Source organism: Acomys russatus, chromosome 4, assembly GCF_903995435.1.
Source record: "Acomys russatus chromosome 4, mAcoRus1.1, whole genome shotgun sequence".
NCBI classification, from domain to species: Eukaryota; Metazoa; Chordata; class Mammalia; order Rodentia; family Muridae; genus Acomys; species Acomys russatus.
The window spans coordinates 40,581,253-40,725,431 of record NC_067140.1 but is presented as its reverse complement, the minus strand read 5'-3'; the positions used below and the strand labels follow the sequence as shown (position 1 = coordinate 40,725,431).

Below are 144,179 nucleotides of genomic sequence, written 5' to 3'. Positions count from 1 at the left end.
TAAAGAAAATGTCCTACAGCCTTGCCCATAGCCCGAATTTATGAAGGTACTTTCTCAATTGAGGGCCCCCTCTCTCTGATGACTCTGGCATGTGTCAAGTTGACATAAAGCCAGCCAGTACATGATTCTTTACTGGAATTCAATGTAGTCTGGAGAGAGGGTCCTTTCCCAGCAGCAACCTGCTCCACCACTATCCCACTCCCCCTCCTTTTTTGTTTCCTGTGTCCTTGTGTTCTACTTCATGTCACAAGGACCCTCACAAGCATTCCTAGGCATTTGAGCACATCTGAGTTCTATCATGTGCTCTAAGGTAGTGAGCCATCTGTTGAGAAAACCACAGTCCTAATGGTATATGTATGAACGACATAGACTATCATTGGGAAGATGGACAGAGGGACAAACTTCATGTTATCTTGGACATGAACTGGGGCCATTTGGGCTACGGGCTTGGGGTGTGGCCTACAAGGTCGAGGGTTAGTCCTCTGACCAACAAGCAACATTTTGAAGTTGCTAAGAATGGCAGGATCTCAGACCCCAGTGCTGAGCCACTGAATCAAAATCTGCCTTTTAACCCCTCCACCCGACTCCCAAGACTAGATGATTCCCTTTATACCACAGTGTAGGTGTAACTGCGTTAGATCAAGTGGTGGCACACACTGATAGGCTTTGCTGAAGGAGGTGGAGGCAGGAGGATCACGAGTTTGAGGCTAGCCTGGGCTACATATTTTAGGCTGGGTGTGGTGGGGTATGCCTTTAATCCCAGAACTCAGGAGGCAGAGGCAGGTGGATCAATGGGAGTTTGAGGCCAGCCTGGTCTACAAAGTAAGTTTAGGACAGGCAGGGCTACTACACAGAGAAACCCTGTCTTCAGACAAACAAACAAACAAACAAACAAACAAACAAACAGAGTCTAGAGTTGGGCTCCTCTAGCCACTCCAAGCGCTATACCATCTTCTGCTGTTACTTTGCTCAGTAAGGACTCAAATATGCAACTGAGCTGTGGTTTTAATCAGCATGATTTTTCTCCGTTTCCCTCCCTGATCCACTGGATCCCAACAGGTTATGATGACCCTTTATTTATCTCCTTCCATTGCTCCTCAAACTCAGCTCCAAGGGCCTCTCCCCATCACCCCTTTTCTCAGCTGAGGACTTACTTTTGTTTCTGATGGGCTATTATAAGTAGGCTGAGCACGGTCTTCCCCCAATCACTCTCTGCTGGAGTAAGGATGATATAGAGCTGTAACCATTCATTTCAAATGCATTGCTTATCTCTCCTCAGCCAGCATGAGAGATGAGAGAAAAGGCAGTCAATTCTTTGAATAATTATTTTCCTTTCTACTAGGTAAAGCCCAAGCAGATACTTCTCCAAATTAATCACATCTTCATAATTTACAATAACTTTCATTTTCCTACTTCTATTCCATCCTCTGAGTCACATTTTATTGCTAAAATCTCAACCTACCTAGTTATATTACTCATCTTCTGAATCTCAAATGTCTCTATTTTCATCCTGTAGTCATTTCTGATTGTGTTTCTACATGTACTATTTTAAAACACCTTTGGCATCAATAACTCCTTTGTATACTATAGAACCAAATAATTCTCAGTCTTTAGAATATGCTAGAAAAGCACAAGCAGAGTCTATGGGGGAACTGCTGTCTGTGTGCTGAAGGAACAGATGCCATTGGTACTGAGTGATGTTTCTTGGCTCTACGGGAGAGACTTCTAAAGACAAAAGGCTTTTGGGGTGCTTTACTCCGTATACAGCTATCCCTGGCTATCCAGTGACTTCTGTTCTTGAGTTCTGCAGTTTGAGTGTGGCTAGAGAGCTAGGATAACAAGGGAAACCTGTTGCCATAACACTAGAATAACACTGTACCTTTAACCATTAAACTCTCTACTCCTGCTAATCCGTTTGGCAATCCCAGTTCAGCCCTATGTCACTCCTGAGGGCAAAGCTTTGATCACAGCCACAGTCTTGTCCTCCAGGTAAGTATGCTTAGAGTTTTCTGTGTTCTCATTGAGCAACCGGGAGAGCCTCAGCACTGCTGGGGTAGAGGGATTACATAATGACTTCTTTATTTTAAGCAAGCCTGTAACTGGCTTTATTTAATTTTTAAAGAGGGGAGAGATTTAGTAATAATTAAGTAATCATAATTTTATTAAAAACACTGAAGACTTCCTCAAACCTTGTCTATTGTCTATGAGAACTCAAGTTACGTCTAGAAAATTGCTCCTTTCTTTTAACTGCAAATGTTAGGGTATATTAATTTTGCTGTTTCTGTGACTGAATACCTGGCAAAGCAGCTTGCTATAGAAATTCATTAAGATGTATAATTTCAGATCTGATTAATAATAATAATAATAAATCCAATTTGAGGGAGGAAGGGTTTATTTATTTTTGTGAGTATGTACGTGTGTGTGTGTGTGTGTGTGTGTGTGTGTGTGTGTGTGTGTGCGTGCATGAATGTATGTGTGAAGGCCAGAGGTCAATATCAAGTATTGTTCTCAGTTCCTAGTCACCTTATATTTTTGAGACAGGGTATCTTCCAGAACCTTTAACTAGATTGACTGGCTAGCAAGCCATAGGGATTCTCCTATCACCATTGCTGCTACCACTGGGTTATAGGCATATGTGGCAGCATCCGATTTTGTTTGTTTATTTGTCTATATTTTAGAGACAGGGTCTCCCACTGGCCTGAGACTCAGACATTATGTTAGGCTGGCCGGACAGTGAGCCCAAGGATCCTTGTGTCACCACCTCCACAGTGCCACTATGCTTCCTTTTATTATGGATTCTGGAGACTGGATTAAGATCCTCCTGCTTGCAAGGTAATCCCTTTGCTAAGTCATCTTCCCAGCCAAGAAGGGGTTTCTGTGGCTCACAGTTAGGGAAGGGATGCAGTACATCACAGCAGGGAGGGCACAGTGCAGGAAGGACAAGGTGGCCACTTAACATTGTCTCCACAGTCAAGGAGCAGAGAGAGGAAATGTTAGCATTCAGTCTGGGACCCCAGCCCAGCTGGTGATGCCACACACATTCAGAGGGTGTGTCTTCCCTCCTCAGTTAAACCCTTCTGGAAAGAACCCCGAAGCACACCCAGAGGTGTGTCTTCTCAGAGTTTCTAAATCCAGTTTAAGTTGACACTGGAGACTAACCATCACAGTTTCTTTAGTTTTCTTAGAGCGCTCTGAGGGTTCGGGGGGATAACTCGGTGGGCAAAGTGCTTGCCACGCCTGCATTCTGGATCCTTAGAACACATGTGAAAGGTGAGAAGGCATGGTGGCCACCTGCAAGCTGGCAGCAGGCACCTACGGGCTGGCTACCTAGTGTGGCTGGTCAGCGAGCTCTGAGTTCAATAAATAAAGAGGAGAGCACTTGAGGGAGACACCCAGCAGTAACTGGGGTGTTCTGTATGTAGACACACACATGCACACAAACCACACATAAAAAAGAAATGCTTTACACTTTATAAATGACTTTAATGAATACTACTTTATATCACCTTGGGTCAGTGGTCTCTAACAGAGCTTTCTGCAATGATGGGACTGTTTTGCTCCATCCAAAGGGCTGTGCTAGTCACAGGGGCTGCAAAGTAGAGGGGTGGGCATTCAAACACAAACCAGGATACTCCTATCAGCAGACTAAGTGGGTGCCTGGGTAAGAGGAGAGGGTATCTATTATGAAACTCACTCCATGGGATGGACCATATATTCCAAAACATAATAAAAACATTTAGTCCATTGACAAAATGTCAAGATCTAATAGGTACGTTTCTGCATTTTTAAGACATTGCTTTTAATCACTTCTGTATTTTCTTTTCTTTTTTTTTTTTTTTTGAGAGAACTAGTATTTGTATCAGGTAATTATATTATCTGAGTTTAGTTCATTTTACTAATTTATATCAAGCAACTACTCAGAAGTCTAAATGATGGTGAAATCCCCTTTGTACCAGATGTCAGGCTGCCTTCATCTGCTGAGAACAGAGCAGGTATTAAGTTGCCAGGTCTTAAATGATTAAACTGCCATAACAAAAGCAAAAGTATTCAGTGGTGTTGCCAAAGGTGACTTAGAGGTCTCTAGTGTTAGCACAATCTGTGCTTGGCCCAGTCACTCAAACTTAACATATAAATCATATGAAAATTTCATACGTTCTGTCAATGAAGAGTCAGGAAAATTTCCTTATCCCAAACCGAGAGTCATTGAAGTCTCTTTTACATAGATGTCCCATAGATGTTACCGCCCTTCTAATCATTTGGTATGGTCACTACAATGGAGGGGTGGGGGTTTAGTCTCATGGATAGCAATGAACAAGCATTAACAACAACCAAACCTAACGAGACAAAAAATTCTCTGGGTACAAATGTGGGAGAGTGGCTGTCATATTGATGAGAGGGTATGCCAAGCCCATGGTAGCCAAACAGGTTTGCTAGTACATCCCAGGCCAGATAAACATCACTGCCCCATGTATAAATAGAAACAGGAATGCCTGCACTGAAGCATCATCTCAGTGATTGGCTATCCCACAGGGTTTCTATAGGTTTCTAAGTATTGCCTTCAAAACAATAAAAGTGCAACACTCAAAAGTCCTTGAGAGGATACACAAGCATTTAAGGGTTGCCCTGCAGAACCTCAGAGCCGGTATGAGCTACTCTGAGATGAGGAGAGGAGCAGAGCATTCACTCACTGAAGTGCTACATTAGGCCTGCTACTATAGGGCTCTGGGCAAAATGACCTCATCTTTCTGCATCAGCTTCCTTTTCCTTCTCTTCCTCTCCTTTCCTTGTTTCTCCCCTCCTCTTTCCTTCCCCTTCCTGGTCCCATTCTCCTCTTTATCTCCCTTTTCCTTCCTTCCTTCCTTCCTTCCTTCCTTCCTCCCTCCCTTTCTCCATTCCGTCCTTCCTTTCCTCCTTCCCTCCCTCCCTCCCACCCTGCTTGCTTTCCTCTTTCTCTTTCTTCCTTCTTTAAGGTAAGTCTTGTGTACTCCAAGCCTACTGACTGTGAACTGATTTTTGTAGCCCAAACCATCCAGGAGCTCCTGATCCGCCTCAGCCCCCCCTCTTGGAGGCTGGAATTTCAGGCTTGTGCCACCATGCCCAGCTCTGGGGCAACCTTTTAACTTTGAAGTTGGGACATGCATTCATGTCATGGCTGTTGTGAGAATTAGACAAAAGCCCTCATATGCCACACCTGGTACAGTCCTAGAGTAGTCCTGCCTGGGGAGGGGAAAGAAGGTAAGATTATGAATCAAGAGACAGAAAGAGCAGGCGTGACAATCCTGGTCATGTGATCTTGGGTAAGAGATAGGTTTGAGCTTCAGTCTCTTCACCTATGATACAGGACTGGCGCCAGGGTCCTTCCCACTGGGCTGAGAGAAAATGTCTGGAACATGGATTTCAATGTCATGCATATTGTGGGTCCTTTTTTTTTTTTTTTCTTTCCTCTTACCTTTTTTTTTCCATTTCCCCTCCTCTTTCCTCACCACTTTGGGGCAGGGGAACTTTTTCTGCTGTTGCCTGAATTCCTGCTGATCATGCAAACGCTGTACTGAATCTTTTTTTTCCGAGTCTTTTCAAAAGAGAAATCTTGTGCTAGGCATGACGGTACACACGCAGGAGGCAGAGGCAGGTGGATTTCTGAGTTCAAGGCCAGCCTGGTCTACAGAGTGAGTTCCAGGACAGCCAGAGGCATACAGTGGGACTCTGTCTGAAAAAACAAAAGAGTAAATAAATGAATACTAAAAATTAATAAAAAAGAAATATTTTTGAGACAACTAGTAGTGTTGGTACTGGGTTATTGTTTTATGAATTGATGTGCTCCGCTTAGAACAATAGGTTAAAGGCTATTAAAGCTGCTGGATCCCTGAAGGGAACAGGGAAACGCAGCCAAGTCAGTTTCTCTTTGGACCTTCAAATATATTTCCCAATCTCATCAGTCTAGAATGTTTTTTAAGCCTCTAGTCCAAAGGTCATATAAAGTTCCTTTGGCGGGGGCAGTTTATTGAGACAGGGTTTCTCTGTGTAGCCTTGGCTGTCCATTGACACGCTTTGTAGACCAGGCTGGCCTTGAACTCACAGGGATCCACCTGCCTTTACCTCCTGAGTGCTGGGATTAAAGGTGTGCACCACCAGGCCTGACCCTAAAGTTCCTTTATTAATTCAATAAGCTAGTAGGAAATAATATTTTATAATCATGAAAGGTAAACTTTCACAAGGGTTTCCTACTGTTGATTGATGCCATTATTTAATATTTACCTTTTAATCTTATCCATCAATCAAAATTATATTGAAATACTTGCCCTGTTTTCAGCTTTCTTTTGGACTTTGGTTTTGAAAGTAAAGTTTCATGGAAAACAGATTTATGTCACAACTCTATTCCAGCAGTTGGAAGGAATTCCAGACAAACAAAATATTTCTTTAATAAGGACAGTCCTCATTCTTGCTGCGTGTATTGCAGATGTAAGTACCCTGTGTGAGAAAGTGGGTTGAGTGGGGGAGGAAATAGTAGGAGACCAGAGTGTTGTCAAAGAGCGAAGGTTCAGGAGGGTGATGAACAGAGCTCGAGGCCTAGCTCTCTGACCAGCTTTGAACCTAGACACATGGACAGAGTCTCTTCAGAGTTATTTTTATTTTTGGTGCTGGAGATTGAACCTGGAACTTCATAAAACTGAGTCATGAATTCTGTCTCAGAGCCACGCCCCAGCCTGCAATTATTTAAAAATTGATAACATGAAGGCGGGGGGGGGGGGGGTGGGATGGGGGTTGGGGGTGGGAAGGATGGGTCCCTTCAAATGCAGTAAGTTGCTCTTTGGAACCGTTGATTGATTCCTGAAGCTGTGAAGCTGCAAACTGGAGGAAGATTAGAGCACAAGGTCCGTGGGAGCAGAGGTCATGGCTGTCTTACAGGACATCAGGTGCCTGTTCGGATACCCAGAAAAAGTTTGTGGAACTGGAACATGAACAGCTGAGGGTTGGCAGAATTCAGTTCCTTTCCACTCAGAGACATAGCTACCTAAAACTCGTCAGCTGTGAACCTAACAGTTAGTTACCACTATGCATCTGGGAAGAGCAGAAAGAGAGGTAAATTCTGCAACGATGGCTCCGACTGATGGTAGGCACAGGGGTGAAGACCTCCCACTTAGGCTTCATATCTATAGGTCAGATCACATTGCAATACACCAAAGTGTACCTTCTGGAAGCTCTGCAAACTAAACAGAGGCCCTTTCTAAATAAAGCACATGTCTATTGTGTGATTGACTTTTCTAGGGGATCCTGGCCCTCTCTTTCCCCTGACCCAATATAGACAGAGAAAGATTTGTGTAGTAAGTACAAACTGCTCTCAGCTTGAGAAAATTCGCCTCCAGAGATCCAGTTTAACTGGATGTTCTGGAACAAATGCTCAATGGGCTGGACCCATCCCAGGAAGGGTGGGGAGGCTTACAAAAGCCATTTCTGCCCTCCATCCAAACCAGACAGTAAGCAAGAATGGAAGTGTATTTTCCCCTTAAACTTGGTTCTTAAAATATGTGAAATCCATTCGTATTTAGTAAGATTGCTTTGTCTGCCATTACTTTTCTTGTCTTGAGCTCACAACATTTACACCCAGTATCCTTCAGCGTGGCCATGCACTCCTTACATTCCTAGCTAATGAAAAGTTGGATTTGACTGCTGTAATTATCTTAGAAAGCACTAAAATGCCTCATCAAACAACATCTCATCTTTGTACAATGCTTTGCAATGTAGAGGTTGAGTGATCCCACATGCATGCTAGCCTCTCAGCATATTTAATGAGTCATATTTAATGACCTCGCATTTTTCTTCTTTGCTTTCCTAATACCCACCTTTAGAAGTTAGCATACAGGAGCTGGGTGTGGTGGGGCATGCCTTTAATCCTAGCACTCTGGAGGCAGAGGCAGGCAGATCACTGTGAGTTTGAGGCCAGCCTGGTCTACAAACTGAGTCCAGGACAATCAAGGCTACATAGAGGAACCCTGTCTCAAAAACAAACAAACAAACAAACAAACAAACAAACAACACCAAAAAACCAAAAAACCCAAAAGCAACAACAAACCAAAAAGTCAGCATTCAGATGACTAACTTCCATAGTGACTCAAAGACAGCAATCATTTCCCTTATATGAAAAAGATTTAGTATGAGCAGAAGTCCTCAGTTCTTCAGTTCTCTTGTTCAGACCTTTTATTCAATAACTTGGAGATGACTTTTTTTTTTTTAAGTGAAGTAATTTCCTCAAGATTGCATTGCTAGGAGGCAGCAGAGTTAGTTAAAACCCAAAGATCATAACTTCTAACCCAGTGCCCATTAGTCTGCTTCAAACATTTCATCGCCAAAGTGTGATTTGGAAAATACTGTTGGTTCCTGAGGCTCTTTTAAAGGCTCAACGACATCAAAATGATTTCACTGGTAAGCTGTTATCTGCCTTCTTATTTGCACCCTCTCACCCGTGTGTGGAGTTTTCCAAAGTCACATGACATGATCTTGCAAGAGATGGAATGTAAAGGCTGATATGAGACGCTATCTGCCTTGTATCAGACCGTGAAAGCCCTTGCAAGATGTAAAGCAAGGTCCTTATTCTTAGTAACATTAAAAAGTATAGTTGTTTTTCATAAAAATACGTTATTTATATTAACAGACGGTGAGCTTGTTGTCCTGCTATGAAACAAACAATTGCAGACTTAAAATTTTTCAGTTGTCATTTCTAATTATATGCACATGCACATATACACATATTAGATGGATGAACAGAGAGATATTCAATATCAAACATTAATTAAGGAAGCCCTTTGTGGCTTCCATAATTCTAAAAATCCCCAGATCAATTCTAATGTCTAAAGTTTGGGAATCACTGACCTATCCGTAGAGATGTGCAAAACAGAGCCATGCGATCTCCAGAAACTCCCCATCAAAATGCGTCTCATCATTTTGCTTTGCGCAATTCTTACCAGTCAGGCCCCTAACAGAAAACAGCAGTAAAGAGACCACTGAGAGAATTATCATGAAGGAGCAATGTATAAAGTATGAGCAGAGGTGAGGGATTGTTGTCTGAGTGAGAATGTTCCCCACAGGCTTATGTATATGAACAGTTGGCCCCAGTTGCTAGTGCTGTTGGGGATGGTTTAGGAAGTATGGCCTATAGAGGGTATGAGGTCCTTGTGCTCACAGATAATCATTAGGGAAAACAGAAATATTATTAAACACAGGCTGGGAGTGGCTGTTGCTAATGTTGTAGTGATCTGTTCTATCTATATAGCCAGGCCACACCTGAACCCACCCCCCCACCTCCGCCCCACTATTGTTTATACCAGAATCTTAATCTTCTTCCTTAGACCTTTGTCTATAGCTTTAGCTTTGTTTCTCGGTCAATAGAATTCAACCTTAAGGGAGATATGACACATACTTTATAGTTCAATGGCCTCTATGCTGTTTGACTGAGACATCAGACCCTCCCCTAGGCCCTTAAAGTATAAAACCCATCTTTATGGAAGAGGTAGTTTCGATGTAGTCACATCGTAAGCTTTACTGTGCACATGGAATTTGTTGGGCCTCAGAAACCTGGGACAAATGGCTGAGGTGCCTTTTAAGATAACAAAGCAGATGCTGGCCAGATCTCTGAGCATCACTCAGTGCCTGTGGCTCCTCCCAGCTCTCTCAGCACCACTCAGTACCTATGGCTCCTTCTAGCACTTCTCATCCCTAACCCCCCAACCTCTTTCTCTCATGGACTGGGCTTCTTCCAGCCCGATCCCTATATAACTCAGTCATTTTGGTCCACACCCCTCTCTTGGCCTCCTGGCCCAGGCTGCCTTGCTTGGAGGTTTCTTGCTTGCTTTCCCTTCCCCCCTCTCCTCTCATGGTCCAGTTTAGTCGGAGGGCTATGTTCAGCCTGGACTCTTATCTCTGCCTGATGTCACCCTTATCTCTACAATGAAATCTTCTCCATACTTTAGGAGTAGTCATATTCCATTCAGGATTGAGAACATAGTTACCAGAAAACTTTTTTTCCAAAATGATACTGTACTTAAATATGCCTAAATAAACTGCCCAGTGTGAGACTCAAGAAGTTTGAACCAGCACCAACTATTGAGTCGTGTTGAACTGGATTTCCTTTTGCTTTCCTTCCTGCTTCCGTCTTTCCTTTTGCTGGCCCTTGTGTTCGCAGATCCTGCCACATGGCCTTGCAGGAAGAAGTGTCACTGTGGGCTCTGAGATTAAAAGCCTTCTGCCATTTTCCAGTTCAGTTAAGGATGTGCGCTCTTAGCATCCTGTTCCAGCAGTGAGAAAAGCAACTAAAATGCAAGGCACTGTATGTAGTTCAACTTAGCCATTTTGTAACTTAAATTTCAAAACATTATGTTTTAATTATGAATGTATAATTAAAACAAAGATTCCCAGAACCTGTTGTAGCTCGGAGAAAGGTAGAGATTGTATTGGGTCTGGAAGAGCAATTGGAAAACATCTGGCTGTTGTTATGCGCAACATAAACTAAGCTCTGACCTGGACCTGTGCTGCAATTGATGCTAAACATATATGTTTGGAACTTAAAACAGCTCATCACATTTACAGTCCAGAGCAGAGAGAAAGTGGGTGCACTCATACTTGCTTCCTCCATTCTTATACAAGCCAGGGTCCCTTGCCTAGGGAATGGTGCCACTCTAAGTGGGAGGGTCTCCCTCAACCAACTAATGTAATAAGACAACCCTCTACAGATGTGCCCGCAGGCCACGGTGACCTAGAAAATTCCTCACGGTGGCTCCCTTACCAGGTGATTCTAGATTGTGTCAAGTTGACAAAACTAATCCCATTGCACTTAGTAAACAAGCTTCAGTTGGAGGATAAACCTCCATCTTGCCAAGGATCCTGAGAGTTTCTTCAGCATCTTAGGGAGCATGTTGTCTCAGTCTCTGGCAGGTAGGTGATGGGGTTAGCTTTAAGTAATGGCTCCTGGAATACAGTTTTGTGAGTGTCACATCTCAGCCTCAAGGTTGGTGAGTCTAAGGAAATGACAAGGACCAGATGTTTGATAGCTGCGCCTCTGGTTCCTGTTGTGGGCGGTCTCAGCTCTGCACTGCCTTGTTTTCTTGCTTTGTTAGAAGGAAGGGCTCTATGTAGGCCCATGCTGGCTTCAAACTCACTACTCTCCTGCCTCAGCCTGTAGGCTTATTCCACATTACCATGCCTCAGAATGCCCAGCTGCAATATGGGTTTTACAGCAGCTACATTTGAATTGTGACCTTCCCTAGAGGCAAAGAACGGGGAGTGCAAGGGAAACAGTGTTTCCCACCTAACTCTACAGTGTGCCATTAAGATGCGGAGCAAGAAGTATTTGAGAGAGAAAGGGAAAGATTGTAACTTAGGTTCCGTGTCACCATGACTTAGCAAAAATGCCTTTCTTCTATTCCATCTTCTTATTCTGCCAGCTCAGAAATGATGGTGACTCGTTGAGATCTGGTTATGTGACTGCTTTGATCAAAAGTCGCAAAGTATTTGAAAAACCATAGAGACATGAGAACTAAGGAAGAAACACAAAGAAAGGCAGAGAAAGGTGACTAGAGCAGGAGGCGGCGATTAGGAGCACTCATGGGAGAGATTAGGGAGAGTCACATGTTTTCACCAATGGACTGCACTCAGATGGTGGGAAAGCAATGACTCACCATCCAGCCAGCTTGACATCATGAAGGACCATTTTATAATAGAAACTGCCCCTTTATCATTGAATTCTACTCCTTTGCATTATTTACAGTAGCTTTTACTCAGGTGGCAGAACAAAACTTGATGCTTTCAACTTCTTAATCTTTGTTTATTTGTTTTGTTTTTGGTCTGTCTTGTCTGTAATCCTTTTAACCAGTTAACACCGTAAGGGTTTCTCTGAATTATGTGAGCCACCCAGCAAATAAGACCTGAGGAGATAGTATCAGCTTGCAGCCAGTTGGTCAGAAGCATGGGGTAAAGCAACCTGTTATTCATAGTTGGCATAGGAAGAGAGGTCAGCACTGAATGATGGGGCTCCTATCCCCTGGTGCCTGATTGTATCTGCAGGTACATGGTGGCAGAAGTGACTTATCATAAGACACCTAAGCTAATGTCTGCGGGAGAACTTGATTTGTGAGGAAAACTCACACAACCTGTATATGACATGTGTGTGTGGGAGAAGTACCTTGAGGTATTTCATATCCCAAGTATAATATGCCTCTTGTGCATATATCATTTGCCTGAAGCTTAAATGTGAATATTGTATGCCTAAATTTTTCTTGCTATCAGAAAGATGCTAATATCTACTGGTCTAAACTGACAAAAGATTAAGCAAAACCCAGATTAGGATCTGGGATGATGTCACATTGTCACCAGACTGTTTTTTTTTTTTTAATTGGAGAAAAGACCATGACAAAGATCTAGCAGCACTTTCACCCTCAACCTGGAAAGACTAAAAGATGCTCTCTATGAAGACAGAGGTCTCATTAACCAATTAAGGAAACTCATTGTGAGCATCACTTGCTTATTTGCCTCCCTGGGCAGATTATACTCCCTGAGGGGAAGTGGAGGTGGAGGTGGATGTGATCATCACTATTAACCCCAGGGAAGAAAGCAGGGGATGGACTGTAGGGAGAAGAGAGATTTCCTTCCCTTTGGGAGACCTGAGGTGCGTGGGTTGAATGAAGTTCATACACACATAGATGGCATTCATAAGTAAGGAGAGGGCCTACTAGTCTATTGTAGATCTCTGGTCAGGACCTCTAGCACGATTTGAAATTCTTGAAGTTGGTGTTTCAGAAGCAACTTCATGTTTATCTCTTGTTAGACTTCCTCAATGGAGAGGGCCCCTCCCCTGCTTCTGGATGAAAATGCAGGCAGCCAACGGTGACAGATAATAAAATAAACAGTGGTCATGTGAAATTCTAAGTTCAGTCTCACTGTGGTGATTCTATTTTCTCCCTTCTTCAGCTTAGGGCCTTCAGCAGGCTGGAATGTGTGCTGCAGGGAAGGGACACATAATCAGACACTTCTCTTTTTTTGCTGACATCCTCTTTTTATGCTCACCAGTTGCCCTCACTGAACCCTTCTTCTTTGAAGCAAGACTAGGAAGGGAAAGAACTGGGCATAGGAAAGTTCTTACTTGACCAGAACTATTATAAGACTGATCCATATTCTCTGCACAAATCTTTTTCTCACGAGCACTTCCATGGAGTCATTAAGAAATACCTGCTGGATTCCTGTGATTCTTGCTTCCTTGGTATTGCTTTCAATTCCTCGAGAATTGCTAAGGCCAATGCTTCTTTGCTTTTGTGGGGAGGATGAGTATGTTGTGTCCCAGATACAGCTATGTTGCCCTGAGATGTATTAGTGTTCTCCTGAGAGTTGTATATCTCTTGTTCCATGTTCCTGGTTGTTAGGGGACACAGTCAAGCTGGTTGAGTAGTCCTGTTGAAGTCTTTCTCATAGGCTTAATTTGTTGTTTATTGCATTCCTCTTGGTGGGTTCTTTCCCCACCCATTCTTTTACCACAGTACATCCCCAAATTGTTCTCTCATTAAGCACCCATCAGGTTTTAAATGTCTTTACTATGACAGTGCTGTTTATCTGGGTATAAAAACTCATGTTAATCTCTCCCCTTTGCCCTAGAAGACAGTCCTCTATGGTCCTCTATGCTGAGAAGGGGAGTTTGCCATTAGGATATTGAATTTGGTGAGCTTTTACATTTTTAAATGATATATCCATTTGTTCTAAAACTTTGCTATACTATGTTATGGTTGATCATCTCATTTTTATATATCCTTTTCTCTACGCAATATATGCTTTATAATCTAGAAGTGCTATGTCACTGTATCCTTCTGGTGACTCTAGTATACCTACTTATATTCATTCCCCCATAATCTAATCTTCATTTCTCCTAATTTCTCATTCATATCTTTTAAGAAGATTTATTTTATTTTTAATTATGTCATATGTGTGTGTGTGTGTGTGTGTGTGTGTCTGGGTGTGAATGTGAATACCCATTGGAGGCCAGGAGAGAGTATTAGATCCCCTGGATCTGGAGTTGCAGGTGGTTATGAGCTGCCCAGCATGGGCACTGAGAACTGAACTTAGATCCTCTGTAAGAGCGGTACACTCTCTTAACTGCTGAGCCATCTTTAAGCCCTCATTCATATTTTAGTGCTATTATCACTCTGTGCTTTAATATCAGAAAATGATTGCACCAACTCACGAGATTCACTAATTCTGTCTTTGACTTTGTCTTGTCTAGAGTGCATGGTGCCATGTTAAGTGAACTTGTACATATCAGAATTGTATTCATTTGCCATAGGATCATACAAAATGAGGGCATGGTTCTGCTATGCATACATTTCCATTGACAGCACCATGTAAGGAGTATAGTTTGTACTTCCAACTAATCATTTTTTTTTTTTTTTTACTTCTTATGGCTGTATTTTTCATTTACAGAATGTTTAGTTGTTTATTTTGCATATCCGTTGGTTCTTAATTTAATCTGACTTTTCTATCTTTCTAATTTTTTAAAAAAAGTATGCTATTGCTTCATTACTTTCTTGAAGTTCTTAAATATACCCACTTGAAAAACAATTTTTAAGAGCGGTTTGTAACTGTTTTACTTGCTTCTTATTGTTCTTACTTTTGGGGATGCGTTCCTGTCTACAGCATATAAATCATTGCCAAGCAGACCAGAGTGCTTCCAGGTTTTCTATTTCCTCTTTGGATTTTACTTAATTAAGGCCCATTTCTAGATATTTTGTGGAATACTATAAAGTATTGTGGAAAATTGGAATAATGGAAGATATTTTGGGGGTGGAGGTAAATACAGTGAAATGAAGGTAGCCTTCCAGAAAAAAATAAAAGCCTTCTTAGAAGATTTTCTATGAAAAATTGCTTTGGCTACCTATCAGGCTAAATTTCTAATATAAAGATCCATGGACTACCATGGAATCATGGGATACCAATCCACCTACAAATATGATCATGGAGATTATTTATCACAAGGGGAAGACATTTATGATAAGTGAAGAGATGAAAAGAATAAGTTATTATTACAATATGCATGTACATAGTGAAAATATAGGAATAGGTAAAAATAGAAAGATATATAGCCAAATCCTATAAATAGTAACACTTTCTATTTGGTGGAATTTGAGATGACTTTGGATGTTATTATTTCTTTTTCTCTATTTTCCTTGGCACTTGAGGTGAGCATATATATGGCTTTTAGGAAAGTAGTTTATCACTGAGATAAAGCTCCAGACCCCACATTTTAATTAAAATAGTTTTAATTACATTGTCTGTTCACATTTGCAGCACCACAGGGTGGTGCCTGTGCCATGATGCATGGGTGGAGGTCAGAGGACAACTTGTAGGAGTTGGTTCTCTCCTGCTCAGCCCCAGGGGTGGAACTCATATTGTCAGGATAAGTCAGGAAAGGCATGCTTACATTACCACCTAAGCCTTGAGATGAACTACTATTTTGATTTTTTTTTCTTTGTTTCTTTTCTGCTTTTTTTTTTTTTTTTTTGAGACAGAGTCTCACTATGTAGCTCTGGTTGTCCTAGAACTCACTTATGTAGACCAGGGTGGCCTTGAACTCATAGAGATCTGCCTGTGCGTGCCTTCTGAGTGCTGAGATTAAATGTGTATACCAACGTGACTGGCTCCATTTTGATTCCTAAAAGAAATCCTTTTAGTGAGATTAAAACATTTCTCCCCTACAGATTTATCTCCCCTTCTCTTTAAAAAATAATTTGAAAATACCCTCCCTCTTCTAGCAGTTAAGAAAAAAACATCAGCACATTTTTTAAGGGAAAAAAGTAAGCATTGTGCATGCAATATTTATATATTTGTGTTGGGAAATTCACAGTAAGGTTTACACACCACTTAGAATATGAAGAAAGAGTCCTCCCCAAAGATAAAGGGGATTATGACATGGTCAGGTTTAGCATGAAGACAACATATCTGTGGGAAGAAGTGCACAGACTTAAGCAAGGCACTGTAGCCTTGCAAGGTTGCACAGTTCTGCACAGGGAGATGGACGTGTTTCCCCAGGCTTAGCAGACTACTAATGGCAAAGCACAAATTTGTTGTATCACTCTTTCTTGGAAAGGAAGAGTGCTCTGCTCCCCTACTTTTTAAAAAGAAGGTCTTTCTATGTAAACTTCTGCCCCCTGAATTTTGTGATCACAGGCATAAACTACTGGTCCAGGTGCCATGCCCATCCTGAATTCTAAGACACCAGCTAGTGACAGTCAGGTATAGCAGCTATGATGTTAGAATGATCAAATATTGAGTTGGGTTCCTGGTGGCCACACCTTTAATTCCAGCACTCAGGAAGCAAAGGCAGACGGATCTCTGAGTTCAAGGTCAGCCTGGTCTACCGAGATCCAGGACAGCCAGGATTATACAGAGAAAACATATCTTGAAAAACAAAAGGAAGTGCGTGCACGCGCACACACACACACACACACACACACACACACACACACACACACACACACACTTGTTTCCTTGGGATCCTCCCCATTTTAGCAATGAAAGGCTCATGTTCCAAGAAATTTGTTGGTTCTAGGCAAAATGGGATAGTTACGTCTTCCAAATGGTTGACTTATCAACAGTGACCAGGCAATGAGCTCCAGGTAGGGCAGCAGAAGATTGTGGATACAATAGTAACTAAATAAAACAAGGTGGCAGTTGTCATGGCGACAGTGGTGCAGTCTGCTAGAGAAGATGGCGGAGCCCAGAATGCCACTGGCAGATTGACCTGGGCTCCATGGGAAGAGCTGTGCTGGCAGCTTTCACAAGCAGGGCTTTCCTGTCTTCCCACTGCTGATATAACCTGTAACTCCAGGATGCTGGGGGAGGGGCTCCCAGGAGCAGCAGCCGCAATTCCAGGAGTGACACTACCATATCTGTGTGTTTACCTCCCTGCAGTAGTTGTCTCTCCACACCTGACACCAGGAAGCGCTAGCTGATCCCTACAGACTCTTGTTGGTTTCCTAAGGCTTTCTGGGCCTAGAGTGACCTTTAGTTCCTATCCATGTTATTTTTAACCCTTCACTATACATGGAAGAGACTTAATACCTGAGGGGCAAAACAATCAAGGTTTTTGGTGAAGGAGAAGAATCAAGGTTTAACTGTCACAAATTAAGGCTTTAAAAACTAGTGCTGTGAAGGCTGGAGATGGAATTTAGTGACAGAGTGATCAGTCAGATTCACAAGATCTTGGCTTCCATCCCTAGTACCTCAACAAAGCAAAATAAAACAAAACCCTAACAGGAAGGGAGGTGTGTGCAGGGCTATGTGTTAGTCAAAACAGTATCATGTGCATTGGCTGGGAAACAAGTGTCGGTTGGATTTGAGGTTTTGGCAAACAGGGGTCACTCCAAGTCTATGGTTCTAACCAGCTGAAACTCCTTAGACGTGGTTAAAGTGGAACGTCACATGGTGTTTAGTTGTGCTATTTCCTAGGCAACTATTACTTGTAGTTGGTACTGTTCCCTTATGCCTCTTCACAGGCACACGCTACTTTCCCAATAGAGCAGCACAGGCTCTTGAAGGCAGGCCTCTCTCCTCTTCCTGAAGCCATCACAAGCCCTGCTTTCTGTCCTGTTTCCTGGCCTTTGCTCCTACACATCACGTTCCTCCTGTATCTGGACTCCCAGTGCTTGCCTCAGCATCACAGAGCTGAGAGCTGTTCTCTACCAATATTTCTGCTTTCTCTAAAGTCTTCATGTAGTTGTGACTCAAGTCGGCCTCGCTGTGTGCTCCCAGGCTTCTAGTTCTGTGTGTATATACAAATTTCGCTGCAGTGACAGCGTTGCTGGCTGGCTTTTCCTATGTATAGTGTATTGTCAGTCACAGGTGCCAAGGGTGGCTAAAACAGCTGGGAGTAGAGAGTTTGGGCCATATGGCACGGAGCAGAGAGGGCTCTCCAACATTTTTGCATTCTTAATTTCTCCTCCTTCTCTTCCTTTTTCTATTTCTATATTTTAATATATGCATCTTGAAAGCAAAGCAAAGAATAAGTTGGCTTTGGTTCTACAATTTATGGGCTAGCAGATGATTGTTTTTCATGTTATATAGCATTTATTTTTTTTTTAAATGATTTATTTATTTTTTATTATGTATATAGTCCTTTGGATACATGTACACCTGCAGGCCAGAAGAGGGCATCAGATCATATTATGGCTGTCTGTGAGCCATCATGTGGTTGCTGGGAGTTGAACTCAGGACCTCTGGAGGAGTAGTCAGTGCCCTTAACCTCTGAGCCATCTCTCTGGCCTGGTATATATAATTTCTGATGGTTAATGTAATATATTTTTTAATCTTTAGGTCATAGGAATGTTATGCTGGTATGTTAGAGAAAGGCATAGAAAAAAACACGAGGGATGCAATAGAAGAAAAGCATGCACTTTGGCTGTTTTTAAACACACACGTCCCCCTTGCCCTCCAATGCAAGGCTTTTGGCCACCTATATTGCTGACTTCCCAGTTCCTGTACCCTGTGATCCACACTGCTGAATCATGCTTCCATCCCATATGCTCTCTAGAGGATACAGTGTGGCAGTAGGAGTCTTGGTAGGTGGTATTTTAGGCACTGTTTTAGTTAAGGTTTCTATTACTGGGACCAAACAGCAAGTTAGGGAGCAAAGAGTTTATTTGGCTTACTCTTCCAAAGGAAGTCAGGACAGGAACTCAAAGAGGGCAGGAACCTAAAGGCAGGAGCTGATGCAGAGGCCATGGAGGGGTGCTGGTTTGCTCCTCATGGCTTGCTCAATCATCCTTCCTTCCTTCCTTCCTTTTTTTTTTTTTTTTTTTTTTTTAGATAGGTTTTCTCTGTGTAACCTTGATTGTCCTGGACTCACTTTGTAGAGCAGGCTGGTCTCAAACTCACAGCAGTCCACCTGCCTCTGCCTCCCCGAGTGCTGGGATTACAGGCATGAGCCTCCACACCAGCTCAGCCAACTTTCTTATAGAACCTAGTACCACCGGCCCAGAGATGGCACCACCCACAAGGAGCTGCCTCACCCACTCATTGATGACGAATTGAGAAAATGCCTTACAGCTGGATCTCGTGGAGGCATTTCCTCAACTGAGGCTCCTTCCTCTCTGATGGCTGTAGATTGTGCGAAGTGGCCACAAAACCAGCCAGTATGGGCACCTTCCATTTGTTGTGGCCACAGCCTCTTTCCAGCACCATGGTCCTTCGTTCAGGGTTCACTCCGTGACTGATTATCACTACGGACACTTGGATAACAGATAACAGCAGCAGATTTGAGAAGTGTGTGTTGGTACAAGGCAGAGTACCTTCCCTGTTCATAATCGACTCCAGGTGTCAAGGCGTGTTCTCAGGGTTTGTGGCCACAGAACAGCACACAGAGTGATCTCTAAGCCTAACATGTGAGCCTGCAGCAGGGTAGGGGGCATATTCTAAACACCACAAAGGTGGCTATAAAATCAGGCCCTGTAAGGATGATAATAGCTGATATTTACTAAACACGTGACTGATAATACAGCAATGAAAAAGCCAGAAGCATCTGTTCATTGCCTGTTAATTCCTTTCCTCAGGACAATATTATAGGATAAGCTTAGAGTGCTTGCTGTCAGGGAACCATGGAGTTTTGTAAGTATTAACACGTGAAATCTCTTATACATAGATAGTTTAAGGGACTCCTTCAGCCATTTCTCAGTAAAGCTGGCCTGACTCTGTGTTTACACTTTCCTGCTTTTTAAAGTTCTCTCTTTGTGTCTCCCTTTGTTTCTGTGAGGATGCGTTAGGTCCACGGTCAGGTGTGATGTAGATGAAGCCCGGGGTCCACCTTCCTCACTTTGTTTCTTCGCCTAGAAACTCTACCCCTACGTATGATGTTCTTTGGGCCCCATTCTGTTTCTCAGCCTGTTGCCAAATACTTTATTGCTAAGATATTGTCTGAGAAAACTGCTGGCATATGAACTCCTCCAGGGATATATTTACATTTTAGGGGGTGCATTTTTGCTTCAGTATAATACAAAAACTGCAAAAAAATCTGCAAAAAAAGAGCAAGCAAAAGCAGTACAAGAAAAGGTAAACTGTTTACCTTTGGTCTAGATTTTGGGATAAACATTTGCTTGCTCTCTTTGCATGTATCCAGTCATATGCATACACATTATCTCTGACTCATTTGAGTGTGTAGACATCATACCTTTTTTTTTTTTTAACCACCATAATTGAACTTTGTTTTCATGAGGCAATTGCTTTTGACATTTGGCACAATTAAGAGCCGATTGCTTCATGTCACCAAGTCTCAGAATTGAATTTGTTTGTCACTTATCCTGGAACAGAGCTTCTAAGAAGTGGGTCAGGGGGTCCTCTTGCCTGGTGAAAATGGAGTCTTTCAATGGACATGTTTTCTCAGAGAAAAGGCATTATAAACACCTTAGTCATCCAAGTTGCCCCCTGCCCTTGCTGTAGGGAGGGAAGGCTGTTTGGAGCTCTTTCTCCTTCATTCCTGCTGCTCAGCCACGCTCCCATCTCCAGCTGCTTCTGGGTCTTCTTCCGTCCTCCTTTGGCGGTTCTGCAATCTCACTGGCTCTCACAGATAAACCCACGATCACTTTCCATGCCTTCTCTCAGTGCCCTTATCTTTCTTGGCTATGTGAACACAACATATGGCTTCCTACAAAGCCAGGGCCTAGGCGGGCACGAGGTGGCACAACGCATTAGGCATACTCCAGGGCTTCTCGTCTTCTTTGTTGCTTGCAGAACAATGTAGGAGTTGAGATTTTTATCTCCAGGGCCTCTGCCTTGTCTGAATTCTGACCTCATCATTAATTGGCTACGTGACTTGGGAGGTGAAGATCATCAGATTCATAATTAAATAGGTTAATGCTGGAAAAAACCCCAGAGCCTGGTCACAGTAGCAGCAATATAAATTTTTGTTACAAACTGCTTTGAAAGGATAATGTGTGGTATGGGAAGGTTTGGGCACATAGATAGTTCATTACAATGTGACGTGGTAGCCATGCATGAAGTGGCCAGAGACAGCCTCCTAACTAGACTGTTCCCTACAGGGCTAAATACAGTGTAATACCCTAACATAAAATTGGCCAGATTTTCTAAAGAGCAGAAACAGCCGATAAAGGACCCACATGGGATGAAGAGCAGTGGAAATTCTTGTAACTGAGAATATTCACAACTGATCCTCTAAGAATTTTTCCTATAAGCACTCCCAATAGTTCTACTAGGTCAATGTGGCCAATGTTGCCAGCTAACTCCCAATAAAATGCTTCAGTTTTGCTAAACACATGATCAGCCAGTGAGTACACATCCCAGTTTCCTAAATTCTGGTCCGTGGGAAGGTATGTAAGCAGAAAGGAAGTGTGGCATTTCCAGAGTGGGCTCTGCAAACAACTGGGTACTTGTGCCTTTGACCATGTTTCCAGTGGCTGGCATGCAGTTATGAGCACGTGATCTGGACCTTGTACTCAGAAATGGAAGCATTGAGTTAAGTTTGGCAGAGTTGCCTAACCACCATGGAACCTTTTGGGTCTCAGAAATTTTGTGTGAGATAAAGAAAAAAATTGACAGATGTTTAAGCAATTTTATTTGGTTGCTCTTTTTTTGTTATAGTAGCTTAAGTTACAACTAACGTAGAAGGTGTTTTGAGGCTCCACTTTACAAAAAGAAAAATGGAAGTTTATACTAAGTACCTTTGCTGAGACAATATACCTCAGTCAGTAAAGAGCTTGCCTTGGGAGCATGAGGTCCTAAGTTCAAATCCCCAGCACCTATGTAAAAAGTAAGGCATGGCTGCTTTTGCCTGTGACACCAGCCTTGGGAGGCAGGGCCAGGAGAATCCTGAGAGCTTGCTGGTAAACCACCCTAAGGAAATGGTAAGTTTTGGTGCCTGTGAAATACCACGTCTTAAAGGAAATAAAGGAGAGAACAATAGGATAAAATATCCTCCTTCTACCTCCACATATAAAGGCATGAGGACATGCACCCATACCCAAATCTGCATGCAACACACACACACATACACACACACACACACACACACACTACACAAAACAAAACAAGAATTGCCTGTTGTCTGAAATGTACACCCACATGTGCATGCACCCCTCCCCATGTACACACACATGGGACTCAGTAACATGAACTTTGAAAATAACCATGTCAGATCTCACACCAGATGCTCTGATGCTAATGTGGGATGCTTAGTCAGGTTCCTCACTATTTTGTTTCTTAAAGTTCTGTTGATCTGAGTTTATGGCAATAAAAAACAGACACACTTGGTGTCCCACAGACGACCATGCCAGCTATGGCTTCCCTCGGCATCTGTGTTTTTATAACTGTCTATGTGTTTGTAGGTACCTTGCTCTTGAATCTTCCACCTCACCCAGCACCAGGGTTTGAATCTAGTAATACGCCTGGCATATGTATGGCAAGCTATATCCCCCATTGAGCTATATCCGGGTCCTCTCAGGCTGTACTCAACGTGTTGTTTGCCAGAGATGTGTTGTCAGGTTTGTGTGGTTTCTGCTTCTAGAGTTCAGCCCAGGGCTAAGCACAGGTATGCCGCTTTATAGTCAATCAAAACACCTCAGACACTTGGAAGAAAAGAACTGTCGGCCAGGCACGCCATCCAGGCCAGTAAATGCGACTGCTTCACACAACCCCTCAGGATGACAGCTGACAGGAGGGACAGTGACTAAGCAGAAGGAGTCCAAGCCAAAGGCAAACCAGAGGTCAGTGTCCTGGCAAATCTGACAAGGTTGACTCTCACTTAGAGAGGTTTGCTTTCCCAGTCCGTGAGACACCATAATACCACTGTTAATGAGCTAGGGCTTATAGGGGAAAACAGAAGCAACCACTTCAGATCACCATGGGGGTGACTCATGGTCCCCATTCTTTTTTTTTCTTTTAAACAATGATGCCACTTATTTAAAATGTTTACTCCAAGGGAAAAATACATATTAAGACAATTAATAGCACGAAAGCAGCAGGCACCTTCAACCAAATCCCACCATCCTCATCTTTTTCCTTCCCACTACCAGTGAGTGTGAGCTTGGCTCAGTGTTAGAGAGCATCAGACAAGATGTTGCAGGCATCTTAACATGTTCAAATGATTTGAACCAAAGGTGACTTCTGAAAATGAACCCCAAAGAAACAAATGCAAATTCAGAGAAAGGAAGTAATTACACCGTTGTAGAAGAAGAATGAATGTTTAGAGTAAGCAAAGAAAGCTGCTTTGCAAATTGCTCAACTATGAGGAAGGAAAACTAACAAATTTTGGGGGGGGGTAAAGATATAGAAATGGGTTAGGAAAAACTTCATCCTGGGATGCTAAATGAAGGAAAGCAGGATACGGGGCTGAGGACACGGTTCCGAGGACACGGTTCCCTTGGTAGAATGCTTGTCTGCCATGCACAAAGCCATCCCCTGCACAGCATAAACCAAGCATCATGGTGCACACCCGTACCCCCTGGGACTGGAGAGGCGGAGTGTGGTGGGTTGAATAAGAAACATGTCCCCCCGCCCCCATAGGCTCATGTGTTTGAGCACTAGGCCCCAGTTGCTATCTGGGGGAGGCTTAGGCAGCTTAGCTTTGCTGGAGGAAGCATGCCCATGAGGGTGCTGGGCTTTGAGAGTGTGTAGCCTCATCCACTGCAAGTTCCTTCTCTCTGCTTCCTGGTGCGATCTCTCAGTTTTCTGCTCCTGCCTCAGAATGCCTACTGCTTGCCAGCGCTCCTCCGCTCCCTGCATTATGGACTCTGATCCCTCTGGAATCGTAAGTCAAAATGAATGATTTCTCCTGTAAGTTGCTTTGGTCATGGTGTTTTATCTCAGCAATGGAAACATAACTTTACTATGCGAGGCATTCAGCGTCATCTTCAACTACATAGAGAGTTGGAGGCCAGAATACATGAGAACTTGTCTCAAAAACAAACAAACAAACAAACAAAACTAAGACTAACCCATCCATTTTATTTTATTTTATTTTTGGTTTTTCTAGACAAGGTTTCTCTGTGTAGCCTTGGCTGTCCTAGACTTGCTTTGTAGACCAGGCTGGCCTCAAACTCACAGTGATCCGCCTGCCTCTGCCTCCTGAGTGCTAGGATTAAAAGTCCATGCCCAGCTAATCCATCCATTTTAAGTCCCTCTCTCTTACCCTCATGTATATGTAAGAGATAAAGTTTGCTTAAGAAGGACATTTAAAGCCATCTGTGAGAGATTTTTTTGGTATATTAGTGTGAAGTTTCCAAGCCTTACATGTATGCATTACATGTTTTTAAAAAGCAGAAGTGAAAACAAGTCTCTTCCAGAAGTGCTAAGGCAGGGAGGACAGGCGAGGTGAAACAGGCTACAAACCACTGCCATATGGTTTCTTTAGAATTAGAATTTTGTCCCTTGCTGTTCAGGAGTGATCCATGGTGGATGAAGGATGGGTCATGCCAGGGAGGCATCTGCACCCTCCCCTTACAGCAAGGCTCACTGTAAAATGAAGTAATTCTCTTTTCTATGTGCTTTCCCCCTTCTTGCCAGTTTACCTCTTCATGTCACAGTAAAGAGAATTACATTGAAATGTGTAGAAGATTCTGTTTCTTGGAGAGTGGGTGGACTCAAGAGCTAAGTAAATAAGCACTGTGGTTGGTGTGGCTCTTCTGGGGCTTGCTACTCCCACTATCCAAGGTATACATCGTCTCTCTTCACTACTGAGGAGAGAAATTTTACCCAAAGAGGTCCCCAACTGAGTGTCTAATCTCTGGGCCATTTAGGCTGGGCTTTAGGATGTCTTGATATCAGGATTGATAACATTATGGTTTGGGCCAGTGTATTTTACTTCACTGAGCGCTAAGCAATCTGAGAACAGCATTTCCGAAACAGCAACTTTATTCAATGCCAACAAAATGCTTGTATGAATAAAATGCGAACAAGTTGGCCTATTGAATTCCGTGCTTGGAATTACCTTGAGTTACAAGAGAGATCAGGTTTCAAGCTATAGGAGATTTTTAGAGGCGTTTCCACCTAAAGTATTATTATGTTGTAATCCTAAAAACGATGAGTAGGAATTCTGCTTAGGTAGCCAGTATAAATTCATCGCCACTGTTGGAAGCATACACCTTATTTTAAAATGCAAGACATGACAAGTTCAGAGCCTACCTTGTTTTTCCATTCTTTTCCCCTCTGGAGATAACTCCTTAGGAATCTAAGACAACAGTAACAGAAACAGAGAAGAAAGAGAAAAAGAAAGAATTCCAAATCAAACAAGACACGTCTATACGAAGAGTGAAGGTGAACACATGACTCAGGTCTCTTTTATTTACTTGTTCAGGTGTATTCTAGCTATGCAGAGAAGGCCTGCCTTGCTTCCTCTCTCAACACAACTTACCCAACAAGCCATAGGCTCTGGAGATGAGTGGCCAGGACTGGAATTTTGATTGTGTCTTTCGGTAATTGTGTGGCTTTGAGCAAGTTGTTGATTTAACCTCCTTATACCTCAGCTTCCTGGGCCATATAATAAGGACAGTATTATTATATAACTTCCAGTGTTTCTGGGTCAACTAAGCAAATACATTAAGAAACTGAATGGTCGAACAGTCCCCAACACATAGGAAGTACTCAAGGAGTTCTAATGTAAGATTTGTTTTGCATTTAATTACTTGCATGGACAAGTGCAGTTGCCAGAGACAACTTTTGGGAGTTAGTTCTCTCCTATTACGTGGGGTCTGGGTGTTAAACTCAGGTTGTCAGGCTTGGCAGTGAGCCCCTTTACCCACTGAGCCATCTTGCTAGCTCTATATTGTCTTACTTTTATATTCCTTTCTTTTTGTGGTGGGATTTCACATATTCTGGGTAAGTACTCTACCACTGAGCTATATCCCCAGCCCTGTGCATGAATGTGTGTGTGTGTGTGTGTGTGTGTGTGTGTGTGTGTGTGTGTTACTCAGAAAACATTTGATAGTTGGTTCTCTTGTTCTACCTCATTGATCTTGAGGACTGAACCTTAGGGGCTAGGCTAGGCTTTCCCCACTGATCCATTTTGCTGGCCCCATGGAACATTAGATGTGACATCTACTTGACTTCATGGGCTTCAAATTCAAGGGACAGTGTGGATGTAGAGAAAGCAAAAGACACCAAACAAATGGCACAGTGAATGGCATTTTTACAACTGTGTTAGGAACAATATGGGAAAAACACAGTAGATAAGTTCGAATTTGTGACTGCAAAAATTACATGTTTACCATTGAGATTCCTGTTATCACATCTTTGTCAAATCAAGAGCAAGACTTGAGGGTGGGTGGATAGATGGGTGGTGGTGGGCACCTTTAACCCCAGCACTTGGGAAGCAGAGGCGGGCAGATCTCTATGAGTTCCCGGCCAGCCTGGTCTACAGAGTGAGTTCCAGAGCAGCTGAGGCTACACAGATAAACTCTGTCTCGGAAAAACAAACAAACAAACAAACAAAAGAAAACAGAAAACAAACAAACCCCACCCCCCCAACAAAATCCCATCCTCCCAAAAAAAAATACCAACTAGCCAACCAAGAAACAAAACAACACCCCCCAACTCTAAGAAACAAAAATCAAGATTTGAAATTTCCTCAGTCACATGTCTACAGTCTGCAATCAAGGTGAAAGCTGAGAAGGTTCAATTTCAAAACGATGGCATCTACACATGTGTATCAAGGTATTTAAAGATAAATTCTAGCAACTGAGAGAAAAAGACTTAATCTACTGATTGAAATGAAATATAAACTTTCAAACTCACTAAATATCTACAAATATTAGTAAATATTTTACTTAATAGCTTCGATTTTCTTTTCTTTTTTTCTTTTTTGAGACAGTGTCTCACGTCTCAGTCTGGTCTCAAATGCACTAAGTAGTTGAAGATGACCTTGGACTGGGAGAGGTCACACCTGCACCACCACGCGGTTTGTATGATTTGGGCTTTGTGCAAACACTCTGCCTCCTGAGCCACATCTCTCACCGCCCCCAAAGACAAAGAGCTTTTTATTATTCTTCCTTGTCAGGGGAGAAAATGGAAGAGCCTGTCACTGCAGTCAGTAGAGGCCACTTTGGCAGCTTCGAGTCACAAGTCAGCTGTTTCCCTGACACAGAGGAGAGCTGCACAGATCTGTAGCAAGATTAAACAGTTTCTGAGAGTTTAGATAGTACATTATTGATACATAACTTGGGAAATGATAATCCGTGACTAAGACGAAAAAAAAAAGAACCATCCATCGATTAGGAGCAAAGCTCAAACCAGTGAGAAAACCTTGCACAGAGGAACTTGTGACTCCCAGGGCTTAGACAGCACCAGCAGGGTCCCAGCACAGCCCTTCCGTCCCCACCCCTCTTCCTAGTCTCTTCCCATCCCGGGGTCCACCTCCAGCCCGCTTCTCGCCCCACCCTCCTTCCAATCCTGTCCCTTCTAGAGTTCCAGCGGCCAATCAAGAGGCGGCTGTTCCGAGGGTGGGGGGGCGGTGCTGATTGGCGGAGCCTGAAGTCACTACTCCAGCGGGCCTGGCGGACGCAATTGCCTACCCCGGGTGGAGACTGTTGTTGCACCTAGTCCTCCTGCCTGCCACGCTCAGCAGCTCCGCAGTCCTACACCATGGCGGACAGCCGGGACCCAGCCAGTGACCAGATGAAGCAGTGGAAGGAGCAGCGGGCCCTGCAGGTACCCTGTGTTCCCCAGAGCTCCAAGAAAACGTGGGCGGAAGCGAGTAACGGCGCGGGCTTCCCCTGGGTGGCCTTCTTCCCTGGGACTGCACCACTGGACGCTCGGGTGGCCTGCTTTCTGCCCCACGGACCGTTCCATTCTGCGGAGAGGGGTTCGGGGCTGCTGGCGTGCTCGATTTGTGTCGCTGGCAGCAGGGACCTGGTTGTTGTCTCCGAGTTTGGCACTTGTGCCAGCTGGGACATAGGTCACAGCTTGAGGGAGACTTGGAGCCGCCTAGGCAAAGAGGCAGAGAGCTGCAGCTGGTGAGCCAGGAAGTGAGATCCAGCACTGGCTTTCTGCCTTGAAATCTTACATCTGCAAGCATTGGTGTTAGGGAGGTACCCGAGCTTGTGCCCCCAGCAGCATTCATGGTAACATGCAGCACACACAACATCCAACGATTTAAAAAAAAAAAAAAAGTTTATGTCCATTATTTCATTGGCAAGTAGGAGCATCAGACCTGGTGTTTTAGAACTGGCAGTGACATTAGACAGTCATCATTGCTTTGATACACAGAACTTTGAGGGCGGGAATGTGCCATTTGAGTACCATAGTGTTGGGCAGGGTGTGCACATTGCCGTGAGGTAAGGCCACACCCTGGAGAAGTTTAGAGTCAAGACTGAGAGAGACCATGTGTAAATAGATGATACCATCTAGTTCCGATTGCAGCCTAGCTCTGGAATGGAGAGTGGCTGCAAGACTTCCCAAAGCAGATGACACTGTAACAGTGTCTTCAAAGATAAGGAGGATTTCAATAGACTTGGTAGGGACATTCCTGGCCTGGGCATCTTTGAGAGGTTGGAGCAGACGGTACTGCATGGTCCCATGGCTTCTGGTTAGTATGGTGTAGGTGGGTGTTGGGGAGACTTTCCCCCTTGCTCTTTCTTACAACCGTGCTCTTGTTGATGAACTGGGGTGTCAAAGCCAAGTGCTCAAGGACTGAGCTTTGGAAAATCCTGATATTCTTCTGTAAGCTCTTGGCCCCATCCTCCTTCACTATTTACAACGGAGTCTGTACAGCTTCCCCTCCTCTGAGTTCTTCAAGTGAACCAGAGAGAGGTAGGTTTATAATCAAGGACATACAGCTGGTTAGTGGTAGAGCCGAGATTAGAACTGAGCTCCTCAGAGCCAAGGCCTGCTGGGTACCCAGTGGTTGCTAAAGCCTACTTTGTGCTGTCATGAATACTTGTGAGCTGAGAAATGCTTGGGCAATGTAGTGAGGTTTTTAGAAAATAAAACGCACGTGTTCTTACAAGTGTCCTGTTTATTTTGAGACTGGTTTGCCTTTTACTTTGGGGAAACCATTGTTGCTCTCTGCTCTTTCTATGATATCCCCATGCTCTGTGTATGTCACCCATTGGTGGTGATGGTAATGTTTTCTTCCTCAATTTATGCTATTCTGAATAAACATTGCTAGGACGGGATCACTCCACCTTCTGGAAGGAAATCAGCATATGCTGCATAGCCTAGATAGGTTGAAATACTTGATTTATAAAAGTGTCGAGAATTCAGAAATGCTGGAAAGAACTGCAGTGCACCCCTAAGTTGCCTACCTTCTGTATCGTACACTTAACTTTTGTTTAAGATTATCTCTCTCCCTAGCCCTTCACTCATCCAGGAAATTAATGATTTTTTTTAAGTGTATCTCATCACCAGTATACTTTATACCTCAACACTGCAGGGATGTGAATGGAGAGTGTGTGTGCACGCATAGTTTTACAGTATATTTGCATACAGTGACACATGTAGATCAACGTGTTCTGTTCAACAGGGTTTAACACACGTATCCACAATTGCGTCCTGAGCCCCTTATCAAGATATACGAGGCTGGACTGAGGAGATGGCTGGGTGGGCAAGGTGATTTCTGTTCAAGTAGGAGGACATGAGTTTGAGTCGCCACAATCCATGTGAAGCCTGCCATGGTAACGCGTACCTTGCAGTCCCAGTGTTCCTATGTGGAGTTGGGGGACTGGGACAGGAGACCATCTAGAAGTCCACAGGCCAGCTGTGGCCTGGCACACACAGTAGTTTAAAAAAAAAAAAAAAGGTAAACAAAGTGGAAGGTGAGGACTACTGACTCCTGACTTCTCTGACTTTGGCACACTTGCACAGGTACTGTGGCTTTCCTGTACCTGCACCCATGTGCCCGCGCGCGCGTGCACACACACACACACACACACACACACACACACACACACAGATTTAACAAACCAAACGAAAGAGTCTCTCCTAAACAGGCAAACAAACATTTACAAGGTTATCATCATCCTGCCATTTCCAAAAAAAGTTCAATATTGCCCCTGGAAATTGTTCTGAACCTTTTAACTATTGATTTGTGGGTTTTGTGTAAGGCTCTTTTTTTTTTTTTAAATTCAGCAAAAAATGCTTTCCAGTTGCTCATGTTGTGCATGTGTCAGCAGTTAGCTCTTTCTACACTGTGTAGTGCTTGGTTATATAATTAGAGCGCTGTTTGTTTATAATATTGCTGGACACCTGGGTTACTTCCAGGTTTGGATTATTGTCAATAAAGTTGATACGAAAATTCTTATACCACTCATCTCATGCACCCACACTTTGATTTTTTTTTTTCCTAGAAAATACCTAGCTGGGTGTCCTGGCACACACCTGTGATCCCAGAACTAAGGAGGGAGAGGCAGGTGGATCACCAGTTTGAAGCCATCCTGAGTTACATGGCAACAAACCTGTCCTAATAAATAAGACAAAACCCCAAACTACTCATAATGGATTTACTGGGCCATAGTAACTTTTTGCTTTAGTAGCTAACTGCTTTAGGAGCAATCAGCCCAGTCATCTTCCAAAGTGGCTGTACCACTTTGCACTTCCATCACTAACCCGAGAGTTCTGGTTGCCTTGCTTCTTATCAGTTTTTGGTCTCGGCAGACTTTTAATTAGTCATTGCTCTCTGAGGTTCTAGTTTGCTTTGTAGTGGTAGACTCAAGATGCTGAGCATACTTTCAGATGCCTGCTGGCCATGGGTATCAGCTCCAGTGTAACCCATTGGTGTCTCTTTTGCCCTTTTAAAACTTGCATTCTTTGTCTTTTCATCATTGACTTCTGGCCCTCATTTTAAGTTCGGTCCCGTGTGGGCTACATGCTGTAACCATGATGTCCTACATACAAAATGGTATCAACACATTAGGAATTTCTTTCCTTTTTTATGATGGTTCAAAGTGGTTTGAGGTTGGAAGAAACTGGGGTGTTTTGTCCCTCATAGTTACTGAAGAAACTTAAAACGATCGGTTAGCACAAGGTTCTAAGTACTTGAAACAGTGGGCTGGAGAGATGGCCCAGTAGTTAAGAGCACTTGCTTCTCTGGCACAGGGCCTGGGTTCCCAGCACCCACGTGGTGGCTCAAATTGGACTGTAACTCCAGCTACAGGGGATCTGTTAGCCTCTTCTGGCATCTCTGGACACTATACTCACATAGTGCACATACATACATGCAGACAAGATATTCACACACACACACACACATTTATAAATAAGTAAGAACCCCCCTAAAGTACTTGAGGCATCACTATTCAGCCACAGAAAGGCTAAGTGTATGGAGAAAGAAGGGTATTTGGGAGGTTTAGGGGTCAGATTCACTTCCATTCTAATTGCCTTAGCAGGAACTCTGTTATGGGCTAAGTGCAGGGAATCTGGGAAATGTAGTCTAGCTCTGTGTCTAGGAAGTCTCCTTATTAAGTTGTGTAAGAAACACAGTTCATATCTTCTGGAAAGCTATCCATATATATTCTCTTAATGTGATGATGAGTTAATAGGCACAATCTCTTTAAAGACTTGCTAGTTAGTTTTTTTTTTTTTTTTTTTTAATGAGATTAAAATGTCCTTTCGAAAAATAAATAAATAAATAAAACGTCTGTCCTTTCGGTTTTTCTCACTGGAGCTGTAAATGCTGGAGCTGTCAGTGTTCTGCTATCTCCTCTCTCAGGAACCAACGTCAGTGGCCGCTTGGGTGGATCCTTCTTTGGAATCAGAACTAGAGTGTTGGTCACTGGGAGAGCATCTTACAAAATGGAGTCTTCTTGTGGCAGATGTTTTAACAAGTGCTTTGGGAGCTTTATGGCCATTGGTTATTGATCATTGAACCCAGAGTCTTCACAGCCATGACTTAGGCCCACCTACAAACTCTTTGTCTCAAAATACATTAAAGGGATGATTCTATAGCTATCCTCAGAAGGTAGCATGGAACTGAAATAGGAGTTTTGTTGCCCATCCTTAGACCACCGGAACTCTTCCTTTGGGATACCCAGGTTTAATAAGTGACTCTTGGTCACTGGAGAATCTGACTCTCTCCTGTGCCCTTGTTACTGAGTCTTACCCTACCTACTCTCACTGAGTTTTCTATTAGAGAATTTTTGTTTTTGAGGTTAACCCTGATAAGGAGCACTGAGATGGCACACTGCCAACGTCATGGGTGGGAGAGGAATGGAGAGGGAGTAGCCGAGTTAACCCTTTGTAGGAATGAGATTTCACTGCTCATTGGAAAGGTGGAATTGCTAAGTCATAATGTGTCAGCAGGAGAGACGTGGCAGAGGGAATCACATCTTTTTACGTCTTTGTCTTAGCCAAGGTGTAGGTTGTTTTCAGTTTTCTCTCCAGGTTAGAAAGGAGGAGCTGATGGTAAAGTGTAAGTCAAAATATTAAGTGTAAACCAGAAAGTATAAATTCGTGCTTATCATTTTTGTTGTTAGTTTCCTTTTTTTAAAGTACTCAGCCCTGAAGCTTCTAATAAAAAAGAAAAGGAGTCTTTTTCATCTGTAGATGAATTATCCTTCAATTCTTAAGCCTTTCTCTCCAAATCCTCCCTTTGTTCTCTGCCTTTTGAAAAATTGTAGTAGATTCATGGTTCTACCATATTTTAGATCTGGTTTCAAGACAAAGAGAAACCTTTTGTTCAGTCACTGTTCTGCGTGCTTGGGAGATTTGATCATTATATAGGGTTATTCTAAATGTTTTGAATTATTGAAAACTAGTAACTGAGTTCTGGTCATGAAGCATTAAAGTGAATACTTGAGATGTATTAGCAGCTGCTGTGACCTGAGTACTTACATACAAATAAGACAGGTAGGCTTACTGGACAAGACCTTCTTGTGCGTGTAGCTGAGTGAATGTATGCAGTCTGTCTTTGGGGCTTTGGCTCCATGAGTGTGTAACCTGACATTTATCATTTTTCTCCAAAGAATTTTTTCCTCTGGAATTAAAATGATCCTTCGGTTCTCTTGGAATCCCATTTCATTTTCTTCTGTACTTTGCCCTCCCGACCTGCACTTATGTGGCACCAAGGGTCAGCAGTTCTCTGCTCGCTCTTCAGATACTTAATAGTTCTGCCACTGGAGTGCCAGGATGAAAGTTTTGTGCCACCACACCCTGCTATTTAAAGGAAGATACAAGAGTCCAAATTTAGGATTACCTGGCTCACATGAAAGTTGAGTTTTTAAACCTTTCTTAGAACAAGCCTCTGGGGTAGGAAGCAGTGTTTCTAGTCTGCACAGTTGCCTGATAGATACACACTTTTGTGTACAGTGCAGAACTCCTCGTCTTGTCTGGAGTAGACATGTTAGCACAGGAAAGCTACAGCAGAGCCTGGTGGGGATTCACAGGCACAAAGCTGCGTTGTTGAAGCACCCCTACCTTTTCTCTGCCTGTACCTCACAGTTTTCTCATATTCATGCTATTAGACATTCCCCCTCCCTTGTTGAGTCTCCATTGAAACTCTCCCTCATTGTGGAAGGTGTCAAACCAGTACTGGGACAGGGGTCCCCCACTGCGCTGAGCCTCTCTCAGTGCCTGCCTTCAAGTTGCAATGACAATGCTGTTTTGTTTGTGTCTCACCTACACCCCTCCATTCTTTGGATTCCATTTCAGACCTATAACCATCTTGCCAGTAAATGTTTCAGTGTGCTTGTGTAGAAAATAAGTCGGTGCTACCACCACTGTGTCAGCCCGTCACCCCCCAAAAGGACCAATATTTAGCCAAATATGTTCTGTTTCTCAGTTGCCCCTCTGTGGCCTCCCAAGACTACCGTCTCCGGAGAGACCTACATGCCCAGTTTCAAAGGGTTCCCGCCACCAGATAGCAGAGTTTGAATTGCGCCAGTGATCTGTGATCTGTTTTAGATCACCTGACTTCATACTCTTCCTTTCAAAAGCAAAAAGAAACATAAAAGAAAAAACAACAAAAAAGTGAAAAGTCAGACACACATGCGCATGCGCGCACACCCACCCACCCACCCACCCACACACACACACACACCCACCCACACACACACACATCCCTGAAGACGACAACAATAGCCTATGGAGATCATTTTTTGTTGGCATCTAGGCTGCCCTGGGTTGTAGCTGATATTCTCACTGTCACTCCCAGCAGCCAGCAATTGAAAATAGCTTCTTGGCTGCGCTGGGCCTTTGCTCCCACTTCCTGTCTCTGAGCTGGGATTTTTGTCTGGCTTAAACTTACACAGGTCTTGCACTTGCTGCCACACTTTCCTATGTGGATCAGTCCTGTTTTGTCTGGAAATGCTGTGTTTTTTGGGATTATCCACTACCTCTGGCACTTACAGTCTTTCTTTCTCCTCTTCTGTATGGTTCCCTGAGCCTAGAGGGGAGGGCATTGATGAAGACACCGTCTTTAGGGCTGAGCATTCCAGAGGCTCACACTCTGCTTGTTGTTCAGTCGTGGCTCTCTCTGTTATCTACTGCTAGAAGCAGCTTCTCTCGTGGGGTTTCAGTGATGCACTGATCTCCTCCCAGCCTGCTGTGGTAGCTATGGGGTCCCTGCTAGAGAGTGGTTCTCAGGTTAGCTCCTTATGCTTTGGTTTTTTTTGGTTTTCCGTATTGAAGATAGGAGGAACTTCTTCAAAGTATTTCTTACATATTTGTTTGTTTATATGTGTGTGGAGGTTAGAGGTCAACTTTCAGGAGCCCCTTTTTTCCCCTTGTGGGTGCTAGGGAACGAACTCGGGTTATCTATCAGACTTGGCAGCAAGTGTCTTTGTCCACTGAGCCATTTGGTGGTTTGGAAATAGTATGGTTGAGGCAGGAAGTGTTTCAGGAGAGGCATGGGTGGGTGGACAGCTAGTGGTGAATAGCTATTGGCTAGAACATCAGCAGAGCTATTTTAAATGCTACCTTCTCAGAGCTACCTCTCTTTCTCTCTCTCTCTCTTCTTTCTTTTTTTCTCTCTCTTTTAAAAAATACTTTATTTGTTAATTATTTTGTATACAGTGCTCTACCTCTTAAAATTGTCCAGCAGCAGAAATATAATTTTTTAAAAGTCCATCTTACAAAATATCTGCTTCTGGGGCTGGTGAGATGGCTCAGCAGGTAAAGGTCTTGCCATCCAACCTGGCAACCCTAGAATCCACATGGTAGAAGGAGAAAACTGAATCCTGCAATTTTCCTATGACGTGTGTGTGTGTGTGTGTGTGTGTGTGTGTGTGTGTGTGTGTGTGTGTGTGTAACTAGAAAAAGGACTAAGGACTTAGGGAACATGTTTTAAAACATTAAAAATTGTTTTTAAAGTTATGTTTTGCTACATTAAAAATTATAATAACATCATAACAAGTTACAAGTTCATCCTCTGTTCAAAATTATGTAAGGACTAGGGAGGTGGCTCAATGGATAAAGCACTTGCCATACAAATGTGAGGACCAGGGTTCAGATCCTCAGCACCTGTGTAAAAGCTGGGCAGGTCAGGCAGCCAGTCATCTGTAATCACAGGAGGCAGAGACAGGGCTCCCTGGCTCAAGATGGCTGATCAGTGAGGTCTGGGTTCGATTGAGAGACCTGCCACAATAAATAAAATGAAGATTAGGGAAGAGGCCTCAAAGCAACTTTGAGCTTTGGCATACTTATATGTGTATACCTGGCCCACGTCCATGTTCTCACACATGGGGACATGCATACACAAAGGTGCTCACCCTACACACACACACGCATACACGCATACATTTTAAAGAATGTTATGTAGGTTGTCTGCACATGCGCATTGCCCGTTGTGTAGAATTCCTAGCATTGCTCTCGTGAGATTTATTGGGAAGCTTAAGTGACGTAACTTGTGTGGTCTAGTCTCCCATCCCACCAGCTCACTGTGGTTAGTAAGTCATTATCGCATGGTGGTATTATGTGTTCACAATGGTTATTTTCAGGGTTAGGGATCCAACCCAGAGCCTCACACATGTGAGAGAAGTGCTCGCCCATTGAGTGAGACCTACTTCTGCTGTCATACTTTCATCTAAAGACATATGCTACTGACGAGTCCCACATCAGCCTTCTGTCCAGTGCTCCCTGAACACCCCCTGAAGTTGGGCAATTTTTTTTTTTCTCAGTCTTTGCCCCCTGGGTTCTTTTCTGAACTGCTGCTTATTAAAAAGCTGTTCCTATCATGTTTATTTTGGAGGTAAATTGTAGGTACTTGAGGCCGCATGAGGGAATCTGTTAATGATTTAGGAAGTGTGACAAGTGTAGAACACATGTGTGAGAGTCTTGTTTATGAGTTTTACAGTGTCCTTCCATAGATACCCTGGGACTTGGGTGGCTCTTGTGGTGGCAGGGATGGCGGGGGGTTGAGCCAGGCCTCATACATGCTAGTGAGCTCTTCAGCACTGAGTTCCACCTCAGCCAAAGACTGTTATGGTTTTAGAGAGCCCATTCCCTACCACAGCACCTTCTGGAGGAGAGACAGGAAGTAGTGAAGGTTTGAGGCAGGCACGCGTGGAGAGTGAACACTGTACCCGCTCTTAGTGTGTGGAGAAACCGAGACTTTCCTCAGTGCACTCTGTTGAATTGTTCTCCCAGGAGACCTAAAACAGCTCTTGCTAATCCCTGCATGTCCCAGTTTCCTGGGGACAAGGGAAAGACACCCAAAGAGGCAGTTGTCTGTAGTCAGAAATATCGTAAGGGGTGAGTATGTCATGTGCGTGTAAGAAACTATCACAACAAAACGCATTATTTTGGACAGTTAAGGTAGGTTGATAAGGGAAAAAAAGTACTTTTGACGATGGGGGGGAATGAGGCTAGGGTGTGCACAATGTCATCTGGGGCCTTGGAGATTGTGGTCATTCAGAGGAGGGGCAGCCAAGAGACAACTGATGTGCCTAGATTGGGAAACGCTGTGTGTTACCTCTGTTTAATACAGTAAAATATCCTGCCCTGCTTCCGAGATGGGTGACCTCCTTAGAACATTAGTAGTGTATCCACCTTATCAGAAACAATTATTTTTTAGCCAAGAAGCATTGCTGATTTTTTTCTCTTAAAATTGAGAAGAGATACCACTATAGTCAGCTTGAGAGAAATGAGCGTCCATCCACAGCATTACCTCTGAATGTCCCTGGTGTCTGAGAGCTCCCTGCATGACAAAATTCAGCCCCAAGGAAGCGAACATCAGCTGGCCCTATGGTCTTTGAAGACTGTCTTTTTACTGTTAGTTTCGACATCGGGAATCAAGCACATATGTTTCCTTTTGGGGGTATCTATCTGGGGCCTCCTGTGTGGAATCCAGCGTCCTCTCTAGTTGCAGCTGAACCAGGGAGCAGACATTAGTCACCTCTGCTTCCCAGAACAATGTCTTGGGAATTGATGTTGAGGTGACAAGTGTTTCTAAGAACAGATTGTACTATTTCAGTACTTAGCATACAGGAGATTTAAGAACAGGGAGGAGGGAGTAAAAATTGCAAGGTGTGACAGTATAAGTTACGTGTTCAACTGGACTGACTCTCCTGTACTTTTTCTTTCATGTTCACATAGAAACCCGATGTGCTGACCACTGGAGGTGGGAACCCAATAGGAGATAAACTTAATGTCATGACCGCGGGGTCCCGGGGGCCCCTCCTCGTTCAGGATGTGGTTTTCACTGATGAGATGGCACATTTTGACAGAGAGCGAATTCCTGAGAGAGTGGTACATGCAAAAGGAGCAGGTGAGAGCAATCTGTTCTTCACTCCTAACCTGGCTCAAAGGCATTCCTATGCACCTAACAACCTTAGGCAGAAGGAACCAGACATGGCCTTCCTTCAGTAAAACCCCAACTCTCCATTTTTGGAAAAAAGGAAAGCTTTGTTAGTAGAAGAATGGCCTAGGTTTTTGTATTATTATAAATCATATTAACATATTATATATGAACATTAATTTTTATACTATTTGTTATGTTATAATATTATATATCATATATTATACGGTATATAATAATATAAATAATATATAATACAAATACACAAGTAATATATAAAACAATTATATAATTATATTGCTTATATAATTATATATTATATATATAATTTACTCCTATATAATCTAATACACATTATAATATAATATATATTTTATATAATATATAACATATACAAACATAGCATATATATTTATATATTCACATATAAAATATATAATAAAATATATATTATATATTATGTATAAAACAATTTAAAAATATTTATTCAATTAATATGCATTGGTGTTTTACCTGTCCACCATGTGTGTAACTGGTGCTGAGGAGTCCATAAGGCATCAGAACCTCTGGAGCTGGAGTTGCTGATAATCCTGTGCTGCCTTGTGTTGGATGTTGAACCTGTGTACCCTGAAAGAGCAGCCTGTGCTCTTAACTGCTGAGCCGTCTGCTCAGCTTCAAAACAGTTTTTAAAAACTACCTTTTGGGAGCTGGAGAGTTAGTTCAGTTGGTAAAGTGTGTCCTGCACAGCCGCGAGGACTTGAGCTTAGATTGCCAACATCCATGTGTAAAAAAAGCTGGCATACTATAGTGTACTTGTAACCTCAGGGTGCATGTGGGAGGTGGGGCGTGGATGGGGCTCTCAGTGGGCCAGCCTAGCCAAATCAGTTTCAGTGAAAGACCTGTATCAAAAAGGTAACAGTGGAAAGTGGTCCAGGACATGTATCTCCCCCCCCCCCCATGACCTCCACACTCACATGCAGCTTCCCCCGTGACCTCCACACTCACATGCACATACATGCACATGCCCAGATGGTATGCACACACACATGCACAGAACAAACAAATAAAAAAAAAGTAACTTTCCAGCAGGTGTGGCAATGTGGCACAAACCTATAATTTCAGCACTTGGGAAGCAGAAAAAGACCGAGGCCAAGGCCGGTTTGTGCTAAGTGGTCATATCCTGTCTCGATAATCAAGGTTTGGGATGTAGCTCAGTACTGGAGTGCTTATCTAGGAAGCCTAGGGTTCGCCCTCCAGCACCACACATACCAAAAGTAACCTTTCTCTATTTTTTTCTGTTATATAGTTCAGTAGAGGAAGGAAAGTACAGATGGAGAAACACGCACCAATTGCAGCTTAGTTAAAACGGGCTCTTTCTGCATAAATACTGAAATGAACTGACACAGTGTATAGCTATGTTGGAGTGGTGAATTTGGGGTGATTTTTTTCCCTTCTCTTTCATCTAGCATCTGCAAAACTTTGATCTTTTATGGTGGGTGTAAAAGATGACAGTGGTGTTTAAAGGGAAAGCCCAATAAAAAGAGTAGCTGCCGTCAGGTGATAGTGGCAGTGGCGCACGCCTTTAATCCTAGCACTCGGGAGACAGGCAGGTGGATCACTGTCTACAGCCTGGTCTACAAAGTGAGTCCAGGACAGCCAGGGCTACACAGAGAAACCCTGTCTCAAAACAAATACAATAACAACAACAACAACAAAGAAACAGCAGCAGAGAAAGGGCAACACGTTGTCTTCTTAGCCTGCCTCTGTGGAGTTGCAGTCAGCTTTCCTGGCCTCTTCATCTCTGCTTTCTAGATACGTTTCTTCCCGTCATCTTACGTCTTCCTGATGACATTTGTCATTCGGCAGCTGTCCTTTCTGCCCTGTCTTCTTCCCTGGAAACGTGTCCTTCCACGTCCTTCCTTGACTCCTGCCTGTATCTCAAAGCTCTCTGAGGTACTTTGACTTTGGTCAGCCTTGACCAACTAGCTGTTTCCAGCACCCCATCATCACCTCTTGGCTCCCGCGTGTGGCACTCCTTGGAGCACTGGGTGATAATAGGACTTTGCATTTTGGCCCTTAACATTCTGTGTTTGCTTACATCTTCTCCCCCATCGTATTGGAAGGTCCTGGAATGCGGGTGCTGGATGCTTGGTTTCTCTCATCACAGGTGCCAGTTGAGGTCTGAGGCCTGAGGGATGGGCCTGTCCTGAGAGTGTCTGTCTTCTCATTAGGTGCCTTTGGATACTTTGAGGTCACTCACGACATCACCAGATATTGTAAGGCAAAGGTGTTTGAGCATATTGGGAAGAGGACCCCCATTGCGGTGCGGTTCTCCACAGTCGGTAAGTCAGTCTGTTTGCATGCCTCCTCTGGTTCCTTCAACCTGCACCTTATGTGGGGGACATTCATAACTTACTTTTAAGAAAAACATACTAAGAAATAGAAAACAAGTGTTTCTGTAATTTTAGTCTGTTTCATTGTCTAGGTAATACCTGGAGCATACAGGAGGTTATTTACTGTTTCGTTTGTTGGACCGTCAGGGGGTTATCGCTACATTTTTCTGACATTTAGAAAGAACATTCTATAGGGGTTGCCTCAGAGGGAAATATGGAGTGGAGATTTTCTTTAATACCCATCGTCACAACTGCTCTTCACTGAGAACTAAGTGTACTGCACCAATAGTATAGGTGACTGACTTGTACTAATCTGTGGATCTACTTTGCAGTATGGGGTTCATCTATTTCTGAATGATTAGGATATTTTATTATTATGTTACAGAATTAGTATTTGTACCTACCTACATATATATCCTAACACATCACAGTGCCAGTAATTAGTTAGGCTTTTCTGCTAGGCTCTCTGCTCAAACAAACAAACAAACAAACAAACCATACTATGCAAAATGAATGAGATAAAGAATAAACCTGTACATTAAATAATTTTTTAATACTAACTTTTTGATATTTCACTCTTTTCTTAAACATTTTATTGTTTTTATTTTATGTGTATGGATGTTTTGCCTGCATACGTATCTGTGTACCATGTGCATGCCTGGTGTCCTCAGAGGCCAGGAAAGGGTGCCAGATCCCCTGGAACTGGAGTTAAATGCTTGTGAGCTGCCATGTAGGTGCTGGGGATTGAATCTGAGTCAGTTCTCTGGTCTCATACAGCTCGCTCTTTATTACTCTAATCTTCATAATTATTTTCTTAATTACCTGGTTAAATGGATAATCTTGTCAGCTCTTGGTATTCTTGATCTCTTATCATTTTCAATTCATTCTTTTGTCTGATTTCTAGAACCAATTAGCAGGTAGGCTGTAGTAAAAACACCGCAGACATTCCAGGAAGCGGGCTGAAGGCGGTGGATGCTAAGCGCCTCTGTGACGTGTGGCTTCTTGGCTGCAGCGTGCTTGGCGCTGCCTCATTCTTCCATTTGAATCTTCCAGCTGGAGAGTCGGGTTCGGCTGACACAGTTCGTGACCCCCGTGGGTTCGCAGTGAAATTCTACACTGAAGATGGTAACTGGGATCTTGTGGGAAACAACACCCCTATTTTCTTCATCAGGGACGCCATTTTGGTAGGTGATGGACTGTTTTTCTCTCTACAAGTGTTGTTTTCTATTGACTTGCAGGTCTCTTCAGGGTTAGCATTTTCTCCAGGATAAGCCCTGGAGAAAAAAGAGACCGTGGATTGTTTGGGTTGCCCTTTAATTTTCCTTCCCAGAATTTAGAATATCTCTGTAATATCAAATGATAATTACCATTGGCCTGAGATTTGGCATGTCAAGATGCCACATCTGATGTGTTGGGAATAGTCCAGCTCCCATTGCAGAGCCTGGAGGATTAGTGAAGATGGCCTTTGTCCAAGAAGCAGATAGAGGATATTTCTCTGTGTTTGTGTGTGTGGTGTGTATGCATATGTGTGTGTGTGTGGTGTGTATATCTATATATCTATATATATTTGTGTGTGTGGTATATGTGTGTGTATGTTTGTGTTTGTGTATGGTGTGTGCATGGTGTGTGTGTGGTGTGTGTGTGTATGTGTGTGTGTATATGTATGCTGTGTGTATGTGTGGTATATATGTATATATGTGGTGTGTGTGTGGTGTGTGCATGTGTGTGTGTGTGTGTGGTGTGTGTGTGCATGATGTGTGTGTGTCTGTGTGTGTGCTTGGTGGTGGTGGCGGTGTTTAAAGAGATACTTCAGCTCTGATTGCATTTGATACTAGCGTATCTAAAGAATTGGTTGAACATGCTGAGCACATTATATTTGAAAGTTTAACAATCTAAGTTTCTGAAATTGTATTGACTAGAATTATAACCGTAAGGGAGCCAAAGATAGTACATCATGTAAGACTCTATAATTTTTACAAACTTAGGTTTCTGATTTTTATTTTCTCTCCCTCCCTCCCATTTAGTTTCCATCCTTTATCCATAGCCAGAAGAGAAATCCACAAACTCACCTGAAGGACCCCGACATGGTCTGGGACTTCTGGAGCCTGCGCCCAGAGTCTCTTCATCAGGTGAGAACCCTGTCTTTTTCACTCTCTTGTACTGTATCACCTGGGATGGCATTGATAACTCGGCCTTTAATGTGTTCTTGCTGCTTTGGTTGTTTTATTGGAATTGGCTTCAGATTTCTTGATCTCAAAGAGTTTACATCTAAGCCTGATGTGTAGATGGTTGGAAACACGATCAGTTAAAATCTAGGAGTCTTCAGGAGGTGACGCTGTGTGTTAGGGAAGTGAGAGAAAAGCAGTACTAAAAGTCTTTGCTATTAAAATACAGTTGGAGAGGCTGCCTGCGGTGGGTGGTAAACACTGCTACAAGGAACAGATGTGTGATGGAGAGATGGGAAAGATAGAACAGCAGAAAAAAGGAGCAGTACATGCCGTGTAGACAGAAGAAAAGGAAGCAGTAAGTGTGCTGTGGAGAGAGGTGGAGCTGGAGACCGATGGTGGTGAGGACCAGGCTCATGTGAGTGGCCAGTGCTGCTGCTTGAGGCCATGGTGATGCTGATGGTCTAGGCTGCCTCTAAGGGCCTTGTCTGGGTCTCTGGTTCTACTGCACCGGGGCCCATGTTCACGGTCTGTGCTGTCACCAGAAACCTTGTGGGAGCCCATGATCCAGGCTCCCGCTGACTGTAAAGAGCAAGGAAGCTGTTTTTGCAGTGATATTGGTGATTGTAGATGCACAGTTGAGAGAGAAGGACATGGAAGGCTTCTATGACAACCCCTACTCTTGTTCCAACTCTCACCCCTCCCATAGTAGCATCCTAAAGAAGAAGCCATGGAAGAGAAGTGTGATAAGGATGCTGAAGTTAGTTCTCCATAGTTGATGGCTTCTGGCTGGGGTCCGGGAGTGGAACAACTAGGTTTTATTTAAGGAGCAGACCACTGAGAGTTGGGCCATGCGCCAATGAGTATGTAGGTAACACAAATTGGACTTGTTTATAGTTTTCTTATTTATTATTTTTAAATTTTTGTGGGGTGGAGAGATCACAAGACTTGGGGAGCAAACATGGAAGAACTCGGAAATGAGTGTGATGGGTGCCTGATGCGATATTCCCGAAGAATCAATAAAAGGTGTTTTTGGTTTTTTTTGTTTTACTTTTTCGAGACAGGGTTTCTGTGTAGCCCTGGCTGTCCTGGACTCGCTTTGTAGTCCAGGCTGGCCTAGAACTCACAGAGATGTGCCTGCCTCTGCCTCCCTGAGCGCTGGGATTAAGGATGTGTGCCACTATGCCCAGCTTCAATAAAAGTAATATGTTTAAAAAATAAATACATAAATAAAGTTTGAGCAACATGTTAGTTTAGTTTCCAGATTTGCTTTAGCGTTCCTTCATAGAATTTTATGATATTATTGATTCATGCTTCATTGTGCTTTAAAACTTTTGCCATTCTCTGTAGGTGAAAAATGACAGCTCTTTCCATGGGAAGTTGGCGGGTGTGTTCCATGTCATGAGGGCATCTTCTGCAAATGCATGGATGCAAAAACTTGGGATACTTCTATTTAAATGGGAGGATTTCCATTTCTGTTCCTCAGGTTTCTTTCTTGTTCAGTGATCGAGGGATTCCAGATGGGCACCGGCACATGAACGGCTATGGATCACACACGTTCAAGCTGGTTAATGCAAATGGAGAGGCCGTCTACTGCAAGTTCCATTACAAGGTACTTGTCTGCACAAGGCTACAAGGCTCCTCCTTCCTACACAACTCCCTTTACCTCTCCTAAAGGACTGAACAGGCATGGAGGTCTTCCCTCCCTTTCTCTTACTTCCACCCAGGGGTACAAAGAATTGATTAAGTTGAAATGCACTGTGAATATTTTGTTAGCCACCACTGTTTCAGAGAGCACGTTCAGGCCACTCAAATTAGAACTGTGTGTGGCTGGCTGATGGCTTCTTCCTTACATGTGTCTAGCCATTGGGGCACATGACAGTTGAAATCTCCCTGCTTTTTGTGTATGTGTTTGTGTGGGTGCAATCGAACCTGGGGCCTCACGCATGCTAGGCAAGTGCTGGACCACTGTGCCACTACATTCCCAGCACCTGTTGTATTTTGAGACGTGATCTCAGTATGTTGCCCAGGTCAGCTTTGAACTAACATTGTAGCCCAACTGGCCCTTGAACTTGCAACCCTCTTACCTCAGCCTCCTGAGTAGCTGGGCTTTCAGGCCCACAGAACCAGGCTCAGCACCGCTCCCTTTTAGTAATACCCCAAAGGTCTGCTTTCTTCATCATATTTTCATACTTATATGAACAAGGTATTTAGGTATATTAAATAGGAAAACTGTCTCCTTTATATCTTGGATCAATGTGAAGAAGACAGTTGGTTCCTGGGTTTATAATTCCCAAAGGGAACAGAGCAAGACTCAATGACTGCAGGGGATGCCGAGCCTAGTTGGAAGCCTTGGAGTCAGGCTAGCCTGAACTCAGATCTTCACTGTCCCAGAGAGCAGTGACATTGGACGTACTGTTGAAAGTTCTTTTCACTGTAAAATTGGGATGCAGCTACAGCTGTCCACTGGCCTGGAGTGAATAGATTGCTTGTAGGTTTGTTTAGCAGAGGATCCTGAGATAGATTGGGATGTGTATGGATTCATTCATTCATTCATTCATATAGCTTATTCTGATTTGTAGTTACTCTTTTCTAAATCTAAGGGGTTTGGTTAACAGCAGAAGAGCTTTGTACTATTATGATACATTGAACATATTGGCTTACCGGGCGACCTGCAGGTGGTGGCCTTCATGTTTAGATCCTGAGTTGCCTTCTCCTTTGGTCCCTTCCAGAGTTCATTTTGCTAAGTGTTTCCATGACATGCAGCTTCTGGAGTCTTAGAATGAGGCACATAGCCAGTTGAGCAGGGATATGGAGATAGGAGTGCCAGGCAAAGTGACATAATGTATCTTTGAGTGTGATTGGCTTGCTTGGAAAGGCAGAATGCTGATTTTGCCTGTTCACAGAGAACTGGTATCGGGTGGCTACACTGAAGCTCATGGTAGCTTGATGAACTCTTGATTCTATAATTTCTTAAAATAAAACAAAAGGAGGATAACAGTGATGGAGGGATATGTTTATCTGAATTTCAGGATTTATTTGAGATGTTTTAAAATGGGAATTAGGTTATTTTCAGAATTCCTTGATGTATATATATCTAAGGCAAAGAATACAGGATATCCAGAAGAGTGTCCATCAGATGATGAACAGATTAAGAAGATGTGGTACAGGAGGCTGCTGTTTAGCCAGAGGGGGAGGGGGAAAGGGAGCCTGTCTTTGTGACTGAGGGTGGAATTGTAGACCACTGCCCTAAATGAAATGGACCAGGCACAGAAAGGCGGATGCAGCATGCTCTGTCTCATAGGTGGAATTTGAGCATCAAAAGATGAAATTAGAACGGTGGTCATCAGAGGTCAGGAGGGTAGAGGCTGGAGGGATGGGAAAGGCTGGCTGATGGTGCTCAGTCATAGCTAGGGAGGACCAAGTTCTCGTGTGCTATTGCACAGGAGAGTGACTGTGGATAGTAACTGCATTACAGCCCTCAAAAACCTGGAAGGAAGGAAATGATAAATATTCTCCATTAATAGGCATAATTTTGGTGTCTTAATATATCAGTTAAAATAAATAAAACATAAAAACTACATACAACCCTTTAATTTTTATTATATATTGCTTGTTTTAATGGATAAGAATTTTTCTTATTAAGAAAGTTTTTTTATTAATAAAAATTCAAATGATGTAGAATACATTAGGGCAAAGAGATGAATGATTTTAAATGTGAAAGGTATGGAACAAATTCCCTTGACAAAAAGAATTGGGATAAATATGTACAGTTCCCTGTAAATAAATTTATTAGTGTCAGTTCTGAACAACAGAAGTGCGATTTAAGCAAAGTGTCGTCTCTGGGTCGTGTTACCCAGAACCCTTCGGTGAATTCTGGGTTACATTTTGGTGACCTCCCTTCCCTAAACTTGGTTTGAGCTTCCTTTTTTCCCTCTGCAGACTGACCAGGGCATCAAAAACTTGCCTGTTGGAGTGGCGGGCAGACTTGCCCAGGAAGATCCCGATTATGGCCTTCGAGATCTTTTTAATGCCATTGCCAATGGCAACTACCCGACCTGGACTTTTTACATCCAGGTCATGACCTTTAAGGAGGCAGAAACTTTCCCATTTAATCCATTTGATCTTACCAAGGTAAGTCAGCAGCAACTATATTATTTTATAAATGTCTTCCTTAATAATAATAATAATAATAATAATAATAATAATAATAATAGTAATAACAACAACAACAACAACAATTCATAGGCAAGCGTCCACAGTGATGGGCTAGGTAAGAGGTGGCAGCTCAGCAGGGTCCTTGTGCCTGTGAGTGGGTCCTGGTTGACGCTTCACTTCCACTCCAGTGCGTGAAGTTCGTGGGGTCATTTTGTAGGCTTCCTGTCCTGTTAGCAGGGTACGTACTGGTCTGGAAAGGCTAATGTACTCTGGTTCTGCACAAGGTCAATGTTTACCATTTATTACAAAATGATAGTGCAGTCACCTGAAATTCTTACCATGTTTTATTGGGTTAAGAATTATTTTCGGTGGCTTGATTATATTTGAGAGTTGGTGTTTCCATTGGCTGCCTTTCATATCCTTTGGCTGGTTATCTGGTAATTATGAATATGACATTGTTTTCAGGTTTGGCCTCACAAGGACTACCCTCTTATACCAGTTGGCAAACTTGTCTTAAACAGAAATCCAGTTAACTACTTTGCTGAAGTTGAACAGATGGCTTTTGACCCAAGCAACATGCCCCCTGGCATTGAGCCCAGCCCTGACAAAATGCTCCAGGTAAGCTGGTGAGCTGAGATCTTCTGAGGCAGGTGTCTGTGTGCACACATACATGTGCGCACAGTGCGATCTTTTTATGAGGAATTACCAGAACTTTCACTTGAATTGTAGTTGAGATGCTTAATTCTTCTGAGATCAGTGGGATGAGACATCTGTAGGTGGTCATTCTTTAGTTAAACCAGTTACAAAACACATCCACGATAAAGTATCTAATATTTAAAGATGTGAACACCTGATCATGGAAAAAAGGTATTATAGAAAAGACTATATTTTAGAAAAAATAACACTATTGGCCCAGCCTATAAGTATATAATAAATTGTTACAACCACCAATAAAATAACTTTATCTATTTCCTATTCCAAGGTAATGCGTGCCTTCATATTTTCTCTCTGTGAAAACAGCTCCGTGGATGATATTTACTAACTCAATTTTGAGATTAATGGCAGCTGAATAATTTAATCACATGACCTTGCTAGGCATTCAGCTCCCTTTAAATCATTTTCTAGGGTGCTGTGCCAAGAGTTCAGAGAGTGGAAAGTATTCTTTGGACTAGGATCAGTGGGAGAATAATTGACTTAATAATTGCTGTGCAAGCCAATCTTTGTGGTTTTAGATGATGGGCACAAAACAGGGGTTAAAGATTAGCCCTTAGGTCAGGCCACAGAGATTGAAGGTTACTGCTTACATAAGTTCTGACTCCAGGCAACAGAGTCTTTGGAAAGCAAGCTGAGGTTTCCTGTGTCTGTGGGTTTCCTTTGTTGTGACACTGGGACACCTGATACTTTTTTTGGAAAGTCGGGATTTCATTTTGTATTTTTTAGTTTTCCAAGACAGGGTTTCTCTGTTCTATTTTTAGCCTTGGCTGTCCTGGAACTTACTCTGTAGACCAGGCTGGCCTTGAACTCACAGAGACTCGCCTGTCTCTACCTCAAAGCTGGGATTAAAGGCATGTGCCCCCACTGCCTGGCTTGGAAAGTCAGTTTTTATTACGCTGGGTACTGCCCTGCTGGGTGCGGTTCTGTGTAGCCCTGGATAACCATAGCATAAGGCCGAGAGTGCTGTGGTGGGTCTGAGGTTGAAATGTGTGAGATAGAGGGCCAGTAAGAAAGTTCTAGGAACAAGATGACCTTTGAGATGGAGTTTGGTAGGATCCTGATTTTCAGCTAGTGACACAAGACAGTAGCGGGTGTGAGGACAGGCACAGAGGTGCTTTGTGTTGTGAATATTTAAACCATAGTAACTATTCTGTCTTGAATGAGAGGAATTGAGTGTGCACGTGTTCAGCGGGTCTGTGTTACAGGAGACTTTAAATGGTGGACGTAGTACAGCTGTCCATGCTTGGAAGGTAGAAGGATTCTCCAGTTTTAAGAAGCACAGCCGGCTAGCTATCAAGTAGAATAGCTCCTCTCGGTGACGAATAGTAAAGGAAGGGGCTGTGGTTAGGGACAGAAGGGGGACCAGAGCAGCGTCCAACTAAAGCCGACATGTTAGCTGCGTGGTTGGCTCTGGGGAATAGAGGAAGTCGAGATGTATGACCCTGCCTACAGCCTCCCTGCTCTGTGGGCAGAGGGGAACGGAACCGTGTGGATGTGGGGCCAGCAGGGTGCACCAGGGCATGAAACCGCATGGCTAGAGCTCAAACTGTATAATCCTGGTATAGAGAAAAAAGGTTGAAAAATAAAAGGTAACTGTCCCCGTCCCGCGGATTCAGTTATTCGGGGTCTCGAAGGGGGTCGCGGCCTGTGAAGGAAGAATGGGCGAGAGAGAAGGCACGACTCAAGAAAGTATGTCTTATCAAGAGTCATTTACTGAAAGCAGGTGTATGATTTTTAAAGTGTGCTTCAGGAAGGGCGGGGGAAGGAGGGAGAGCAGTGGGAAAGTACAGAATCTTCCGGGGTAGGAACCCCTGGGACAATGTGTGGAGCGGGGGGAGGAGACAGGTGGCCCCGCGGTCCTTTCCCAGAGACCACAGCCCGTCAGATGTTCATGTACCGTGACTTCTGAGAAAGGCTACAAAGCCACGGTATACTGAGTGTTCCTTTTCTCAGGGCCAAGTTCCCTCTCCTGGGGCCAAGCACGATGTTTGCGGTTTGTCCGTTGCCAGGCAAAATGTTTGATAAGTTCTTTCTGTATAGGCTGGCTGGAAAGGGTCAGCTGGAGTTCAACGCAACCAGGGTCTCTCAGCTCAGCCAGGGTCTCTCGGCTCCCAACAGGTAACCCCCTAGTCTTCACGAGAGTCCAGGCCACCAGTGTTCTTTGGGACCACAGCGACACCCGGAGACAGACAGCAGCTCAGCCACACAGTAAAGAGAACACTGAAGATTGGAACGGAGTACTAGGCCCAGGGGTGGAGTAGCCACAGCAAATGTGTATTCTGGTCAGGAAGAGACGACAAACGCAGGCCAGGCATAGTGGGGTCACGTAGCTACACAGTCTGATTCTACGGTGCGTGAGAGGAGCCACACAGCTGGGGAAGGACTGCTGGCTTCCGTTAGCCATTTGGTGACCAGAGTGGAACTGTCAAAGGTCGTTCATGTGGGTAAGGATTGTCATTGGAGGGGTCCTTAGGGAGATTCCTTTATGGGAATCCCGGGGCTAGTTAAAAAGGCTGCAAATACTCCTGAAGGAAAGAGCGCTGAAGCTGGGCAGTGGCCTCTGCTGTGCTGATGGACAGCGTCTTCATTTTGTTTACATTTAAGCAAGGTCCTGTTAATGAATCTGAAAACATAATCCAAAGCAGCAAGCCAGAGCGTCATGAGATGGGCAGACTAGTGTAAAGTGGGAAACAGAGAGACAGCCCCGAGGGCCTGGCCGTGCCCGTGTGGCCTTTCTTTGCTCCCGTACTCTGTCATTTACCAGCTGGAATCAGAAGGAAGCTGGACTGGTTGCTTGAGTGGGGAAACGACTGTTGGGTCAGGCAGAGCAGTGTTGCAAAGGAGAAAGCCTTGAGTTAGTCAGTGTCAGTGTGCTTACTGTGTCTGGTTCTCCACCTGGGTGCTTTATGGTGATCAAGTCAGAGTGGTGTGCTGGAACGGTGGTTCTCAACCTGTGGGTCGCGACCCCCAGACGCCACAGGTAGTTACATCATGACTCATAATAGTAGCAAAATGATAGTTATGAAGTAGCAAACAGGCATGATGTTTTGCTTGGGTGAGGGGGAGGATCATCATAACATGAGGAACTGTATTAAAGGGTCTCAGCATTAGGAAGGTTGAGAACCACCATGCTAGCAGTTCCATCCAGGAGTTACCTGTGACTCTGTTGTATCTTTCAGCCTGTGGATGGAGTTGGGCACGGCTTCTGGAGCCAGTGGAGGCAGCCAGCCTCCTTCTGTGGGTGGGGTGCATGAGTGGCCATCTAAACAGTGCCTAGGTGATTTGGAGTGGTTGTGAGAAGCAGGCTTAGGTAGCCACAGCGTTGGCAGAGTCAGTGGAACAGCACTAAGCCTGTCGATGTGAGAGATCTGGTACTGTGTTTGCCTTCTGTACCTTGGTGTTTAGTTTTCATTTCTAGTGGTCATTTTAAAAATGTAGTTCAAGTTTAAAATTTTAAGTCAATTTTAAGTTAGCACGCATATTTGTGAGTTTTCATTAGAACTTGCACGCACGCACGCGCACACACCCGCGCACACACATATCGTTTTTGTATTTGTTATATATATATTCCTCTTCTCCTTCTGTGCACCCTCCTCCTCCTCCTCTCCCCTCCCTCATCTTTCCTTCCTTCCCCATACTGCTCCCCCCAAAACCCCTTCAACTTTTATGTCGCATTTATTCTATTACCCCCTCAAGTTTTCCGTCTCTCTTAAACTCTCTTTGTTCTCTGTCATGGTCTCCTCTCTATTTTTTCAAGCCTTGTTTTTTTGTTTTGCCTTACGTAATTAAGAACGCAAGAATTCTGTTTAAGAGTCAAGGCTATAATGAAGGTGGTGGACAAAAAATTGCTCATAGTGTCAGACCTTGCACGGTGAGACGCCTCAGTGATGGGATGTTAAGATCAAGCAAGTCCTGACGCTTTCCGCTAAAAGGAACGCCAGGATTCTCATCCTGTCTCAGGAAACAGGAGACATAATTTGTATATTCAGGCTAGCCTCAGAGTGGTGACCTGCAACTGTGGAAGGGCCAGCGGTCCCAACCACAGCTTCCTCTCCACGCTTGTTAGCATGGCTCAGGATACAGAGCATCTAATTCACCGTGCGTCACAGGGGGTGCTTCTTTGGACAATTTGCACACAGCTGCCTTTGTTGAACTGTGCTATGTTTGAGAGCAAAGGCTCAATTCTTCCCTTGGAGGAGAGGGCCGGGAAGATGGAGAATCAGTTCAGGATTCTGGTGAAGCGAAATGTGAAATGCCATTGCCAAGGCACGGTTGCGTCCTGGGGAGTGGGTAGACATCATTGTCGAGGACAGATGTGACGCCCATCGTCGGCCAGGTGGCGTGGGCGGGTAGGGGTGGTTCTTTAGGAAGAAGAGGCCCTTTCTAAGTGGGAACAGGCTTGACTCTGCCGAGCATGCGGCGATCATGTCCTTTGAATTTTAGAACGATGCCTAGAGATGATTTCCTATCATCTCTAACTTCTGCTTTGTGCATTACCTACCGCAGGGGCGCCTTTTTGCTTATCCGGACACTCACCGCCACCGCCTGGGACCCAACTATCTGCAGATACCGGTGAACTGTCCCTACCGTGCTCGAGTGGCCAACTACCAGCGTGATGGCCCCATGTGCATGCACGACAATCAGGGTAGGCCGTGGATGTATCTGACTCCTTGTAAAGGCAGAGAGCATGTGGAGTGGGTGAGTGGGATGCCAGGCCCGGGGCTCTCAACCCAGCCCCGTGAGACCTCCTGGGCTGTGACATGGTGCAGGGGCTGTCAGCTACCGCCATCTTCCCTCGCAGGGGTGAGCTTTCGAGCCATCTGCAGTCTCTCCTGGCCTTTATCTAGTTTACATCCTTTCTTGAGAGTCCCCTCCTCAGATTGCCCTTGGTGTCCATCTTGCGGTGGAAGGCTAGGAGGAGGGTCTTGCACAACAGCCGTCGTGGAGTGTGTCCAACCTAGGTTACAAAGCGCACAGTTCCTCAAGTCACCCTAACCCAGACTGAGACCTCGGGAATTCGAAGGCGTGAAGTTCATGTTTCTACCTACGGTTCTGGTGGAGCCAGGGGGACCAGGTCTGCGTGGAATTTGGAAGGGAAAACCAAGGGAGCCTTTTCAATGTTCTTCGTCCAAGTTGAACTCACCTAAGTCATCTACTGAGGTGACATTCTCCTGCATTTGAGTATCTTGGGGTTTATTTGTCTTACCTTACCCACCCCCCCCCTTCCCGCCACCAACCTCGAGACTGGGTTTCTCTGTGTAGCCTTTGCTGTCTTGGACTCACTTTGTAGACCAGGCTGGCCTCAAACTCACAGTGATTCACCTACCTCTGCCTCCCGAGTGCTGGGATTAAAGACGTGCGCCACCACCTCCCGGCTGTGGCTTTCCCTTTCAATTACCTTTATGATGCCGTTGACAGACAGCCTCTGGTTTAAATTCTAATTAGCCAAGTATAGCATTTGGTTGATGTGTTTTCTTTTAATATACCAGTTTAATGAATATCTTAGCTTTTAATTTCCTGCTGGGGGCCCTATGTTTAATTAATAGCTGCAGAAATAGATCTCTGTAGAAGTTTATAGCCATAGCTATCTGTATGAAAATTAAATGGTGTCCTGTATTATAGGGTACACCGCCAATAAAAAAGAATATATGTACCCTAAAGGGGACTTGGAAAATAGAGGACAAAAACCCACTTAACAGTTCTAACCCCCAGAGGAGACAATGTTTGATTTTTTTTTTTGTATTTCTTACTGTGCTTTTCAGTGGCCGTTTTTACACATTAATAGTTTCGTATGTGCCGTTTTCTGCTCGGCTCGCCTATCCTTACTCCCAGGCCTCCCTGGTATTTACTGGGTCTATACCCTTTCTGCCAAACTCCTGTGGGTAAGTCCAGTATTTCTGCTCCCTTAGGACTCTGGAGGCGTGGGCCTGAAGCAGATGCTCTGGGTCTGTGTCCTGCCTTCTCATTCTTCTAGGCTTTTTATTTTGTGGCCCTTTGTTATTGCAGCTGTGTAGGACGCACACGTCCGCGCTTCTCTTGCGCTTCATTTATAGGTAGTGGTTTCGCGTTTATACCCCATTGGCGCACTGTGAGAGAGCAGCTCTGAGGTTGATGTTGAAATCCTCTGCTTGACTTCAGAGAGCTCTGGGGCAGTGCTCTGGAAATTCTCATGAAAGACCTTAATTGTTCCCAGTGGCCAATACAACTCCCACTTTTGAGTAAAGCCCAGAGTGAATTTGAAAATAGAATTTAAAAAGGGTGACTTCTCAGTGAAGAAATATTGTGGTGGCTCGCTGGCGAGCTCTTGGCTCTTTTATAGCTGTGCAGCTGTCTCAGGGCCTCTTTCTGAAGTGAGTAGCCAATTGCTATAATGGTATGGAGCCAGTATTTCCCCCCCTGCACATACCCGTGGTGCCTTGATCACTGTGATAAGGGGCATCTCCTAATTATCCACAGCGGGTGATCTGTCCTGGCAGCCACGAAGCACCCCAGCCACAGGTTGCTTCCTGCGAGCCACTCCTTACGTTCCTAGGCAGTGTCTGTACAGGCAGTGGGAGCTCTGATAGGCAAGCTCCTGCTGACCAGCCGTAGCAGTGTGCAGTCTGGAAAGTAAACATACCAAATCGAGGGGCTGTCGAGATGGCTCAGAGGGTAGAGGCACCTGCTGCAAGCCTGAAGACCTGAGTTCAATCCCTGGGACCCACGTGTTTGATGGAGGCAGAAAGTTGACCCCCCACAAATTATCTACTGATCTCCACACATGCTCTGTGATATAAGTACACCTGCACGCGCACGCACACACACACACACACACACACACACACACACACACACACACACACACAGAGTAAATAAAAGTTAATAAAAACTGCCAAGGTAAGAAAAGCTTTACTATATATCTCAGGATCACAAAGGATATATAATTATATCTGCCAATATTTTGATCAATAAATCCAGATAAATGAAATTGAATATATTACAAATACAGATTTTTAAAAAATACCTCTTTTAACATTTTTTTTAAGTGGGGAAAGTAAAAGAATTGAAGAGAGAGCATTAGTCAGCTAAAGGGTGAAGCCCCCAAATCCTAACTGCGCGAGAGGAAGTGTCGTCAAGTTTTCTCATGGAAACAGACAGAAACGCAGGCTTCTAGTATTACCCTGCCACCAACCTCAGGGTGCAGTAGCCGTGACCACCTTAGAGCTCCAGAGTGGGGCTGTGAGGGAGGGAACAGAGCTAGAACTGGGTTGTTCTGCACAACCAAGCAATGTTAAGGTGGAACCGACATCCAGATGAAGTGCCTCTCTCTGGGCCCGATCTCAGTGGCAGGCATATCAGGTCTTTGAAGATTGTTCCTGGGGCAGATAAGCACCCGGAGCTGTTACAGCCAAGAACCTCTGAAGTGTTGACATGGCCTTTACGGTCTCTGTATGGACTCAGAGTGAGGCGCCCAGGTGCACATTTAGAGAGGGCAGCTGAGCCTGTAGCTAGACCTGGGGAGAGTGGCCTCGTTCCCCAGCAAGTGGTGTGCATACACCTGCACCTAATGTACGTGTGTGTGTGTCTGATGACTGCTGGGCCCTGCCCCTTTCCACACTGATGACTTGTGCACTAACTATGCCTCTGCTTCCGTTTAAAGGTGGCGCTCCCAACTACTACCCCAACAGCTTCAGTGCACCGGAGCAGCAGCGCTCAGCCCTGGAGCACGCTGCCCAGTGCTCCGTAGATGTGAAGCGCTTCAACAGCGCTAACGAAGACAACGTCACTCAGGTAACGGCTCTCTTGGCTGGTTTTCTTGTCAGCACAGGTCTCATGATATAACTCTGTTGGCCTAGAACTTGCTATCTAGAGCAGGCCAGCCTTGACCGCACAGATAACCCTGCTGGCTTCTATCTCTCAAGAACTGGGACTAAAGGCATATGCCGTCATGTCTCCAGAGACTATGCCTGTAGGGCTGGGGTTGCGGTGTATCCCCTGCCTTACCTCTCATGGGTACGGTGTTGGGTTGGAACCCTAGTACTGGAAAACACAGAATGAAACTGGCAGTGAGGGTGTGTGGGGCTGCACTCAGGGCTCCTGGGCACATGGCTCCGCTGCTCTCCAGATCTTTGCTTCTGCTTTCCACTGCCAATTCCTTGTTTCCCACTGCTTTGTCCCTCTCTGCCTTCAACTTCCGCTGCTCGGCCATGCCCATGGCAGACTCTCATTTGCGGCTGTTTTCCTTTTCACCTTTTCTCTTTCTGAGCACCTTTCACTCTTTGCTTCTCTGTCATATCTGAGAGAGAACAGATGGTCTTTTCATCCCAGGTTGTATTGTTGGCCTTGGATCACCCTGCTGCTAACTGCCCCGGGTCAGGTGCTCACCCAGTTTCCAGTTACGTGTGGTTGCCCTGAGAGCTTTTCCAGTGGCTGCTGTGGGAGACTGTGTATGGGCTGCCATGTGCCTAGTGTAACTCCCACCATACCCAGCCAAAGAATTGGAGTGTAGTTGCTCTAGATTCCTGTGTGGGAGCTTTCTGTAAACTGATAGTTAATTTCAACTAGTACCTATTTTTATTTTCTCAGTTTGAAATGTAGATTCCAAGTGAAATATTTATAGATATAGAAGTAGATTCCCTGTGAAGATGTCTTGTGTGTGTGTGTGTGTGTGTGTGTGTGTGTGTGTGTGTGTGTATACACATTCGTGTGTGCTATTTTATTGTGTGCTATATTATTGTGGGACATAAGGCACATTTAGGTAAGCTAAAATCGCTTGTAACGCCTTTTATAGTAAATTATTATTTTTAGAGGTATGGGTGACATGAAATGTTTTGCAGTGTAGCCGCTGCCACTCAAGAGATTTGCTTGTGTGAGGTCGAGACAGGTACAAAGCAAGCCATACAACTCCTATGGAAACCAGTTAGGTAAGGACACTGCCATTTGCACACTAGGATTTGTATATGAAGTTCCCTATGACCTTTCTTATTTTAGCGAGAGGTTTTCTTATCACTTTGTAGGGCTCCTATTTTTAACCAGCCACGACACTGGTGTTATGGTTCTAAAGTATAATGGTACAGTAATAAAAGTCCCGTGACAAATACCTAAGAAGCCTCAGGTTTATTTCCTTAAGAACGACTCATCTGGCTTAGAGGACTTGTTCACGTCAGACCCATCCTCTCATGAAGGACACTGGAAAGACAGGTTAAAAGCTTTGGAGAGGGCTTGGAAAGAGGGCTCAGCAGTTAAGAACACTTGCTGCTCTTGCAGGGTTCAATTCCCAGCCCCCACATGTAGTTTATAACAATCCAAAACTCTAGTTCCAGGGGATGTGGCACCCTTGTCTGACCTCCCTGGGCACAAGGCAAACATGTGGTGTATATTATAATATATGCAGGCAAAACATTCATATACATAAAATGAAATAAATCTTTTTTGTTTGCTTGTTTGTTTTTAAAGAGAAAAGCTTTGGAGAACCAACAGAGCAAGGATCTAATGACCAAGAGCTCAGAGAATTTGCAGGGAAAAAAAAAGTTGTATGTGTGTAGACAGCTGATTACAGAATTCCTGAAAAATTGACAGTGAGCTCCCAAGGCAAGCTGGCTGCAGTGAACCTCTGGAAACCTTCCAGAGTTCCTCTGGGGTCGTGAGATGGCTCAGTGGTTAAAGGCGCTTGCGGCCAGGCCTGACAACCTGAGTTTGATCTCAAGAACCCACATGAAAAGAATGATCTGATGCCCACAAGTTGTCCTTTAACACCCACACACGTGCCATGGCATGCACAGGTGTGCGCATGCACAAGCACAATAAAGAAATAAATGTAAAAAAAAAAAAAAGATCCCTCTTGCCTCAAGATAGTAGATTGTGGTGACATAGATGCTTGCCTGCCTTCATCCCTCCCTTCCTCCCTCCCTCCCTAGACAGACTATATTAAATATTCTGGAAAGGTGCTGTAGCTCAGCTAGGCATGTTATCTTTAAGTTCCAGCAATGAAAGTGAGTGGCAGTAGCCAGATGGAGGTATACCAGAAGTGTATATAGAGCCTGTGGGAGTCTCAACCAATGTTTTCCCCTTGTGAAGGTGTTATGCCTCCAAGGAGTTCAAGTTGAAGTCACAGGTTTTGTGGGTTGTAGAAAGCTAGAACTCGTCTCTGCAGAGTGCTGAAGACCAGGAAGGAGCACCGTTTTGGAGATACTGCCCACCAGGCTGAGCATGCACCTTGGAAGCATGTGGATGCTAAGTGGGAGCAACCAATCTCACACACACACACACACACACACACACACACACACACATGCACACGCACACACACGCACACATACATACTTGCACAGATACACAGAGAAGAAAACCAGTTATGAGCTATCATCAACAAGTAAATTCAAGACAGAAATTAATTCAACACAGATGACGGCTTTAATTACAATTTTTTTCAGTGAGTTTTAATTGTGCATTTCAAATGTAGATTCTTGGGTGAGTTTTGTTCATGGTAAAATGGTTTTTTTTTTTTTTTTCCCTCTTGTTGCTGAGCAGGTACGGACATTCTATACGAAGGTGTTGAACGAGGAGGAGAGGAAACGCCTGTGTGAGAACATTGCAGGCCATCTGAAAGATGCTCAGCTCTTCATTCAAAAGAAAGCGGTGAGTCTGTCTTTGATAGCTGAAGGGTGTCACCTGCTGGCCGCTGGAGGTAGTGCAGCTGTGTATAAGTGAGCATTTTAGATAGTGCAGCAATTCCCAGTCAAGCCCCGATGATCTTGTCTCCATGTTTCATCTGGTGTGATTTATACACTCATTCTTACCTGTTTTTCCAGTGTGTAGAGAGTTAGTTGCATTTAGAGTGAATTCCTCTGTGTGCTGTTTAATTCAGCTGCAGTCAGTTCTGAGCCCGAGGGTGTGATAGGCAGATGTGGCTCTGCGGCAGTCTCCCTTAAGCTTTTCAGAAGATGAGAAGTACTGCTGCCAGTTTTGTGGCCTGAAACCTGTGTCAAGGCCCAGGGTCATGAGTCTGTGGCCCTCTTCAGACAGAGTAGAAGCTTGCTTCTTTTCTAGAGTGAGAACTGAGCTGTCCTCCAAGGCAGACTAGACAGGTCAGGGTGCTGGCATGGGTGGCGCCCATTGAGCTGCCTGAAGCCCTGTCTCTGGTGTCTAGGTTTTTGGTTTGTCCCACGAATACATTCATTATAAACCCAGGCGCCTTTCTGTCTGCTTGTGTTAGTTGCTGCTTCTAAGATCATAGGACCACTGTCTGGAATATTCTAGAGCCCAGGTCAGGAACCGGTGAAGAGCCTGGTGGTTGCTATGGGGGATGGCCAGGGCAAGTTTTGTCTCTTGGTCCTGAGGAGAGTAGGCAGGGCCGCCCATCAATGGCGGAATGGGGCTCTCATCCTTGGCAGCCTCCTGTTGCATACGCCGAAACTCTTAAGTCATTCTGTTTGTTCCTGGTGCTTCCGCTCCTTTCACTGTTTGCTGGGGCTCCTTTGTGGAGTTGCCTGGAAGATTCCAGTGTTGTGCATCATTCTAAATCGAGGCACTGCCAACTCTATCCCTTCATACAGAGTACAGGCTCGTCAAGGACCCAGGGTGAGGTCGGCTGCTACCTGGCAGCTGGTGTGTTTCCCCCATAATATCCTAATCCTATGAGCTAGGTTGTATGCTCTCTCCTTCGACAACAGGAAGTTCTCAAGTTCTCTGGTGATGCTTAGTTGTCCTATGGGTCAATTCAGTTGTGACAAGGAGTCCCTGGGATTCCTGTCATAACCACAGATCTAGGGGTCAGCTCTTCCACTTTAGATGTCAAACGAGATTCCTGGGATGCATAAGTGTCTCAGAGTTCACAGTTTGGTAATTTGCTAGGCTGGCTCATGGAGCTCAGAGAAAGACCTTATTAGGACTCTCTGTTCATCGTAAATGGCAGCGCAGCACTTGTCAGATGGAAGAGATGCAGAGCTCCGTGGGAAGGGCTGGCAGCTTTTGTGCCTCTCTGCTGCACCGCCCTCCCAGCACCTCCATGCACTCGCTCACCTGGCCAGAGGCTCCACAAGCCCTGCCATACAAGGGCTTTCATGGAGCCCTCCTTACATAGGCGTGGCTCATGAGGGCATCAGGTATGAGGCAACGGGACACCGTCCGCAGCAGGCCCTCTGCCCTCCCTGGAGGCTCAGGGGCCGGATTGGAAGCCCCAGTCTTCGAATCCTATGCTTGTTGTGTCTGGTATCAGCTCCGCCCTGAAGCTCACCAGGCTGTACACAAACCATCTTGATGGCACACTCAAGACGGTACATTCTGAGGGCTTCTGGATCCGCGTGCCAGGCACGTAGAGTCAAGACCACATGCTGCGTTTCTATGACACCACATATGTGTAATTATCTTGCTCATTTAGGGAGAGGCACCCTGCAGCTCAGATAGGTGAAGTGACTTCTCTGAGGCAGCTCAGCCCATAGGCTGAAGAATTCACACTGAACCCCATGGTTTCCTTCAGAGCCAGATATGCCACGTGGCACCACTTGGTGTTAAAAATGCCGAGTATGCGCACTGGACTAGAGCCTGGGGGTCGGTGTAGGGGTGAGGAGATGCTGATGTGTAGCTTCCTTTGCCTCCAGGTCAAGAATTTCTCCGACGTCCATCCTGACTACGGGGCTCGCATCCAGGCTCTTTTGGACAAATACAACGCCGAGAAGCCTAAGGTGAGGCCCGAGTGGTGTGGCCGGTAGAGGAGCCCATGCTGGCTGGTCAGCCGCAGTTTGGTTCTCACGGCCATTATCTTCTCAGGTCAGCGGGTTTTAGGCATTTTTTTTTTTTTTTTGGAGGTGGGAGGAGCGGTAAAGAACTCAACCTGCACAGCGCATGCGCCTCAACGTCAGCTCCACACGCTACGAAATCATTCACACTGGATGAATTTCTGAGGGTGCCCCAGGTGCCTGTGAGGCGGCTAACTTGCTGGTCTTGTCTTCTCTTCCTCTGACACAGAACGCCATCCACACCTACATGCAGGCGGGCTCGCACTTGGCTGCAAAGGAGAAAGCTAACCTGTGAGGCGCAGGCGCAGGTGCTCGCCCTGGCCTCCGCGGAGGAGGTCTCTCATGAAGCCAAGCAGAAGGCTCACTCGTCATCACCACAGATGGGGTCTCCCCTGCTGAAGTGCAGACTCACGCCGATGTCTTTCAAATGATAACCTGAGCTTCTAGACTGAATGGTAGCAATGCTTTTGACGCTGTTTCCCGAGGCAGAAATGAAAGGTTAGGGCTTAGCAATCATTTAACGGAAACGGGGATCTACGTAGGACTTCTGTTTGGGTTATTCATGTAAAATGATTACCTTTAAGATGATTACCAGAAAGGTTTTCAAACCAGAAACATGATTTGATTAGATAAGATAAAATCTTGGTGAGATTGCTGTATTCTCATGTTACTTTGTGGCCTGATATACACACATGCACACACGTACACGCACATGCACGAACACACAAATGAATGAAGAAAAGATTAAAGAAGGCCCACTCAAATTTTTAAACTTTTTTCTACAGCCCTTATAAGCAAAAGCGTACTTAATGTACCAGTGTCTTCTTTAGCTCTGTTGAAACTTAATGTTTATTCCTGTGCAATTGGTCAGATTTTTTTTTCCCACTTGAAATTAATGTTTATGCTAATACACCTTGGGCTCACATAGGTTGATACGTACTTGCTTACGTTTTTACAATAAAATGATCTACATGGAAAGACGGTGTTGGTCTTCTTTCAGCTCTCTGTATAATGCGAATGTGCCGCTGGATGACGTGAGCGTGGCCTGCTGTAACAGTGCATGTGCCGGTGGCCAGAAGACACCGTGCTGACTGTCCTTGAGTGACCTCTTGGCCCACTGGGAAAAAAGTCAATGTCCCGACTTTGAGAATTCTTATATCTCTTACCCATCAGCTTACTCTTCAGGAGTTTTAAAAATAAGCCCTGGGGGTGGGGGTGGGGATGGGGGTGGGGAGAGTGCTCAGAAGCTAAGAACCTCTTAACTGGACCCGAGCTTGGGTCCCAGAGCCCACATTGCCTGTAGCTTCAGGTGACTCTGAGGCCCCTGGCCATAGACACAAACTCTATCCCTTTTACTACCAGTTCTTCACCCTGACTGCCCCCTGTATCTGAGCAGATTTGAAACTGGTCTGTCTGAACACAGAAGGTAAGTATACCCGTTTACTCCCAATCCCGAGTCCTGTTGGAGTAGGAATTCACTATCGTTGTCTATAGTTGAGTCTGTAAGACAGACCAAACAACGAAATCCATGCGCCAGTAGGGAAGGTAGTTCTTTGCATGCGGGTTAAACACACAGAGTCAGGGAGTTCAGGAGCTACTGTTATGCCTTATTACATTACATTTTAAAAACTAGCTTGATAGTTAACAACAGTGTGTTCTAGCACGTGCCCTTTGTCTAACACCATGGTTCTTAACCTGTGGGTCATGACTGTTGGAAAACACAGATTTCTGGTAGTCTTAAGGCCCGAGACACTGCTTAGTTACAAAACTACAGTTATGAAGTAGCAACAAAAATAAGTCTGTGGTTGGGGGTTCCTAAGAGCAGCGGGAATATGTGTTTCCCAATGGCTGAGAGCTTGCTGGTCTAACTTTTTGCTGTATCTTCAGGTTTTCTGTGGAAACCTCTTGTGACTTTCAAGGACAGGGGCAGTGATGAGGTTTACTTCCCTTAGTAGGTTTTATTTCCTGTCTAATTAATTATGTGCACTTACAGGCCATTGACATCATGCCCTAAGAGTTGCTGCACTAAGTACCCGAGGAGTAGTGAGAGGCAGTGTATATCAGTGCCTAAGCACATGGTTGCTTAGGGCCTTGTCATGGCCACTGTGCAATTCAATGCTTTCAAACAACACTTGTGTGTCAGCCCTGGGTCCAGTTGGCCCAATCCAGGCTGGTATCACAGCACAGCTTAGCTAGTGCATCTGTGTCACATTACTCTTCTGGGACCCATAGTGATGGTAAAGTCAGGAATACAATCTCAGTTGTACCCTTTCCAGCCTTCCCATCATGCTCACTGGCATTCCTGGGGCTGAGGTAAAAGGCATGAGGTGAGGAGCATTTGCTATGTGAGGGGATGTGCCTGTGAGGCTGTGAATAGCTGAACAGCACTCCAGTGTGGGTGCCCCTCCCCCTATTCCACACCACTGGACCTTCCATTCATTGACCCAGACACTTTTTCCACTGTCACGTTCCTCACACCTGTCTTCCCTTCTTTATTTTGCCCATATGTACAAGTGGACATGCAAGTGTGTGTGTGTGTGCGTGTATGTTCGTGTGGGCTGTGGTGCACATGTGGAGGAGGTCAGGGGACATCGCTCAGGACTTGGTCCTCTTCCCACCACATGGGACCCAGTGATTGAACTTGGGTTTTCAGGCTTCTGGCAAATGCCTGTACCCACAGAGCCACTACAAGTAAAATGCGTTTTAACTTTTTGTTTTTGTTTTTTTTTTTTTTTTTAATCACAAACTGTTCGGCTGTTTCTTGGCTTCTTAGTTCATGAAATGATCAAAGAGGAAGAGAGAAAATGGAAGTGTGAAAAATCCTTCCAGAGCTTTGAAAGATACGAAGGAATAATAATAAATTCTTCGGACAGACTCAGGCCCGACATCTTGGCACACTGACAGTTTGCTGTGGAGGGGGCTGTATGGAGATCCTTATTAGTAAGAGAGCTTTTACTCTCTTAGCGAACTCATTATTGTCTGTTATTTTGACTTTATTTCTCCTTGGCATTGTTTACTTAGAGTCGTGTTTCCCATGATCCTTTTCGTCTTCTGTTCTTGGATGACCTGTACTCTGGGGCTGTATCTTTACATAGGACCCCTGGCTTGAAGAATGTGATGGACTGAATGTTGGAACTTCCAAACATATATCCTGGAAACTGCTATTGTGACCTTAACAGGCCAAGAATCTTGCAGCCATCTTTATTGCAAAAATAATCCAGGTAGGCACTCCAGGTGTACTAAAGAGAGCAAAGGGAAGATGGAGCAGGCTCTGTGGAAGGGGCGAGGCCTAGGCCTCTGTAGCCTCTGGCCAAGGTACACAGGCAGTCACCAGGAGCTGCGAGGACGATGGTGGCTCTGTTCCTAGAGCGGGTGGATTCGATGTGGCTGTAGAGGTGGCCCGGCTTCTGGCCTCTAGTCCCCAGCATTGTCACGATGCACTGTGCACTGCTCTTGTTCTAAGCCTCCAGCATGGACAGTTTGTCATGGGCAGCCTGAGGACTGACAGCATGGCTGCTTGGATGGTTTTATAAAATGACAATTTCACAAGCAGCACGGGGGGTTACTTTGGCCTCTGGGTTGCCTGGTCGCTGCCTCGTGTTGGTGGTGAGGTGTCTCTTAGCCATGCATTACTCACATTGGCCTGTTCTGTCCACCTCAGGCCCTTACCCTCTTTCCCTTCTTGGCTCTGCCGTGAGTAGTACAAAGTCTGAACGTTCTCAGTTAGCATGTACACCTTGGATAATCTCTCTCGGTAGGCTTCGTTTCCGGCCTATAACATGGTGGTTACCTCCAGGGCACAGGCTCTTGGAAGAGCCAAGAGCCAAAACCAAGGGCAAGCATGGCTAATAGCTGACCACCTCATGTCCAGGAGGGAGGAGGAGGTGACCACGTGCTTGCCCCCAAGGTACAGCTTCAGCTCAGTTTTTGAAAATCAGTGCCAAAAAGGACTGAGAAACTAGGGTTCAGGTCTTTTTGGCTTTATTTAAAGATTTTTTTTTTTTTTTTTTTTGGTCTGATTTCTAAAGATATTTCTCACCAAGAAATAAAATACAACGTTAAAGAAGCAAAATACAACACAAACACCATGAACTGCAAGCAAAAACGCTTGGAGAGATGGCTCAATGGTTAAGAGCACTGCTATCCCCTTCTCAGTACCCACAAGGTAGCTCAAAACCACCCACAAGTAGGTCCAGGGGATCCAATGTCTTCTGGCCTCTGTGAGCAGCAAGCATGCACTCGGTACACATATATACATTCAGGCAAGACACTCATAGACATTAAAAAACAACAACAACAAAATAATGTCTTTGTTGGTCATACTGTCCCATGAGCCCCATTTGCTAGTAGAAACGTTTATAATATCGGAAGGTGATGGGCAGAATTTTCCATATATTTCTTTTTTTAAAAAACTATTTATTTTATTATTATTATTATTATTATTATTATTATTATTATTATTATTATTATTATTATCATCATCTATACAGTGCTCTGTGTACATATACAACTACAGGCCAGAACAGGGCATCAGATCACATTATAGATGGTTGTGAGGCACCATGTGGTTGCTGGGAATTGAACTCAGGACCTTTGGAAGAGCAGGCAGTGCTCTTAACCTTGGAGCCATCTCTCCAGCCCTCCATATATTTCTCAAGGCTCTTTAAAAACCTCCGTTTCCAGCTTCTAAGAAATGAGCTGTCAAAGGTTCTCAGGTGGCCAAATTGAACAGCACGCAGACATTTGAACATGTTAAATATTTTATTCACATTGTTTATAAACTATATCCACCTGGAAAACACACGATTCCAAAAATAGATTATTTTTACAGTAATTCACATTTTTTTTAAAAACAAGTTACTTTTGAGGTTAAACTCTAAACATGGAGGTCTTCAGCCTGCATTGGCTACTATTCACTGCCTCATCCCTCCACAGTCCCAGCTCTGGGAACGTTGAGGTTCAGGGCATTCCACCATGTTGCAAGTCATTAACACCTTGCATGCCAATGGCAGATGAGGAAATGTCAGTGCAGACTTTAACCCACAAACATTTACTGATGTAAATTCACTGTTCTTATGTTGGTCAAGAGAATATGCTGTAATGTTTGAGAACTCATCAAATAAGGAAAGGAGAGAGACGGATGATGTATCCAGCTATCGTGGGTTCTTAGGACATTTTCTGCTCTGTAGGGTTTAACGTCTTAGCTCAAGAGAATCAACGAATTCTGATTTGATCACCTTGACAGTTTGAATCATAGAAACAGCAGTGATTTGGAAATTAATGCACATGTCGGTTGACCAGGCCTCTGTCGATCTGACGCTAGCCACTGGGGAGGAGAAGGGGGCTGTAACCTCAGTGGCAGTTCCTAGTGTGACTAATTACAAGGACGGAAGCCCAGGAGGTTGGCCGTGGATCAAGTGGCTGTGGCTAAGTGGGCAAAACTGATGATCTGGTTAAGAAACTTACTATTAACTTGGGCTGCATCCAATTAGGTCCCAGCTTAGCAGCTGGGCTTTTTTCATTTACAAATTCTTCTATGGGATGTGACTGGGATAATTTTAGACCTAAAGCGAGCAAGTCTTGCATCTCACTCCCTCCCAAAAACTAATCAGAGGCAAATTGCCTCTGTTGACCACTTGGGACCTCTGGGATGGGAGGATCATCAGCACCCACAACTCTGCCTACCTTGGCCCCAGACACCACTTCATTAGGGAAACAATGTCTCACCGAATTGCCACAAAAGACCAGTCCTCCCCACCCCCCTTGGGATGAAGACGATTGCTTAAGGGTTTCTGCCATCACCCCAATAGACAACAACTGAATCCAAACGAAAGCTGAGACGTGCAGAAATTTTATCAGCGTGTTTGTAGGTTTTGAAGAGGAGGAGGGGGAGGAGGAAGAGGAGGAGGAAGAAGACTTTCAAATGTCTTGTTTGAGCTGATTGTTTGGGACGACAGAAATCCATCAAATGAGCTTGGCGTCCAGCATCCATCATAGTTTGTCTTCCTGCCACCCGTGTGCATTTTTTCCAAATTTGTACACTAACCTCCGGTCGACCCGCTCCAAAATTCCTGTTTTATAGTAGTATCTGTGAAAGTGAGCAGAAGACAAATAGCCCGGGAATGGTTTGTACCACAAGAAAACAACAACACATGAACGTTCCTTGCTCCTCTCGGGTGACAAGGGCAGGCTTTACTTACCCTGGTATTTCCACACCCCGTTATCAGCTTACACTTAAACCTTCCCAGACACTTTAAAGACTGGACCTCAGCACAGCCAGTTCAGCACGTGTTGGTGTGCATGTGTGCACCATGGCTTAGGTGCAGGGCGATCCCCTGCCCCCCCAGGGAACGCTGCCAAGACCGAAAAGGATGGTGGGTCGCTTTACAAACTATAATCCCGCCTGAAACTAAGAAGGAGTTTAGCTCATGACCCTTTTATATGGGGGGGGGGGGGGAGGAGGGAGGGAGGGCGCCAGTGGAGAGCTGTGAAAACTGTGTAATCTTCTCTGGCAGGCTGTTTTATATAACTTGTCTTTGTAGGCTCATGGTATCCGATGCTGTTCCCTTACCTCAGGGCTCTGCTTAACTTTTCATATGTCATCCTGTCGTTTTTCTTCCGTTGTCCCCACATCTTTGCCAGGGCTTCCGATTTAACCACTCGGAAAATGCCCTGCTCCCTGTCTTCCCATTCCAGGATGCCACAGTTTTCTTCAGGAGATAGAAGCAAGTCTCTGACAAATTCCCACAGGTGAGAACTTTGGAGGCCTTTGGGAAGGAAGCAGAATAAAGTTAGCTTCCACTTAAGCCTTTTTTTTTTTTTTTAAAGAGAAATTGTGTCTCCTAGTAAGGTCCATCAGAAGTGATACCCATAAAGTCTCACCAGTGTGACCACCCAGTCATGAGCTGCACAAAGAAGACACCAGTGAACGTGCCAAACCGGACATGGAAAAGCCCTCAAGGCCTCAATCCTATATGGAGAACTACAGGCAACTGAGGAATACTGGGAGTGGGAGAGGTGACCCTCCTCAGGGAAGAGCACACCTGCTGCTTGTTCAGTGCCAAACAGTCAGCCCTGAAAGCATACATACAAATAACATATGGACTGAAGAGGTTATATTTAGGAATATATATGTATAGATACATATTAATGCAATAACTATTAGTGAAAAAAAAAGGGACCACGAATTTGAAGGAGTATATGAGAAGGTTTGGAGGGAGGGAAGGAGAGAGAGAGAGAGAGAGAGAGAGAGAGAGAGAGAGAGAGAGAGAGAGAGAGAGAGAGAGCACTCTCATTAACCTGTGAGACGGGTTGTGGGCTGAACAGCTCTCAGTAGGTGTGTCCTCTGCTTGGAGCCGCACCAAGCTGGGAAATGTCTGTTGTCTGCTAAGCTATTAGCAAACCCCTATGCAGAGACACCAGATGTAGCCAAAGAGCACCATGACTTCCCATGAGCTCACTCTTCTGATGGGCAGGAGGAACCGACAGCCATCCTGCAGTTTCATTTACTAGGAGCTGGTGTTTCTCCTGTCAGGTGATGGATAAGACTGATCCGGGCTATGACTGCCTGGGTTTGGGTCTGCAATGTGCTCTTTCCTGGCTCTGAAAGTGCAGTCTCTTTAGTTACAGCCAGTGCCAAAGGGGTAATGAGGTACCTGTGCTATAGTGTGGGCTTGAGGGGTTTAATGGTTTGACATCCACCGAGTGGCTAGATGCAGGCCTAGCCCAGGATGAGTGCCTCCAGCCAGCATCACGGGCCTGGAGCTTGACTCAGCCCTGGGCACTGCCTGGGAAGATCTCAGGGCTGGGAAAGGCTGCTGCACTGCCCGATCCCCCACATTTTGCCTTTATTCTCTTCCCTCGAGTACTTCTACGAGAAGGCCACAGAGTGGACCAGGAGAAAGAAAGCCCTCCAGGAATAGAACCCAGGCAGAACATTTCTTTAATTCCTCGAATGCCATTTCCAAGCGAAAATAATAAATTTTGATCACATGTATAAACACAATCGTTGATTTCTCTACTCCTTCCTTGGGGAAGTGACTGGCCCCACCCAAATGCTTAAAGGAAAATGGCGTCTCTGGTCTTACTTGTTCGACTGTGACAGTCTTGACTCTTGATGCCACATGTTTTCAAGCAACTGGAATCAGCATCTGAAACAGAGGGATGCATGGCAGCGGAGGAGCCTCACACTATCCCCCCCAAAAAGCAGAAGTTAGCCCGCCAGCCTTTGTGGTAGCAGACACTGTAGGGTGCTAAGTAGATGGAAGGACGGGCTGTGCTCAGTCCTGGCACCTGTTGTAAGGGCATGCCAGCCTCCTGCTGGAGTACATGAGAGAAGACACAGGCACAGTCGCAGCTCCTGTGACCAGGTGAATTCCAGGTGAATTCCAGATGTGTCACCTGTTGCTTCGAATGTGAGGACACCTGACACTGTGTGGAGAGTGAGCTGAGGTAGTGGCTGCTTCATGAGGGAGGATCTCACAAGAGGAGACAGCTACATTATGAACCAGTGAGAGGAAGTGGGGGAGGAAGAAAAAGGAAAAGGGGGGAGAGGAGGGGAGAGGGGGAGGGGGAGGGGGGAGAAGAGGAAGAGGAGGAAGAAGAAGAAGAAGAGGAGGAGGATTTAGATGGAGGGAGCAGTGTGCACAAAGCCCTTTTCCATCACAAAGAGTACCTAGAAGCTTGCATATCCTGTGGCTGGAGAGGGTGTGAGGTGCTACTGCACCCATGTAGGTTGCAGACAGTGGCAAGCCATGTTTTTGGAGACTGGCTTATAGTTTGGAGTTTTATATTAAAGTGAAATCAGAGAATTCCCCCCTCCCCCTCACCACCACTGCCTTTTTTTGAGACAGACTCTTCGCTCACGCTGGAGGTGAACTCGCTGTAGTCTAGGATGACCCCCCCGAACTTCTGACTGTCCTGCCTCCTCCACCTCTGGAATAGGGCTGAGAAAACAAGCAAAGCGTGCTGCTGTTTCCAGTTTTTGTCGTGCTGGGGGAGGGAGCCCAAGGCTTCATGCACGCCACAAAAACTACTGAACTGAACTACACCTCTAGCCCAAAGACCCACGTTTTACAAAGATCCCTCTTGTGACTGTGTGGAGAGCAGACTGAAAGGGATGCAATAAAAAACGAAGACATTAGAATTCATGAAGGAAGCAAGATGTCAACTCAATATTGGATTGAATTACGTATATTGTGCTTTAACCTGAGATATCTACACACACATTATTCCAAAGTACGGGATATGAATTGTTAAAAGAATTTCAGAACCAGACCTATCTCTGTCTATTCTCCCAGCTCTGTGCTAGCTTTGCTTCAGCTACGCGGGCTCTTCCTCACCATGCGGCACATTCACCTGGGGGGTCTTTACGGCTCCTCTGCTCTTTCCTTGACTATATGGGTATGCACATCCTCATCACAGTCTAGGCTCAAAGTCACCTTCCAACTATGAAAACTGCAACCACACATATGTGCCTCTGGGATCCCACATCTACTTCCCTTTCTTTACTGCCTTTGAGCACCTACTTGACGCCATTTATTTGTGTGGTATGTGGTTTGTGTCCGCTAGGGGGCAGGATTTGTCTTTGCCTGTGTATTCCCTTAGCACCTAGTGTAGTGCCAGGCATACAGCAAGCATTAAATAAGCGTTATTCTCAGCCGCTACTGTACACAAATCATACTGACTATAGAGTCTAGTATGTGTACTAATGGGACAAAGGAATAGACATGCCATCTTGGGAAGAAAGGATGTCCTGTGTACACTGTTGCCTGTGTCCTGTGTTCTGTGCCCAAGTGAACATCCTGCGGTGCTCCCCTTTTGTCACCAGGACAAAGGCTATCACACTAAGCAAGCCTTTCATAAAGTGGATGTCCCCAGCCCTCTAACCTTATCTCTTTCTGCTCCCCAGCTTTCTCCATGTCTGAGGTTAGATGGTTTCAGTGGCGTGTGGCTCTCTTCTGCCTCAGAATGTTTGTACATCCCTCACCACATCTACCCAGCTGACTCTCACTCCTGCAGAAGCCTCCCCTGAGCCCACTTCTTGGGTTAGAGCCCCCTCTTGGGGGTCTAAGAGCACCCAGGCCTTTCTAGAATCAGAGCGTGTTTCTTCTTCCTTTAAAGCTCATCTCACCTTTTCTCTCCTATGGCTCATCCTTAGGGATACTTATGCATGCTTATGAATACCGAGTCCACTAGAGGCCTCATATGCAGCAACGTAGCCCTGCACCAACCCTGGATGATGCTAACGTGCTTGCCATTTTACTGAGGAGGAGTGTGAAGCCCAGAGAATTGAAGATTTTTGTCCAGATGTGAAGCTGGGACTTGAGTCCAGTGGTCCCTTCCCAGCTAGCACTCAGAACCAAGATGCCACCGTGTCCTTCTCAGGAGGCATTTGGCAGGCCCCAAGTGATAAGCTCATATGGGTTGAACAGTCGTTACTGCCTCTTTTGCACCACCTGTCTGTCCCCATCTCTAGCTTTCTCCATTTGTGTCACTAAATCTTTTGGAGGAAAAAAAAAAAAAAAAAGCAAGTGGAGACATTACAATAAAGAAGGTGAGTTGCTGACTGTGAACAGATAAGAGGCCTTCACTGAACTACAGGGAGATCCAGGGAAAGGGCATGCTTTTTGTTCCTATGGTCCCTTGTGCTTGGGATGGAGGCTATTTGCTGTGATGGGGGGAGCACAGAACAGGAGGATGATGCCGGAGAGCCGGAGACACGAAGATAAGTTCATCGGGTCAGGTTACTCTGTTCTAACCGTTCCAGGTCACGTGACTTTGAAGGCCCTCATGGGTTGAGGAGGGCCTTTTTATCTAGTGGTTGAGGCAGAGGAGGCAGAGTCACCACTTATTGCGAATCTCAAGGCAGGTACCTGATTAAACCCCTCACCGAGATGTGCCGTTGGTCTATTGCAGTATCCTGAAGGGACTCTGCTTCTCTGCAAACACCAGCCTTACAACATCTGTATCCATGCAGCTGTGGCGCCTGGTGTGGCATGAGAGGAGGCGTGGCCCCTCTATTGTCTGTGAGGTTTGGGAAGGCCTGGGAGATCTTGAAACTGGAAACTTAAAATGTAGCTGGCTAAGGGGCTTATTATCGTGTGTTGACCGCCATCACAGTCAGATGTCCTTTAGAAGCTAGGATGGAGGCCTGGGGGACAGGGTTTCAAAGTCCAGTGCATTGCAGCCCACGGCAGCATCAGTCCAGCTGGAAAGCTTCACCCTACACTAGCACGACACAGAGATACTCCAAGGTTCAAGAGAAGAAATTGCTAGCCATGCACTCGTGACCGTAACTTACACGCTTTGATATGGTGTGGCCTCTACTGACATTTCTTCAGCGGAGGAGTGTGGGGACAGGTGGACAGAGAGGGAAAAAGTGATCAAGGGCTAGACTGCTTCTCCTTGACAAGTTTCGATATTGGTAGCTTCAGGGCTTGCCAACTTTTTGCTAGGAACTAAGTTGAAGATCCCTTGTTATAGGCCACTGTCAAGCTAGACTCAGAGCTAAACAAGCTCCAGGAGCCTTGGGTCTCCACTGAGTGGGCAGAAGAACAAATGGAAGGGCCTGGAAGCAGCTATGCATATGTGTATGCATGTGTGCATGCATGCGTGTGTGTGTGTGTGTGTGTGTGTGTGTGTGTGTGTCTGTGTGTCTGTGTGTGTGTGTGTGTGTGTGTGTGTCTGTGTCTGTGTGTCTGTGTGTGTGTGTGTCTGTGTGTGTGTGTGTCTGTGTGTGTCTGTGTGTGTGTGTGTCTGTGTGTCTGTGTGTGTCTGTGTGTGTGTGTGTGTGTCTGTGTGTGTGTGTCTGTGTGTGTCTCTGTGTGTGTGTGTCTGTGTGTGTCTGTGTGTCTGTGTGTGTGTGTCTGTGTGTGTCTGTGTGTGTGTGTGTCTGTGTGTGTGTGTGTCTGTGTGTGTGTGTGTGTCTGTGTGTGTGTGTGTGTCTGTGTGTGTGTGTAGCTCAATGTGTAAGAACAGAGTCACTGAGAGAAGAAATTGAAATCAGTCTTAGGTCTATGTTTACCCTCAAGTTGCTGCACCCCAGATTTCTTCAGATGCAAATAGAGATGTGGGAGCATATGTGAGTTCATAAGATTCTTTTTTAAAAAGTTAAAAAAATTTATTTACTATATATACAGTGTTCTGCCTACATGTATGCCTATACTCCAAAAAAGGGCGTCAGATCACATTATAGATGGTTATGAGCCACCATGTGGTTGTTAGGAATTGAACTCAAGACTTCTGGAAGAGCAGCCAGTGCTCTTAACCTCTGAGCCATCTCTCCAGCCCACGTCTAAGATTCTTGACTCTACACCTGTCACAGTGTTAAGTACTTAAAAAACAACGATAGCTAGTGATTTTATCGAAGCCACCAGGATGCCACCTTATCCTCCTTGGCCATGTTGTGGTCCCTAGTTGGCACACCAACATTGGAAGGCAGCCTCTGGTTCCCTGATACAGGATACCTGAGACCATGAAACATTTCCTGGGCCATAGATTCTGTGGCCATATGGTCTGTGCTCTGTAGGACAGGCTTACTGTATAAGCTATCAAATTGTTGGCTTCCTACCTACCTCTGTGCCCAGTAAGTTCTACATTAGAGCTTGGGGAAGCATGGTCCTAAGAGCTGCAGAAAAGCCAGCCAGGCCTTGGGAGGGTCTGGAGAAGGCAGTGGTGTCCTGGTCGTGGAATTGGGGCTGGGATAGGCAAGCTATGGGGCTGCTGCTTAGTCTCAACAGAGGCCTTAAGTCTAGGCTCGCTCTTAGAAATTGTTCCTCTTTGGGTTGGGGCAGATGGATCAGAGCCTCAAGCAGCAGCCACTGGTAGAGGGGCTGTCTCTGTGAATTCGAAATGTGCTTATCCCAAACCTCTCCTCCATCGCCCTTACTTCTAGAAGCTTTTGTTCCTTTCTTTTCCATCATGAGTTTGGGCCACCAGCATCATCAACCATCCTTGGTAGTAGGACTCCAGGAAGACTCTGGTCTGACCCAGACATAGAGCCTAAGAGATCTTCAGATCTGGCTGTGGCCTTTACCCTTTCCAGGCTTGTGTTTCCAAGCTGTCAGTGCCTCTCAGTTTGCTCAGCATGAAACCCAAACTCCACTACCCATAAGCCTGCCCTTGTCCAGCTCTTAGACTCAGCTCCCATCCTTCCCCGTCCCGTGGCTGCTGCTGCTGCTTCTCCACTGACAATGTCCAGGAGAACCTGCTGTGGTGGGAAAGTGCAGCAATCCAATATGGTGGCTCCTGGCCAGCTGGGACTATGCATGTAAGAGATGACTAGTGTTCCTGAGCATTTGAATTTTAACATTATTTAATTTTAAGTAATGGCCTATATGGCTATTGCTTTGGAAAACTCAATAGCACACGAACCTAAATCCTCAGTTGGATTTTAGGAAGAAGATAAAAATCATTCTGTGCAAGCCTCATGAGATGAATTTGATCCCTGCACCCCTTGGTGGAAGAAGAAAATCTGCTTCCCAAACACTAACCTCTGACCTTAATATTAGGCACTGTGCTCACATGCATGCACATGCGCACGTGCACACACACACACACACACACACACACACACACACACCTTAGGAATCCTAATAACTGTATAGCTAACCCTCAGTGTTTGTCCCTTTGGATTCATTTTTCAGAGGGGCCTTAGAAAACACCATGTGGTCTGCCTACTCCTTGAAGATGGGTGAGTCCATGGGAAAAGGGCCCTATTGGGGACCACAGTTCTCTTCAGCCCTTGGGCTAGGATCTTTGTATAAGACTTAATAATGAATAGATTTTTTTAAAATGGAAACTCCCGCTATTAGTAGTTGATGGCTGCTGATGGGGAGAGTCACTTTCCAGGGTGGCCAGCTATGGCCACTGGTAGGTTGCCTGTATTCCAGTGGACAGCACCACACCCCTGTACATGTATTGGTAGCACTAACTGGAATCATGTATTATTTTTTAAATAAAAAGAAGAGCATGAAGTTAGGAGGGGAACATGTTGGGAAGATATTATGATCAAAACACATCACATATATGTATGGAATTCTCAAAGAAAAAATATTTAAAAAATAAAAGCTGCCCCTTCCTCTGACTCCATCTGTAGAAATGAAATGGGACTAGCCACCGGGACCATGGGCCATTTGGAACCCCCTCACCCGCCATCTTCTAAATATCAACAACCATAAGGCTGCTAACAGCTGGCTAGAAGTCATCAGTATGTTGGCACTGGCTTTGCATCATCCACACTGCACGCACCTACCAGGCCCTTTAACAGACACATATGCCATTGCTTCTTAAACTCACCACAACCCAGAAGGGTCCTGATATTTTATAGATAGAGAAATGAGGTCTTGGGGAAGACAGGGACTCCATGGGCATGAGCTATTGCCCCCTGAGAACCCTTCCCCCATCACACTCTTTTAACCCCTTTGTCTCTACTCTCTCTCCAAGTCTGGCCTTGTTTTGGTTCATCAACCTTCTAGTGTGGTTGTTAAACCAGGATCAAATCCAAGTGGACAGCAGTAGCCTGGGCACATCTTTGGGCAGTTTGAGTGTCGTGTACTTACAATCCTTGATGGTGTTCTTGGTCTCTTCAGCATCATTGAAAAAGGAGTAACCTGGGAAAGAAAGGGAGAGAGAGATTCAAAAACTGTTCTTTGCAATCCTGGTGTGTGGCCAGACCAGGAGGAGAGGCTGTGGAGGAAGGGAAGTGACTCCCCTCTGAGCTTCTTTTCTTTTCTTTTTTTCCCTGAGGGACAGTTGCAGACTCTCTGGCCCTGAAAAAGCCACTATGAAGCCAAACATAAGGACATACTTTTTAAGAGGTTACTTAAGGAGAATAACTGATGCTGGGGATTCCAGAAGGCTCCAGGGATCTGCTGACTGAGCTCTAGAGAGGCTGTCCGGGCTCTGCACTGAGCTGGGCTGCTGTTGTCATCTGGCTTTGCCAGCCACTGGCTTTCCAGGCTCTCTGGCCAGTCTCAGTGGACTATGAGGTTAAATACTCACCCAACTCTCTTGTGGCCCTGACCTGTGACTTCTGACATGGGACTATAGTCCTCAGAGAGGAGGACATCTTTGATGTGATAGCCAAAGCGAAGAGAGGGATAGAAGCCTCAAGGAGCACATATTTCTACTTGAATGCCCTTGACGACCATGCTGGTCCCTTGCTCGTAGAGTGGTGAGCTGGGCTGGAGTTTAAGACCATGTTTCCAGGAAGCAGGGCAGGTCAACAGACACCTACTTCCTAACCTAAAGACTACTTTCTCTTTACTGACACAAGTGGATACTCTGGCCAAAGGGCCAAGTAGAACAGGGTAGGGGAGCAATGAGAGATATTTCTTGTTCTACACTGTGGAAGCCATTCTGTTACCCCAGGCTCTCCTGTGACCTCTCCTTCCAGGGACCAGTGCCTCCATGCGCCTCGGCCTTTAAATCTTACTGCTATATCTACTGACCCAGGTGATGCTCTGGGCTCTGGAGGCCCCTTAGCACCTCCCCTGGTTGAAGCATTTTCTTTGTTCTGTGTCCTGTTCTTGCAGAGCCCTAGACTATGGGGCACATAAGGCACAAGCTAGATAGTGTTCCCCAGAGCACAATCTTTGCTCAAATGGAGAAACATCAGAATGAAAGAGAGTGCTAATGGTGATTATTCCAGAGTGAGAGGTGAGCCTGTGTGTCCTGGGCAAATTGCTGGAGTGTAAACTCTGGTCACAATGCATATGTACACAGACTTGCCTGAGGGGCCTTAAGGGAGGACTGCAGAATGGGGTAGTTGCTTGAGGCATACTTTTTAGACCCACTTAAAGTCCCACTACTGGAGGTGGCGTGGCACCCAGGGAGTCCTTAGTGGTCAGGTTTTTGCTGGGCACAGTGGCGCATGCCTTTAAACCCAGCACTCCTGAGGCAGAGGTGGGTAGATCCCTGTGAGTCCCAGGACAGCCAGAGCTACATAGTGAGACTCTGTCTCAAAAGTACCAAAGGAAAAGAAAAAAGAGGGTCAGATTTTATTTAATTTTTAATGTGTATGTATATGTGTGTGTAAGTTTGTGTTTGTGTGTGTATGTGAGTGTGAATGTGTGTGTGTATGTGTGTGTGTGTGTGTGTCTGTGTAGGTCAGAAGAGGGTTTTAGATGCCCTAGAGTTGGAGTTACAGGAGATTGTGATCAACCCCATGTGGATACTGAGAATCAAACTCAGGTCCTCCAAAAGAGCAGCATGCACTCTTCACTGCCATCTCTCCAGCCTCAACAGTCAGCTTCTAGAGAGTACTCGTTGTTTCCAGATCCCTGAGTCGACCGTGTGTATATAGTAAGTTATCAGGGGAAGGAGGAGACCTTTCCTGATAAATACGTGGCCAGTAAGGAATCCCTCGATATTGAAACCCTCAGCCCAGGAGCCACTTGGGGTCTGGAGACAAACTTGATTAATATGACATTTGGCCAGTGTAGCAGTGCAACAGCACACCCTCAATCTCTTCCAAGATGGACTACATCCCTCTCCATAGTCCTGGTATTTGGGAGCAAGATTATCATCTTGGGAGCTTTTTATTTTTAAAGATAGCCTTACCATGTCACTTTGCTGGCCTGAAAATCACTATATAAATCAGGCTGGCCTTGAGCTCACAGAAAACTGTCTGCCTTTGCCTTTGCCTCTGCCTAAGTATTGGGATTAAAGCTGTGTACAACTGCAACTGGGTCTTGGGGAGTTTTTGAATGGAGTTCCAGGCTCCTTCTCCCAGGGTGGCTGTGACACACTTGGACTTGTCCCCATTTCGGGAGTACACACCCTGAGCACAGGCTTCTGCTTCTAGTGCAGGGTTGTCACTCTCTGCTTTCTTGTCCTTCATGAAGGGAGGAGCAAATGGAAGCAGTAGACTCTAGTCTCCAGAGCTGGCAGGTGCTCTGAGATTTCTCTGCCCAAATGGGAATCTCCTCTTTGCACACAGTGTCACATGAGCAGACTTCTTTGCACACCAGCAGAATGGCTTGGCTCTGCAGTGGCAGGGAGCATCCTGCTTTCTGTGTCTCCTGAAGTCTTTCCAAGAGAATCTGACAACTTTTACAAAAGATTCCTTAAAACCAAGCTTGGATGCGTCTGCTTTGTTTGTTTGTTTCTGTCTCTTGGTTTTATTAATGATAGAAGCTACTGACTGTATTTATATGCCGTGCCAGGTACATCCTTCACCAAATTGTTTGAAGACTCCCAAAGTGGGTCATCTGTCCTCCTAGCAGACAGAAAAAGCCACTGGGGACTTGGGCAGGGGGCACTTCTTGCAGAGAACCCTGTGGCTTCCATGTATATGAGCCGGGATATATCAATGATGCAGTGGGCCCCTCTGATTTCCAAACTCCCACTGTGCCCTGACTGCCTGAGAAGCATGGCCTGTGTGCTATCTGGCCAGAGTGAAGGCGCACAGCTCTCAGGACACCAGCTGCTTTATCACTGGGACACAGAATTAGATAGTCTCCGAAGAGCTTGCTGCTTTTCAAAGCAGCGCATGTCATGGTGTTCCCATGCCACTGGTGCCACCATCTGGCCATTGGGTCCTTGACCAAGAATGGCAGCTCTTTGGACTCCTCTGGAAATTGGAAGGGGAAAGGCCTATGCCAATGTTTTCCTTTCTACCTGGTCAGGGATGAAGCAGAAAGCTCCTTTGCTCTCCTTTCATGGTTGAATTATTTTTGAATTTTCTTTTGAGGCTTTCAGTGTGATTTTGGAATTCCTTACATGTGCTTTGTGTTTTATCTGTCTTAAAACAACAATAACAACAACAACAACAACAACAACAACAACAACCCCCAAAAACCTACCCATCTTGCTGTCTTGGCTCTTGCTTTCCTTTTGACTAAGCTCTCAACACTGGGACAGTAGAATTTTCTGGGTACTAAGAGGTTTTGACTGAACACTGATACCATTTGGTTATGAGAGTCAAGGGGAAGGGAAGCACACATCGGGGCATCTGTGCCCAGTCCCGGGCGCCCACCACCACCCCCACCCACCCCCACCCCCAGGCTTGCCGACACTGACCTTGTGAGCGAATGTTCTGGAGGATGAAGTACAGGTACTCCCCACAGATTCCAGCTGCCTCGACGAACTCCTCCTGTGTCATACTGCACAGTTGCAGGCCGCTGACGTTGAAGTGGCAGAAGGAGATACAGTTGGCGTCAAGCTTGTACTGATCACAGCAGAACTGGAGCCATTCCCAGACATGATGCTTGGTCCAGTATTCGGGGTGCACCGATGTCCAGTAGGAGTCACAGGCTGCACCAGAGCACAGAGAAGTAAGGGGTGGTAGTCTTCAAGGGGCCCCCAAAGAATACTCCAGTTATGTTAGCACCCTCTTTCCTTATCCAGTGAGCAGAAAGGGTCTGGTAAGCGCTTGCAAGGGTCCAGTCATTTTCTCTGCAGAGACGACCAGAGAGATGGGGTTTTGTAGTGGTTGTTGGGGCCAGAGAGAGATGACAGGGCTATTTCATAAAGATAGAAACTGTTTCCCTCTAAAGCTCAGACGCTTCCAGAAATCTCATTTCCCACTGAAGAGTCTCTTGGTAAGCCCAAACCCTAGACTTTTTTTTTTTTTAATTTTAAAATTTTAACCAGTTATTATTATTATTTTTTCTGGTCCTGGACATTGAACCCAGGGCCTCATATGTGTGTTAACAAAATATCTATTTTTATCACCAGCCCCTTAACCAGAATTTTACATTCACGTACTTGAAGGAGCCTGTATTTTGCCAGGCTGGTGAGTGTTGGTGTCAGAGTCTCTGCCGGGTAGTTGAAAACATGGAGGAAACGGTTTGAGCCAACTACCCTTTCCTTGATCCCCCATTGCTGGCTGGAGCTGGCTGATCAGGCTTCTGGCTGGTTCCTGGGAGAGGGCAGGGTCTCCTGAGAAAACAGACCCTTCCTGAGTTCTCTCTGTGCTTTTTCATTTACTGATTTCGGGCTTGAGTAAACCCAAGAGGCTTTTAGCCGTCCCTGGTATTCTGATGAGAGGTATTTATGACCCTTGACATTCTTTGGCTGCTGGTCCTGCACTGGGGCCTGACTGAGATGGCTATCAGTGCGCTGCTGTGTAGCACATTTTCTCTCCATGGAAAGGTTTTGCCCTTTCCATTTCTACTGCGCGGTTATTTTGTTTGGCATTAGAAGGAAGAGCACACTGTTTCTGGAAGCCAAGAGAGCCTTAAGGATCTAGAGAAGCCGTAGGTGGAAGGTCCGTCCTGACACCGGGAAGTTGTTGCTGGCCTGGTGCCCCGTTCTCAGCTCATTGGTGGAACTCACTCACAGAGTGGGCTTTGTAGGCAGCAGGGGCCCAAGGCCCAGCTACACATGGGAGCCCGCTTTCCTGGCAGCAAAAGCCCTTTTCACAGTCTCCAGAGCTGAGAGGAAATGGCTGTTCTCAGTGATATGGAGGCAGAGCCAGGGGAGCCAGCATCCACAGAGACCTTTTGGTGGGGAACTGTTTTCCTGGTCTCAGTCTTGAGGTGGGAGGTTTCGGTGGTACCACTGAGGAAGGCAGGAGTCCTGCCCCAGGGCCTCTATTATCTGCTCCTGTGTCACTCCCTGCTCTCTGCCAGAAGGTGCTTCTTTTCCATTCTTCTGACTCTGGAGTAGTTCCTGCTCCCCCTGAACCACAGTGGCTTACTCATTCTCTCAAAGAATCTTCCCCCGAGGTGCCCTTCTCAGAAATTTCCAGAAGGACTCACAGCACCTCCCTCTCCGTGAACCAGGAGTGCTAAGTGCTCCTTCCCACCCCACCCGTCTTAGCCTACAGGGCCTCAGTAAGTGTTACCAGATCACCAGAGGTTATGATCTTTACCTTAAGGTAAGGAAACAGGTTCTGAGAGGTTATATGGTTCCCTTTCCAGGGTCACAGTGGCCATTAGTAAGGTAGTTAGATACCACGTGGACATCTTGCATTATGCCACATTTCCTGGTACTGGGGGACATAGTTGGGTACACATATAAAAATAAGATTTGGATGAAGGCAGGCAGATGGATGCACCGTCTGTCTGTCTGTCTGTCTATCTATCTATCTATCTATCCATCTCTTTCTCTATAACTTAGGTCTGAAAAATCAGAAAGGAGATAGAGAGGAGATGATGCCAGTGCTTCCACTCCCTGGAAACACATGAAAAAGAACCTTCTAGTATTTGGAAGAAATAAACATAGGGAAAATAAAAGAAGGGATTATTTATATAGGAGTATACTCTCTTACTGGGTCATACTGTCTGGAAAGGTACACCGTTTTCCTTGATGAGTCTCTCATTTACAAAACACACTGAACTTTTGGGAGAAGCTTGCTATGAGGCCTGTTTGCCTAGGTTACTAATCAAGGGCAGCTAGCATTCTGTGGCCAGAAAGCTTGATGCAGAAGTCCCAAGGCCACTATTAAGCAACAGGCTTTGCCAGCTTGTTTGAAGTCTGAAGTGGGTCAGGGCTCTTGAAGGCCAGCTGCCTTGGGAAGAAAAGCTGAGGAGCTAGACAGAGCTGCTGTTGATTCTGGGGGAGTTCTCTCAAATGAAGCTACCAAGTTGGATATATTTAAGACTTTAGCTTTCAAAGTTAGGGTGATGTCTTCCAGGGTCCCCATGGCAGAGAGGTGACATCCATGCCTGAAGTAGACCCAGGCGGGGATATGGGGATCAGGAAGTTCTTACCACCGTGGACAGTAGCTGCCCAACTCTCATAGCAAGTCTATATTCTTTCTCAGGGAAAGGAGCAACCAGAAGAAAGCAAATTCAGGGCTGGTGAAGGGGAGGCTGACAGCCTGCTTTAGGAGAAGGCCTGATTTGGACAACTTGGGACCATAATTAGCATAATTAGCACAGGGAGTTGGGAAAGTTTTTTTGCCCACGGCGACACTGAAGAGTGGCGGTGAGTGAACCAGGCAGCGCAGGCCACCCTCATTTGCGGCTTTGTCACAGAAAGGAAAGGCTTCATGAGGGAAGTTCTGTGCTGATAAATGGCTTCCAGGTTCGCTCTTAGACCTGGGCGGGCCCCATCCTGTAACCTCTCTTGGCTTTTTATCCTAACCTTGAAATGACTTAAACCATGAGCGGCGTAAGAACTGGATGGAGAAAAGAGGAGGGCTGAGGTGTCGGCAAAGAGCTACGGAGAGGCCAAGAGAGCCAGGCCCTGAGTCATGCTGGGCAAGGCTGCTCTGAAGACCTCAGTGAGGAGACAGGGCAGAGGTAGCCCATAGTGGCTTCTCTAGGATGAGACGACTGCTCCTGGACTTGACTTAGGCTTTTGAATGATTTTGTGTTTGTCCTCTGGTTTTGATTTAGAAATTCTTAGGCCTGTAGCCATGGCTGTGCTCTTGAATTTCTGGATGGAGCACGTAAATCTTACGTAGAAAAGCCCAGGTGTGACCGAAGTGCTTTCCTCCTTGGTTTTAATACTTAAGATGGTTTTGTACTATTCTTTTAAACAGCTTTTCTTTTCTTTTCTTTGGAAAAAAAAAAAAAAAAAGCTTTTCTTGAAGTAAAACCCCATATGGATAATCACAGCTATTATATTTCTTTTTTTTCTTTTTCCTTCCTTCCTTCCTTTTTTTTTTTTTTTTTTTAAAGACAGAGTCTGGCTTTCCTGGTCACCCTGCTAAACACTGTGCTCTTTCGTGCTATCTTCAACACATTCTGTGAGGTCCTAGGTCATGATGCCCATTTTACAGATAGAGACAGGAAGGCCCCAAGAGACAATCCTTTTTAGAGCCACACAATGGGTAAGGGACAGAGCTCAAATCGGGCGATATGGGTGTCATCCTGCTCCTGCAGCTATGCAGAATGAAAGTGGAGGCACCAGCCTGAGAGTGAAGACGCAGAGGGGAGAGCCGGGACCTAATTTTCTCCACTGTCAGACCAGGCTCTGCACTATGGCTGACTTGAGGCGTTCCCTGCAACTAATTTCCTAGGGCTTCCCCAGTCTAGAAGCTTGCTGTGGGGGAAATAAAAGCATAAATAAAATCCTAAAGTGCAGGAGGTGCCACATGTTGTCATGGCTATTTTGAAAGGCAGAGAAGAGGTGTGGGGGGAGGAGGACATCTAGGGTGGAGCTCCACGAAGTAGGGGTGAGGCCAGAATTTTTTAGAAGGTAGACTATTGGAATTTAATTGGATATATAATCTTTAAAGAATATATGCATGGGAAACCTTTTATAGTGGCATGTGCTTTTAATCCCAGCACTGGGAAGACAGAGGCAGGTAGTTAGAGTTGAAGGCCAGCCTGGTCTACAAAGTGAGATCCTGTCTCAATATATATATATATCACATATATATATATATATATATATATATATATATATATATATGTTAATGGATTATATTTTACTATGGCAAAATATACATATACATAATATATATATTAACCCACACATATATGCATGTATAGACTTTCTACTTGAACACATTGTCTAACTGACAATTCTCTATTTTGAAAAAGCTGAAATCAAGGCCAAGGTAAATGAACGAAGTTCTAGAGTATTTTGTACTCCGTGACTGTGCCCTTTCCAGTTTAATGCAGTCAAGTGAAGACTGCTTCAGAGAGCAGGGCAGAATCCCTTGTGGTGAGAACACAGGCTCAGCTGCTCTCTGCTGAAGTCATTTGCAAAGTCTGAACACAGTTGGTTTTCCTCAGTGCTGAGCACTGCCCCGACCCTCTCCTAGATAGCACTTGTCAGAGGGCGCATCACTTCTTTCCCTGTCCTCTGCCTTTGGTCTTAGTCCAAGACTCGGGAGGATCACTACTGAGATCTGGGTTGAAGAACGGAGACTGGAAGGCAATAGATGTTTTCTACCTGTCTAGGGGTTGTGAGGTGCCTCTGGCTGAGATGATCACCTGACAAGTGCCAGGCGCTTGTCCAAATGCCCAATCATAATATTTCTCTTATTTTACACTCCCAAGGTTAGGGAGTGGATCCTATTTTGGAGAAGGAAAATGTGTCAAACAGTTTGTTGGCTGTCACTTGGCTGGTTGAGTGGCAGAGCCCACACTTGAGGGCAGATCCCAACAGGAAGCTCTTATTAGGACCTGCTCCCTAGTCACAGACTCAAATAGAGATCTTTGAGGCAACAAGGAGACATGCTTTAAGGGGAAGTAAATGGTTAGGCTATCCTGACTGTCCCACATCTACTCCTGGTAAGGAGGCTTTTATAGAAACTCAGACTCATGTGTCAGTTCTCTGTTGTTGATGTTCTTGTTGGGAAAGGAAATAATATTTTATTTTCATTGGTCTTATATCTTGATGGAGATATTTCAACTTTTTAAAATAGTGGTGAGATGTTTATGATGTCCCTTGATGCAAGATTCATAGACACTTCTGGAACAATCCTAGCAATGACATTGTCTCACCTTTCATCATACTAACAGAAATGCCAAATCTGTGGATGGCTGCCCCGGGAATCCAAGGGTGTACAGAAGTAAGTCACATGGTCAATTCCATTGATGATAACTTCTGTTAATGGACTATATATTTTTTATTGTGGTAAAATATACCAAACATGATACTATTTTTATCCTTTTAAAGTGTACACTTAGTGACCTGTAGCATGGTCACACGGTCATGCAAACTTCAGCACAACCATCAGCTCTAGAACTTCCTCTTTACCCACAGCTGGAAGTAGCCTTGCATTTTGTTGTTGCCAGCCTATAGCATAATCATTATCTCCATCAAAGAGGAGACTAGATGTGAGAGGTTAAGTTGGAGCAGGTCGTGTCAAAGCCACTCTTCGCTTTAAGGTCGTGTGGAACCACAGCCTAGACTCTTGCCAACTACAGAAGCTACTGTTCTGTACTCAGTGTGTGTGGGCAGTGTTGAGGCCATTTCCCTACTGCCACCCCAATGTCATCTGGGGAGAACAGGTACTACCCCCAAAGACTTCTTCTCAAGTTAACTTCTTATTCAAACTTTTTGAAGGAAAGAGGTGAACTACAGTTCTCACCATCTTTCAGGGAACCCAGGTATTTCTTGGGACCAAAGGAGACCTATACTATGAACTCAGATGAAGTCAAGTCCAAATCAGGTATGTCCAATCTTTTGACATTGTGACATGGGATTGTCTTCTGCTAAATTCACTTTGAGAACATTTCAATCCACTGAGATATATATATATATATATATATATATATATATATATATATATATATGATATATCTCAGAATATTTTAGGAAAGTGTATGTATGATTTTTGTGTTGGGTCACGTTCACTGCCTGTGGACTGCAGACCATGGGTTGGCAGATGTGATAGGCCTTTCATCTGAGAGTGAGAGATTCGTGTGTGCAAGTATGTTTGTATGTATGTGTATGGGGGTAGGAGTTAGGAATCACTTCAATTCTGGGTATGCACCAGCACCTCTACAGGCATGGTCTTCCTTGTGGTAGTGGCTATGTGTAGCATGCCAGAGGCTGGGCCCCTTCTGATCACTTCTAGACGCTAGGCTCAGACCTGGGTAGGCTGGGGTGCTCAGAGTTTAAGTCTTCATGAGGATCGACAGCTTCATTGGTGCTTGCATCACCAATGGGTCTGCACCTGCCATGCCAGCAGCCAGCTGGGTTTGCTGGGACATGCAGTCACCCAAGCACTTACTCAGACATATAGGCCTTAGAGGGTTTCTGGGGCAAAGCTCAGTTGGCCTTCATCTGCAATAAGATTCACATAGGACCTCAAGCTTCCCTTTTAGGTACTGAGCTGGGGGGTTGGGAGGGAGAAGGAGAAGGTGGGGAGGAGGCCTTAGGACGGGTGAGGGGCTCATGCTTACTGAGCATTACTTTGAAGCAGGCTGTGTAGTTTATGGGAGACTAGAAAGAAGTAGGAGTGAGGATTCTAATGTTTTCTTTCTGCACAAGGCTGTGCTTTCTTCCCCCTGGCTTTCCACCAGCATCTGCTTTGAGTACTGGTATTTCCAGGCTACCTTAGATCCGTGCTTCCTGCCAGAGCCCAGCCCTTGAATGGGAACCCCAAGATGTAACGCACCTGTCTGATGCTCAAAGGCAGGGTAATACTCTTCATTGCTGAACAAATCGGTCCAAGACATCAGGGGGTCGCAGTAGGATGTGTTGGGCAGGAAGGTGCTATGAGTTACGGAGTCCAACATCACCCTGGAATATCAGAGAGGCAGTGAGGATGTATGGAACACAGGCATCCAGAAGCCATGTGGTAGGGAAACTCCCAATAGAATGGCCCTTATTTTTTAATAAGGCACTCCCATGATGTGCTTTACATAGACAGTGCTCTTTAGTCCTCACCACATCCTGCCTATTCTCATTGCACCTATGAGAAAACTGAGCCAAAGGAGTTGAGACAGTTGCCCAAGTAACATGACAAGAAAGCTGGAGAGCTGGGATATGAGGACGGACACTTGAATTGTACGATCCTTCCTCTCTATTGAGTTTTTCTCTTTGCGCATGCCTGACATATGATATTTAAAAGTGCACTTTGAAAAATGCATCAAGCATTACTCTGTGTGATTCCATCCAGAATGCTGAAATCAGACGGCTCTGAAAGTTTCTGTTAGCATGTGCATGTGTTTGCCACATTCTTATTTCCCAACAAAAATGTCGTAAAGTTTTGCATGCATTAGACATGTGCATATGAACACACACACACACACACACACACACACACACACACACACACACTCCATTATGTTACAGTTCTAGTTAATTTATTCCAGTTAGTGAATATTTATGTGATACTCTGAAGTGATATCACTATGCTGGGGCAAATCCCAGACCCTCCCAAGAGCCCTGTTTCTGCAGGAGGTATGCCATATTGCGTTCTCGACACTGGGAGAATTCTAAATGGTCCAGTACATCCTCCTCCAGGAGTATGGCGAGGAGAGGACTGTGCTACATTCTCTAGTACTTTCCTCACTCTGATAGGTGCTGGGAAAGGTTCTGTTTGATGAATGAAGGATCTGGGCTCTGGGAGTCCGGGTAGCAAGACAACCCAGCTGACAGGAGATGGGATTTGAGTGACAGCTCAGGTGGAGCCACGTGGAAAGTCGCTGATCCTAACTGCTGCACTCTGCTCCCGGGCGAGTTATGGTGGTAGGAGGGGAGTTCAAGCAAAGGCTGAGACTGCACAGAAGACAGCGTGTTCTTGCACTGCCGACCTCTTCTTTGTTGCTTCCCATAGGCTCAAATGCTACTCCTGTGCTGCAGTCTAAATTCCCTCAATTCAGGGTGAAAAACCATGTTTGAAAGATTTTGTTTTATTTTTTGGTTTTTCGAGACAGGGTTTCTCTGTGTAGCCTTGGCTGTCCTGGACTCACTTTGTAGACCAGGCTGGCCTCAAACTCAGAGATCCGCCTGCCTCTACTGGGATTAAGGGTGTGTGTCACCACACCCGGCGATTTTATCTTTTTAAATCTATTCACCTCAGGGTTTGTATTTTTTTTAAATTCTTGAAATAAAATTAATAAGATAAACTGGTTCAAACTCAATTCACAGGGGGGACACAGCAGCTCAAAATCATAGCACGGGCAAACACCTGGGCAAAAGATTGCAGGTCAAGGGACATTGTCAGATACAATTGGAAGGTATGAATGTTTCTCCGTCATTTAGTCATTTAGTGTCCTCTAAGGTGCAGTTATTTGCTTGTCACCAAGGTAATTTTTACTGAACCCACTTGCTTCTCTAAATACAATAAACAATTTTAGAAAGCCACTTTCTCTTTCACTCATTCATTCATTCATTCATTCATTCAAATGAATGTGTCTTTAAATGGAAAACTTTATATTGTCATTATAAAGGGAAAGCTAGTATTCTTTTAATGTACATAAAAATGAATGTCTATCCCCAAATAGAAATGGCTCATCCATGCACCCCTAACTCAAGCGTTAGTTAGTTATCTACTACCTGAAGCCAGTCCAGCCCACAGCTCCTTTCTTTACTTATCTTGATGCCAGAAATCCTTTTAGATTTTGAAATACGTGTTTACTTAGCATTCTTGATTTTTGTCTCTTGGCCAGAGAATCATAAAATATTTACTACCCGGCCCTTTGAAGGATTTGCCAACCTCTGTGTAAAATTACCTCCTGCTTCACTGGTGCTGTAGTACCAGGGCTGGAAAATACACTCTGCCATTTGACAGGGAGCCTTTGACACTTGCTCAAGGTCACACCATAATGGACAGCTGGGTTAAGCTGGAGGGAGGCCCTGGGTTTCCCAGGTGGCCTGCTATCTTCCCAATCTGAAGGCACAGCATGATGCCAGGCACGTTTATATAATGATACTAAGAGTCACAGTGATCTTTTGAGATGCTCCCAGATCTCCCATCACGATCACCATTCAGTGTGCAGAAGATCTGTATGCTAGGTATAAAGAAAAGATAGAGTTTGGGTTCTTAATTGTGTATACCCTTTCTGGGCCAGCGCCTGCACATTCCCCATGCCCCGACTTTAGGAAGCCTTATTCTTGATACTTGGACAGAGTTAATGGGCCCAGCAGTTATCACAGACATGGATCTCAGCTGGGAGCCTATCAAACAGAAGTCAAAGCTTCATGAGTTTGGGCTTGGATTTTCCCATGGACTGGCCAGCTTTATGCCTTGCATCTGTACAGAGACGGGGGTAGGGGTGTCAGGGAGCAGGGTTAAAACTGAACACCTTTCTTAGTCAGAGCTCAACTTCTGAAAAGTCCTCTCAGTGTGAGCAAAGGATAGGAAGAGCCTCACCCCTTTTGAGCTGGATACCCAGAACATCTTTGACATGACCTTTGCTGCATTTGGAGAAAGGAGAGGTAGGCCCCAAATGGAAGACAACAGAACACAGTTTCCAGTCCTCAAAGTCCATAGGGCATCCTCCAAAGATTAACTCAACCATGACTTTGCCCTTTCTCATCCATGCCTAACATATAGAAGACATTTCATATTTAACAAGAACGTTATTTGGTAAATTAAACTGGATCTTATAAAGCTTAGGACTATTTTTGATCAGTAGGGTGTTTACCTCCTTTAAGGATCACCCCCCACCCCCGCCACTGCCCCCTGACGCCAGACCACCTCCTTAATCCGTAATCTCTCCAGCGCTGAACACAATAATGGATTCAGCTCCCCTTGATAATTACTTTTATGGCAAATTATACCCATTACGTTTTCATAGAGGCCTCTCTCTGCTAAATTCCATGCTGTTTTCCATCCGCAGTTATTTTTTGCTTCTTTGGGGGCGGGGGTGATCTTTTATGAAAGCAGTGAACATTTCTTTCTTTCTATTTTGTTTTGCTATTGTAGTAAGGGGAGGCATTAAGTCTAAGCTCCACCGCAAAAGGCCATGGCTACTTAGCCAGCATGCACTAGGTGTGCGAGTTCGGGAATAAAGGTTGCTTTGTGTTCGGCGGAACCTTCTCTTTAGGCCCTGGGAGGTGCTTGCAGTAATTGTGAATTTTGGCTGTGTGGGGCCCTGGTCTCAGTGCGGACTCTCTGAACAAGCAATAGGCAAGACCAGGTCTGGGTTTGCCCAGCCATTCTTAGTGGGTATGGAGGTGACCAAAGGCTCCGAGGGGAGGGTGATAACGAAAACAAGGCAGAAAGGAAGTGGGTTAGATAGGCCTACCACTGCACCGGCCAAAAAGGGGATATAAGGAGGTTGCTGGGCCTGCTGGTCTAGCCGTGCTCTGGCTTGTTGCTATGGAAAGAGCTCCGAACTTGGAGAAATTATCTTTCCTGCCTCTTGTACCCTCTCCAGACCTCAGTTCTTCACCTCGGACGGGAAGACACTAAGAGACGGACTCAAGGTCAGCCCGCCTTTGTGATTTTCTATAGGTTCTCATCCGATCAGCCCTACGCTTCCAAACCTGGACACACGTACACACGTGTGGCCATGTTGCTAACATTTGCACTTCGGTCAGGTGAAGTCCCCAAATAAGCACAATACAGCCAGTGCCACCCCAGATGGAAGCCGTAGCCCCAGAAAGCCCACAGGGTCCCTCCTCACTCCCTCTTATGCCAGACTGGACAACTAGCCAGGTACCTTAGATGTTCCGGACCCTCACGCCCTGACTTTCAGCAGACCAACAACAGAAGGAAGCAGTTTCTCCCAGATTAATTACCACTCCGGTTGCCTCATAAGTAAGGTATGAACGGCACCAAAAAGATCGGTCTGATCACCCCAGGGTGGTAGAATCAGGCGAGCAATCTTCTACAGGTGAGAATGCTGATTATAGGTACCTTTGCAGTGAGTCAGGGCTGGTCTGGAGCTTGAGAGCCTCCAGCGACTTTCTATCCCTTTTTGGAGCAAGCTCACGCACCACGCGTACGCACAGGTCCACCCAGCCACAGAGCCAGGCCTATGGGCTTCTGTTTCACTTACAAACTAATGGAGAAATAATAGGTACAGGGCTCATGGCCTGAACCACCGGAGGAGAAAGGCAAAGGCGCAAACCACCCAGTCTTGACCAATTTGCCAGAGGAGGAAAATTCCTCCTTGCCCCTGGCCGAGATCAGCAAGCTCATTTTGGCCATGTGACCAAAAATCTACCCAATTAAACAGCTACATTTCCATTTCTTTTCTTCCCTCCCCCTCCCTGTTCCTCAAACTTGAGGCAATCCTCCTGCATCTACCGCCTGAATGTCAGGGGGACAGGCACTGGCTATTTCTTTGCCAAAAGGTCTTTGAACAAAGCCACACCAGCGTAAAACAAAGAAGAGGGGACAGAGAAAGCCCTTCCAAAATTCTACCATCTGGGCATTGCCAACGAGTAGAGAAATGCTTTTTCTTTTCTAAAGCTCTGCGACACCTGAGTGTTCCCTGGGTCCAGAGCCTTACAGACAAGGAGTGTTCCTTTCCCACCCTTTGGGTTCTTTTAGAAGGGCGGGCTGCCGAGGCCTCAGTAAGGGGATTTCAACACTTGCAAGCAAAGGGAGGCTTGTGGGCTGGGTTCTTGAGTATTTGTTCTGGAAGCAACCACAGCATTGTGGGAACCAACTTGTTGATGGCTTATCGAGTAATTCTTCAATTTTTCTTTAGCTTATTTAGGACTTCCTTTGTTTGTTCTTAGCTATTTTTCTGGAAGCCCATAGACGGAAGCTGAGGGCTTTAATGCAAAGATCATTACGTTTTAGGTTAAGGACATGGGGAATAAATGTTGCTTGTGGTACTCACAACGCAAGTGTTGGGGGGAGGGGGGGACGACACAGCCTCTAACTACTTAGCCATGCATGCTACAAGTTTTTTTTTTTCTCTTTTTTTTTTTCATTCCGGTCTACTACTCTGTAAGCACTCATGACTGTCTCTGAGAACCTACTTCCTTATCTTTAGAACGGACATTTTTAACACACAGGCCTCCAAACGTCCTGAGGATTAATAAAACCATTTAATATCGATAGAGTAGCTAAATAGTTTCACTCTGGAGGCTTTTGAGAAGAGGCAACCAGACTGTAAAAGCTGCTGTCCCAAATATGTTGAGTCATGGAAAAACCCTTGCAGAGAGCAAGAAGGCAGAAGATTTAAACTTTCACGTGGATGAGCGGACAACAGGCTGGGTCAGGGTCTTTGGATTACAACACAGAGCCGGCTCCATAAATTACCGTGCCTTCTTGTACCTCAGTTGCCTCGTCTGTAAAATGGATACGAAGTGCGCAATGGATCTAGGACACCCTTTTTGTCTTAAATTCTCAGCACGAAACGCATATGAAGGGAGAGCATGTGTTTCCAGTTGTTGCCAGTAGGGGGGGCGAATGCACACAAACCCCTGAAAACACGCAGAGATTGATAAGGTTTGAAAACACAGTGGAAAAAAACCCCAACCACTGCTTTTCTGGAAGCATTCTGTTGTAAGGGCCTGGGAGAGGGCCACATGGAATTCCTTTAAACGACTTTGTACAAACTCTTGAAAAATGCCCCAAACTGTAATAATACCATTCTCTGTATCAAGAAGGGTAGCATAGTGAGCAGGTCCCCCCTCCCCTCCCAGCCCCCCCCCCCCCCCCCGGGTTCTGAGGCGGTGAGGTCAGAGTTGGGGGAGGTGGTGGGTTCTCCCTGAGCAGAATCCGGCTCCTTCCCAAAGGCAGCTGAAGGATGGGCAGAAATTTAAGCGCCTGAAACACATTTCCTCAGCTGCCTTTGCTGTAGTGGATCCAGGGGAAGTGGGAGTCGGTGAAGAGGGTGGGTGGCCACCTTGCCTGAGGAGACAAAAATCTCTCCGGCAAGCAGTCAACCCTGAGTTAAACACCCCGGAAGAGGCACTCTGACTGCCTCCTGGAGGAACTGGTGTGGGAGCCAGATACAGAAACTCAGTCCCTGGCCCGCAGCTTAGTCTCTGAGCCCTGACACCCCGTTCAATTCATTCAAAAGAGCAAGGAAAAGCTGCTTACGTGAGGGCAAGTGGTGGCTAGGTCCAGACAGAAGGCTTTCAAGGCAAGAGAAGGCAGGCACGCTCCCAGCACCAGCGGACGGTAGAAATAAAGGCACCTGTAGCCTTGTGATATAAGTGACACCTACAGACAGGTCCGTTTGGTTTTTCAGGTTTATGCACAGCCCCTTTGATGACGGTGACATACAGTGCGACACAGCTCCTTGGGGGTGGGGGGTGGTGGTGGTGGTTCTCACATGCAGGAAGTTCACCTTTCTCCTGCTTTTGTGCCCAGCTCCCACCACCCACCACCCGGTGAAGGGACCCAGGAAGCAAGCTGAGAATTCTTGGCCCCCGGGAGATAAGTGGAGTGCTTGCTGGAGCATTCATCCTCCTTTGAGCAAGTTGGAGGGAAATTCAGGCCTGATGTCTGTCCATTGCAGCCTTTGCCTGGGCTGGCCAAGTCCTGAACCTTTCTCTGTGTGTGTGTGTTAGGAAAAAAGAGCTGTGTGGGATAGTGGTAAAACAAATAAACAAACAAATAAATGTGCTGCGGGGATCAAAGTCTGGGTCCATCATTTTCCGGCTGTGTTACTGTGCATACGTTAATGAGCGTATCCGGCATTCATCAGATTACTGCAATAATGGAAGCTGTGCCTGGGCTGCTGGGAAGGCTATATTTGGGAATGGCAGCAAATCACCTGGAAGCCTGTCCTCAGGCGCACATAAAGCATGTTAGAATTCCCCTTCCTTCCACAGATCCTGGTGGGGACCTTCCCCTCAAGGGGCAGGGAGAGTCAGTGGCAGCGCCATTGTTGGATTTTTTTCATTCTAAGCACCCAAAGGGCATCGTGTTTGACTATAGGAGCCACTTTTCTCCTTTTCCCAGTATCCCTTGTTTTACAGATGGAGATATGGAGGGACCTTGGAGCTCCAGTGTCCAGAACCACATACCAAGGGTCCTGACTTCGCCGGCAAACTTGTCTCACTGAGGACTACCTACTTTTTAGGACATCTCTCTGATCTAAATGATGGCGCACGGGGTCCTCCGGGAGGTGTGTTTGTAACCCTCTGCCATGTGTACCATTTTTCTCTCAATTTTAGGCAGCTGGGATGCTGACATGCCCAAACTGCCGACTCGGAGCTTGAAGGCGAAAGCAGAGACTGGTTGGTTAGGTTTTCTTGGGAACACCCGGCATGGGCACCAACACTCAAATACAAACACATGAATGGTGTCAAGAAACAAAAGGCACTTCATTTGAGGAGTCATGTGTCATGGAAAAATAGTCGGAGAAAGATAAGTGGACTGCTGAGGACACTGACTTGGCTGTGTGACCTTAGGCAGGAGAGCCAGCTTTTCTGGGTGGGAATTCTCCCAACAGTAATAAGAGAAAATAGGATTAAGTTAGTTATTAAAAAGAAATCATTTTACCAGGTGGTGGTGGCACACGCCTTTAATCCCACTATTTGGGAGGCGGATCGCTGTGAGTTCGAGGCCAGCCTGGTCTACAAAGTGAGTCCAGGACAGCCAAGGCTACACAGAAAAACCCTGTCTCGAAAAACAAAACAAAACAAAACAACAACAACAACATTTTGCTGGTTGTAACAGTGCTTTTAATCCCAGGACTCAGGAGTTCAAGGCCAGGCTGGTCTAAATACTGAGTTTAAGACCAGCCAGGGTGATACACACAGTGAGACTCTATATCAAAAAGCATCTTAAATTTTTGTGTGTTTTTATATATCTGTACATTTGCGTGTCTGTGTGTGCCTGTGTAGGCCAGAGGTCAACACTGGGTGTCATTCTCCACCACCCTAACCCTACTTTATTTTACAACCTTTAAATCTTATTTTGTATTTTATATGTGTGCATGCTTTTTTTGCCTGCTTGTATGTATGTGTTACCTCATGTGTGTCTGGTACCCGTGGAAGCTAGAAGAAAGTGTCAGGTCTCTGGGAACTGGAGTTACAGACATTGTGGACTGCCAGGTGGGTGGGTGCTGGGAATCTAACCCAGGTCCTCTGCAAGAGCAGCAGATACTTTTAACTTTGAGCTCTCTGCAGCCTCCCCACTTTGTTTTTGACACAGTCTATCGCTGAACCCGGGCATCACTGACTTAGGCGCACTAGCTGAGCCACAAGCTCCCAGGATCCTCCTGTCTTGGCCTCCCACCTCCCCAGTGCTGGGATTGCTGGCAGGCGCTGCTACACCTACCTGGCCTTTTTTTTTTTTTTTTTTTAAGTATAGGTTTTGAGATTGAGGCTTGAACATAAATTCTCCTGCTTGGGAGGCAGGTACTTTATCCACAGCACCATCTCTCTAGCCCCCAGGGCGGGAGTTTAGAAACTGCTGTGTTTGAAGGGCAAGAGCTTGGAAGAGGGGTTAGTGTAATGCTTCCTCCTGGGACTCAAGAAGAGCCTCAAAGCTTTCCTCTAAATCTTCTGCATAAGATTTCATCTGCAAAAAAAAAAAAAAGCATCTGCACAGGACCAGGATTTGCAAATAACTGAATTCAGATGCCCTCGGGGATTCCTTCAAGTTTTAACACCTGCCCTGTCTGAGTCTGGTTTTTGGGGGGACTCCTATCGTCTTGCACCCTATTTTCTCCACTGCTGAGCTTTGTCCCATCTTGTTACAGGTTTCTGGACTACACATACACAGTCTCCCCAAGGAAAAGTTTCCAAGCAAAATATGCTAATCTGCTATTGTTTTCAGAAAAGAATCTTCTGGAGAAATTTGCAATTTTTTCCTATGACCTCCATTGTCTGAGATGGAAATCAGTCTCGTAGCAGATGGGTATGGCAGTGACCCTGCTCTGTCTCGTGGTCCTGAGTGTATAATGAAGCATCTCTGGGTGACTGTGTGGGAAATTAGAGGCTTCTGGACCAGCAGATAAAAGGGATGATTAATAGAAAACAAAAACAAGAGAGAAATTGCACTCAACTAAGTATAAACAGCACATTTTATCTTAATTTGATTAGAGTGGATATTTGGATGATCTTAGTCACTAAGTGTCTGAAAGCTGCAAGATGAATGTTGGGGAAGATGAGATGTGGAAGTGGGAAAGGCAAGAGGCTAGGGATGGGGACTAGGTGGCAGAGGAAGGGCAAGAGGCTAGGGATGGGGACCAGGTGGCAGAGGAAGAGCAAGAGGCTAGGGACGGGGACCAGGTGGCAGAGGAAAAGCTGAAGGTATTTGGATCCTTCACTATTCTTCTTCCAGGTCCTCAAAGTGACATTCACAGAGCTAGTCACTGTATCTTTGTAGCAGAGGAGATAAGCCAGGTGACTCTGGAGACAGACCTCTCAGACTGTAATTCCTGCTCTGCCATTTGCTGGCTGAGTGAGCCTGAGATGCTCCCCTGAAACAACTCTGTGTTCCAGCGAGCTCGATCGGTTGTTACATTTCATTAGTTAAACCGTGTGCAGCCCTTCAACCCTACTTATTCCCGTTTTCAGATGACCAAGATGGAGCTAGTGAGCAGACAGCAGTAGCCGAGGGACCACTGTGCAGTCCTCACTGTTTGGCTCCAGAATCCAGCTTTTTAGGTTCTGGCAGTTCTGGGTGTTCTTGGTGTAGGCTTTTTGGGCAGGGGAGGAAGGAGTCCCACTCATTTTCAGCGTCGTTCATATGCCACGTGCTGTACTGGGATGGCTTGCCTGTCTTACCTTGCCTGTCTTTCACAGTAACCCTAGGAGACGGTCACCACTGTATTAGTTTCATGATATGGAAACAGGTGTTGGTGCTTGCTGCAGGTCACCCTGCTGGGCTGGGGCAGGCTGTGGCTTGAACTGCAGCCTACCCAATGTGAAAGCCACACTGCAGAAACAGGCCTCCTTCTCTTGCTCTGGCTTCAGCACTGGCCTCTTCGGATGTCCTCCCTCATGACGGCTCAGACTTCCTCTTCTTGTCTCCTGGTCACTTGCAGCACTACCCTCCCCCTCTTTACTTTTTCTCTGAAAATGATAGGTTTATATATTTTTAATTAATTTATTCAGATTACAACTCAATTGTTATCCCATCACTTGTATCCTCCCGTTCCTCCTTCCCTCCTGCTTTCACCCTATTCCTCTCTCCTAGGTCTATGACCACGGAGGACCTCCTCCCCCACTATATGGTCATAGCCTATCAGGTCTCATCCTTGTAGCCTGCTTATCCTTTTTCTGAGTGCCATCAGGCCTCCCCACCAAGGGGAGGTGGTCAAATATGGGGCACCAGAGTTCATGTCAGAGTCAGTCCCTGCTCTCCACATAACTGTGGAGAATGTCCTGTCCATTGGCTAGATCAGAGTAGGGATTCGATGTTTACTACTTGTATTGTCCTTGGTTAGTGCAATAGTTTGAGCAGACTCTGCCTGGGCCCTTATCCATCTATCACAATGTTCTTCTTTTAGGTTTCTAGGACCCTCTGGGTCCTTCTATTTCCCAATCTCCTATATTTGTCTTACCTAGAGCCCCAGTAAGATGTCTTTACATCTGTCCCAATCTCTTGGTAAGTGAAGACTTTCATGGGACATGCCTTTTGGGCTAGTGCCCAATTATAAGTGAGTGTATACCATGTGAGTCTTTCTACTTCTGGGTTAATTCACTCAGTATGGTCATTTCTAGTTCCATTCATTTGTCCACAAACTTCGGAATTTCCTTGTTTTTAATAGCTGAGTAATATTCCATAGTGTAAATGTAACACAGTTTTTAAAAATCCATTCTTCAACTGAGGGATATTTAGGCTGTTTCCAGGTTCTGGCTATTATGAATAAGGCTTCTATGAACATGGTTGAGCATATGTCCTTGTTGTGTGGTGGAGCATTTCTGTGTATATTCCAAGGAGTGGAATAGCTGGGTCTTGAGGAAGCCCTATTCCCAGTTTTCTGAGAAAGTGCCAGATGATAAATTTCCAAAGTGCTTGTACTAGTTTGCATTCCCACCAGCAATGAAGGAGTGTTCCTCTTTTTCCACATCCTCGCCAGCATGTGGTGTCACTTGAGTTTTTTGATGTTAGCCATTCTGATTGGTGTAAGATGGAATCTCAGAGTCGTTTTGATTTGCATTTTTCTGATGACTAAAGAAGTTGAGCATTTCTTTACGTGTTTTTCAGCCATTTGATATTCCTCTGCTGAGAATTCTCTGTTTAGTTCTGAGCCCCATTTTTCAATTGGGTTATTTGGTTTGGTGGTGTTTAATTTCTTGAGTTTTTTGTATATTTTGGATATTAGACCTTTGTCAGATGTAGGGTTGGTGAAGATCTTTTCCCAGTCTGTAGGCTGTCGCTTTGTTCTGTTGACAGTGTCTTCTGCCTTACAGAAGCTTCTCAGACTCATGAGGTTCCATTTATTAATTGTTGACTTTAAGGCCTGGGCTGTTGGTGTTCTGTTCAGGAAGGTGTCTCCTGTGCCAATGTGTTCCAGGCTTTTCCCCATTTTTTCTTCTAACCGAATTAGTGTCTCTGGTTTTATGTTGAAGTCTTTAATCCACTTGGACTTGAGTTGTGTGGATGGTGACAAATGTGAGTCTAACTGCATTTTTCTACATGTAGACATCCCGTTAGACCAGCACTATTTGTTCAAGATGCTATCCTTTTTCCATTGAATAGATTTGACTTCTTTGTCAAAAAACAAGTAACTATATTTGTGTGGATTCACTTCTGGGTCTTCGATTCAATTACATTGATCAATCAGCCTATTGCTGTGCCAGTACCATGCTGTTTTAATTACTATTGCTCTATAGTACAGCTTGAGATTGACTACCCCCTCTCTTAATTAGAGTAAAAATTCTTTTGAGTACTTCACTGGATATAGAGCCCTGGGGATGGGTCTTGGGGCAAAGAAGACAGCTAACACACACACACACACACACACACACACACACACACACACACACACACACCCCACAGAATCAAGTGAGTTAAAGAACATGCTGTCTGACATGAGGCAGAAGGGTCCCATCCAAGCCTTCACTGAAACTAATAGGCTTGTGTCTGCTGCTATTCCTGGAAGTGCTCTCTAGATCACCTCCCTGGCCCGCCCTAACTTGCCACCTTCACTGCTCTTCCCCCACTGTCCCCCCTCCCCCACGCTAGTCAGGCAGCACAGGCTGAAAACAAAAGTGAGCAGATAAGATACAGCTGTGGCAGATCGCAGACTACTAGGAGAGACCTCTAGTAGGCAGGTGAGTGCCAAGCCTATGGAGACAGTCCCTGTGATTCTAGCTTTATTTTCAGGATAGACTCTGTGGCGAGTGTTTGTTTTCCTGTGTTTTATTGCTTCAACTAGTTAATGTCAGAATGTGTTTTGGTAGATATTTTTGGGCTGGGGGTCAGTGGCTGTCTATGACAACAAATGCCTGGCACCTGGCACCTGACACCTGGGAGCCATTGGATGAGGCATCATGAAACTATTTCTTCATCTGTGAGGCATCCACTATGATTGCTGATACACAGTAGTTTTCATTAGGCTGGGGAGAAATACAACTGCTGATTGAGACCCCCATCCCCCCATCTGTGAGTCTGCCAAACCAAGCAGCGTACTGAATAACCCTAACAGCTACCCTTTGCTGGGTGCATTTCCTAGGCGCTAGGAACAGACTAAGCAGGCTGTGTGCATTAAGCCATTTGGTGATTACGTCATCCCTCTGAGAGATGTGTCATTATCAACACCTAAAATTTACTGATGAGGAAACAGGTATAGAGAGTTCAAGTAGCTTGCCTAATACCACACAGCTGGTGGAACACTTCGCAGGTACTGAACTCACGAAAGCACGCAGCCAGAGTTCCCAGGCTTATGCTGTCATGCTAATCCCGGGGGAGATGACTCTGAGTTGAGATAAACCAACTTTCTGATATGATGTTTGAAAGCAAGTGTAAAGACTGTACGACCTCTAAATTCACAGCATGGACATAAACATGCAATTTGTATGTTGATTGTGTAGTCTGAGATTTCTTTTTTCCCTTTATTTCCTCTTTGAGTGTCTTATCTCATCCTTAGCCATTCAATTGTTCTTCCTGACCAAGAATCCCAATTCAGTTGAGATGGCCAACAAGGTGGCTCTCCCCTACCTCCTCTTTCTTGCCAGTGCTTTGAAAGTGATGAGCCTTTGTATATTTTCAGCACAGAATGCTTCATGGAATTCAAACACTGGAAAAAGCCCAACGCTTGGCCACAGAATTTGGTTTTTGTTTTCAGAGAGGATTTTGCTCTATAGTACGGACTGTCCTGGAACTTTCTATGTAGACCAGGCTGGCTTTGAACGCACAGAGACCTATACCTACCTGTATTTGACCGCCCCAAGAATTGAGATTAAAAGTGTGCATTACCACGCTTGAATTTGATTTTTTTTTCTTTTGTTTTTGAAAAAGGATCTCATGAAGCCGAGAGTGGTTTTGAACTCAGTCTGTAAAGATGAACATGGACACAAGATCCTCTACCAGCAAAGTGATAGAATTATAGGATCAGGCCACTCTGACTTACCCAGGGCTTCATGTGGGCCAGATGAACATCCTATCAAATGGGTTATATCCACAATAGAGTCACATTCTGCTGAAACTATTAAATGCCATGGAACATCCTAATTTCCTCTTTACAAGGGGTTAATCACATCTATGTTTGTGAAATAGCTACTACTCTGAAAGACTGTCTGTCTCCTTCTCTCAGTAGAGGTATTAGAAGCCAACTCATTGCAGATTTCTTGTTCAGGATCAGGCTGGGAAATCTGAAGTCACAACGGCCATGCAAAGGCACAGATCTGAGAGGCTCTCCAAGGAAGGATTCTTGGAGACAGATTCCACCCCCCCCCCCCCCCAGTTCTTTTCTTATTAAACATCATCATCCTAGCAGGGTGTGGTGGTACATGCTTGTAATCCCAGTACTCGAGAGGCAGAGGCAGGTAGATCGCTGTGAGTTTGAAGCCATCCTGGTCTACAAAGTGAGTCCAGGACAGCCAGGCTAACACAGAGAAACCCTGTCTCAAAAAACCAAAACCAAAGCAACAATAACAATACAAATCATCCTGGCAGGCATGAGGCTTGCTTTCTGAGAGTGTTGGTAGAGGTGAGCCTGTGCTGGTCCATGCTGTTGTCAGTTGGGTACGGGCCATTGCTATTGGTCTCTTGGTGGGGAGCGGGCCTGTCCCTCCAGCCACAGCCATGAGCTCAATTTATCTGCTCAACAGATAATCACATTCCTTAGAGAGTCATCTTCCAACAGGAACCCTGACACTTAGCCTCCTGCAAGAACTTCACCTTTTGAACCTGTTTCCTCACAGGTCAAGGGGGAAGGACCACACAAGTAGTCTGGTGATGTGTGTGACCATAGTGGCTTCTAGACTCTCTACTCCTGCAGGCATCATGAAAAAGTGTGCCTGTGGTCAAGAGAAGAGGAAGGAAGCGTGTGGGCATAGGAGAGGTGAGTACTAGGGGAAATTAGTAGTTGGATCTGTGTAGATCTATCTTTATCAGTTAGTCTTCCCCCCCCCCCCAAGATGCTGCTGAGGAGGAAATGGTATCAGCCTAGAAGGCAACCCTGGATCAGAAAGACAAATACTGTATCTGTATTCCCTCTCATATGTGGATCTTAGCTTTTAATGAAAAGATTTTCATTTACTTATTAACTTTGTATACATGGGTATTTTGCCTGTGTGTTTGTCCATGTATGTATATCACGTGCATGCCTTCCTTGTACCCCGAGAGGCTAGAGGAGGGTGTTGGAACCCTTGGAATTGCAGTTACAGATGGTCATGAGCCACAGCGTGGGTGCTGGGAATTGATCCTAGGTCCTTTTGAGTAGTATCCAGTGTTCTTAACTGCTGAGCCAGTTCTTTGGCCCCTTAGCTTTTAATTTTTATATCTATGTATGTGTGCATGAGTAAGTGTAGATAGAGGGTGGGAAACGGAACAAGGGGTCCATGAGGGGGGAAAAGGAGGCTTTAAAGGTGGAGGGAAAGGGAAGAGTAGTTGGTATGAAAGTGGAAGAGGGAATGCTGGGAATGGGAGGGCCTCGGGGTGGGGTGGGAATGGGACCAGGGAAATGGCAGAGAGCAACGAAGTTAGGACTGGATCAACTAAATCTGAATATAAACCAAAGTGCCACAAGGAAACCTGCTAAATCTTGTATGCTAATTAAAAAATAAAATAACACTTTTAAAAAAATGTTACTGAGTATGTGTTTTATCATGCCTATCAATTTAAACAATAAGCTCAGGGTTTGAACACTTTGTTAAATATGCAGCTAAGTTATGAAGCTTATCTGGATTTCAGAATCATTAGTGCCTGAGTTTGGTAGTTACAGTAATATATAAAGCTCAACAAATATTACAAATCAGCATATATTATTTATAAAAAGCGAATATAAAAATGAGTAAGACCAGCAGAGCATGTTGGCACATGCCTGTAATCCCAGCACTCTGGGAGGCAGAGGCAGGCTAATCTCTGTGAGTTCGAGGCTAGCCTGCTCTACAAAGCAAGTCCAGGACAGCCAAGGCTACACAGAGAAAGCCTGTCTCGAAAAACCAAACCAAACCAACAAACCAACCAACAAATTGAACAAACAAATAAAAAACAGTTAAGATCTAGTTATGGCTTGGGGGTGAGGGTACAGTTGGGGGAAACAGTTGAGGGCAATATATAATTCCACACTTAATTTTGATTAGGGGTTTGTAGGATGTGAGCGAAGGGTGGCGGGGCTCAGTGGGTTTTGAAATTCAGACTGCACAATGAAGGATTGTGATGACCTGCTAAAAACGGATTGTTATTATTGCCCAGGCTTAACCATCGTAGGAGTGGGGGCTGTTATTATACCCATTTTATAGAAGAGGAAACTGAGGCTCTCAGAGCTTCTGTGATTTGTGCAAGGTCACCGCCTAGGTTGCAGAGCCTGAATTTCCTCCAAAAGATCCCCTTAACTGAGAGCCTAGGCTGCTGACCACAGTGCACGGGTGGGGGTGGGGGTGGGGTGGATGGTGTGCGCAGCAGTGCGCAAGTGGGGGCGTGTGTGTGTGTGTGTGTGTGTGTGTGTGTGTGTGTGTGTGTGTGTGTGTGTTTTAACTGGGGCTCTTGTTTGCACCACCAGGAAGTTGGAAGCGTAAAGGAGGAGGGAAGGGGTGTGGCTAATTCCAGCACTCCCTAGTCACAGAGGATTGGCTTTAGATCATTATCACAGGAAGCTCTCGGTGAGCAAAATGCACCTCTATGGTCTTGCTGGGTCAAGAAGCCCTCAGTATTGAAGAGCCTCAGATTTTGTCACTCTTTGGGGACAAACAGCAGCAAACTGACAGTGGGTCGTAGTGTCCCAGAATGCCAGGTTCTGTTTTTATTTCCATAGCTTTTCTGTGCACTAACTGGTGCTCACTTTGCGGGGGGGGGGGGGGGGGTCATTTATTCCATTGTTTCTTCTACTAATTTTAAAATAATATTTTTTCTCACCAATCACTTATTGTCTTCCATGGTTGCAAATATTTACCTTCAAAATGTTCAGAGGTCTGGTCAGGCATGCTGGCACAAGCCATCTCAAGGGAGCTGCAGCCAGAGGATCACCAGTGTAAGGTCAGCCTGGGCTACATAGTAAGACCCTGTCTCAAATAATGAATAAATAACTAAAGTTCAAAGATCTGAATTATACCCTGAAATCTCCTGAGGTTGGCTCTGTGTAGGCGCTGAGTGGCGAGCATTGACTTGTCCAGGAAAGCAGGCATTGTGTCATTTTACGAAACTATTCTGAAGTCTCCTGGCATCCTGTTATCACAGAGTTTGTCATTATGTCCTAAGTGGAGACTGAGGGTTCCTGCTGCTGATAAGTCTGGAGGGCCCTTAACTTCAAGAGGCCGACTGGCCTCACCAGACAAGTTCCCGTCAACATGGACACATTTGTATTTTGAACTAATAAACCAAGGAGACCTTGCTAGGAGTGTGGCTAGCCCCAAGTAAGGTGCCCAGGGTCCACATCTTTGCATGGTCTCTTGAAGACAGGTGTCCCCAGAGTCCCACATGTCACTCTCACCTGCATCCCTCCTTAAGAACTACGTTTTAATTTCTTCTCAACAAAGGAAGGCAAGTGGCTAGGCTTTGCTTCCATTTTGAGGGACAGTTATACCTCTGGCTCCTGGGAACCAGTGAGGTATGGGCTGGGCTGATCGTTTTCAGGAGATGTGACTGTTAGACAGGGAGCCATGTCCTTGCTAAGGGCAGAAGCCAGATGCGAAGGCAGCTGAGGAAAGGCCAGGAATATAGAAAAAACCCCAGGCCTTGGGGTGAAGAGATGTGGGCTCAGATCTCAAGTTTAACAACTTGGCAGCTGAATTTTTGTATCTCTTTGAACCTCAGTTCCCTCATTTGAATAGGAATGTTATTTCATAGAGTTTTGAGGACAACTGAATGAAATGGGGACTGGGGACATGGCTCAGCAGTTAAAAGCACTGGCTGCTCTTGCAGAGGACCTGGCCTCAGTTCCCAGCACCCACATAATGGCTCACAGCTATGTGTAACTCCAGTCCCAGAGGACCTGATACCCTCTTCTGACTTGCATGGCATCAGGCAGACATGTGGTATACATACATACAAGCAGGCAAAAACACTCATATAGATAAAATAAATCTAAAGCTTTACAACTGAATGGACTACTGTAATGTAAGTTGTACTTAGGCCAGCACGGGACACATCCAATAAATTATTATTATTATTATTATTATTATTATTATTATTATTATTATTATTATATTATTCAGCTTAGCTAGCCCTGGGTTTCTAATCAGCATGATTAGAACAGTATTGGCTGTCCACTAGACCAGCTGGAATAGTACAAATATATGCCTTTGGAATGTGGGTAGACATTCCCCCACCATGTGGTCATTGTTAGGAGAAGGTCACTGCATTTGGTCAGTGGTCCTTATTTAACTTAACCAGAACAGGAATTTCATAAAATGTTTATTTCCCCACCTATGCTTTTTTCCCCCTTCTGGTCACCATATGTGCCCTTTGGGGAACACAGAAATTCCTTTCATCGCAACAGGTTACTACAGAGAATCTAGAAGATGTGCCATTTGCCCACAGCAATCCCAGCTGTCACCACTTAAAGCCCATGGGTGGGGACTTCTGCGAGCTCACCTTCCCGCATTTGCCCATGGGAGATGGAAGCCACCTGTCTCTACAGGAAATAGTCGTTTGGCGGTTCTGGTTCTCCGGCTGTGTTCACTCCAGGTTGCAGCTGTCACTCTGGGCAATGTGTAAGCCAGAGGGCAGGTTTTGCACAAGAACCTCTGAGATGGGTGGGGTGGGGGATAATTGAGGTCAAGAATTCCAGCCAAACTCAGTGGTGAATTGTATGATTGACCAGAAGATACTGGCCGTGTGTGGAGAAAACTGGTCCAGGCACCCAGTATTTTGAGTAGACAGGGAAGGAAGGGCAGAGGTGACCAGGTGTCCATATTTCAGAGTCTCTGGGCAGTTGCTTAGCCCTTGGTCTTACTGTTGGCAGAACCTAGCCTGGGAGTGTTACCCAACCGAGCCTCCCAGTGAGGTTTAGCCAAGTGAAAGGCAGATTGGCAGACTCACTGAGGCCACGTCTCCCCTCCTTTTGCTCATAGCCCAGTGGAGTGGACTTAAGTCTAGCCAACCAATGCTCAGGAGGAGCTCAGGAGGAGCTCAGGAGGAGCTCAGGAGGAGCTCAGGAGGAGCTCAGGAGGAGCTCAGGAGGAGCGCTGCCCTTTTGGGTTCTTTCACAACTGGCAAAGTGCTTTAAGATGACGGACACTTAACAAGGCAAGGTAGGTCTGGAGATAACATTTGCAAAATTGGATGACAGTTTGTGGCCAAAGAGGCTACCTGTAGGTGCAATTTACAAATTGGCAGCCCTGTGACTCTAGCTACATATAAGTATGGACATCTTTGCTTGGGAGGGAGAAAGTGTCATGAGCACTGCAAGGCATAATGGAAAACCAGGTACGAACGATCTCATGTGCGGCTGTACTGGTCTGAGAAAACATATACATTTCACCTTTATGCTGTTCCTCTCACCTAGGCCCATGTGCACCCTAGATGCATCTCCAGGCACACTCTCTCCTGTATCTGTTGCCCCAGACACCTTGCATTCTCCACACACGCAGCCATTCCGCCATAGATTCCTCCCCGCTCCCTGCACCCACATTACACTCACCAGCCATCAGATAAACACAGTCCCCTTAGGAAGCTGATTAATAAAATATTTTATCTGTAATTACACTTGAGTGATAATAATGTCCTCAGAGCCTGCATGGTTAGATTGGCTCAGATGGCCGCATCCAGATTACAGCTGAACTCCCTTTGAACTCTGGCCACGCTGTTGGTGCTCTGGCTCAGAGACTACAAATGACTCTAGGTGGATTCGCACCATTGGAACCAAGGGGGCAAGTAGGATCCCAGCTTTTCTTTTTCTTCCCAGAGCTGGGCAGTTAAGGCCCCTCCCTGAAGAGATCATGGGCCCCACCAAAAGGAGTGACAGCCCAGTTACTTCCTCCAGCCCATCCCCCCTAGGCCAGTGACAACCTCATGGAAGCTGTGCACGGAGGAGGCCTCCCTCGCATGTTGATTTGTGGACTGACATCTGAAAATAAACAGTTTAATGTCTGGGTCTTGGGATCTTGGGGACAGACTCTAGTGAGCCATAATTAACTCTTTCAAGTCTTCTTGGTATCCTCTGAACAGTAAAGTATCTTATTCTTTATGATGTAACCCTGAATGGAGGCAGTGAGGAGGCCTTTTGGGCTAATTACATGTTGGAACGAGGTTAACGACATGCCGGAGATTCTTCACATGGCTCCTCTGACAGTGACAAGTCACTTGGTAGCACGCTAGGGCCAAAGACAGCCACTGGTTTTAAACAAGGCCTGTGTGCCTCTCTCATGGAGTCCCTTCCCTGTCCCTAAAGTTTCCAGAAATGAAGAGATCTTGGTTTTAAAATGCCATCCAATGGCAAGGGCTTGGAATGTTGAATTGATACCCTTTTAGGTCTCAGCTATAGCATGTGCGTTTCACAGAGACGGCTTAGGCAAGGAAGGAAGCAAGCTCACTCTCTAAGCGGATGCTCTGGGGCCAGGCACGAGGCATGTCCGCGCAAAGAAACAAGGTCTGTGTCCACGGGCGCCCTGGATCACAGCGAAAAGCCAGACATGTGGGAATGAGTGATGCTCCCTGCCCATGGCAGAGCGCAGCACTAGAATCCATCCCATTCTGCACCTGAGCGTGTTCACATTTCAACATCACGAAAGTCCCAACAGAGCTTCTTTTTACATCCTTCCATTTTTGACCCTCTTGCAGAACTGTCTCCAAGGGATGCCAGCCCAATCACAGGCATGCCCTATACTGTACATCCTTGCTAACCCCATGACGGTCCCCATCCTGGTCAAATCAGTAAAGGAAAGTTAATCACCAGAAAAGAGCACCATACATGCTCTCCAAGGAGGGGCCAAGCCTTTAGGGGTGACCATGGATCGATGGACTCAATTGTATGAGTAAAAGCCACTGAGTTCCTTAGGATTTGCTTGGGGGGGCACCCTTCCTTTCCTTCCTAGGGAAGGAATGGGACAAATTTAGTTGTGCTCACTGAGTGACAGTCCCTCAAGGTCCCCTCTTCTCTCAGCACATTCAGACACATACAGATAGCACTTACCTCAGTTCATTTGTCCCACCAGGCTGGACTGGGCTCAGGTGCTCTGATGTCATCTCCTTGCCCTGTGAAGGTACTGGCTGGATGGGCATGGGCCCCTCCTCCTCAGTTAGAAGGACACTGCATGGCTGCTTCCAGGCAGGTGGCACCTCCTCTGGGTGTCCCGGCCCTAAGCAGCCTCCCAGGTGTATCAGGGGCCTGGAATGGCAGCCTCCAGCTGGCTCCTTCACCTCCACAGTGGCCAGCTGTCAGCAAGAGGGTTAAGCAAGACTCTAGCTCTCACTGGAATGTCATAAGAGAGGGAGAGATGGAGAGACAGAGCGTCCTGGACAGACGCCTGCTCCCTGGTGCACGTTGCTATGGCCTACCCAGGACAGGCCTGTGGTCTCCTAGGGAGGAGAGGCTCCGCGTCTGGAGGAGCAGAAGAGAAATGTGTCAGTCAGAGCTTGTCAGCACCTCAGCACCCTGCCAAATAGTAATTATCCGGCCTCGTGCCACCTGGAGAGGGAGGGCAATATTTTCCTCCCCATTTTTATAGAAGGGTAAGTGGAGGCTTAGGGAGGTCAGACAACCACTTTAGCCAGACAGTCAGGCCTAAACTTGGCCCTGAGGGAGGCTGACTCATAGATTAGCACTGGAGCTTGGGTGAAGCCAGGCCTTTGGGGATGACCATAGGCAGGCCTGCTCTATGGCAGGTGGGGCTCGGGCAGCTGTGGAAATCTGCTTTCCTGTGGGACACTCCATGTGGCTCTTTCTCAGGCAGCCTTGCCCTCTTCACAGCGTTTTAAGTCTGTGCATTCTGTTCTGGATGTTTGGGCTCTGCCTACACTACTTACTCTCCACTCAGGGAGCAACAGCCCCAGCTACTGTTCAAAGAAAACTTTCCTGGGCACTTGGTGAGTAGAAACTGCCACCCATGTTTTCTACGTGGCACTCACGACGCATACTCACCTGTTAAACTTCTGAGAAGTCTTCCAGAAAAGGAATCGATTTCATTTTGTTCAACCCAGTATTACCTGCACTTCTCTGGGCAGTTTTTTCTAGTGTCCCACACAGCTAGGGTTTCTACCAGTTCCACATTGGGAAATCCCTCGAGGGACCGTCACCGCCATCTATTCCTCCTTTCTTTTTTTCTTTCACAGGTGGCCTTTCCTTGACAAGGTGACCATATTGCTCCTTCCTTTATCCTCAGCATCCGTGTTTTACTTTAGTCCTCTCACTGTGTTTCCCACCACTGGACTCTTATCTATTTATATATTTCTTTGCATAGTGATCACCTCTAGGCTATTGGTAAATTCATGTATGGCCATTCCCTGCTGGAAAGGCCTAGGCCAGGCATGAGCCCCTGTCTGTTTGGTTAACAGCTGGAACTACACCTGGGCTGCAAATCTCTAGCCACAGGTAAAAGTATAGATAGAACTCTAACCCAGGCTCTGCTTTTCCAAGCTGAGTATCTTAGAAAGAGTGCTGAGGTGCTGCCTTTATTCAGTGTACACAGGGAGGTATTGACTTGTTCAGCTCAGTACTTGTGGGTTATGTCCACCCACAAGAAACCCTGTGTCTAATTTGAACAAGATGCCCCCATAGGATAGTTCCACAGACTCATCCATAGAGGGTGAGCATCAGGAATTGGGTGACCAATCAGTGCACTGACTGCATCACTATTTGGAGCCCTCACCTGGGCTGTCTGGCTTTGTCTTGTGCCTTTCTTTCACAGTTCTTGAATCCATGCCTGGATTGTAACCTGATGCATATATTAGGAACTCCATGCATTTCAGTGCTGATGGATAGCCCCCACCGTGGGCTGAACGAAGGATGGCAAAAGGCTACTTTCTCACAGGCTCAATTGAACTGAACACCATTGATACCTGCCACAGTCGGTCAGCAATATTTCTGTGCATGTGTTTACATGTGTGTGCACGAATCAGATAAGGTATTTGTTCTCAACTGGCCACTGGGGAGGCTCAGTGTTGTTAACTCAAATGGGATTAAGTGGTGTGTTTTGTGCAAGGACTTTTAAGTAGGAGTCTAGGGAATGCAGTTCATCCTTGGATGTCCAGCCTCTTGGTGTGCTTTATCTATGTTTCACATGCCAGAAGAGAGAGGATAAAATGAGAGAGAGAGAGAGAGAGAGAGAGAGAGAGAGAGAGAGAGAGAGAGAGACCTTCTCAAAGTTACGGGTTTAACATTGCTTTAGGGGTGAACATAGGGGCTGCAGTGTTGAGACCTGCTCCTTTTGGGTAGGGTAACTATAGATATTTTCATCTCAAGCCTATCGGCCACATCATCTACCTCATTGCTGACATAAAAGAATCTCTATACAAAATCAGGTTCACCACAAACTATGTTTATGATCAGTATACCCTATGGCCATATTAATCAGGAAAAATTCCCCAACCACAAGCCCAGCTGCCCCCAACTGCCAGGCACACTTTCAAGGTTAACTAGAACTTCTTGCTAGCAAAATAGCTTGAGTCAGAGCTGACCACCCTGCTGCACCATCTGTCCCCCCTCCCCCTATGAGCTAATTGTGGTTTTCACCTTTAAATATGCAATACAACTTCCCCTCAGGGAAGCAGTTCAGATCCTGAGCTGGCCGCCTCCCTGAGCTTAGAAAATCAAGCTTTCATTTTAAGCTTCTGTGTCTGAAGTGAGTTTTCTCGGCTTCCATCCCAAACCCAACAAAAGCAGAAGGCAGGAGAGGGAATTCTTCACTCATTCAGCCTCAGGATGGACAGCATGCTATCAGGAACTGTTTCCATTCTCTACCATTGCACTGTGGGAGGGTTTTTAGCTTCCTAGCTTTGTGGGGGTGACTATTTGATTAGGGGTAGAAAAAAGACAAAGAAATGCCTTTTAATAACACCTGAGACTAGTAATAAAACCAGCAAATTAAAAATAAAAAGGAAGAGAAGTTACCATAGTTTCCTAACATGAACATGGGGCTTTTTTTCTGGGGAGTTTATCTCTCCAACAAATATTTATTTTGGGTCTGACAGGAGCCGGGCAATGGGCATTGGAGCTAAAGTAATGCACAGGGCTGTGAGTAATGAGAAGGAAAACATAAGATTTCTGTTGACTACTACATGCAGTAGCCTAGAAGCCACTCCCCTAAAGAGATGTCTGAGTTCTAATTCTCCAAAGCCTACAATCATTGGATGTTCCATAAGGCCTTTGAAAGGATCTTGAGAAGGCGGAGCTCATCCTGAGTTACCCAGGAAGTGGGGGAGGGGGGTAGGCACCCAATCAGTGGCACGAGTCCCCGAAAGAGAAGGAGTTTAGAGGTGCACAAAAGAGAAGTTGAAGTGAGAATGCCAGTGCAGAAGCCACCACTGTCTCTAGTCACCAATAAAAAGAGGCCACAAATGAACAGAATCTCCCTCAGGTCTTCCAAGAGGGTGCGGTCACACAGAGATTTTGATTCGGAATCCCTGGCATCCAGACTATGAGGCAATAAATATTTATTGTTGTAAAGCAACAAATCTGTGATAATTGTTATGGCACTGTTAAAAAATGTAATGTATAAATAGTTACTCAGTGCGGACAATGCAGACCAAAAGCTAGCTGAAGCTACTCAGATTTGCAACCCCAAAGTATGTTTGTTTTTATTTGTTTGTTTTTTGAGACAGGATCTCTCTAGATAGCCCTGGCTGTCTCACTATGGAGACCAGGCTGCCCTTGGACTTACAAAGAAACACCTTCCTCTGCCTCTGAAGTGCTAGGACTAAAGGCTTACACCATCGCACCCAGCCAAGACTGTATTTGTGATCCCAGCACCAGAAAGGAGGAGACAGGAGGCTGGGGTTTATTGGCCAGCCAGTCTAACTAAATTAGTGAACTCCAGGTTCAGTTAAAAAAAAAAAAAAAAAAAAGTGGAGACAGCTGAGCATAGTGCTACATGCCTTTAATCCCAGCACTAGGAAGGCAGTGGCAGGCTGACCTCTGTGAGTTCAAGGTCAGCCCATATCTCTATAGCAAGTTCCAAGCCAGCCAGGGTCACACAGTGATTCTTGTTGGAAATAAAGAGAGGAGGAATTGAAGAAGACACCTGACATCAAGCTCTGACCACTACATGCACACACATGTATGTGTTTCCATGCATACATATACGAACACATATACACGCCACACACACACACATTCACACACACACTGAATGTCTTTTGGTGTCTTTTGGCTTTCACCCTGATTTTAATACCTTCCATCCTGTCTTGTTTATGCATGTACTGCCATTTATTTGAGTACTTTCTTTGTATTAGATGTTTTGGTTGTTTCTGGTTTTCTGCTATCATGAACATTGTTCCATGGTGTTTTTAATAGGAACTCCTGGGTACAGCAGGATAGGGCACCTCATCACTGCACAGAGTACAGAGTGAGCTTCAGAAACTGAGCCAGCTCCCAAGTGATGGGCAAGAGTCTCCGAGGGGTGCGGGGAAGCCAGGCCCAGCTTATTAGCTTGAGGGAGTGGCTTTAAAACCCACAACCCTTTTTCTTTTTTGAATGAATAGGATTAAAGAAAGATTTATGTTCCAAATGAGACATCAGTAGGGTGTTTTTAACTTTGGATCTAGAGAAAGGTAGAAGACAATGGGCAATGTAGATTTATGGCTATTCTGGGAGTACACATTGGTTAGAAGCTCCCTATTGTCTCAGCCCTGCCCTGCCCTTCCCCATGGGCTGAAGCATCAGGAAAGTCATTTCCTGTATGAAACGCATCCTTTCCCAGGAGCCTGGGGTAGCCATGAGGGACTTCAGAGAGATTTTGAGATGTTACCAAATGCCCCATAAAAAAGAAAGAATATGCATTAGTTTCTTGCAACCAGGAACACAGTCTGTGTTCCCTTTCTAGACAGTCAGTGGCTATTCTGTTATCGTGTCTTCATATTTTCATTTGTGGGAAGGTGACCTACAGAGGAGGAAAGAAGGAAGAACAGGCCGGAATGTAAAAAAGACAGTCAGAGAATGAACTTCTGAGATGCCTGCTATCACATGAATAAACCTGAGGACACTATGCTAAGTGAAAAACACCAGCCATGAAAACGCAAACAGGGCGCACTTCCTGTGATGTGAGATACTGACTGTGACAAAAACCGAAGGCAGAACGGTAGGTAATTGGTGGGTTGGGCAGTAGGAGTTATTTCATAGGTGTAGGCTTTCATTCTGGAAAGTTGGAAATGTCTTTTTTTAAAAAAAATATGTTTTATTAATTTATTCATATTACATCTAAATTCTTATCCCATCCCTTGTATCCTCCCATTCCTCCCTCCCTCCCATTTTCCTTACTCCCTTCCCCTATGACTGTGACTGAGGGGGACCTCTTCCCCCTGTCTTCACTTATCAGGAAAGTGGGACAGAGGGGGGGGGGACATCCTATTGGGACTCTAGGTGAGAGAAGCATGGGAGAATGGGGAAATAGAAGGATCCAGAGGGCCCTAGAAATCTACAAGAAGAACATTATGAGGGGTGGATCTGGGCCCAGGGGTTCTGCTCAAACTATGGCACCAGCCAAGGACAATACATGCAGTAAACGTCAAACCCCTACCCAGATCTACCCAATGGACAGGACATTCTTCACAGTTGAGTGGAGAGTGGGGTCTGACTTTCACACGAACTCTGGTGCCCCATATTTGACCACATCCCCTGGATGAGGAGGCCTGGTGGCACTCAGAGGAAGGATAGCAGGCTACTAAGAAGAGACTTGGAAATGTCTTATAGGCAGATGGTGGTGATGGATTGCAGTATTGTGAATACAACTTCATGTCACTGAGTTGCACACCTACAATCTGTACATTTTATTTCATGTGTATCTTACTCTAGTCAGCAGACAGAGAAATGGTCAGAGCTAATCTAGGAATTCTAGGCAAGAAGATGGGTGGGGGAACAGAGTGGCAGGGAGAATCAAAAGCTCATGTAGACAGGAGTAATAGAGCAACTATTCAGGTCCATATGCCAGGGACTGGGTTAGGTGATTGAGAATCTGTCCTGTCTCTTCCCTATGGGCAAGGAGAAAGCCGAAGTATAGTGATATGTGGGACTTTCCCAAGATGACTGTAAAGTAGAGCTGGAATTCAGACTCAGGTCAGACATGTCTATGATCTCCCTTAGTGACATTTCCGGTCACCTTCTTCAGTGTTTCTTTTGCTTTCTTGTAGCCCTTGACTCACTTATCAGCTGGTTCAATGGTCATTATCCCACCTGTCAGAAAGGGAACCTAAGACTCAAGGCTGGGACATTTACCTAACTTCATGCAGCTAGTAAGTGGCACAGGCTATAGCAAGCCTAAGTCTGCCTGGACTTAATATCCATTGAGGTTTCATGGCTTATCCTAAGCTCTATGGACAGTTTCTCAAACACAAACACAAATACACACCCATGCATACACGATGCACACACCAGAGGGTAGTGTATCATATGGGACAGTTGCGACTTTAGGATGTACCCTGCAGCATCTCTTTGCCTTAAGAGGTCATGCGAATCTTAGAATGCCCCATTTCACTATTTTCCTGAGGACTCTTGACATGAGAACAGGTTTACCTGATAAATAAGTGCACCCCACGATGCTGTATTACAATGATTTATTGACTCATTTGTCTTGTCGACCAGGCTGAAAGCACTCAGAGGGGAGGGTGTGGGCTCTATTTGAGTTCTCTCTGCAAGCTTACTGTTTAGTGCTGTGCTCCACTCCTAAGAAGGACTCCTTACATATAGAGAAAGAATGTATGAATAACCAGAGAAACAAAAGAAATGTTTCTATCTCTTCAGGACGAGCTTTCTCAGGTTCACAAATGATGTTATCTATGGAGAACAGTGGTCAGCTTTGGCCTGACTTTGATTCTTCTCTATACACCTGAGAACTATGCATACACAGAACCCCCACTGGGTGGTCTGGGAAACAGGAGTGAGTATCTTCTATATCTATTCTTAAGGATGCTGTAGTCTATATACAAACTCCATGAACACAAGAAATCGTGTTTAGTGTCCTAAGGAGAGTTGAGTTTCCCAAAGGACAATAAGAAAAGCAGAGAAATTGTTAAGAGCCCAGGGCATCTAGGCTGCTTATTGGCTGTGTGACTCTGACAGGTTACAGAAATTCCTTGAGACTCAGTTCTGCTACTGTGAGAAAATAAAGGGAGATGTTCTAGGTTGAGTGTATCCCTTAGGAGATGTTGCAAGTCTAGCCTTCAATGCCTACAAGTGTGACTTTATTTGGAAATGGGGCCTGTTGTGATTTGAATGTGAAATGTCCCCTATAGGCACATGATTTTAGACACTTGGTCTCCACTTGGTGGTGCAGGTTTGGAATATTATGGAACCTTTAAGAGGAGGAGCCTTGCTGGAGGAGGTGAGGCACTGAGAGTGAGCTTTGCTGTCTAATTACCATGCTCCACTTCCTGTCTCTATTCTGTTCTCTGACTATGGACAATGGGAATACGTGTCTCATGCTCCTACTGCTAGGACTTTCTCTCCATGACAGACTGTGGCCCCTTGAAGTGTAAGCCAGAACAAACCATCGAAAGCTGTTTCCTGATAGATATTTGGTCATCGCAACAAGAAAAGTAACAAATATAGGGTCTTTGACCAAGTTAAGATTAAAACAGAGAGTCCCAAGCCAAAATGACTTGTGTCTTTATAAAACAGAAAAAAAACAAAACAAAACAAAACAAAAAACTGGCCATAGAGCACACTGACAGAGGACAGATGATGTGATGATGAGGGAGACGAGCCACAGATGCCTGGAGCTCCACAAGTTCTTTTTCATAAGCCTCAGAAGGAGCCAAGCAGCTGACACTGTTTAAACTTCAGACTATGGAAGAATAAGTTATTACAATTTAAGACACCATTTTGTGGTTTTTGGCTATGGCAGCCTTAGCAAGTTAGTGTAAGAGATAATAATAGTACTCATTTCTTCAAGACGTGAGGGTGAGATAAGACAGTATAAGCAGCGCATCACGTGGTAAGTGTTTAATAGTGGTGGCCAGTATGACTGCTTCTGACCTGGGCAGGCAGGCAGGACTCACAGGGTAGCACAGCATCAGCACCGAAACTTGAAAGCTGGGGAGTATGTGGGTTTTGTAGGGAACGGGAATAATAAGAACTTGAGCCTTGCCCCTAAGACCTCTCCTTTGACCTAGACATAAGTAGTCCTTGGTAAAGAGGAGGAGTCCAGCACTTCTTTTTTTTTCCCCTCGGATAAGAACCATTTATTTTCCCTTTATAAAAGTCACCACTGAGACAGGCAAGATGGCTCAATAGGTAAATCCACAAGCTTCCAAGCTTGACTGCTCCCTAGGATCCACATGGTAAAAGAGAGAACTATAATTGACTGCTATATACACACTGACCTCCACATGTGTGCTTGCACACACACACACACACACACACACGCACACACACACCTACACAGACTATATATACATTAGAAAGATACTCCTGATCTAGTTACCGTTCTGCTTTTCCTTAGAACTGGCGTTCCCTAGCCTTCTAGATTGGAGATGTCCAATAAAGACCATGTGAGTTTTCACTGGGCATACACATGGATTCTGAGATGGGAACGACATCTCTTTCTCTGAGATAATGTCCAGGATTGGCCCTGGAGATTCTTGGGGGATATTTTCCCTGAGGACAGACAGAGGAGGCTAATGTGCAAACAGAGGTAAGTTGGAGGGCAGCAAAGTGATGAGGATGAATAGAGGGAGGAGTGAGGGATGTAGGGATGGAGAATAGTTTCTGATCTCTGTTTATAAGGACACAGATCCTATTGTGAGGGCCCCATCCTTACGACTTCACATACATATCTAAATATCACCACTCTGGCAGTTAGGGCTTCAGCACAGTTTTCTTTTGGGGGGGTTAGAGGGGGAGTGCACGGTTTAGTTCACAGCAGGTATATATTGACTATAAGCTTACAAAAATAACTGGGATAATTATGTACTTACAAATTGGCTTTGACTACATTTTTATATACAGTAGTTACGGATTGAAGATTACTGATGCATTGGGACCTTTGACCGAGTTCTAGGTGTGCTTTATGCCTAGAACGGTGCCTGACACAGTGAATTATGAAGTTAGGGGAATGAATGGTTCCATTCTTTCCTCCCCCTGTGCTCCAGTATCACTGGACTTCTTTTCATTCCTGGATTCTTCATGCTTCATTCTCCCATTCAACAAGTATTATTTTGGACACCAATTGTGTTAGACACTTGCCTTGTGACATACGCCGAACAAATGATACACATTTCTGCTCTCATGGACTAACGTTATGACAGGGCAAATAAACAAGTAGGGAACATAAGCTCATAAAACATGTTATCGCAAATGAAGAAAAGATCTATGGAGAAAAATAAGGCCAGGAAGTGGGGTAAGATATGTGGGTAGATGGGATCTGCTGCTGACAATTTTAATAAGGTGGCAGTGGGTCTTCCGACTTCCACCTATCTTTCAGGACTTTCCCAAGCTACTGGTCTTGGCAAATGAACCCTGCTTAGGTCTTGTGGCTTCTTTACCTCCTTTGCCATTGCACTCATAGATACAATTGCTCCGCCAAAGCGTTCTCTACTACGTTGGACTGAGGCTTCTGCAAACCGAGCCCATGTCTTCTGTTTTATTCTTCTCTCCCTATCTTGGCGACTGTGCCATTTCCATTCATTTGCTACCCTTCAAACGGTGACCAGGTGACATGCGAATGAAATAGGACAACACAGTAGAAGACAGCTTTGTCTTTTATACTTGCTATGTGTTGACAGAGGAGGCATTCTTAATGCAAGTGCTATATACCATGTGTCTTTAGTCTACGCAGTGGGAGCTTTGAGAAGCAAGTAATCAAACAAGACCCAAATGGTGGCACTGCAGTGTGTCTTAGCCTGGAATATGGTTGCCAGTCAGTGGAGGCTGGAGTTCTCCCAAAACACAGCGAACAGATGTGTCGCTCTTCCAACATGCTCTTCTTACAGCATAAGATGTCCTACTGAGATTTGGGGGGCTATTTTCCCTCCCCTAAAGTCCAGGTAGCTCCAGTGATGCATGCTGTGGTAGAAGACTCCTCAGAAGTGAGACCACATTTAGTAAAGCAGAACTGGTGACAGATCCTAGACCCAGCTATGCCTGAATCCCCTTACAGTCTTCAGTGAGTTGAGCCCATAATCCCCTATACACAGTTTTTCACAGTTCATTTGAATTGGATCTCTGTTACCATGCCAGAAGAGCCATGACCAAGACAATGAAGAACAATCTTGACGGTCTAGTGTTTGCAAATCTATTTGAAACTGTTCAGGGCTATGTGGAAACAGGGCCATTATTAATCCTACCTCTTTAAGAATATCCTTGAGGAGACTTGTCTGCCGATCACTATTAAGGCCTCTAAAGCCCCGTCCTTCCGTGCTCCAGGCACTCTCAGTAGTTATTTCCACTCTCTTCTCTTTCTGATCCCTTCAGTTCCTTAGCTTGTTTTAGGTGCACCCTGTACCTGCTCTCCACGTTCCTGGCTGAGGACAGGCCTGGCCCAACCCAAAGGAGCTCCTTGGAGTGTCTGAGTGACTCATCTTGAAGAGGGTGTAGGGTTTGTCTAGAGATTTCTGAGGAGGTGCTCTCGTGGGAGAAATTCTAGAATTCGAATGAATAAGTGGATTGGGTTTGAGTGCCAGCTTGGAGCGATTAAAGGATCCTGTGTAAGCTGAACCCCTACAGAGCTACGTACATTTCTATTGTATAACACTCTAGATTCAAAGGTGCAGAGGGCTAGCTTCTTTTGATCCGAGCACCTGTGCACATCTACCCCTGCCCCTTGGGTTCCTGGCCTGAGCCAATACTTTACACCATGGTGGTCATTCCAGGCTCTTTTCCTATCATCTTGGCTATTAATGCCTACATAAGAACTTCTTCAGAGATTCAGTGTGGAGCTGCACTGGTCAGTCTTAAATGTTGAGATCTGGTTCGTAGGTCTTAGGAGTAGGTGCAAGGAGGCAGGTCCTTTCCTCTCCTTTCTTTAAGCAGGAAGTGGTGGTGTTGGAGGCTGGGCTTGTGAGCATTCAATTTCCTGTTTACAACGTTCTTCCCTGTGTTTGTCTCCCTTTCTCCAAAATCCATTCTCCTTACCCAGCTGTCAATGGCCTCCCCTCCATTCTCATCAGCTCTCCCCACTTTGAGATTCTGGAACACTTCCTCTACCCATCAGTTAATGATTTTGAGGTGCAGTGAACTTCAAGGACTTGGTGATGCTTGATGATTCAGGAGTGGATTTTCGAGCCCCATGTCTCTGGGATAGCCTCTAAAACTATGGGATGGGACACAGTGGACCCCTGGGCTTTCCCTAATGGGAAGGCAGGGACTCACCTTCCTCCCTTCCCAGAGGGCAGAGGGCTAATCTCTGTGGACAAGAGGTCAGGACTGGAAACCTGTTCCATCACTTTCCAGCAGTGTGGTCTTGGGCTGGAGCAGTGCTTTTTCTATTATTACCTCACTTTCCTTATCTGCACCGTGAGGGTAATGACAAACCCTACTTCTGTGAAGATAAAGAAAACCACTCAGGTGCTGGCACACAAGGAAAACACAGGGACGGCTGATTGTGGTTGTTATTATATAAATCAGTAAAAAAAAAAAATGAAGCATTTAAGAAGAGACAGGGCCGAGTGAGGTTCCAGCTTCTGGGTGCCGCGTGGATTTGACCTCTCAGGACCCGAGGCTGCCTCCAGATGTCACTTCTATCCAACGCATGTTGTTTCATCATCTTATTCTTCCGCATCACAGATCCACAGCGCCTGTCTACTGTCTGTCTGCAGGATTTAAGCCACTCCAGCTCTCACAGTCCTACTGTGGGAATTCGGATTAATTCTGGGAAAAAAATATTTTATAAGTTTGGCTGAATGGTGGATTAGCATTCTAGGCTGTGAATTTACCTTGTCGGCTTTCAGCCCTGTGGTCAGGGACAAGCGATCCTTTGCTTCACTTTAGGGGAATGCTGAGGGCGAACATAATACTTTAGTCTCTGCTGTTTCTGCAACAGATGAACTGTAAAGGAAGCTTAAGAGAGGAGTGTATGGGTTCAGATGATACTTGCTGGCTGGTAAGGAATGAAACCACCAGGATTAGGAGGTACACTGCACATTGAAAAAACAAAAACAGGAGCAAGCAACACACTTAACTCTTTGCATGCCTGTCCAGTCTCTGTGATCTGCAGCATTTGCCTACCGTACTGCTTAGCAGTATGATTGGATTTGGGGGTAGAGGGGGGTTCTTGTAGGTATTGCATTTGGAATATAGAACTCATTTGCTTCACTCTGGTGTAGGACCCCTGGTTTTGTGCTACATTTGGACAGCAAAGTAGAATTCTATAAGCAAAACTTCCCAACCATAAATTCTCTTTTTTGCTTAGATTCCTAGGTATTTCCCTGGTAGATTCTGACCAACTGTCCAATTCTAATCTGTGTATAAAACCCAGGTAAGTGGTTTCTCAGCACACAGAATGGTCTGTCTGTTAAGATTGGTTGCTTATGTTTCTTTATGAAGACTGATGCTATAGGCTTGGGTAGGACCATCCTTCTCTTCATGAAAATGTCCACTGCATTTCCACTAAAAAAACCAGTAGCTGCTTCTAATAAACACAACCAAAAGTGCATCTCCTATTGCTGGAAGTCCATTGTGAGGCTACACCATCTGCAGCTGAGTGGCCCCCCATGATGTAACAGCTCCTCAGTAGGTCTTTGTGTTATGCAGCGTTGAGTAGAGCACAGGGCTTTCCCCATGAGGCTAAAAGCCATGAACTCTGCAGAGACTCATGCTAAAGATTTTATTCTGTAAGAGCTTGAGTCTTGGGACACAGTTTGACATTTCTGACTTCTCCATAGATATTTTCACTGTACTGGGTGGATGGAAAGATAATACAGTAATTATATCATTAATTTCACATGATGTCAAGCTCAACTGCAGGATTAATTTTGTAAGCAGGGATGATATCAAAACTATTCAATAAATACTACTTGTGTAACATTGAGCAATCAGAACTTACCCTGGGGAATCTGGGAACTTTTCCTGCTTGAAAAGCAACCTTTAATTGCTGCCTTATGGGGCGGTCTAGTGTGCTCCAGGAATGGGCATCAAGGGGCCGAGAGATAGAATTTATTTACCAACAGTCAAGGGTTTTGAATTTTATTCCATGTTATTTGTTTTTTTTTTTTTTTATGTGTGAGACATATACAGTCCCCTGTGCTAGTGCTGAGACTAGAGGACACCTTGTAGAAGTGGATTCTCTCCTATTGTGTGGGCCCTGGGGACTGAGTCTGTATCATTGGGCATGGCAGCAGACACCTTGACGTACCGAGCCACCTTGCTGAGCCTTGCGAAGGAAAACTAAACAGTCAGTAAGGCAACATCGAACATGTTTCTGAGTGTTAGAGTGACTATTCTGTGGATTGCAGAAAACTTCAGGGCACACGATAGTCTCGACTTTTTGACACAGACACATGTAGCACCCTCCTGTTGCATTAGCCACTCAATCAAAGGTCAACTCAGCTGCTTTCAGAGCTCTTCCTGCCTGGGGCTCCCTGGTCCTGTTTCCTTTCTGTCGTCTCTGGCTGGTAGAGGAATCATGTTTACTCTTGTTTTCAGTTCCTGCCTACTGCTCAGCATCAGGTCAGCTCATTCCCTCATCTCTCGACTGGAACCTTTACATCTCACTCATGGAGTCCTGGGCTTGGTCCACCTGCTTATGGTCTCAGTCAAAGGTTATTCTGGGATGTGGGGCCTCCGTCCTTGGACCGCAGCGTGGGAAATCTCCCATAGGAACGATGCACTGGCTCTGCTTTTTGAACTTGGCTTCCTCCTCTGGACTTCTTTGGCATTTCATTGACTCTTGCTTTTCCAATCCTTCCTCCCATGTCCTATTCCCCCCCACCCCTGGCTCAGGTCATTTCTAGCTCACTAATTTCCATTCCAAGGACATCAAAGAGCTAAGCATCAAGCAGCCCATCCCTGGTGTTCGTTTGTTTTGGTACTCGGGTTTAAATACAGAGTCTTACGTGTGCTAGGTATGGTAGTTAATCTTGCTTGATAACTTCCTGAAATGTAGAGTCACCATGGAAACACCTCTGGGTGTGTCTGTAATGGTGTTTCACTGAAAAGAGAAGACACCTTAAATGTCTGTGTTATGATTCTATTCCATGGGGTCCCAGAGTGAAGAAAGAGGAGGAAAGGGGGCTGGACAGCAGCATTCACCTGTCCTTTTCTGTTTGTAGAGCCTTTGTGACCAGCTGCCCTGTGCTCCTGCCTTAAAGGACCCAGTTTACCTCAAACTTTGAGACAAAACCAAGTCCTTTCTTCTTTAAGTTGCTTGTGTTAGGTATGTTGTCAGGACAATGAGGAAAGTAACAGATGCATCACATAACCGCACTGCTACCACTGAGTACATCCCTAGTCCTATTTTGATCTCTTCTTATCTTTGTTCATCTGTGTTATGGTTTGGATCTTTCATGTATGTATGTATGTATGTATGTATTTATTTTTATTTTTATTTTTTTATGGTTTGGATCTTAAATGTCCCACAATAGCTGACGCACTGAAGGCATGGCCCCTAAATGCACAATGTTGTTAAGACAAAAACAAGACTGAAATCTAGGTGTTCTGATAGTTGTAAATCCAAATGTGTGTCTCACAGGAGGTCCTTTGGAAAGGTACGTACCCTCTCTTTGCCTCAGTTTCCCCAGGTGTATGAGCTGTGGAGACTATTAAGTGAGCTGCTACATGTGAAGCACTTTCAGCAATGTCTGGCAAATGGGAATTGCACAGTTAGTGATTTCTTCCTTTCCCCGTGTAGCAAGTAGACTTGGCTTCTTGACTGCATATGGATGTGGTAAAGTACATCATTAAGCCGAATCAGAAATTCACATTATCATATTCTAGCATTGTGCTGACTCGTTTTTTGTGGGGAGGGGGCAGTGGCTGGGGTCAATTTGACATAACAAGCAGTCATCTGAGAAAATGGAACTTCAACTTAAAATACCTCTACTAGATTGGCCTATAGGGGCATTTTCTTGATTAATGATGGATGTAGAACCCAGTCTACCATGCGTGGTGCCATTTCTCAGCAGGTGGTCCTGGGGTGTATACAAAATAAGGTTGAGCAAACCAGGAGAAATAAGCCATACACAGCATTCCTCCATGGCTTCTGTCTCAGTTCCTGCCTCCAGGTTCCTGCCTTGAGTTCTGACCCTGACTTCCCTTCATGATGGATGGTGATCAAAATGTGTAATCCAAGCAGATCCTTTCCTTCTCAAGTTGCCCTCCGCCATGGTGTTTTATCCCAGCAATAGAAAGCAAACTAAGGCAAGCACTGTGAGTAATTTATGCACTGAACTTTTCAGATTCTGCTGCCATCCCCACTTTCTCTCAAGAACACGCACATACCACAGTCCTACAGAATCTTTCACAGGTCCAGACGGTCTGGATTCTGTGTCCCCTTCCTTTGCACCTGGCTGGCATGCCTTTCCCCAGTCTACCTTCTTTGTCATGGTGATAGGGTCAAGGGACCTTCTTTATTAGATGTTTCAGCTCTTGGCTCCCATGCCACTTCCTGCACTGACCATTGCTTCTCCTAAAGGCAGAGTTGAGTTCTTTGTGTGTTAGTCATATTTCCATTGCTGTGATACAATGTAAGCATCTGCTTTGCTGATTTGGTGGTTCACGCCCCAGGACTTAACCCTTCCTACCCACTCCTTCCCAAGAAGTGTAAGAGAAACCAGGACACCACCCTGTTTCATTCCAAACATTGGGATGGTGTGTGTGGCAAGGGAGAAGTGTGTGTAGGCATCTCTTCCATTAAGGTGGGAACACTGCATTAGGGAGGCATCTGGAGTTTAAACCATAGCAGTGTGCTTGGCGATACTACCATCCCGGGCCATCAGATAAGAGTAGAACCATTATTTCTATCTAGCTATTTTTATAGATGTAGTGCCTTGAGGATGGGAGCCATGTTTCTCTATCTTTTGGTCTTAGCAGCCAGCTCAGGTCTTTTAAATATGATGAAATGTCAAATGAATGAAGAAAATGTGAAGAAACGTTCTAAGAACTCTATAGAGGCCCAAATTTACATGCCACATAGAGCAGTCATTTCATTAAGAGGAAAGCACCCCTTCCCTAATGTGAAAGCTTTGTATATGCCAAGCAAGAGCTCTGCCAACAAGCAATTTCCCATGTCTTCCCTCCCTCTTTTTTTTTTTTTTTACTTTAAAACATGGTCTCCCTAAGTTGCCCAGGTTGACATTGAATGTTGCATCGCCCAGGCAGGCCTCTAGCTTTTGATCTCCCTGCCTCAGCATCCTAAATAGTTGGGATTATAGGCTGCACAAGCAGCCATTTCATTTGTTTAACTTTAGGCGTAATTTTAACATGTTCCCCCCATCCCTTTAAACCACGGGTAATTTGAAAGAACAGGTAGGCGAGGCAGGTGAGAAAGTGTTGGCAATGAGAGTGAAAGTAGAAATATCACCTGACCTTCTCATGGTGCTGGCAACAGAACTGTCATAAGCTCAAGCGTGCCTTTGGGTAGAGCATGGAAAACAACTTTAGTCAACACAGGACATTCTCATTCAGACTAATACTGACCTACCAGAGAACAGCCCTGCCCCAGAAAGGTGAACTACACTTTGCAAACTGTTTAGGAACACAAGCCATTGAACCCATTGTATTTTTTTGCTGAGCAAGCTTCAGCCATTTGGAAGTGACATGGCACTCTTCATTCATTAAGATGCGACACCAAATCTGCTGGGCTGGACTCGGTTCTGGCTTTTCCTAACTGCATTGGGCTTTTCCTAACTGCATTGGGTGGGAAGGTCATGTTGCCAGGCAACAGAACCAACAACAAAATGATAACTACAAGGTATCTTCGGATTCCACTTGGTAACACCTTCTCTTTGGAGTATCTGGTAGTCTCTCCTTCTCCTGAAGGTTATGCTTGGAGAATTGTTGATGTAAGAAATCTGTTCCCTGCTGGGCGGGGGTGCGGGGTGTGTGTGTGGCGGTGCACACCTTTAATCCCAGCACTTGGGAGGCAGAGGCTGGTGGATTGCTGTGAGTTTGAGGCCATCCTGGTCTACAAAGCGAGTCTAGGACAGCCAAGGCTACACAGAGAAACCCTGTCTTGAAAAACCAAAACCAAACCAAACCAAACCAAAAGAAAAGAAAAGGGAAAAAAAAAAAAAAAAAAAAAAAAAAAAAAGAAAGAAAGAAATCTGTTCCCTGACAGGCATATCGGCGCACATCTTTAATCTCAGCACTCGGGAGGCAGAGGCTGATGGATAGGTATGAGTTCGAGGCCAGCCTGGTCTACAAAGTGAGTCCAGAATACTCAAGGCTACACAGAGAGACCCTGTCTTGAAAAACAAACAAACAAACAAATAAAAAAATTTGTTGCCTTTGACTTCTGTGATCAGTTTCTATTTTTTTTCAAAAAGTTAATTATGTGTGTATATGTATCAGTGTATAGGTTTGTGTCCACGAGTGCCATGCCTACAGAGGCCAGAACAGGGCACTTGGTTCTCTGAAGCCAGAGTTAGAGGCGGTTGTGTGACATCTCATTGCTGTGTTGGGAACTAGATTTTGGTCTTTTTGGTGAGCTGTAGTTACTGAGCAATCTCTCCAGCCCCCAGACCCCTATTTTTGGTACAACAGTTTGGGGCTAAAGTTTTCTTTGAAGAGTCTTCAGTTAAAAATATGGTCACAGGGCTCTTATTTAGGATAACAAGCTATCCAAATACATGCTTTTTAGGGGGAAGTAAATAAGTTACGAGATGCCAGGTGCGTAGAAAAGTGTCAAGCATGTGACAAATGCTGTTTTTTGTGCGAGAGGGTCCTTGATCAAGCATGTGCTACAAGGAGTGAGATTTGAAACCTTGGGCTGTCTGAATGGTGAAGGCTAAGCAGACAGCAGCTACATAGAGAGGGAGAAAGGTATTTTAGTTGGGAGAGCAAGGAACAAAGGGCAAAATAAAAAACCCAAACAACAAACAAACAAACAAACAAACAAACAAGCCCTTTTGTTTAGGCATTGGGTCAGGAGCGGTCCAAAATAGGACACACCACATTGCCAATGCCCTCTAAAAGAAGGGCAGGAGGGAGGTTAGGGGAATAACTTGAGGAAGGGGGGAAGGGATATGAGTGTGTCACTAGTGAACTGTCTTATTGTCTTGCTAAAGGACACAGACTTGCGTTTTCTGTGATAATCTTCTGACCTAGTTTTAAAGATTCTCTGGTAGAGAAATCAGAAAGGAAAAGAAAAGATGAAGGCAAGGCTACTCACAGGGCTGCTGGAGGGTGGGGCATAAGGCAAGGGAGAGGTCAAAGATGCTTCTGGAGTTTCCCAGCTTGGGCAACTTGGGTGGCTGTGATGCTGCTCATCCGGATAGGGAGGGGAGGAGAGGAAAGGGGAGGAGGAGCAGGTTTGGGTGTGGAGAGGTAATGAGTTCATTTCTAGGACAGTTTGAATTTGAGGTGCCTAAGGGAAGTCGAGGTGAGACACCCAGCAGGCAGTTAGATGGCAGAGTATGAGACTCAGGGGACAGAGCAGAGTAGACATGACTACGAGACAAGAAGCTACTGGCGTATAAAAAGCCGCAAGATCTTGGAGAAGCGACAGTTGAGTTTACTAAGGGAGGGAGGGCAGCTTTATAGGGAAAGTGGCACATGGGTGGCATCCTGGGAGCAGGGACAGCTGAGCAGAGGCCTCAGCCCAGGATGCAAGGGGGCTGAACGCATGAGCAAAGCCTTTGGCTTGTGAGCCTCCTTCAGAGGGCCCTTCCCAGAACTTGCCAGTCCTGATTATTTATCAGAGAAATGCCATGGCTCTCAGAGAGCCAGAGGGGATTTATGATCTTGGAATCGGCGCTTTTAAGTTGGAAAGAATTTTAGAAGCCTCGCGGTTCAATGGTTTTTTCAAAAAGGGGTTTAAAGGAGACAACCCTTAAGAAAAAAAAAAAAAAAAAAAAAAAACCTGAAACCCCTTTGCTTGGTTCCAGTAGATAATAAAAGCATACACAGTTGCCATAGGGAAGATGGAGCTCACGGGCTGTCCTGGAGCCACCCGTAGACTCCTTGACTTCAATGTCAGATGCAAGCCGAGCTTGACACTCAGTTCTGCATGCAGCTGTGGACAAAACACAGTTCTTTGCCCCTGGACTCAATGCCTCTCTGTCTTGGCTGCACCTTAAAAATCACCTGATGAGTTTTGAAACAGTCCCAGCATCTGAACTTCATGGGCTGTTCCCATGAAATCAGAACCCTGGCAGGAAGACCTCATGTCTACATCATCAGATGCCTAGCCACAACGCAGGCGCATCTTGAGAACGAGCTAGCTACTGAAGACCCCAGGACCTGATGTTCTGCTGAGACTGGCGGTAGAATCTTGAGCCTGTCCCCCCTTTGTTTTCTCCAGATGTTAAGTTGGCTGAGGTGGAACCGCAACTCTTCCTCCGAAGTCTCTCTCTTTCTGCATACCAGGGTGGCCTTGGCTTGCTCTGTGCTGTGTGGCCCTTAACCTGGTTGGTCACTGGGCTTTGATGTTAAGTAAAGACCTGGTGAATGGTCAGCATTGTTCCCTTTCCACTGCGGCTGTCTTCTTTCTCTGGGAGAAACCAGGCAAATTCTTTCTCTAAATAGGGTATTCTTCATTCAGAGGCCAGACAATGGGTCCCTTTCACCAGGCATTCAGTCTCTAGTAACAGAGACCGAGGGGCCTGCCAACAACTGTGCTTGTGAAACTGGCACGGTCCAGGACCTGAAAGCAAACCAGGGCACTGACACCTGGAGCAGAAGTGGCCCCCATGTCTTGTATAGGGATTCCTGAGAGCCAGGGACTCCTCAGACTCCCAAAGAAAGGGAGCTGCTTGAGTCCCCCCCCGACAAAGCTTCGCCACCAGGCCTACTCCTTCCTGTCCACGAGGCAAAGGGGAACAGGCAGGTATAGGCAGGAGATTTTGAGTTGGTGGAGTAACCTCTCCGGCCTTTAGTAAGATTTAGGATGTTGGTTGGCTGTGAGCCTTCAAAGATGCAACGACTGCAATGTGTGGGCCCTTCACTGTGTGCTGCATGCTAAATTGAGGCCAGGTTTCATGTAATTTAGTCCCTAGGACTAAAATGGAAAAGTAGATGTTGTATGTGGTTATTTCATATACGTGAGAGAACCGGCGAGCAGAGAAGGGATGGCAGATGCCGCGGCAGGAGCCAGAACCTGGGTTTAGGCTTCCCCTAGTGAGAGGACAATAGATACTGTATCAGCTGTTAGAGCGTGTTGACTGTTGTTTAGGATTCAGTCTGGAGTAGGGGAAAGTGCTTATAGGTACCAAGGGAGATTTATATTGCTTTTGAGGCACAATATTGAAGCTAGAATTGAGTAGCATAAGGAAACCACCCCGCTAATTGCTAGGGACCAATTATGGATTGAGAGAATCATTTATGTGCATGAGCAAAAATCTGGAACACTGGATTCATCGTCCATGTTGGAAATGAGAATGCACATTAAGAAGCAGTGTAGACACTGGCCTCGAGGCCTGTGTCTGAGCAGTGTAGACACTGGCCTTGAGGCGTGTATCTGTTTCTTCTGATGTTGGGAACCATGTCAGGGTCTTGTTGACGCTGAGGAATACAATCACCCTTATGTTTTGTTTCATTTTTTTTTTTCATGTTTTGATGAATTTTGTCCTTATTCCCTGTGTCCCATGAAAATCAGAAAGGGCTGTATCTTAGTGGTTTCCTCAGCGCCAGTGGAGAATGGCGCTAATGTTAATATTTGTAATAACAGTGATTGTAACTAACGCCCAGCGGATACCGTGTTCCTACACTCCATGTGGTCTAAATAGCGTTGCCAGAACTCCAGAGATACTGTCACATTTAATGCCTACAATGCTTCTATTCAGGCAAGCGCCAACTCTTCTCATTTCTCGAGTAGCTAACTATGACACAGATCATTCATGCAACTTGCCTAAGGTCACATTGCTGATCATGGCAGAGCTCGGGCAGAACCACTGTGTGGCCTGGTAAACCTGAGGGAAGCTAGTGCCGTGGTCCTCACATCCTTGACCTGGTGCTCTATTGATAGATTCTCCATATGGAGGGCTCACGGAGACTAACTCACTTGCCACTGTATTTTTGTTCTTGGTGTATGGGGCTTTAAAATGAGCCTGAGTTTCTGTCCTTAGATGATTGTGACCTTTGTCTTTGTTGAGCTTAGCTCTGAGCTGGACTTTTGGGATTCTAACATCCTTCCTGTCCTCTGGGAATCCCAAGCAGTGTTCCTGTCCGTATTGAAGGACGGGTCTCCCTCTGCAGGAGCTGAGTCTCCTGTGACCTCTCATTCTGTACCCTGCTCCTCAGGCTGTTTCTGTGTCCCCAGACTTTGCCTCTGAAATCACGTTCGGGTCCTGGAGTAGGTGGTTGGGGAACCCTCATGACTCTGGCTTTGTTGTCCAATTCTTATGGTTTCACCAAGCTGGATGTGGAGAGAACAGCTCTCACGAAGGGTCATGGTGAGAAGTGCCTGAGCCAGGAGCCCAGCCAGGCCAGCATGGCACTGAGGCTGATTGTCACCTTTCCATGTGACACCCCTTTTCCTTTGTCTTCCTTCCCTTTTCTTCTACTCTGAAGCTCCAAGAGTTGGAACTCTGTGCAGTGGGCAGATCATTTACTTGTCCTTCTATTTCAGGTTGCCTGGAACAGGCATGCGTATGCGTGTGTTCCACCTGGCGAGGGTGTGCTCAGGCAAAGATGGAAAACCAGGCCTGGTTGTTAAGGGTAGTTGAGACCCCCACTGCAGATGCTTAGGAGGTCAGCGGGTGGGTTGTGTGTGTGTGTGTGTGTGTGTGTGTGTGTGTGTGTGTGTGTGTGTGTGTAGAGCTGGCATGGGCTTTCTAGTGGGCAAAAGGTCAGCTGTTTTGGATGTTCTCTTTAGAATTATGTTGACATTCTGAGTCTTAATTTCCCAATAAGGCACGCTCTTACATTCTTAGCGCCCCTACAGGAGAGAGGGGTGAGAGATTAAGGATTTTCAGGGAGGCCTCTCCAGACACACCCTGCTTTTGAAGAGGTCACCACAAAGAAGCTGATGCTCCGAGGGACTCAATGCCAAAAGCGGCAGCATTCAGGGTTCTGGGAGGATCTGGGAGGCATAGAGCCTCATGTCGTGTCCATGCCCAGGAATGGTAGCAGTGACATCTCTGAAAGAGTAGATGAGGACTAAATGCTATCTTAGTGGTAGTAATTGTCAGGTGTGTGTGTGTGTGTGTGTGTGTGTGTGTGTGTGTGTGTGTGTGTGTGTTTTATTGAAGTACCCAAGGCTTGGTTCTTCGTAAAGAAAAAAGGTTTATTTGGCTCACAGTTTTGAAGGCACAAAGCCTTTAGCATCATGCAGGCTCCACCCTGACTAATGATGTCATGGCAGATAGGGCCACAAAAGGAAAACTCAGGAGGGGGTCCACATGCAAAGACAGGAAGTCAGAGTGAGACCACTTATTCTATTCTTTTACGTAGTGACCCTCTCTAGAGAGATAACCAAGGTCCCAGGAGTACGTTAATATCATTGGAGAGCAGTACGCTAATGGCTAAATCGCCTTAAACTAGGCCCCACTGTTTAAAGGCCCACCTACTCTATATATTGTGACACTGGGGACCGAGCATCCTGCACACAGAGCCAGAGGCGGCTGTAAGGGTGGAGAAAGACAAGACAACCACAGCAGGGACAAAATGTCATGTGTAGATTTCTGATCCTCTGAGAGATTCGTGTTTTTTGCTTAATGGCCTAGTCAGTCTTGATATTGGATCCATAACATATTTGGCCATGGATGGGTAGACTAGTCTGTACAGACTGAGTAGGTTATGTTGGTGTCTATATATTCATAATTATATTCTTTCTGGTTTTTCTATAAGCTGTCGAGGGGGGACTCAAAGTTTCCTGCCATAAATGTAAATGTGGATCTGCCTACTTCTTCCAGGTTCTATTGGTTTTGAGTTCTGGCATTTGTCAGCTCAGTTGTCTGGTGCCTGATTGTTCAAAGTTGCTGTACCTTCCTGGTGGAATCGCACTGTACTCATTGTGCACATTTTCTTGCACCTGGTGCTTTTCTTTGCCCTTGAAATGCACTTTATCAGGCAATCATATGGCCTCCAGCTTTCTTTTGATTAAACTTTATGTGACACATATTTCTCATTCTTTTTATCTATAATCTATCTTTATCATTATGTTAGAATGGAAGCAGCACATAATGGAATTATATATTTTTCTTTTAAGTATATATTTTATTAATTTATTCTTATTACATCTCAATTGTTATCCCATCCCTTGTATCCTCCCATTCCTCCCTCCCTCCCATTTTCCCCTTACTCCCCTCCCCTATGACTGTGACTGAGGGGGACCTCCTCCCCTGGAATCATATTTTAAAAATCCATTCTGACACTCTCTGTTAACCTCTGCATGAAGACCATTTATATGCAATCTAAATAATAGTATGTTAGGCCTTAAATATGTCATTTTAGTTTTGTATTTCATTTATTTTTGAGATAGGGTCTTATGCATTCCAGGATGGTCTTGAACTTGCTACGTGGCTGAAAGCAACCTTGAACTTCTACTTTTCCTGCCTCTACTTCTTAAGTACTAAGTTTCCAGGCAGAAACTGCCACACATTGCTTTATGTGGTGCTGTAGATCAAGCTCAGAGCACTGTGCATGCAAGGCAAGCACTCTATCGACTGAGTGTTGGCTCAGTTTTCTTAGTAATTATACTTCATTACAAACTTATTAATGGAGAGTACTTTACTTATAACCCAACTAACCTAAACAATAGGAAAAGGAGATTAAAGAATACAATAATGAAACTGTAAGGATATCAGTTCTGAGGAACGATTCTCCTTGGCATAATCAGCAGGATTTCTTCTGCTGGAACCTGGAGCAACAGGAACCCAGAGCCTCAGCCAGAGCCCGGAGCCCCAAGCCTTCCCTCAAGCGGTTCTCTCTAGGAGTGACTCAAAGTGGAGCGATGAACAGCTAAAACTATCCCAAGTCTCCAAAGGCAGCATTATTTATTCTGGAAATAGCTGGCCCAGAGAAGATTCCATGGGTAAGGACAGTATAAACTTTGGTGGCATCTGCTGAGAGTAACTTATCTGCAGCATGGCAGATGGTACCACACGTGTCAGCCATGTCGTCCACCAGGATAGCCACATGGTCCTTCACATCACCCACAAGAACCATCCGGTCCACGTCATTTGTTTTCTTTCTCTCTTTGTGAATCAAAGCAACTTCCACATTCAGCCTGTTTGCAATTGATGTAACCCTTTTAGCTCCTCCAGCATCTGCAGAAATGATGATACAGTTTCTTCATTCAGTGATGGTCTCCCGAATCCACTGAAGAACTGCAGGCTCTGCGTATAAATTATCCACCGGAATATCAAAGAATCCCTGGATCTGAGAGGCGTGCAGGTCCATGGTGATGCGATCAGCCCCAGAAACTGACAGAATGCTGGCCACCAGTTTAGCAGAAATTGGAGCATGACTCTTGTCCTTCTGATCTTGCCCGATGTATGGGAAGCCGGGTATCACAACAGTAACCCTGGATGAGGTATCTTGCACGTGTTGCTCATAATGAGTAGCTCCATCAGGTTGTCATTAATCTCCCCGCAGCAGCTCTGGATGATGTAGACATCTTCCCTCTCACACTTTTGCTAATCTCAATGCTGGTCTCCTGGTTGCTGAACTTTTTGGTGACCACCTTGCCCCGTTCCAGGCCCAGGTGATCGGCCACGTGCTTTGACAGGTCCTGGTGAGAACTCCTGCTGAAGAGCACAATGTTGAGCACGGTGACACACAGGAACTGAGGGGCGCTCTGGGAAGGAGACGCAGACTGCTGCTACTGCTGTTGCTGCTGCGACAGAGCGTGCCCCCAGACATATTCTGTATCTTAACCTTCTCTTTATTATTTTTGTCTTTCTGTGAGCTACAAGAATATGTTTAGATATAACTTTGGCTTACCCAGTTTTGAAGAATCTCTTTGATATATCTCATAGTGGTTGCCGAAGATGCTATCTTATTATACATTTAACTTTTCAGAATCTACTTCTATTTACAGTGACCAGTTCAAGTGGAGTGTAGAAACTTATTTCTCTTTATGTACTTTTACCTCCATTTGTACTTCAATTTCCTTAAAATTGTATTTTGTTAGAATACAATTATTCTCTAAATACATTCAGAATCACATGAGACAGTGCTATAATTTTGTACCTACTGTCTAGTGTAATTTAGAAACCTCAAGAAAAATGGGAAAGATGACCCATTTTACTCATGGCTTTGTCTTTACTCTGTCTCCTCCTCCCCCAATGTCTTCAGATGTTTTAACTTTACTTTCATTGCTTCTCCCAAACTTTACTCTGCCTGTTCTTGGGGTTGGTCTGCTGGTGAAGGCTGTCTTAGTTTTTCACAGGGCGTGTGTTTTGCCTTCTTATCCATTCCTGATGGTGATTTCTGTTGAATGTTGGATTCTGAAATGCAAGTTTTCTCCTCTCAGTGTTTGAACAACCTTTATGCTGCTCTGTCTTGACTTTACAGTTTCTCATGAGAAATTCACTGCCATGTGCATGGCTTTTCTCTCAGAGATGAGGTACCCCTCTACAGGTGTAGTTAACATCCACTGCCATTTGAATGGCTTTTCTCTCAGAGGTGAGGTACCCCTCCACAGGTGTAGTTAACATCCACTGCCATTTGAATGGCTTTTCTCTCAGAGGTGAGGTGCTCCTCCACAGGTGTGGTTAATATCCTTGTCTTTAGTTCACAGAGGTTTGACTCTCTGTCTCTGACCTGATTTCTTCAGGTTTATTTTGCTCAGATTCTGTGTTGGATAGTCTTATGCCAACTAACTTGACAAGCTAAAATCATCTGAGAGGAGGGAACCTCAATTAAGAAAATGCTTCCATAAGATGGGGCTGTAGGCAAGCCTGTAGGGTATATTCTTAATTAGTGATTGATGGGCCCAGCCCATTGTGGGTGGGGCCATCCCTGGGCTGGTGGTCCTGGGTTCTATAAGAAAGCAGGCTGAGCAAGCCATGAAGAGCAAACCAGTAAGCAGCAATCCTCCATGGCCTCTGCATCAGCTCCTGCCTCCAGGTTCCTGTCCTGACTTCCTTCAGTGACAAACAATGCTGTTGAAGCGTAAGCCAAATAACCCCTTTCCTTCCTAACTTGTGTTACGGTCATGTTGTTCCATCCCAGCAATAGAAACCTTAACTAAGAGAGCTTCTTAAACCTTGAACTTGGCTGTTTGTGATTTTTATGAATGTGGAAGTTGTTTGTTTGTTTTTTTTTTCCTGTTATTTCTTCAAAACCTTTCTTCATTCCTGTGCTATTTCTCCTCTCCTTCTGGAACCCCGATTACATGGCCAGTAGGCCTTTTGTTATTAGTTGTACAGGAGCACACACAAGTACACATACGTAAGCATGTGCTTGTGTGTACACATGCATGGCAAGGCCAGAGGTCTACTTCAGGTGTTCTTATTCGGGTGCAGTTCACCTTAGTTTTGAGATGGAGTCTCTCACCGGGCCCCAGGACACTCGGATTAGGCTAAGCTGGCTGGCCAGTAGCCGCAGCATCTGCCTGTTTCTGCTTCCCAAGTCCATGCCACTATGTCCCATTGTTTTTAATGGGTTCTGGGGACCTAACTGAGGTCTTTGAGTTTGCATCATGAGTGCTTTACAAATTGAGCAGCATGTTTCTAAAATCTGGTCCACAATGTCCCTGATATTTGTGCTTGGTTATTTGTGTACTTCTATGTTCACTGAATTTCCCCCCTCTTTTGCCTGGTTTCTCTATTCAGCTGTTGAAATAATTCATTAAGTTTTAAAACTGTAATCTATTGTTTTACAGTTACACAGACGTGCACACACTTACACTACTTTAATTGTGTCCTCCTTTATTTTCTCTTATTTCTTTCCTGCTGAACCCCTTCTTCTTCCTAATACTTTCATGGTGTGTGTGTGTGTGTGTGTGTGTGTGTGTGTGTGTGTGTGTGTGTTGTTATGAATATGTGTAGGTGAATTTTGTGCATCCACACTTGCACATGCTGAGGCCGGAAGAGGACACTGCCTACTTTTCCCTACCACTCCTCTCTTATTTTTCGAGTTGGAGTCTCATTGAGCTAGGATCTTGTCCTTTCAGCCGACTGGCCAGTGAGTTTTGGGGATTGCCTATCTAACCCCCACCGTTGGGGTGACAGGCCCAGGTGGACAGGCCTGGGTTATGCATGGGTCCAGGAGACTTAAACTCGGAACCTCTTGCCTTTCCAGCAGGAGCTCTCTGCCCATCTGAGCCATCTCCCCAGATCCTCATGTCTTTTTATTCTGTGTGCACCCCCTGCATTTAACATGAGAATGGTGGGGACACTATTTACTTGAACAAGGACAACAGTGGCTATATGACAGGACTATGAATTCTCCTCCTTACTGACCTCTCATTCCTCACCGCTCCCCCAAGAGGAGTGGGGGCTGTATGCGTTCTTCTCCGTTCATAATGGAATGGTGGTGGGGCCAGTGTTGCTCAGGTAGCCACCGCTGGTGTGAGTTCATGTGTAGAACGCCATGTCCCGTCTTGAAGGCATCAATCATTTCACAACACCCCTCCATCCTTTGGCTCTTACATTCTTTCCATCATCTCTTCTGCAGTGTTTTCTGAGCCTTGGAGGGGATGGTATTGATGTCCTGACCCAGGCTGAACAGGGAACTGTCTCAGCATCTGGCCAGTAGTGAGTGTCTACAGTAACCACTGCTCACTGCGGAGCAGCTTCTCATCGGAGGCTGAAGGGAGCACTAACGCCATCACTGGCTCTCTCAGGACTCTTGGCCATTCTCTCCCCACTGCTAAGAGATTTTCATGAGTGGTAATCGTATTTTTCATTTCTAAAATTCCATCTGATTCTCCTTTGTACTCTCTACTTATTTGCTAACACGTTGTTTTACTTTCAAACTTTTTTTTTCACTTGTTAAATATATCCATAAATATAAACTAATGTGTTTTAGCATCCATGCTTTGGAAATCTGCAGGTAATTGTAACATTTGCAGCATTGAAATTAGTCTTCTCTTGATTGTCAGTGTGGTAAGTTATTTTGCACCAAAATACTGACCATCTTGGCTATGTTAGGCTGCCCTGGATCTTCTGTAAGCCTTCTGCGTCCCAGCCAGCTTATTTGGACTCTGACCTCACAAGGGAAAGGTGTGTGTGGGTGCTGCCTTGTCATTTCTGGGGTTGTAGTGTGAGTCCCAGTTTCTGACTGTTACCTCCTGACACCTGATGAATGTGGGGCCTGTGAGGGAAGCAATGGTTCCCCTACTTGGCTCCCCATTTGGATTTTTCTGCTATAGGCCTAGTTTGGGGGCTGATGAACCTCCTGTTGCTGGTCATATGTCCTTCACTGACACACCTTTGCTTCTCCCTGGACCTCTCCTGATTCCTGGGATGGAGAGTGACCAGCACCCTGATCCTGCTGGGAGGGGAGACAGTGTATGTGTGGAGAGTGGGAACGGAAGGACCTGATCACTGCTTGGCCCTCTCTGACTCCAAACTGGCAAGGGTGTTGGAAGCCTCCTGTAGCCTAGCAAAGTAGGATTCTAGCTTGTTCCAGTTTTATCTTTATTGGTCAGGGGAAGGAACAGTTTTTTTTGTTTTTTTTTTTTCCTGTAATGTTTGGCTGGAGTTGATCTGTGATGGTCTAAGTTTTTCTCTTTCTTCCAAGTCTCTTTCTTGGTCCTGGGCCAAAGAGAGCCAATTCTCTTTGTATGTGCTCTTTTGCATTGCATAGCTCCATCTAAGTCTAGAGTACATGAAATGAATGAGAAAACTCAGCTCTGTACCAGCCCTGCTGGGGCCCAGGCCCTAGCCTCTACATCGCTGTCCAGCACAGTCTTCTGGGGACTGCTTTTTCCCCAGTGCCTGTGGCATCTAGATGCTCTTTGTGGGTCAGAGGGCAAGACGTGCATCTTCATCTTTCCTGAAACAAAAGCCCTGAATCCTTAAACACATTCCTTCTGCTGAAAGGACTGTTTGCTATATAGAAGGTTGACTCAGGCCCAGTCACTTTGGGAAGGGCAGGGGCTGACAAGAATTGTCCCCCAAGGCGGAGTTCTTGAGTTCTCTCTAAAACATGTTTTTCTTCTATTTTCTCCAAACCACCCAAAACCTTTATTATTACTCTTTTTTTAAAAATCACAAAGTAATAATTTTTAAAAGGCTTGCTATTTAATTAATTAATTAACGTGTACATGTACCTGTGTGTGTATATATGTGTTTGTGTGTATGTGTGTCTATGTGTGTATGTGCATGTGTGTGTATGTATGTGTATATGTATGTGTGTATTTATGTTTATGTGTATGTGTGTGTGTGTGTGTGTGTACACAGAGGAGTGTCAGGCATCCTTTATCACTCTCCATTTATTCCTCTGAGACAGGGTCTCTCCTTGAACCCGGGGCTTGTTTTGTTGGCTAGGCAGGAAGCTTACAAACACCAGTGATCTCCTGGAACTAGGGTTAGAGCTGCCTGGGATGCTTGGCTTTTGATGTGGGTGCTGAGATCCCAAATCCAGACCTCAGGATTAGCAAATGCTCTCAACTACTGAAGCATATTTGCAGTCTCTATATGTTATTTTGTAGGAAATGTAATACATACAGAGAAAACAACTAGCATTCTACATTGGAATAGTGGAGTCACATCAATTAATTTATATCATGTATGTGTTTAAATTTTATGCCTTGAACACTCTGTACTTGAAGGTTCGGTGAATTTAACTGACCATAAATAGAAAATATTAGAAGACAAAGTCTATATTAGATACATGCAAAATTTTCTTGCCATTAGTCAGTCCTTAAACAACACAATGTAACAACTACTCATTTAACATTTATATTATATTATGTATTATCAGTGATACATAGTACATATGTATTACTATTTTATACAAGTGACTTGAGCAGGCATGAATGTTGGTATGTGAGGGAGTCTTAGGACCAATGCCCCACAGATATTGTGGTATGACTATATGTAAACAGAATATAAGTACATCTATTTTATATACATATATACATACAATAGTCTATATATATAAATACATATGTAAATACGTATATTCTACATAGGTGCATACATATACATAGAATATTGTATGTACCTATATAGAATATAAGTACTTATACATAAGTATATAATAATATACTTACATTCTACATGTATATAACAATGTAAGATTATATTATATCCTTTTGTTGGTTAGTAACTTGCTTTTTTATTTAAACAGAGATCTCAAAATGGTTCTTCCAGCAGTATTTAATGGTTATGTAATATTCCATTGTGAGAACATAGTTTTTTCATATCTGTTCCCTGTGGTAGGATATGGAGATTATTTCCAGTTATTTTTACCTTAAACCATTCTGCAAAAACTTCTTTGTAGATATTCTGTTTACTTGTCTGATTATCTCAAGATAACCCCTAAGAAATGGAATTGCTGGGCTGTAGGGGACACACATTTTTGATGGGGGGTGAAGGCTTTTTGATACATATCTTTTCATAGTCTACTCTGAATTTAATCTTAGTTCCATTGTGTGACGCTTTTCTGACTTTAGAACGACTTGACTAGCAGAGCACTAGCGATTCCTCCCTCCCGTGTCCCCTCTGCTTCTCTCTCTCCACAGCGTCAGCTTGCGGCTGGATAGAATGTGACCTGTAAGCACGCTGCCACACCCTCCATCTCCCACATCTTCCCATCCTTCAGGTCTCTCTCCACTCATGACAACGTGCAACTTTCAAACTCAGGGCCAAGTGAGTTTTCACATCTCTCCAGGCGAGGGCTCCTTTCATTTGAGTCTCTGATGGTATAGACACAAAATGATCCTCAAGCATTTTAATGTCCCATTTTGTTTAAACAAAAAACTTCAAGGAGAGCCAACATTATATAAAACAAGCAAAAACCAGTTGATGGAGGCATGGAAGTATACATGGGGGAGGGCTCTGGGGAACCCTAGTAGTCTATAGGTTTGTGTTCTGTTCCCCTTGGAGGCTGAAATCCGGCCCATGATCCTCTTGTTAAACCTGGGGCTCCAACAGATTGCTGCTCCACCTGCAAAACACAATCTGTTTATAAGCCATGAGCCCTTGAAGCAGCAAGCCCACAATGGAGAATATTTTTGTTTCTTTTTTCAAATTCATCCACCCAAATAAATGACCTTTCCTATATATAGACCATAGAAAGGCAATCGGAGGTCCCAAAGGACTACACTTTGAAAACCAAAATAGGTGTTTACCTGTACATAGAATCTGGGTTTCTATTTTGAGTCCTCATTTTGCTGGTAAATTCGAAAACAAGTTGAGTACGTTTCCTTGTCCCAGACTTAGAACATTACTGCTTGAGTGTGGCAAGGGGCCAACAGCCTGTTGGGAGAGCAGTGACTGATACTGTCATTAAGCTGTGGAGAAATGTGTCAAGCAAGACCTGGCTTAGGCAAAATCCCCATGCTGCCTTTTTTTCAGAAATGTGTATGTTTATGTGTGGGGGTGTACAAGTGTGTAGGGTTGTGTATGCATGAGTGCGTGAATACACGTAACAGGACCAACATGAATACTGAGAGTCTTCCTGGGTCATGTCCCGCCATGTTCATTGAGGCAGAGTCTCCAATTAGGTTGGCTGGCCAGCTTGCTCTGAGATTCTCTGTGTCATCTCTGGAGTCCTGGAATTACAGGAGGCTGATGTGCCGGTCTAGCACTTCTGTGAAGTCTGAGGAACTGTGCTCCTGTCCTCATGATTGCATGGCTACCATTTTACCCGTCAAGCCTAGTGCGTCCTGCTCTATTTTTGTGTTGTTTGTTTGTTTGTTTTAAGACAAGATCAAACTATGTAGCTCAGATTGTCCTAAATTTTGTGATCCTCCTGCTTCTGGCTCCTGCGTGCTGTTTTTACTGACATTTATGCCACTATGTCTGACCTCTGCTGTGATTTTTTTTTTAAAGGGTAATTATAAATATCGAGTAGGAGGCCCTGGGCTGGCCTCAGAGATCACTGTTTTATAGTCACTAAAATAATATCCTTAGTTTATAGTCAGGATATGATGAACCTGAAAAATGATTGCTGATGCTTAAGGTCACAAGATGGAGATCCAGGACTTGAGTCTAAAGTTTCCTGGCTTTGGTCCATGGGCTTGATGGGCTGTGTGACCATGGGGACCACATCACCAACACAATGGTGGGTCTTCCTTATTGGCATCCTTCACCCAAAGACAGGTATTTACATTATTGGCTGTGCTTGAGGAGTGTCCAATCTCCATGGAGAAGGATGTCTCATGACTTGTGGGGAGTCTAGGAATGTGCTACATTGTGGTGTTGATGAAAGGGGGCGACGTCAACATTAACAGCTTCTGCAGTACAAAATGTGCCTCCTCATTCATCCCTGGTACTGAGTCAGCCCCAGGAGTCATGTCTACTTCCTGGGGTGAGACATCGCCTCTCTAAACAACAACAACAACAATAACAACACTAATGATGGTAAGCGTGGTCTGGGAAGAACACCTTTGATCTGCAGATCTCCAAGCCTGCTGCCAACGCGGCCCAGTGGGTGGTGTTGGGACCTCCCTTTTACAGTTGGGGAAAACGAGGCACAAGAAGTTTAAGCTAGGGGTTCAAGGTCATGTGGGGCATCATTAATGGGGGCTGTGTGAGGAACTTGATGGTGAGCTCTGAAATAAAAGCTCTAGGCACTTAACAGGCTGTTGGTTGGCTATGGCTGCTCTTTATGAGGACGGATATTTTTATAAACTGTGTCATAAAAGTGAATACCGGCTATTAGATTTCATTTTGAACACATCTTTCCCAGTCTTGAGTGCTGAGAGAATGTGGCAGACACTCCCTGGTTCTGATTAGGCAGGTGCATGCATAGTTCTCTGCAGTATTCGGATAGGTCCTCAGTGCTTCAGGGAGCGACTCTGTCCTACACCGATCCTCAACACTGGTGTTAGATGCTTGGGCTCTGCTGAGAGTCTTAGGGAGCCTCTATGTGTTGATTTATTAGTCACCATCTTTCCTGGCAGGGCCACCTTGGAGAAGAAACTTTATTTCATCTCCTCTACGCCTTCAGTTATAATGAGAGCAATTGGCATGAGCTCACTGCTAGGGTTTTAAAGTCAAGTTATGATTTTTGCATAAATTCACTTAACACACAGGGACCAGACACACACACACACACAGATACACACACACACACACACATACACACACAGATACACACACACATACCGAATCACACACACACACAGAACACACTCACATACAGCATCACACAAACACACACAGACACACACATACAGAATCACACACACACAGATACACACACACATACAGAATCACACACACAGACACACACACACAGATACACAGACACACACATACATACAGAATCACACACACACATGGAACACACACACATACAGAATCACACACACACAGACACACACAGATACACAGACACACACATACATACAGAATCACACACACACAGACACACACAGAGACAGAGACACACACACACACAGACACAGACATACACACACAGACACACACACACACACACACACACAAGGTGTGTGGCACAGAGGTGCCTTGTGCCAGCTTTGAGTGTTTGGAAGGCTCTATGCCACCTTAACATTGTTCCTATTTTACCTCTTTAACAGGTGTGAACTTTAGAAGGAAGCAGGCACCTATGGAATTGTTCCTAGCAGACAGGGATCCACTCAGGACAGTGGGAGCTCATGAACTGTTGGAAAGATTGCAGAAATGGAGACCCAGAAGGTGGCATTGTGTCATTTTCAAGTCACCCCACTGCAGCTAAGATTTGGACCCCATGAAGTTGCTGACTTGATTCTGTTACCACAAGTTCCTTTGGTAGCTGTGATGCTGGCGACTGGCTGGATGGGAGAGTCTGGTTGCTAAAATGCCCCTGACATTCACATCTCTGGGAAAACCTAATTTTTCTTCTAGAACCACACCTGTCAGGATGTCTAGAAAATGTCAGTTTTTTTTCCTGGCTCCTGATTCACAGAAATAAGAAATTATAGCCAACAGTGCCATGTAGTATACACACTATGTAGATATTACCTTCCATGGTGTATTAGTCAGGATGCACTCTGCTGTGATGCAGTAATAAGCAGTCCTAAAATTTCAGTAGCTTAATATAGCCAATGTTGGTTTATTAGTCACCAAATAGCTGATGCAGGCTGGGTGGCCTTCCCCCTTGCTGTAGGTGTAGGTCATCTAGAACAACTGAACAAGACATTAAGACAGAGCAAGAAGAAGATGAAAGAGGCACATTATTTCCTAATCCACCCGAAAGGGAGGCTGGGAAATGACATGGTAGTGGTGGGAGTGCAAATAAACTACTTGATGGATATTTGTTTTTTCTGTCATTCCTGGTCAAAAGAGATGGTGCTTCGGTCCCACATCAGGTCATGTTGCTATTCACCCTCCTTTCCTGTCTCCAAAAGCCCAGAGAACATGGATCCCAGGGCTTCTTGAAGGCTAATATAAACACATTGTCTATTACGAGCTGCTCAGCCTTAACAGAGATATCGGTGTGGTATCGTTGAGGAATCAGCATAGATTTCCTTCTCTATAAATCACTTTCTCCTGGCATACTCTGGCACCTCAAGTTTCCATCATTAATACTAATTACTCCTTAAAAGTTACTTTAAGGAACTTCTGTCAACTAAACACTAAACTCCGCTGGATTATAATAGAGCCCTTGCATGGACTAGCAAAAATGGTCAGTTAGCTGAAAGTGTGTGTTTGGTGGTGGGGAAAGGAGAAAATGTATCACGGCCTCTTTGGATGGGAATAGGACCCTGAGTATGTAGGTCGGGAGGCTGGGAGGGTGCAGACAGGGCACCCTAAGGAAGAGGATTTGAAGGCTCCAGGCAGCTTCTCCAAACCACACCCTTGCCAGGGCTCCAAACTGCTGGGGCCTCCAGAGAACTATAGCCTCCTGCAGCTACATGCAACGGTGTCACAAGGTCTCCTTGGATTTAACCAGCTTTTGGAAGACACGTGCAGAAGGATATAGCTCATGGACAGTGAAGAGAAGTGAGCCTAAATAGGCTATGTCAGGCTATTATTCCCAGGCTAGAGGCCAGCTGCTCTGGACTTGGACCGTGAATCTTAAGTCCTGAGTCTACTACCTACTTGCTGGACCCCTATGGACTTGTAAAATATAGCTTGAGCAAGTTGCATAATAATTTTGCACCTCTGTTCATAACACTGAAGGAGAAAAAATGCACGCATTCAGGGGACTCAGCCTGAGCTCTGTTACTCCTTCCTATTTCCTGCCTACATTCTCTCTCTCTCTCTCTTTTTTTTTTTTTTGTTTTTGTTTTTTTCTTTTCTTTTTTAAAAAATTTTATTAATTTATTCATATTACATGTCGATTGTTAGCCCTTCCCCTGTTTCCTCCCATTTTCCCTCCCTCCCACTTCCCCCCTTCTTCCCTCCCCTATGTCTGTGATTGAGGGAGACCTCCTCCCCCTATATATGCTCTTAGAATATTGAGTCTCTTCTTGGTAACTTGCTATCCTTCCTCTGAGTGCCGCCAGGCCTCCCCATCCAGGGGACATGGTCAGAAAAGGGGCACCAGAGTTCGTGTGAGAGTCAGATCTCACTCTCCACTCAACGGTGGAGAATATCATGTTCGTTGGCTAGGTCCTGGTAGGGGTTCGAAGCTTACTGCTTATATTCTCCTTGGCTGGTGCCTTAGTTTGTGTGAGGACACGATCTTCCTCTGAAGTCCTGCGATTTCATGGGTTCACAAAGGTCGCAGGAGGAGAGCAGGGGACTACACCGGAAAAAGTACCTGGAAATGGTCCTCTAGTTTATAGGCAGGGCCGTTCTGGATAAGATTTCATCTGGAAAAGATATGTTTTGCTTCTAAAAAATACTCAGAAATCCTATGGATTGGGTGGCCCTGAGAATATCGTCCCAGTAACATTATGATGCCAAGAAATGGTTATGTTTAGAAAAATACCTTAAAATGTCAGTGCCTATGTGAATACAAAGCTATGTCATCATCACTGTGATCTGTTGTGGTGGTGGTCTTAGCCTGATCTTCAGCTGGGGCAGGCGACAATGTCTTACTCCATGGTGCTCTCCAATAGCTCCCCAGTGTCTGGGAAGCTCATGATGAGCTCCTTCAGGCCAAGTGAGAAGCTCTTGCCTGTCTTTTCTCAGGATGAATCCGGCTTATGACTCAATTCTGTGCATTCATGGCTCTTACTATGTCGAAGACGACAATAATAACTTTCTCTAACAAAGAGGACGAAAACGTGCTGCCTAGAGTCTTCATAAGTTATTTATCATTTATGTAAAATTTCAAACAAAGCAACAAGCAGCCAGCATTGCCAGTAAGTAACTGACTGTAGTGTAAAAGTGTAAAACAGATACGGGAAAGGCAGGTTCCAATCCAGGAAAATACTTAGACATAGTCTGGAAACCACCCCTTGTGTATGGGTGTGTGGTGGGAGTGGTGCATCCCAGAAACAGCTGGGCGAATGTGTGATGGGCTCTCTCTGGGGAGGTAGGAGAGACCACAGACTCCAAGCTTACGCTATTCCCGAGGCTGAGCACCACACAGACACTTTTGCCATTAACTGCTTTGTGTGTTTGAGACAAGCTACAAACCCTTCCATCTTTCCTGAGCGTGCTCGCACGTAAAGTGAGGATTGTTCCTGCTAGCTCCTGGTCATTATCCCAGCACCAGTGCTTCTGCTTCTTGGCTGTGTGCCTTGGGCAAGTTACTCACCTTCTCTGAGACTGTTTCCTCATCATAAAATAGAGATAAAAGAGCTTCTACCTCGCAGACTTCTCAAGATGAAAGGAGCTGAGCAACACGCAGCACTGAGTATTTGGAATATAGTAAGGACTCGAAGCTATGTTTGCATACAGTTTTGGATCTGCCCAGCACCCCTATGACGATGACCAGGCTCAGACAGGGCAGGTCTAGGAAATGATGTTGCTGGGATCTAAGCACAAACACCACCCTTTCTACTACCCGGACTGACTGCCGCAGTTGTAGACTTTGTCTTTTCTCTATTTCCCCTCTCTGTGTACTCCACACACTAACACCAATAGGGCTTTTCACTGTTGTCCCTAGTGCTATAGGGTCCTGGGTGCACACTTGTCCTCTGTCTCTCTGAGTTAGCTTAGGTTTGCCTCAACTCTGCCCCGTGATCTTTCCACATGCCTTAGAACTTTCTATTGCCAGAAGAGGCTTGCACTCACCCCCAGAGGATGATGAGGGCTGCCTGCAGTTCCCAGAATGCCCTTGGGCAGCCAGAGGTGCAGAACTACCAGGTGTGTCCTGAGCCTCACAGCCATCTTGCCTGGTGTTAAGAAAGAGTAATTAAGTCATCCCATAAAACTCCCATGGTGGAAGCTGAGGTTGTGGTTCAGAGCAGTCTGGGTCAGTGCCAAGGCTGTCTGGCTTCATCCAGTCCATACCCCTCACAAGTCTCTCCCCAAGGCCTAGTGGAGGTGAATAAGAACGGATCCAAGAAGGCTTGGGTATGAACCTTCCTTTCCTTTCCTACTGTGTGACCCTAGACAAGCATCTTAAGCTCCCAGGCAGTTGCTTCATCACCTAAAAATGGCGATCCTAATCTTCCTTTACCTTGAGGTTATTGAGCCGCTTAAATGATATAATGACTTTAAGGCCTTCTGTGTGTTCTCCTACTGTGAGTCCGGATAGCGTTTTATGGTCAAGAGGATAGAAACTGGCAAAGGGGGGGGGGGTCCCCTGAGGCCTGGACTCAGCCCATTCCCCCAACTCCAGCTCTCCTTCCACCTCCAAATCACTTCTCAAGGCAAACCGGACTTGAACCCAACATTTGCCACCCTTTCCTCTTCCTTCATTCTGACTCTGAGCTGTAATTGTGGACGTCTGGGAATAGAAACATCACAAACATCACAAATGGGTTATTTGAAGACAGTCCATAGTCCTCTTGGAAGGGTCTTCCTGCTGAGATGTGGACGAGCTGTGAGCATGAGTAAGCGGCTTAGGCTTTCCCATGCCTCCTCCTCCCACCTGTCAGTTCGTTTCTTGTACAAGGGTCACGCAGATCAACTGAGATGATGTAGGTGGGAAGTGTGCAATTACCATGGAGACAGCCACAAATAACCAGCTTTCTCTGAAGGGGAGTTAGCCTTCCGGGAAATCAGTCCAAGCCAGGTGCTCTGGGAGCCATCTTTGGCCATTCCTTTCTCAGGGAGCCTTTTCTCCCCATTCATTTGGCCAGATTTCTCCTGTATACAATCTCAGATGTATTTTCTACCAAATGCCTACCCTACCTGTGTCACCTCAGGATTGGCACAAGAATAGCCTTCAGGATTTTTTTTTTCTCTCTA

General features: G+C 45.2%; 2 protein-coding genes and 1 pseudogene across 9 annotated transcripts; 1 reads left to right on the top strand and 2 right to left on the bottom strand.

The window, feature by feature from the left end:
- The first annotated feature begins 27,498 nt into the window (after positions 1-27,498).
- Positions 27,499-60,196, top strand: Cat (catalase). The gene is made up of 13 exons (XM_051144254.1): positions 27,499-27,675; positions 37,492-37,663; positions 39,925-40,035; positions 41,140-41,270; positions 42,111-42,215; positions 43,738-43,863; positions 46,194-46,385; positions 46,875-47,027; positions 51,630-51,768; positions 54,763-54,893; positions 57,633-57,740; positions 59,702-59,785; positions 60,069-60,196. Exons 1-13 carry the CDS (start codon positions 27,610-27,612, stop codon positions 60,132-60,134), a joined length of 1,584 nt encoding a protein of 527 aa, XP_051000211.1. The 5' UTR covers positions 27,499-27,609; the 3' UTR covers positions 60,135-60,196.
- A 5,317-nt stretch (positions 60,197-65,513) lies between these two features.
- On the bottom strand, positions 65,514-106,178 carry Elf5 (E74 like ETS transcription factor 5). 8 transcript variants are annotated; one of them, XM_051144246.1, is made up of 8 exons: positions 105,754-106,178; positions 84,813-84,937; positions 78,551-78,724; positions 77,864-78,097; positions 74,401-74,451; positions 67,927-67,989; positions 66,411-66,606; positions 65,514-65,927 (listed from the first exon to the last, which is right to left on the bottom strand). In XM_051144246.1, exons 1-8 carry the CDS (start codon positions 105,840-105,842, stop codon positions 65,831-65,833), a joined length of 1,029 nt encoding a protein of 342 aa, XP_051000203.1. In that variant the 5' UTR covers positions 105,843-106,178; the 3' UTR covers positions 65,514-65,830. The 8 variants fall into 8 exon arrangements, with proteins under 8 accessions (XP_051000203.1, XP_051000210.1, XP_051000205.1 ...); XM_051144253.1 differs by lacking the exon at positions 105,754-106,178 and adding an exon at positions 89,007-89,029; XM_051144248.1 differs by lacking the exon at positions 105,754-106,178 and adding an exon at positions 88,810-88,966.
- A 23,590-nt stretch (positions 106,179-129,768) lies between these two features.
- Positions 129,769-132,384, bottom strand: LOC127188405 (ribose-phosphate pyrophosphokinase 2-like; annotated as a pseudogene).
- Positions 132,385-144,179: the final 11,795 nt, after the last annotated feature.

Bases quoted from the DNA above. Each gene is read 5' to 3' on its own strand.
- Cat (XM_051144254.1), top strand. From the start codon at position 27,610: ATGGCGGACAGCCGGGACCCAGCCAGTGACCAGATGAAGCAGTGGAAG. The intron at 46,386-46,874 runs GTAAGTCAGCAG...CATTGTTTTCAG, and splicing joins ATCCATTTGATCTTACCAAG to GTTTGGCCTCACAAGGACTA. The intron at 47,028-51,629 runs GTAAGCTGGTGA...TACCTACCGCAG, and splicing joins GCCCTGACAAAATGCTCCAG to GGGCGCCTTTTTGCTTATCC.
- Elf5 (XM_051144246.1), bottom strand. From the start codon at position 105,842: ATGCCCATCCAGCCAGTACCTTCACAGGGCAAGGAGATGACATCAGAG. The intron at 67,990-74,400 runs GTAAGTACACGA...CCTCTGTTTCAG, and splicing joins CAAGAACACCATCAAGGATT to ATGCTGATTCCAGTTGCTTG. The intron at 65,928-66,410 runs GTAAGGGAACAG...TCACTTTCACAG, and splicing joins AAGTTAAGCAGAGCCCTGAG to ATACTACTATAAAACAGGAA.